General features: G+C 34.8%; 1 long non-coding RNA gene across 1 annotated transcript; it reads right to left on the bottom strand.

Moving 5' to 3' along the window:
• Positions 1-98,263: 98,263 nt before the first annotated feature.
• Positions 98,264-136,801, bottom strand: LOC110257039 (uncharacterized). Its single transcript, XR_002339201.2, has 3 exons — positions 136,678-136,801; positions 101,354-101,395; positions 98,264-98,378 (listed from the first exon to the last, which is right to left on the bottom strand). It is a non-coding gene; the product is annotated as an uncharacterized LOC110257039 (long non-coding RNA).
• Between the last annotated feature and the right edge of the window lie 7,378 nt (positions 136,802-144,179).

Below are 144,179 nucleotides of genomic sequence, written 5' to 3'. Positions count from 1 at the left end.
GATTTGTTTCCACTGTGCCATGACAGGAACTCACCATTTTTTAAACTTTTAATTTCAGACTGTCATATGTGAAATACACTTTCTTGATTGTTCTGATTCCACTTGTTATGAAAAGGAAATAAACAACTGAACAGCAGAATATACATGCTTCAGGCCTTCCACCCTGTGTATAAGATAAGATCTTTGAGTTCTCTGTAATATGGCTTTGTAATGATAGAAAACTCAGGCAGACCAATTCTCTTTGCCTGAAAACCTCAAACTCAGTCACCCCAGCCTCCCAGTTTTGTGCCTTTTTCTTAACAGTACAAATCTTACTTGTGAGTTAAAAATGGTGAAGAGGGGAGTTCCCGTCGTGGCGCAGTGGTTAACGAATCCAACTAGGAACCATGAGGTTGCGGGTTCGGTCCCTGCCCTTGCTCAGTGGGTTAATGATCCGGCGTTCAGACGCGGCTCGGATCCTGCGTTGCTATGGCTCTGTCGTAGGCCAGTGGCTACAGCTCCGATTCGACCCCTAGCCTGGGAACCTCCAAATGCCGCAGGAGCGGCCCAAGAAATAGCAAAAAGACAAAAAAAAAAAAAAAAATGGTGAAGAGGACTAGAAAATATAAGTGTAAACTCCCAAGTGTAAGGTTGAGCCAGAAGGGGATTTCTGCAAGTAACTGAGGGAGGAGCTGCCTATAAGGAGGCAAAATCAGTCAAGAAGCTGAAGCCATGAATGGGAAGGAAAAAATGCAGATCCAATTTGAAAGATGAAGCATGAATTTAAAAGGAGAAAATAGTAACTAAAACTTTTAGTAAAAAAAACATGAGGGAATCTTCTTGGACAAAAATATTTTTTGTTTGGACAACAATATTTTTTTACAATTATATTATTGTAATTAATATAGTTGGACAAAATTTTTTTTACAATTATATTATTACATTTCAGGTGCACAACATAGTGATTCAATGTTTTATAGAGTATACTCCCTGTGTTGTATGTTACATCCTTGTAAAAAGATGAACAAACTGAAGAATAAACAACTTTTCTTAGCTCAGTAAGAAGAGTGAGGTTGCAAGGGAAAATGTGGTACCCCAAATTGGAGAGACAAGTGAATACACAGAATCATAATTACCAAACCAGAATTACCAGCAGAAAACTCTTCAGGAACAGTACTGAGGTAGGGAAACATGCACTATAATTGATGACTTTCTGGAAGCTCAGTGTGGACAGGTCTGAGAGATGAAAACTCCAGGAGGAGGAGTAATAGGGAGACCCCACACTTTTTGTGAGTTTTATCTCTTGAAGTCTCACAGTGAACTACTGGAAAAAAAACCCCTCATGTTTTTGACAGAAAGAGAGGGAAAGGAGACATCAGTGAATTCTGTTCTTCTTAACAAGGTCTGTCCTCAGAACAAACTCTTTAACCACAGCCTAATCTGAGTTTTTAACAGAACCCAACTAAACTAGAGGAATTGAAATATTCAACTCTAGTCCAATCTAGCCATCCTGTCGCACCTGATGTTACAAACTTCTGGCCATCTGCAAGATTGAGGAAGTACAAAAAGATATTCATCATGCTTTCATGTCTTTGTTCATTCAACAGGTATTTATTGTGCATCCAGTATGCGCCAAGTACTGTTTTGAGTGAGGATAGGTCAGCAAAGCGACACAAGTTCATGGTCTATATAAACCTTATATTTAATGTATAAGAGAGGCTGTAAATAAGCAAACAAGCAAATGCATTATATAATTTTAGGTATTAAAATTACATGAGAAAAAATTAGGTTAAAAACTAATGCATCAAATGAATTATAATAAAGTTTTTCTTTTGTAAGTGAACTGTGTTTGTGATGTTTGATATGCCTACTATTGAAATGAAGTTGCACACAGGCATAATTTCATGTGAGGAATAAAAATATAAAGTAATTAAGTAAAACAAAACCCTGAAATGCTTCAATTGAGTACTATCAAAGTAGATTGGGTTAACTCTGTCATTTTGCCTTAAAAGGCCAGGTGCTCAGATACTCAGAAAGACAACTATGTGTATATATATAGAGGGAGAGAGAGACAGAGAGACAGAGAGACAGAGAGAGACAGAGAAACAGAGACAGAGAAAAAGAGAGAGAGAGAATGCTTAAAGACAACCACATATATATAAAGAGATAATGCTTAAATATATTGGCATAATAATGACAAAAATCTAACTTCTTCTATACCTCAACACATGGACACACACACACAGAGGCAGAATTTTGATGAGTTACATATATGAAATTACCAATGAACATAGAACAGAGATGAGAGTCATTGACAGGATTTGGTTTTGGTCTAGAGATTTAGAAGGGTATTTGAATAATAAACATGATCTGATTTTTATTTTATTAATGAGAATTTTAAAATTAATATCTTTTCAAAGTATAAAGAAAAAACTGAATGGATTAAGGGAACATATGTACCAATAAAAAAAATTGAACACATATAGGACTACTAATTTATTTAAAGCACTGGATAAAACACAGTTGCATGTATTATTTCAGTTAATATTAGCAGAAAACGGGAAAACAATGGCACATATCAGTGACATAATATGTGAATCTTTGTAAAGTTAAACATTCCTTTCATTGTCGTTCTTCATGGAAAAAATAGAGACAAACTGGATATTTGTAAGTGATATTTATTTCTATAGACTTCACTTCTGGGACAGTGAGGTCATGGGACCGAATTCTTAGTCTCTTGTGATTGTTTTGAGTTCTCACAAACTCTTCATCTTTGCTAAATCTTTTATTTTACTGAATAAACACAAATATTGTTCTTGAAAAACCTAACAATGTTTAAACAGAAAATGTTAACATGCAGTATCACTTGGAAGGGTGGAGAATGAAAACATTCATTGAGAATCTTCACTATTTGCTTGGACATATCCTTGTAATCATATAAACCCCCAAGTCAGACTAGAGACCAGATCAGAGCTGAGTATAATGTGCAGAATTTTGGTTGCAGAAATTAAGAGTAAAATATTTGTCTCCATGGGGACAGATCCATTACTGTACTTTTCAAAATGTCAAGGTTACATTTGAAAAGTAGTTGCAATTTTCTCCCATTTTATAAAGATAATTCCCTGTTTACTTCACACATAAAAATCTCTGACTTAAAAAAAAAAAATTGTCTTCACAGTATCAAGAAAATAAGCCCAATCTAACATGGCTTAGAGTGCTATATATATATATATATAAAATATTAAATATATATATATATATTTATATCTCCAGATTCCAGAAAAACATGGTGTTATTGATGATTTAGTAATATGTTGTCCTTTGACCACATACTCAGTTTTATGGGCGATCTTAGTTTGTATCAGAACCATTGTCAAGCAAGAAATCTATTTTGGAAATATTAATCCATAGAAAAAGGAAAGCACATTCCCATATGGTTGCCATTAATATCACAAAAAAATGTTGTCTTTTTTTTATGTTAAAATTTTTTTTAATTATTGCTCTCAGGCTGTCTCTGGTAAGTTTAATTTTACTAGGCATATAATTTACATTTGTATGTATTCAATATGTTTTAAGTAAATCCTAATTATTTATATAATGGGAGCGGAGCTAAGCATTGCAATTTATCTTTAAAAATATTGAAGCACCACACTTTATTGTGGTACAAATGTTAAAAATATTAGTAGCTCTTGGGATGTAAATATTAGATTTTAGTATTTCATTAGATGGAATGATAAGTATAAAATAAAATTCTCATAAAGAATTTTAAAGAGTACAGGTCTTCATCTCCTTGGTTAAATTTATTCCTAGATATTTTATCCTTTTTGATTTGATTGTAAATTGGATTTTTTTCATGATTTCTCTTTCTGATAGTTCAATATTACTGTATAGAATTGCAACGGATTTCTGTATATTAATCTTATATCCTGCAAATGTACTGAATTTATTTATTCTAATTTTTTTGATGGAAACTTTAGGATTTTCTGTATTTACATGTCTACAAATAGTGCTTGTTCTACTTTTTCTAGTCCAATTTAGATGACTTTTACTTATTTTTCTTATCTGGTTGCTGTAACTAGAACTTCCAATACTATATTAAATAGAAGTGGCAAGAATGAGCATCTGAAAACTATAAGATACTGATGAAGGAAACTGAGGACAATACAAATAAATGGAAAGCTATCCCATGTTCATAGATTGGAAAAATTTATATTGTTAAATGTTCATATTACCCACAGAAATCAATAGATTGAATACAATCCCTATCAAAATACCCATGGCTTTTTTCATATAACAGAACAAATAATCCTAAAATTTGTATGGAATGACAAATGACCCCAAATAGCCAAAGCAATCTTGATTAAAAAGAACAAAGCTGAAGGCATTATGCCCTCTGACTTCAGACTATGCTAGAAAGCCACAGTAACTAAAACAGAATGGCACTGGTACAGAAACAGACGCATAGATCAATGGAATAGAGAACCCAGAAATAAATCCAAACACAGATAATCACTTGATCTATGACAAAGGAGGCAATGGGGAAAAGACAATCTCTTTAATAAGTGGTGCTGGGAAATTTGGACAGTTACATGTAAAAGATTGAACTTCAATTATTTTCTCACACTGAATATATGCAAATAAACTCAAAATGCAAGACCTAAGTGTAAGAGTTGAAACTATAAAACCTTTAGAGGAAATCATAGGCATTGTGCTCTTTGACATTGGTCTTGCAATATATTTTTTTGATCTGTCTCCACAGGCAAGGGGAAAAAAGGCAAAAAATAAACAAATGGGATCTAATTAAATTAAAAAGCTTTTGCACAGTGAAGGAAACCATCAAGAAAATTAAAAGGGGAGTTCCCGTCATGGCGCAGTGGTTAACGAATCCGACTAGGAACCATGAGGCTGCGGGTTCGGTCCCTGCCCTTGCTCAGTGGGTTAACGATCCGGCGTTGCCCTGAGCTGTGGTGTAGGTTGCAGACGCGGCTCGGATCCTGCGTTGCTGTGGCTCTGGCGTAGGCCGGTGGCTACAGCTCCGATTCAACCCCTAGCCTGGGAACCTCCATATGCCGTGGGAGCGGCCCAAGAAATAGCAACAACAACAACAACAAAACAACAACAACAACAACAAAAAAGAAAATTAAAAGGCAGCCTACTGAATGGGAGAAGATGTTTGCAAAAAAATGTTAGACAAGGGATTAATATCCAAAATATATGAAACTCTATACCAATATCCTATAATTCAATACCAAAAAAAAAAAAAAAACAAAACACACACACACACACCAAACAACCCAATTAAAAAATTGCCAGAGGACCTGAATAGGCATTTTTTTCCAAAGAAGGCAGAGATGGCCAACAGGCACATAAAAAGATGCTCAATATCACTAATCATTAAGGAAAAGCAAATCAAAACCACAATATGACATCATACCTGTCAGAATGGCTATCCATAGAAACAAAAGATATAACAAGTTTTGTTAAGGAGGTAGAGGAAAGGGAATCCTTGTGCAAGAAATCCAAGAACATTAGAATATTTCTTTTATAATATAAATATTTAAAAGCTATACATTTCCCTGTGAAGACTGTTTTAGCTACATCTCACATATTTTCATGTGGCAAGTTTTCATATTCATTCAGTTCAGAATATTTTCTAATATGCCCTATGATTTCTTCTTAACTTTTCTTTCTCAGTTACATAAAAGGTTTTGCTTAATTCTCAAATAGTTGGAGTTTTCAGATATCTATATACATTTCTATTTAATTCCATTGTGGTCAGGCAATATTCTCTGACTTTCAGGCTTACCTTCTTAATGACAGTAATGCTGATTTCGCCAACTCTTTAACTTATTTAAGTATATTCGTCTAAGTACATACTTCTTCAGCTCATTGAAAATATTGCTCTCTGGGCAATTTTAGAAGTCAGAAAATTATAAGGAATCACAAACAGGTCTAATTCACAGGATGTTGCTATTTGATTGTAAGCTTTGGTAGGCAGGGGCTGCTTATCATTGTATCCTATGCATTTATTTGTTTCTTTCAGGAAAAAAACAGTATTCTGGATATTGCAATGCTAACAAAATGTATATTATTCAAAATTAAATACATTAGTCTAAGACAGAAGGTGATCAGGATACATGTCATCTGGTTCCCTAAAAAGAGGGAAACTGCAAAAATGTTTATTCATCAAATGTTTGCATTCTCATTTTAGCTCTCAAGCAATCAAATTTATAAGGGAGGAACAAAGCACTTCCTTTATGTCTAGCTTTGTTTATTTTTCATTTTCATTTGTAAAATAAATCTGCCAAATTACCAGCACCTAAAGTGAGGTTGTACACATGATAAATTTTACTAAAGGATATATAAGTATATACATGTACATATGTATACATAATATATAGTCATGATAGGGTGGCTAAAATGCATCACAAATATAAAAATATGCAAAATATTATACATATATATATAAATAATATATGTACACATACAAATGAACTGGTTTCAATAAAAGCATCACCTGTGTATACGAATGTATATAGAGAAGAATAAATTCCTAGAAGGAAGGGAAGTTTGTTATGAATAAAATGGTTACAAAGTTCAATGAAAGAATGTTCATAGTAATAAAAATCAAATATAAACAGAACAATTTATATGGCCAGGCAAATAAGATTACTACCAAAGGCAGGAAGGCTATTAGTGCATAACTGTGTCATAAATAAAAATGAAGTTTCGGTACAGAAGTGCAGCTTAATTCAAATATCGAAAGCAAAGAGCATCATAAAATTCCATTAGCATATGGAAACAATTGTATCATTGCATCATTTTTAATCTAAATATGTTTTCCACTGATTATTTGTTGTGATTATTTGTTTTTATTTTTAGCAAAAGTGAGGTTTTAAACTCAAGCATGGGGAATTTTAGTATCAGCTTTTCCTATACAGTTAAGCATAAAGTCACATATATTAATAATCTATCAAGACCTATTACCATACCTTTTTAAGTGACTGCTTCTCACATATAAGAGTTTTGAGTAGGTACCACATTGTCTTGCTTTTCTTTTAAAATCTGTGAATATATAATACATTTGCATGGTTCAAAATTCACAGTGATATAAAAAGACATACACACAATAGCAAGTTCACAACTTTTCTTGAACCCATTGGAGGGAGCTGACACAAAAATCTAAAAAAAGACTGGAACTTGTAGGAAAACACACTGTGAGCAAGGGCTTACTGACACAGGGCACAGCTGGACAACAAGAAGGGTTAACTTGAGGTTGTAGCCAAATCAGTAGAGACTGAATGTGTACTGGCAGAGAGTGAAGGCCCTGGGAAGTGCAAATACTGGAGGAGTCTGCCAACTGAGGGCTCACAAAATTCTGGCAGATTTCAGGAAAAGTCTCCCTTGTGATGAAGAACTGAGAAAGGGAAACAGCAGATGCTGGGAGAGAGTCTTAAATCTCAATTTAGATATTTCTTCCCTACCTTTCTTACAAAACCAAAAACCTTCTCCTATGTGAGGGGGAAGATGAACACCCACCATCACTCTTAGAGTTCTAGTGATAACCCATTGCTGCTAGGAGAAGGAAGCAGGAAAAAAAGAAACTTTAGACCCTGGAAGAAGGACATAAAAATGTATTATATTTTGAATTACAAAGCAAGCCATGGGACTGCGAACTAACATAGAGCCTAAGACGAAAACTTGGTAGAGAACAACCATGCCTGCCCCAAACTCTGCCCAGAGCATGTATACCATGAAATGAAACATTAAGTAACAATTTGTAGAAGACAAATCTTCACGGAGGCCCAGTGTAGAGGTAAGACCAAAAGATTAGCAAGGAACAGCCATTGAAATAAAAAGCCCTCTGAATGTCCTCACACTAAATGCAAAATATCAACCAGAAGAATATGAGACCTATGACACACTGAGAATAAGCATAGCAACAGTAAACCTGAAAACCAGGTTTTAATAGGTTAACTGAATTTCTTCCCCCCAAAGTCCTAGCAGAAAGAAAACTATGCCTATTTCCAAGCATAGAAACTATTTACCTTAATCTCTTCTGTCCCACACAAGATATTTATCTTCCAGGAATAAATTAGGAAGCATATAAAATGGCAAGGAAAAAAAAGCACAAAAGAAACCAAGCAATCATTAGATCCGAACTCTTACTTCCAAGAGAATCTGAGAGGGAATTTAAAATATCTATGATTAAAATGTAAAAATCTCCAAGGAAAAAAATAGACAGCATGCAAGATAGCTGGTCAAATTCAGCAAACATATGGAAATTATAAAAAAGATTCAAATCGAAACACCAAACCCAAAACACAGTGACAGATCTGGAAAAATGTCTTCAACTGGCCTAATAGAAAACTGGGAATAGCCAAGGAAAGAATCTAGAAGATAGGTCTCTAGAAATCACCCAAGATGGAATGTAGACTGTGACTAAGGAACCTACAGATGAGTGAAATAAACAACTGAAGTGAGTGAGGAAGAAAAAGCCAACCTAAGTAACTCTGCGAAAGTGTTTTGACTGGATCATAAGACTTAAGACACAAGAAACTGTAAAGAAATACTATAGTTGGTAAACTTGTTTTCCATATGTATGGAAAATATTATCAAACTATTTTATGTAAATACTTGGCTTGAACAAATAAATAAATTGCAGATATCTCACTGTTGGAGAAAGACAGGAGTGCATGTCAGAAGGAAAAAGAAGCTCTCAATGACCAAAGGTGAAATCATTTGAGTGATAAAACAAATAATAGTAGTATTGTATTTTAACTCAAAAATAAAACAAATATGCAAATACAAAGCTGAGGACTTGGGGTTTCAGCCGAACAGGCAAAGTGGTTGGAAATCATTACTCTTACAATAAGAAAAGGACTAGACAAAAGGAAAAATCATGACTTTCTTAGACCTATCAGAGATCTAAGTTCATAGGACAGACTGCATTCACAAAGTCCAGAGAGATAAAATACTTGATATTTGCTTACTTGAAGCAGAAACTGCCAGTCAGGGATCATCTATCTAGTAAGAATTAGGAATTGCCAGAGGCTGCAGAGGGGACCCCCACCATTTATGGCTTTTCTTCCAGGAATACCAACAGGTTTTCACTGGAAGATCTGAGAAAGCTCTTATGTGGCCATGACAAAGAGAAGAAAAAAGACAGCCATTGTAAAACCCTCCCAGACTCCTCTCTCTAAATAAAAACCTAATCTCCAGGATAAAGGGCATTACCAGAAGGCAGTTCCAGGAATTTATCTCAGCTTGGAGATTGGAAATCCATCTTAGTCTGGCTTGATCCTATGTCACTTAAAGGGGAAAAAAAAGCCACAGTTATGATGGAAGAGGGCTTCAAGGAAATATTCTGAAAACACTGGGGACACCGGACAGGAAATTGAGGGCCAAGAGAAATAAAACTTTACCCCTGGAGAAGGAGTAGAAATACCTCATAGGCCAAACCCCTGAGACATAGGCACATTAAAAGACTGAGACTTAATCTGAAGGTTAAGACAGGCCCTTTTTTCTGTAACCTGTCACAACACCAACAAATTTCCAGAAATAATGAATTTAAAGCTTCAAAACTGCAAGACACAGACTCTATCTAAAGAACAGTAGACAGGGAAACTGAAAGCCAAGGGGGGCGGGGGAAGATGACCAGAGTAAGTCAAAGCCTCTGGTGCCTATGGATAAAATAAATATTAAATGTACCCCCTTAGCCAGATTAACATAAATCTCTTACTGATGGCCTATTTACCTCAGTAGCTATTACCCTATACAATATGTCTAATCTCAACAAAATTTACAAGGCATGCCAAAATCCAGAAATAAGTACCATCTAAAGAGATAACAAGCATCAGAACCAGATATAAAAAAGATGCTGGAATTATCTCACAGAAATTTTAAGTAACAATGGCTAATATGATAGAGATTTTCTAGGAAAAAGTAGACAACACAGGAAAACAGATGGAATGCTAGCTAAGATGAGGAAATTTAAGAAAATTAAAAGAAGGGAGTTCCTGTTGTGGTTTAGCTGGTTACAAAGACCCAACTAGTATCCATGAGGATATAGGCTAGATCCCTGGCCTCACTCAGTGGGTTAAGAATCTGGCATTGCCATGAAGTGGTGTGCGTCACAGACATTGCTGTGGCTGTGGTATAGGCTGGCAGCTGCAGCTCTAATTCAACCCCTAGCAGTGGTACTTCCATATGCCTCAGGTGTAGCCCTAAAAAGAAAAAAAGAAAGAAAAGAAAAGGAAGAAAAAGGAACTGATTAAAAAACAAAACAAAACAAAACAAAAAAACAGTATTTGAAATGAAAATGACTTTGATGGGCACATCAGTAGATTGACATGGCTGAGGAAAAAAAATCAGTGAGATTGAATGTAATTAAATGGAAACTTCTCAAATTGAAGTGCAGAAGAAAAAGAAAGCATAGAACAGAATATCTAAGAACTACAGAGCAATATCAAAAGCTACAACATGCATATAATTGGAGTATCAAAAAGAAAAGAACAGGAGTTCCCGTCGTGGCGCAGTGGTTAACAAATCCGACTAGGAACCATGAGGCTGCGGGTTCGATCCCTGCCCTTGCTCAGTGGGTTAACGATCGGCATTGCCATGAGCTGTGGTGTAGGTTGCAGACGTGGCTCGGATCCTGCGTTGCTGTGGCTCTGGCGTAGGCTGGTGGCCACAGCTCCGATTCGACCCCTAGCCTGGGAACCTCCATATGCCGCAGGAGCGGCCCAAGAAATAGCAAAAAGACAAAAAAAAAGAACAAAAGAAGGGAGCAAAGAGAATATTTGCAGAAATAATGGATAAGAACTTTTGCAATTAATTATGGATACCAAGCCACAGGACCAGGAATTTTAGAGAACAGCAACAGAATAAAAACTCAAAACAATACAAACAAATTATAATCAAAATGCTGAAAACTGAAGATAAAGAGAAAATATTGAGGGAACCCAGGAATTGGTGAACACCTTTCCTGCAGAGGAACAAAGAATTATAAGCAGACTTCTCATTAAAAAAAAAAAAAAAAAATCGAAGAGTCAAATGAAAAGTTTTATAACCTGCTATCTGCAAGCTTGAAAATCAGGACAGCCAGTGGTTGAAATTCAGTTCAAATCCAAAGGACTGAGAACCCCAGAGTGCTAATGTCTAAGGGCAGGAAAAGGAAGATGGGATTTCTCAGTTTAAGCAAAGAGGACAAACTTGGCCTTCCTCTCCCTTTTTGTTCTCTTCAGGCACTCCCTAGCTTAGATGATGCCCACTGCATTGATATCCTTTACTCAGCCTACCAATTCAAATGTTAATCTCTTCCAGAAACACCCTCACAGACACACTCACAAATGATGTCCTTAACAGCTCTCTAGACATTGCTTAGTTCAGTGAAGTTGACACATAAAACTCTCTCACAGCCAGAGTAGTGGTCTGGGCCCTTCATTTTTTTCAGGACTAGCAGACCTTCCCCTCCTTACCACTTTCAAAAAATACTACTCTTTTGCTGCATTTGTTCCCCAGCCTAACTCACTCCAAAGCCTCAGAAATCTCTCCTCATGTTTCCACCAGCAAAAGACTCCGTTGACACAGGCTTATAAAAATAAAGCTTTAAAAACCAATAAGGCAACATGTCATCAATGGCCACTACAAGCAATCCAGCTACCTCTACAAAGGCATAAAAGTTTTGGGGTGTTTGTTTGTTTGCTTTTTAGAAAAAAGTGAAAAGGGAAAAATTCAATGAGTGGAAAAAACCCAAATAAATATTTCAATAAACTTTCCTGCCATATCTTTTCCAAAGAATCAAATTCATTTCAAGTACTACGTAAGACTGCTGAATAGGCATAAAACTTAGCCATTTGGGTTCTTAAACTACCAAGATGGAGCATATATTGTGTATCAGGACACCTTTGAAAAGGTGTCCTTCTTATCATTGGAGGGAATACACATTTTGTGGTGGGGAGGGTGGAGAACAATGATTACAACTCAAAAGCCATCATATAGTAGCAAGAAAACTACCTTTAAAGGACAGATTCAGTTACCTATGGGGAATATGTTTTATTCGGTGCCAAAGTAGGGATCGCCTTAACTTGATTAAATATTAATCAGTAATGCTTTAGAACTCAAGGTAAAAAGCAGTCCTACTGAAGAAATATTTATGTATCCTTTTCTAGAGACTGAAGATAAATTTAGTCTTTCCTTTATCACAAGGCTTCACTAAATTTTCACTTAACATTTGAGACACTTTACAATTGAAATATTTTTCAAATACATTTTAAATCATTATAGCAACCTAATTTGTATTTGTAAATACTTCCTTGAAGTCACTGTAATTATTTAATAGCATGAAAAGTCACAATTTAAAGTTGGTTTCACAAATATTGGCAATTTTGCTATGTATTTTTTAAGTATTGAAAACAAAAAAAAATTACTGTTTCATAAATACTGTTAATAGAACTATGAGATTTTCTTATAGGGAAATCAGATATTCAGGGTTCTCTTTTATGCTTTCTCCTTCTCCCTATTTTGTTTGTTTTTCTCCAGGTTGTGTTTTTTAATGGTTGGAGAAGTGGGGAGAGCAGGCTTAGTGGAGAGGGAGTGAAGAAGTGTGTGCAAAGGGGGAGACTTCATTGTACCGAATGGTCATTAACTGTGATGCAAACGCCAATGTTTCCATGGAAACCTCTGTCCACTACAGAATATACTAGAGCAATTTTTGAACCATTTGTCCATTTGATTAATTATGTCTTTGTGCCTAAGGCAGCTTGGCTTGATTGTCTCATCATGTATTAGAGAAGCTACTGCTCTAACAAATGGGCTTATTGTTTTGGGCCTATTCATCTTGGTGCATCCCTGCGAGCTGATAGACATTTCAACAAAATGACTGTCCCTTAATGAGCTGCAGCCTGTCAGAATTGTTTAGGGCTTCATGTGAGGCACAGACCATGGTCATGACAGCCTCAGTTATTATGACAATGAGTAGGATGTCTATAAAGGAGTCCATATAAATACAATGACCCATGTTTTGATATAACATAGTTGCTTTTTAATTATCAAACTTATGTATATTATAGTCACAAAACACTCTGAATTTTGTTCCAACATAAGCTATAGATTATTCTGACAAACTAAGTGAACATGACCACCAAATTACAAAGCAGTAAGACATTTTTTTCTAATTTGATTGGATTGTTTTTGGCTTCCAGTTATCTGAAAAAAATATTATTAATGCAGTTACGGGAAACTGCTAATGCAAGTAAAACAAACGTTTTTTCTTATATTCTGATATTCATGCTGAGATTTTAGCACGCTAAAATGAATAAAAGCTAATTTTACTTGAGCAAGTATTCCTAAAAAACAGCAAAGCAAAATAATACTGAAAGAAAAAACAAACAAAGAAAACTTGAGGAGAGCCCATAATAGTTAAAGACACATAACTAATATTTTAGTAGATGAGACAAATATGACATTTTTAGCACCCCCACTATGTGTGAGATGGTAGAATAAGCTGTTCTGGATTAAGAATATTCACCTGTTGATTTGCCCTAAAGACTTGTGAGCATCGTTACCCCAAAGCCCAAATATCTTTCACAGATGTCAGCCCTTCATAGAGATGTGTCTTCCTGTCCCCAGTAAGTTGTAATAATTCTACTAAAAAAGAAAGAAATATTGGCAATTTTGATTTGAAGTTTGCTCGAAGCAATAACAAATTCTCCTTCAGAATAGATGAGTGCACTTTCTAAGAGGGGATGGTATTCCAGTCACAGCCAGAGTCAATATGCCTGAAACACCCCCTTTTCCAGAAGTTAATTATGACACTCAAGAAAAGCTTCCTATATGTTTTAAAATCATGTATTTCAGTCTTACTTCTCCAGCACTTATGTGAAGGGAACAGTGAGGGAGCATCACTGTGTATGGTCTATGCTTTCACTGTTTCTCCACAGATAGTCAGTGGTTAAGTTGTGTCCCTAAAATTCACAGATGGAAATCAGCATTCTGTACTACCAACAGCCACACTTAATCAGTTAATAACTGGGGATTAAACTTAATTCAGATTAATTTGTATTAGTATAGAGTTTGTAAATCAATTGCTTTCATATTAATTTACATGTTGTCTAGACATGACATCATGTTGATTCTTTGTGTGGTTCAACTACTAATTATAGACTTTGAGGGTAACAGATGCAAACTTTTTGTTTAAAGCTCTAAACATAAATCAAGACTGGAGTGGTGGTCCAGTTTGTTTTAGGTTAGAATTTCTTTTCTTAATACAAAACTACATTAAAGTCTGGAATGAAGATAATTTAACATGTTTAACATGGAAATGGCTTCTAATAAAAATAAAAAGGGATAGTTTTAATTGCTGGTGAGGTACATTCTAGAAAAAGAAGAGAATTGTTAAAAATTAAAATCCCCAAACTCAATCAATATGTAGGACTGAAATGTTATTAAAGTTATTAGTACTTACAGATTTCATTTTTCATTTCTCTCTGTTCTATTCAGAGTCTGAACTTTATATAATGGAGTAACCGTTCTGTGCAAAGTATTTATTTAATTCTGATGATTCATTTAATTCTAGTATCTTTTGAATTTCTCAGAGCTTAATGGTCCTAATTTTCTGATTACAGAGGGAGTTGTGGTAAAAAGTAAACAGACTGAAATAAGTAGGAAACATTTCCTTTGTTTCTCTGCAGCACCCAAAAGTGAAATTGGGAGTCTATGTTTAAGTTAGAAAAAAATCTCAAAATTCATTCACTAGTTAATAAATTTTCCTTAAAAACCAGAATATAAAAGAAGCCAAACTCTTAAATATGATTTCTTTACTTGGCTTTTATTTGTATTTAAAAATAGACAAATCTAATAGAATTAATCCTTATTTTCATTTTTAATTTTCCTGAATTGATTTCAGATGTGAACTTTACCATTTTCAGAATGTATGTTACAGTTACCTGGTTTCGTTAAATCAGTGTCTTATATATTATGCACTTTATAACCCCATTTTTATTTACTGGGATATCCAGTTTCTCCCTCCAAAAATAGTATTACCTATACACATGAGAAAGTCGTTGCAGAAGAGAAAGACTTGATATTATGTCAAAGTGATTCATGGAGTCTCTATTCTTGCATGGGTAGGAAGGACAAAATGCCAATGCAATGCTATCTTTGTTGCATGTATATAGCCCTTAAAGCATGACATTTCCACTCAGCTAAGTAATTCTGCTATTTTCTATAATATATATGGAAGTCTATCCTTACTATTAAAATGCTGAACATTTTAATCTTCGTGGATTTAAATGTTAGTAAGCATTAATAGCATAAGCATTATTGTACTTATATATCTATACACCACTGGAGACATGTACTATCAACTTTGCCCCTGAATAAATCTTGATTTGGGATAGTTTTCATGAAGTTTTATTTTCAAAATATCACTTTTTAAAATTTATAAATAATTTAAAACAAATTTAAACCTCAAGAAAAATAACAAATATAATACAAGGGACTTTCCATATACTATATATATATATATATATATATATATATATATATATATATAATCCAAAATATCACTTTAATAAAGATAATTTTTTAAAACTCCCAAAGGGCCTTCATTTAGCAAGTCATAATTTTCCTATTCCTTTGAACATTATCTAAAACAAACATGTATTTTTCGTATTTCCTTAGAGAGATGATGGAGCATATTAAATAATTTTGTTCTCCAGCTTAGACTTACACCCAATCAGTAAGAATACAAATTACAATGAGGACTTATAAATGTGATTTCTAAATATATTCAGATCATGCCAAGGATCTAAATTGTTGTCTAGATGCAATTGTGCAGTGAGAGAAAAATGGACATTCCAGACTTCAGTAGAAAAGTTTTATTTGCACAGTGTTCCTCTGGCATAGAACAATGTCTAGCTGAAAGGAAAAATACTAGTTTTCAGGCATATAATCTAGAGAACTCATGACTTCAGTCAAAAGAAAGGAAGCTAAATTGGATTGCCAGAGTTTAAAGCTGTGAAATGAAAGGTTTCTTTGGAATAAAAGGATGGGAACCAGCACAATTTAATCCCCATTTCAATATTAAAGTTGTATTTTATAACTTTTCATTGTTCTCAATAGCATTCAGAAAGGTATGTAGAGATAATCATCAGGTAAGCCTCATAGGTAATCATAAATAGTCTTGGATTCCAGAAGAGTCTCAAACCCAACTTTTCCATACCTCTCATTGGATAACCTTTCAATTTTTAAGAAATTGGATGCTGAATGTATCTGTAAAATTATCTTGGCTTCACCTGCCTTTCTTTTTCTTCCCCCGTTTCTGTGAGTCTCTCTCTAATCTGCCATCCTTTGTTTTCTTAGGCCCAGGAATTCATCTTGACTCTGGAACTGTTTTAAACAACAACAGTGGAGGGATCTAAATAATCTTTTCTTGTAAGTTCAAAGCATTATAACACTAAATATCCTATCCAGATAAAGTTGAATATGCTAGGAACAAAACAGGTGAAGACAATTAAAAACTCTGAAGTGCCATATCTTTTGTTAGCACTCTTATACCACGTTCTCATGAAACCTACTGGAATTAGACAAATAAGATGATAATAAAGGATTTGATATGGATTAATTTTTAGATTCCTTGTGATTTTATATAGAAAATTGTCATCTGCAAGTAGGGTCAGTTTTCTTTCTTTCTTTTCTGTTTTCATGCCTTTTATTTACATTTTCCTGACTGCCTATGTTCGTTAGAACTTCTAGCACTATGTTAAATGAGAGTAGTGACATTAGACATCCTTGGCTTGTTCCCAATCTGAGGAATAAAGTACTCACTTTTTCACTAGTAAGGATAATGATAGCTGTATTTATTTTAGATGAATTGAGGAATTTCTCCTCTATTCCTACTCTTTTCAGAGCTTTTATCATGAATGGGCATTAAATTTTGTCAACTTTTTTTTTTCTGGATGGAGTAATATGATGATGCAATTATTCTTCTTTATCCTGTTAATATGGCAGTTTATATTGGTTGTTTTTAAACTGTTGAAATAGACTGGTATCCCAAGATATTTGGTCATGATATATAATTCTTTCATATTTTGCTTAATTCTGTTTGCTAATATTTTAAAGACGTGTGTGTCTATATTTAGGAGAGCTGTTTGTATCTGATTTTTTTCTTTTTTTGTTTTTCTTGTTTGGGTGGGAGAGAAGGGATAGAGGTCAGGTATTTTCTTTGTCTGATTATGGTATAAGAGAACAAAACTTTGTAAAATAGAGAAGTGTTTCTTTCTCTCCTGTTTTCTATGAAGATATTGTAGAATTGGTATTAATTCTTCTTTAATGTCTGTAGCATTTTCCAGTGAAATCATCTAGGTCATGAAATTTCTTTTCCAAAAAGTTTTTAAATTTCTTTTTTTTTTTTAAACTTTTAGGGCTGCACCCACAGCATATGTAGGTTCCCAGACTAGGGGTCCAATCAGAGCAGTAGCTGCCAGCCTACACCACAGCCACAGCAACACCAGATCTGAGCCATGTCTGCAGCTCACACCACAACTCAGGGCAATACTGGATCTTCAATGCACTGAGCAAGGCTAGGGATTGAATCTGCCTCCTCATGGATGCTAGTCAGATTTGTTTCTGCTGAGCCAGGATGGAAACTCCCAAATTTAATTTCTTATAGTCATAGTGATGTTCATTTTATCTAATTCATGTCAGGTGGGTTGTAGTTGTTTGTGTTCTTTGAGGAATTAGTCTATTTTATGTAAGTAAGTAGAATTATGTACATTATATACATTATGTATATAGAATTCTTTGGAATATGTCCTTCTGTCTTCTTTAAGTCTATGTAATCTGTTATAATATTCCATATAATTTCTGATGTTTAATATGTATCATCTCTGTTTTTTTAGTGTCATTGTTGCTAGAGATTTGTTTATTGATCTTTACAAAGTACTAGCTGTTTCATTTTCTCTACTAAGTTCCTACTTTTAATTAATTTCTTATTTTTATCATTTCCTTTTTCTGTTTCCATCAAGTTTATTTTGTTCTTCTTTTTCTTTTTGAGGCGGATGCTTTGGTTGCTCTATTGAAACCTACATTCTTTTCTAATGAATGACTTTAATGCTATAAATTTTCCTCTCAGCACTGCTTCAGCTGTAACCCACAAAATTTTATATGTTTATCAAACATGGATATGAAATATTTTCTATTTTATTCAGATTAATGCATTTTAATATTTCTTCTAATGCTTATTTTCATTAATTACTTAAAAGTGTGTGATTTCATTTTCATATATTTGCAGATTTTCTTTTTTCTGTTATTGATTTCTAGTTGATTCCATTGTGGTTAGAGAGAATACTCTGTATGATTTCAAGTTTTAAAATGTGTTGAGTTTCATTTTATAACATATGATCTGTTTTGGTATATGTTCCATGGGCACTTGAAAAGAATGTGTTTTCTTTTTTCTTTTTTTTTTTTTTTTGCTTTTTAGGGCTGCACCTGTGGCATGTGGAAGTTCTCAGGCTAGGAGTCCAATCAGAGCTGCAGCTGCCAGCCTACACCATAGCCATAGCAATGCGGAATTCAAGTTAAGTCTGTGACCTACATCACAGCTCATACCAACGCCAGATCCTTAACTAACTGAGCAAGGCCAGGGGTCAAACCCCCATCCTCATGGTTGCTAGTCTGATTCATTTCCACTGAACAATGATGGGAATTCCAAGGATGTATTCTCTACTGCTATTCACACATGGAATGCTCTATTTACATCAGTCAAATCCTGTTGATTGATGGTGTTGTTAAGCTCTTCTAAATAATTGCTTAGTAATTTTATTTATTTCTTAGTAATTTTGTTTATTTTTTCCATTCAACATGTATTTATTGAGCATGATAAGCACTGTAGTACACAATTTATGTTGAAATCAATATTAACAGTGGGAATTACTAGTATTTTTGTTATAGTAGAACTTTTTTTTCATTTTTAAAAATTTTATTGAAGTATAGTTGATTTACAATGTTGTGTTAATTTCTGCTATATAACAAAGTGATTCAGTTATACATATACACATATCCATTCATTTTCATATTTTTTCTCATGTAGGTTATCATAGAATATTGAGTAGTTTTCCCTGTGCAGCAGATTCCCCACTGACTTTCCACCAACTGTCTCATTAATGGTGTTGTTAAGCTCTTTGAAATAATTGCTAATTTATTTTCTAGTTGTAGTTGAGAAAGGGGCCTGAGGTCTCCTATTATAATTGTAAATTTATTCATTTTTTTGTATTTCATTTCTCTTAGTTTTATGCATTTGCAGCTTAACCGCAATTTGGAACATGAACAGTTGAGATGGTCAAATTTTCTGGGTGGAATGGGTTGACCCTTTTATCATCATATAATATTCCTCTCTGTCTCTGGTAATTTTCTTTGCTCTGAAGTCCACATTATCTGACATTAATATGACCACTCTTTCTTCATTTCGATAAATGTTTTTATTGAATATCTTTGTTCCACCATTTTACTTTCAGCCAGTCTATACCTTTATACTTGAAGTGATACTCAAATGAAGAGAAAGTCCTTCATTAATACTGGGTGGGTTGGGAGTTTCAGATCCTCTTATGGGCTCTACTGGCATCATGGTGAGAGTGACCTTATTACAAGTGAGTGATGATAAACATTCCAGCTATCCTCTAGGCCTCTTTTGAAACTGTTTTAGTGGAGAAGGGGCATGGTGGCCTCTTTGTTACATCTAGTAGGGATGAAATTTTCTGTTTAGCATTCTTTGACATCATCCCAGTGGACACGTTGAGTTTCCTCATGGCAGCCTTGCAAGTATGGAAGTAGAGTTTCCTTACTCAGCCATTGCTGTTGTCATTGGAATAGGGCCACACATTTTTCTGTGGTGTTTGGCTGGAATAAAGCAGTTATTGTCTAAAAGTTCTGTCTGGCCAGGCTGCTTCTTTGAAAAAGAGAGCAAGCTTTTGTTATAATTTTTTTTTCTGTGTTCTTTGGTATTTCCTTGTTGCCAGTTTCTTTAGCTTCAAGTCTGGGATATATGAGGCAAAAAGAAAACCCAGGGTAATGACCACTATTGTTCCTTAGTTTCTGAGGTCCCTGGACAACTTATTACCTTCTTTCTGTATTTCGGAATTTTTTTATGTTTGTGTTATATAGACTTTGAGTTGAACTTAGCAATAAGAATAAAGAAAAGCATGCCTATTCCATTTTACCAAGAAGTAGAAATCCCCAGTACAGATTTTAAAGGTATAAGCCTAAGAAATATGTTTTGTTAAATTTTAAAATATTTTAACCAGAGATAAATTTAGAAATATAAGCTAGACCTTAATGTCTCTTTAATCCCAGTCAGCTATTTGTCAGGTTGTAAATAATAAGCATTGTCTTTGGTAGATATATAATAATGGGCATTAAAATATCTAAATTCTTTGTATAAATCAAATAATCCCAAATCTCAGAGGTTTACAAAAGCAAACTTCTGTCTCTCTTACAAAATATTCCTCTCATCAGCCATGGTTCCACTTAAACTGTGTCAGACTTAGGTTTTCTGATTTGGGCTCTTGACCTGCTCCTCATGTTTTTTGTTTTTTGTTTTTTGTTTTTCAATCTGGGTTCAAAGCTAAGGGAACAGCCTCTCTCATATGCTATTCTTTCATGTCAAGGGTAAGAGTAAGAAACTGATGGATATACATAATAACTATTAAAGCTTCTGCTCAGAATTGGTACACCATTCCTTTTGCTCATATTTTTTGGCACAGTAATTTACATAACCAAACCCTAAGTCAGCTGGGTGTAGAATTATACTCCTTTCATTGGAAGCAGAAAGTTTATTTGGTATATGTTCTTAAATAAAGAGTGTGTCAAAAATATTTTCTATTAGAGATGCAAACCTCATCTGGACAAAAAAATAGCTCTATAAAATGTGAAATTTTTCACATATTCTTTAAAAGATGAAAATAACTAGTAATTAACTTAAAATAGTACATCAAATTAGGGTACTTGAAACATACTATCAATTTAAAATTTTAAAATAAATATTATAAAAACTATCTTTAGGTTTGTGTTTTCAGCCTGCTAATGTTTTACTTTGCATTTCTAAATCTCCATTAGAACGTCTAAAGAGTCAGAGATACATCTAGATATATCTGTATGTCTCATTGTTTCATGAAATATTATATTAAGGCCAGACACAGAATAATTCATAAAATGATAGCAAGGGAAAAAATAAAAAGGATTTTTAGGCAGCTGAAGTGAGAAGATGAATTAGAAAGAAAATGTTCTCTACTGGAAACTATTTTAAGTAAAGAATCTGGGGCAAAATTTTACATAGCTTCTTCTTTATAAATGAGAGAATTGATTCTTATTCCCACAAATTCAATAGTGAACTCACATGGGTTCCACAAAAAGGATTTCACCATAAAGGAAGCCTTACAGTGTTGTGAGATATAAATTATTTTGTGTTGCTTACCTTTTGCTTAATTATATATCTTGCTATATGCTGATAATTGCATGTAGTTTATACAAGTTACCTAGCCTGATTTAAATCTAACTCAAATAAATAGAATTAAATATTACTTAATGCTTTCTGTAGACAGCAATTGAAAAGAAAAACATTTAACAAGTAATCACAAATTAGCACAGAGTAGACCCTCAAAAATAGTGAACAAATGTATATATTGTTGAATTAATCTCCAAAAGAATATGAGACAGTTGTCCAAAGAGATAAAATCTTAGTCAATATACAGTATCTACACTGGAGATATGGGAAGTGTTAATGGAACTCTAAGCAAGAGAGATTATATGCTTTTAGGGGAGGGAAATATATGGAAAAGAGGAAACAAAAATATTTTCAGGAAGGATTTGACACAGGCTTTAAAGTTTAGGTACAATTCTAGCAGTTAAATGTAGGAGATAAGTAGAAGCAGGGTTTAAAATAGTCAAGTAGGAAGATCTTGAACTCACATCCTCCCGCAGACACAACAAATGTAAAAACCGCATTAGAATAATTCCTTCCAAAATGGGCCTGAAAACTGAATGAACAGAACCTTAAAGGATAAAAGAACAGCACGGGCATGGGTAGGAGATGCAGAGATATGGGCTTGCCAAGGAAAAACCCACACCCCCGCTGTGGCAATCCACAGTCAAGAGGGATCACAAAGGTATAGATCTTTCCCTTGAGGAGCAATGGATTTGAACACTGTATCAGGAGTGGAGATCATATACAGGACAGATGAGGTCCCAAAACACCTGGCTTTGGAAAACCAATGAAGAATATACTCAGAAAAACTATATAACTGCAGGGACGAGAAATCCCACTCTTAAAGGCCTAGTCAGAAGACTCATACAAACCAAAAGCCAGCACAGAAACACCTGACTGAAAAATGCATGGGCCATAGGTGAAAGGTGCCTACTTACTCATCTGGAAAGACCGCCAGGGAGGCAGAAAATAATTGAGACATTCTTTGGGGACTGAGTCACTGGCAAGAGCTGGTTATACAATTTCAGGTACATTACTAATACTGTTACAGGAGAGGACCATTTTGGAATTTTTGTTTTTCTTTTTGTCTTTACAGGGCCACACCCATGACATATGGAAGTTCCCAGGCTAGGGGTTGAATCCATGCTGCAGCTGCCAGCCTACACCACAGCCACAGCAAAGCAGGATCCAAGCTGTACCTGCGACTTACACCACAACTCATGGCAATGTGATCCTTAACCCACCAAGTAAGGCCAGGGATCAAACCTGTGTCCTCAAGAACACTTGTTGGGTTCATTATCACTGAGCCATGATGGGAGCTCCCACTTTGAAATTCTTAATCTAATCTGTTAGCACCAGTGGGTATACCCTGCTGGGAGATCTCCCACCCCTGCACTTCAGCTGGACCTCACAACTGGCCCAATGACAGCCCTGCCAAACAGTGCCCCATGGCAGCCACCACAGGTCGTGAAGCTGGACAAAGGCCCAGCCCTGCCCACAAGTACCTCACTGCATTGTAGCCCCACCACAAAAGGAGAACACAAGCAGCTCACAGAGAGAACACCTCACTGCTTCTGAACCCCACACTTCATCTCCTAAAAAGTAGACTTCTTCAAGACTGGGAGAGATAGGTGAAATACTTAGAAATGAATACAGAAAATCCAGGCAAATGAGGAGAGAAAGGAATATGTACCAACTGAAAGATCAAGAAAAAACTTCAGAGAAAGAACTAAACTCAAACTAAAAGCAATTCACCTGATGTAGAGTTTGAAGTAACAGTCATAAAGATGCTCACCAAACTCAGAAGAAGAATGGAGAGTTTCAATAAAGAGATAGAAAATATAGGAAAGTACCAAACAGAAGTTATAACTGAACAGAAAAAATACTGGATGGGTTCAACAGAAGACTGGATGAGGTAGAAGAATTAATCAGTGAGCTGAAAGATTCAGAACAGAAAAAGGAATTTTAAAAAGTGAAGATACCTTAAGGAAACTTGTGACAACATCAGCAGAATAAGATTTGAATTATAGAGGTCGCAGAAAGAATATATATAGAGAAAGGGCCAGAAAAGTCATCTGAAGTAACAGTAGCTGAGAACTTCCCTAATCTGGGAAAAGAATCAGACATTCAGGTCTGAAAAGTCCAGATAGTTCAACATAAAATGAACCCAAAAAGCACACACTAAGACAAGTTATAATTAAAATGGTAAAAATATTCATTGATGGGTTCTCAAAGACAAAAGTTAATTCCTATTCTTTTTAAACTCTTCCAAAAAATATGAAGAGTAAGGAAAACTTCCAAGCATCCTTTACAAAGCCCCATCCTGATTAAAGACAAACAAGAAAATAAAAAATAGAAAAAAACATAACTCTTAAACTTTCATGCAGTTTACCTTAAAATCATTAGAACTTCTTGATTGCCTTCCAGTAGTAGGTCTGGGGCCAAATATGATGTGGCCTATTGTTAAGAGTCAAAAGCAATGATTATAAATGAGTTCCTTCATGGCTTAGTGGGTTAAGGATCCAGTCTTGTCACTGCTATGATTTTTTTACAGCTTGTGATGCAGGTTTGATCTCTGGCAGGGTAATTTCCACATACCATGGGTATGGCCAAAAAAAAAAAAAAAAAAAATGATTATATAGATATCTATGGAGTTTGTTTCATTTTGAGAACAAGGAGTAAATGAATTCCAAAAAACTTCGTTTATGATAGAATATAAATATAAATCAACTACTTTTATTTAAACTGAGGTACTCATCCCAATCAAACATTTAGTGTAATATGATTTTTCCCACCTCAAATCTAAACTATAGCTCTACATGTCTGCACAAAATCAGAGCCTCTTTAATTTACTTGAAGCTAAATCATCCATTTGAACTAGACATATGTTTTATTTTATAATTACTATGAAAATGTGGATATCAATCTAAAAAATAAATCAGAGTTTCTGCCTTTACTGGCTGAATATAATTTTAGGTTGGATTTTTTTCTGCTATATAAATTATTAAAAGCTTTTATCATTTCATTCATTTTTGGCTAGAAAAAATTAGACATGATTTATGGAGATTTAAAATAACACAAGAAGTAGAAAGCTAAAAACACATTTATGACTTAAAAATTCTGCCACCAAAAAGGGAATATATTTTGAGATTTTTTTCATAATTTCCATTATTGCCTACACAGTCTGAATTCATTCCATAATTAAATATTCTATGGCTTTATCTTTGTCAACTCGGTGCTTACGCTCTTAACTTATACTTAATTGGGTATGTTTTCCTAACTATTGCAATAGATAAATTATTAAGACTTTTTTAAATCTATTTTCTGTCAAAGTTTATTAAAGAAAATGCAGAAGTAATTCATACTAGACCCTAAAAATAATGCTTTTATAATTTGTCATTTCAGGCTAAATATTGAAAAGTAGTAAAGGATATTTTGTTAAGTGTGATAATAATGTATCTGGTTTCTGAGAACCTGGAAATGTAAAGATATTAATTCTATCAACAACAATTCTGAAGATTCATTTGACTCTCAGGTAAGAAACAACATAATGTGTGCTAACTCTGGTTTATCACTTTTGGTGGGCTTCCAAATGTCAGTATTACATTGAGTAGTAAAGTCTCATTTGAATGAAAATGGATAACAAGTTTATTGTGAAAATATATGGTTACAGTGTTTTATAATCTTTCAAATAATAAACAAGAACATTTGGTGAGAAGGCATGTACTAAAAATCCAAGGAAGATTATATTTTAAAAGTTAAGCCGTCTCTTTATGTTTTCTATTTTTATGCCTTTAATTTGTTTGCATAGCAAGGAAAGGCTGATGATAATTCTTTATCAGGTAGAGCAGAACCTGTCATAGGAAAGTAAGTATACCTAGCCTGAACTGCATTGAAATTGTGATGAGAATTTCCCTAGATGCCTAGGAAGTAACTTGATTTTTTTGGTTTGGTTTTGTTTTCTAGCCTTGGGGAATGATTCATGGGGAGAGAGGGGGAGTTGCAGAAACAGAACAGGTAAGCAATGACAAACCAGACAACTGAAGAAAGAATAGAAGGGATCAGGCATTATTTTGCCATCTTGGTCACTAAAACCATTAGCCTCTCGTCTGACCAAAACTTTGGCTCTTTTCTTCTCTATCCCAAACTTAAAAATGAGAAAACTAAGTCTTGGAGAGGCTAAGTTATTTTACTACAGTCATTTAGCTTCTGTGTAGTAAAGACGTATTTTTCACTATATCCTGCCAAGCATTTTTTTTCAATTAAAATGTAGTTGATTTAAATGTTGTGCCAATTTCTGCTGTACAGCAAAGTGACTCACAGATATATATATATATATATATATATATATATATATATATATCCTTTTTTATATATTATTTTCCATCATGGTCTATCCCAGGAGATTGGATATACAGTAGAACCTTAGTATCTATCCATTTGGAATGGAATAGTTTGCATCTATTAATCCCAAACTCCCACTCCATCCCACACCCTCCTCCCTCCCCCTCAGCAACCATAGTCTATTCTCCATATCTGTGAATCTGTTTCTGTTTTTTAGATAGGTTCTTTGTGTCATATTTTAGATTCCACATGTAAATGATATAGTTATTTGTCCTTGTCTTTCTAACTTTCTTCACTTAGTATGGTAATCTTTAGTTGGGGAGATTTATGTTGCTCCAAATGGAATTATTTTATTCTTTTTTATGACTGAGTAGTATTCCATTGTACATAGTACAGTGTCTTCTGAATCCATTCATCTATGGATGGACATTAAAATTGTTTCCATGTCTGAAATATTGAGAATAGTTCTAAAATGAACATGGGGTGCATGTATCTTTTTGAATTATAGTTTTGTTGCCAAGCAATTTTTAATCTGACATGATAGTTACATGACAAAAAGCATTTGTTTTTTAAGAAAAAGATACTTTCACCATGTAACATTTTAACTTCTAAAAATGAGTTACTTACTTTGCCCTGTTACTTTAGGACTTCAATTTTTAATGATATGTATTTATAGTATATATATATATATATATATATATATTTAGTTTCTTAATACAGCTTACAAAATAATATGATGTCTGCATCATCACCATTGAACTTCATAATAAACCTGAAAGGAAGACATGGCATTTATTAATACAATGAGAAAACATCATCTCAGAGAGTTCAAGGGACTTGCCCAAGATGATAGTGAAAATATCTGAAATAGGCAAGTTCAAATACTATTCTCAGACTCAAATATCAGTTGTTATTCTACTACATTGTTTTATAATTTCATTAATTAATCCAGGATATAGAAAATTTTTTCTGATTTTTACATTCAGAGATAAACCTAATCTCGCTTTTGGAATTATTATATACATATTTTGCTTTAAGTATTTCTAACTTTTATATGATTCCAGGATAATTTGAAATTACACGTTTGGAGTTATGTAGTTAGATGCCAGTAGTGTCTAGACTTATCCAGCATTGTGGTTTTTATAGATATTCCACAATTTAACTAACCTGACCTTTTAATAAATATTTTAAATTGTTTCTAAAACATTGTCTTAGGGTATAACTGTGCATATTGCCTAGGAAATATTATGAATTAAAATAAAAATATGGTGAAATATATCAGCAGACTCTAGATTTTCAATATTACAATACAATTATACCAGTTGTGAATTTCACTTAAGAATACATCTATGGAAGCTTGTGAAAAACAAATGGAAAAAGAATAACTATTTAAATGGGCCTATCAAACTATAACATGAATACATATAATGTATCATTTTTGCTGCATTATAATAGATAGTTTTGTCAGGTATAGTTTATTATATTAAATAACTTTGTCTATAAGAAAATGTTACCTGAAAACCTGGTTTGCCTCTTGGTGAATGTTGAGCCAAAAGTCACAACCAAGACAAAGAGCTGGAGAAGGAAGGATTTATTACTCACAGGAAGTAAGGAAAACACCAGGGATCTTTCCCAAAAGCAAAATTAGGAAATTTTTAAGGTAGGGTGCATGTATGATTGTGAAGAGGCTTGAGCAGAGGAGAATTCAGAATAAAATTGGGACAAAGATCAACAGAGTCCAAGGTTTGGTTGATAGAAGTCAGAAATGGTTGTCATCATCATCATTTCATCCTCCACCTAGACAGGTACCTTAGTTCCTGCAGAACGCAGGGATGTGTATCAGATTGTTATGTTTATCCCTTGAGGAGGAACTAGGACTGTTTTATTGCTGAAGTATTTTTTCTTGACTGCTTTTCCTTTGTTTCTACTTTCCTTCACTTCTCTTAAGATCATTAACTACTGAGACCTGTTGTAGGGCAAGTATTGTGGCCAACCTTGGATCAAAATGACTTGGGCCAAAAGATGATTTATCTTATGTCAAGAAAACCATGCCTGGCTCTCTTTCTTCAGGGGCCCCCTATGCTATTTGCTTACAATACCTCAAAAGGAAAAGGGTTAATTTAGGAAGAGAGCTTCTAGGGTTTTGGGTGCTGGATTTATAGGATGTCTTTGGGAGAGATTGGTCAGATTGTCTAATCTAGGGAGTTATTATGGAAGTTTTTATCTTTAGGGATTTACAAACTCATGTGGAATCATTGTTTATCAGTTTACTCATGGTCTTATCTAAATTCAAGGATCTAAATAAGTTGGTGCTAAAAGAATGAGTTTAAATAGTATGTGATATACATAATAATTTTTTCTGGCACCCTGTCTATTTTGTGATTCAACATACATGTTGTAACTTGTGGTTTCTGTTTCAGTTCTCATTTATTCCTCCTCAGCCACTCTGCCAACAAATTTTCCCTCTTTTCACTATTGACAAAATTTATAACTGAGTGTAAGTCATTTAAATTTCCTTGAGTCAATGCTTTCATTTGTATAATAAAAACTTGGACTTGATATTCAACATATTCCTTATACTTTTGAGTATGAAATACTAAAGTCTAGAGACATTTTGTTTTATTTTTTTAAACTTTTACTGGAGTATAGTTGACTTACAATATTTGTATTAGTTTAAGGTGTAGAGCAAAGTGAATCAGTTGTACCTGTATACATATATATTCCTTTTCAGATTCTTTTCGCATATAGGTTATTATAGAGTACTTAGAAGATTTCCCTGAGCTATATAGCAGGTCCTGGTTACAGACTGATTTGGTATATAGCAGTGTGTATATGCCAATCCTGTCCTCCCAATCCATCCCTCCTCACAGTGTTTCCCCTTTGGTAACTATAAATTTGATTTCAGAATCTTTGAGTCTGTCTCTGTTTTGTGAGTAAGTTCTCTGGAGTGCCAGTTTAATATCCTGTATCTTTACCAAATTCACTGATGAGCTCTAGTAGTATTCTGGTAGTATCTTTAGGATTTTCTGTGTATAGTATCATGCCATCTGCAAACAATGACAGTTTTACTTCTTTTCCAATTTGGATTACTTATATTTCTTTTTCTCTTTGATTGCCATGGCTAGGACTTCCAAAACTATGTTGAATAAAAGCGGTGAGAGTGGACATCCTTGTCTTACTCTTCATCTTAGAGAAAATACTTTCAGCTTTTCACCACTCTGAATGAGGTCAGCTTTGGGTTTGTCATATTTGGCCTTTATTATGTTGAGGTAGGTTACCTCTATACCCACTTTCTGGGGAGTTTTTATTATAAATTGGTGTTAAAATTTGTCAAAATCTTTTCCTGCATCTATTGAGATGATCAAATAGTTTTCTTCAATTTGTTAATGTGGCGTATCACATTGATTGATTTGCATATTTTAAAGAATCTTTGCATTCCACTTACCTATTTTATATTTAGCAATGTATATATATATATATATATATATATATATATATATATATATATATAAATCCCAACCCTCTAATTTATCTACCGCATGATTTCCCTTTGATAACCATAAATTTGGTTTGAAACTCCTTTAGTCTGTTTTGTGAATAAGTTATTTTGTATCATTTTTCATTAGAATCCCTATATTAGTGATCTCAAATGATATTTGTAGAGACTAAACATCTGCCTTTAAACTTAAAGGAGAGTCTGAATTTTGTGTCCACTCAGCCTTAACTACCATCATCTCAAATTCCACACTGGAAAATTGCATAATTGTGATTTAACCATAAAAAATAGAAAATATCAAATTCTTATTTTTACAAATATTCACTAAGAATTTTAAAAGAAATTGCAATATAAAATCATAGTAGCTTTAAGACATGGTGAATTTAATATTAAATGTACTCAGTAAACTAGAAAAATAATATAATGAAACTGTTAATTCAAATGAATATTCATCACCTTTATTAGATATCAAAAGAATCAAAGCAACCACAGATGAAATTAAAAAAAAAATAGACACATTGTATTACTAGTTGTCTTAGTCTGCTCAGGCTGTAAATACAATAGACTGGATAGATTAAACAAAGAAATGTATCTTCTCACATTTCTGGTGGCTGGGAATTCACGTTCTGGCGGTGTTCAGTTTCTGGTGAGAGTTCTCTTCCCGGTTTGCAGGTAGCCACCTTCTCTCCACGTCCTTACAAGGAAGAGAGAAAGAGCTCTGATATCTCTTCTTCCTCTTATAAGGCCACCATTCCTGTTATATAGGACCCCATTTTTATGATATTTAAATTTATCACCTCCTGACATGCCCTTTCTCCAAATACAGGCATGTTGGGATAAAGATTTCAATGCAGAATTTGGGAGGATACAATTCAGTTGAACACTAGTAAGCACCCCCCCCCAATAATTTACTTTCAGTAAAACATTATATGTAATAGAGTATAAAGAGTATAAATGCTTTGTTAATTTTAGCTCATGAAAAAATAAGTCTACATGAAGTAGAGAGAATTCCATTATCTTCATAATGCAATCCTGTCCCTTTCCCTTAGAAAGAGGTTCTCCATGAGAAGAGTGAGAAGTTCCAGGAGTTCCCATGTGGCTCAGTGGTGACAAACCTCACTATTATCCATGAGGATGTGGGTTTGATCTCTGGCCTTGCTGTCACAGACATGGCTTGGATCCCAAGTTGCTGTTGAACCCTAGCCTGGGAACTTCCATATGCTGCAGGTGTGGCTCTAAGAAGCCAAAAAAAAGGAGTGAGAAATCCCTTGAACTGTGCTGGTAAAATCTGCCTCTTCTCTATGTCATTCCCAACTCTGACCTCTTCACAGATTATCTTGGTAGAATTCCTGATGGGGTTGGCTTTGGGTAATTTGAGTGATATGTCCTTCAGTACTTTCTTAAACATGAACTTAAAAAGGATCAGCCTCTAGCAGTTTAAACTGAAATCAAGCAACTACCAGAAAAAAAAGTTTAATTTTAAAAACAATTTTACTCAAAATTTCTAGTTTTCTTTTAAGACTTATCACAGCCTAATTTCAATGAATGGATATCTGGATCCTTCACTGTCAACTATTTAGTCATTAGCTAGAAACAAGTTTCCTGGCTTTCATCCTATTTCATATAATATAAAAGCCCTGTTATCAGAAGATGCGAATGGCTAAGTTAATTTCCAAAATCATTATTTCATTTATTTTATTCATTATTGTTGAGCTTACTATTAATAAGCTTAAAAATCTAGTTTATTGCTTATACATGCAGTTGTATTTTAAAAAATAATTTATTTTATGATATGGTTTTATTGATTTTTAACTAGTTTTCTCATCTAAATAGAAATCTAAGTACTGATATATAATCTTTCTACTTGATCCAAAATGATTGAAACAAAACACAAAAAAACAACTTTTAATTTCCACTGCTACACCAAGGGATATATTTTACCTTATTTTTTTCTTACTTGTAAGTGGAATTATATACATTATTTTATCATGGACACGTTTCTCTCATCCATCTCTTTATTTTTCCTAATTGTAGCAGCCTATACCAATCACTTCCTTTTACTTAACCCATATTAGCAACTTAGTGCATGTCTATATATATTTCTCCACAGTTTAATAATCTTTATAGTTCATATAAATATTAATCTACATGCTCATACACACAAATTCAGAGTTGGGTTTTTGATACTGCTTTTACCTTCATTTTTCATTACCTTGAACAACTCTGCCATTTGTAGCTTTATATATATATAAATATATATATATATGTATAAGCTCTTACAAACTGATATATTTGCTTCTACAGAAAAGCATTCTAAGAAAGGAATAACTTAAAAGTTTTAGTAGTTATTATCAGATTCTCCTGTTACAGGTTAATATAAAGACCTCTGGAACAAAAGGCTAAACAATGTTAAATCACATTACAGTTCAACCAGCAATCTAAGACAGTACCTTTTACCTCATATCTGTGTTAGCTTTAGGTTTTAGAGCATTTTTAAATACTCTCAGGTTAAATTGTTGTTGTATTAATTTCTGTTTCTCTGGTAACTAGTGAATTTCCTTTTCCCCAAATGTGTTAGTCATTTGGATTTGCTCTTGATACGTTGTGTACTCCATCAATCAATTTTTTAATTCAACTGGTATTAATTTTTGTAAAAGTATAAGACAGAGATCCATTTAAAATTTTTATAGATATATACATTGCTCTTTCAGCCCATCTTTTTCTCATCAAATGCATCTACACCGTTGTGTTAATGTCATTATTTTGATAAGTTATTCAATAAGAAATAGCATCTAGAAACAGTGTTTAAAACTGGTTTTTCAAAAAGTATTTCTTCAATTAAAAATACGTGCCCTCTAATATACTAATGTGAATTAGTTAGTGTGAAAATAAGATTCATAAATTCTATCTCCTTGCCGTATGAGTACCATTCTTCTGAATTTGATATGTATAGTAAACAAACTTAGTATTTCTGTATCAGTATTTCAGCCCTTGTCAAATATCAAATCATTCATTTTTGCAAGCATTTTAATTATTTCTTGTCACATACATACATATAGAGTATATGTTATCTTTACATATATGTGTATATTATGTAAACATACATATTGTGATATATCTGTGTTTGCGTGGTTGATATACTCTGTCTCCCAAGGCTAGGCACAAATGAAATCTGTATTATTTTGACTCGTACTGTGTGCACACCTACTAATTCTAGGGGTACAACAGCAAGACAGAACATTCATGAAAGCTATGTCATACAGTAAGCATACACTTTGAATTTAAATAGTCTGGGTTTGGATCTGTGTTGTGCTTCTTATTGAGCTGTGTGATCTTAGGCTGTTTAACTGTACTGCATGTACATTTTTCTCATTTGTGAAAAAGAGATAACAGGTATGTCTCGGTTTACTTGTTTTGTCCAAGGTGAAAAAGACCAAGAAATATATAGGAAGTCTGTGATTTGTCTCCATTGCTACTTTAATGCATTTATCTTCTTTGCTTCTTGCATACCTAATATCCACTTCTTCCCCACTTGCCAACGGCAGCAGAACTATCTAATCATGTCCTTTGTCTTTGCCTATTTTTTAATTAGACTGTTTTGTTGTTGAGTTGTAGGAGTTCCTTAGGTATTCTGGATTTTAACTCCTTATCAGATAAATAATATGCAAATATTTTCTATCATTTTGTAGGTTGCCTTTTTGCTCTATTGATTATGCCCTTTTAGGCACAAATTTTTTACTTTGATGTAATCTAATGTGTCTTTTGATTTTTGTTGCTTGTGTTTTTGGTGTCATTTTACAGAAATCATTTCTAAGTTCAATGTCATGAGGATTTCTCCTTTGTTTTCTTATAAAAGTTTTATAGTTTAAGCCCTTACATTTAGATACTTGATTCATTTTGAGTATAATTTTTATATGATATAGGTATCCAACTTCACTCTTTTTCATGAAATATTCAGTTTTCCTAACACAATTTGTTGAAAGGACTTTTATTTCCCATTGAATGGTCTTGGCATTTTTATCAAAAATCATTTGACCAAATAAAGGAGGGTTTATTTCTGGGCTCTCTATTCTCTTCCATTGATATATATTGTCTACCTTTACTTCAACATATTGGTTTGATTACTATAATTTTGTAATAAGTTTTTAAATCAGGGAATGTTGGAATTTCAAATGTATTCTTTTTTTTCAAGATTTCCCAGTTACTTGAGGTCCCTTGAGATACCATGTGAATTTTAGGATATTTCTATTTCTGAAAAAAAATAACATGGTGTTTTGATATAGATTGTGTAAGTCTATTTTTTGGTATATAGTTATTCCATTCTCCAGTTTCTAAAAGAGTTCTTAGAATTTAGAGTATCTCTAACTTTATTAGTTTGGGTATTATTTCTCAGTGGGAGATAGAATGTTAAGAACATTACCATATAGCAAGAAGCAGAAATTCTGAGAAGGATAGAGTAAAGAAAGAAAGAAAAGGTATGTATAACCATGTCACAAAAGTTAAGAAAAAATGGATATGCATGTGTATTTGTCTGCTCAGGCTGCCATAACAAAATATCACAGAGTGGGTGACTTAAACAACAGAAATATACATTTCTCATACTTCTAGAGTGTAGAGGTTCTGAAGGCATCTTCAGAAATGATTTTAGGTGAGGTCTCTCTTCCTGATTTGCAAATAGTGACCATCTTTCTGTGTTCTCAATGCCTTTCCTCTGTGCTTAAAGGGAGATAGAGGAGTTCTCTGTCATGTCTTCTTTTCTTATAGAGATACCACTCCTATCGGATTATAGCCTCACCCTTATGACTTTATTCAATTACCCCCTTAAAGACTTTATCTTGAAGTACAGTCTCATTGGGTTTGGGGCTTCAACATATGAATTTGGGGAGCAGGGAAGATGACAGAATTTGGTCCATAATAATATGGATTGAAAAATAAAGGAGTTCCAGTTGTGGCTCAGTAGTAAAGAAACTGAATAGTATCCATGAGGACGTGGGTTAGATCCACGGCCTCAGTCAGTGGGTTAAGGATCCAGCATTGCCATGCACTGTGATATAGGTTGCAGACACGGTTCAGATCCTGGGTTGCTGTGGCTGTGGCATAGGCCAGCACTTACAGCTCCAATTTTACCCCTAGCCTGGGAACTTCCGAATGCTACATGTGTGGCCCTAAAATGACAAAAAAAGAAAGAAAGAAGATAGAGAATAAGAATGATATGTCACTAACAGATAGTGACAGTCTCTTGTTGAAATGACTGCCTGTGTCGTTTTAGACAGAACTGGCAAGTCAGATGCTTAATAGATTTCCAGAATCTAGTATTAAATTAATAGAGTATATACAGTGTCCAAAGTTGTGAAAAGCAAGCTTTTGTGAATTAAAAAATTAGCTTCACTCATTCAGTGGTATTTTTAAAATGGCCCACAATACATTCTTTACTTTTTGAAAATAAATAAGTAGGATGAGAACATTTATATATCCAGACATTCAGTTTACATTTGGAAGAGTGGGTTTTAAGGCATTGAGTGAGATTACAGTAAAAATTGTCTTGTCTTTTATTTAAAGCAAAATATTTATAAAGCTTCCTAAAAATATAAAATACTGAGTCTTTATTGATATTGCAGTGAAAGAAAAATGTGATCCAGTATATAATAAATCACCTGGATGCCAGAGCAATGATTTACATTTAAAATACAATTTCTCTAGTCTCTTAACTTCCACAAAACTAAAGCAAAAATTTAAAACAGTTAGAAGAACTATTTGGTGTTTCAGAGTGACACTAAATATGAATGAAAATTCAAAATTCTTATTTAAGTACACATTGGCATTTTTACTTTTATAAAGCATGAGAAGACTATAACCTAGAAAAATAACTGTCTTCTAAAATTATGTCAAATAGCCATGCTACTTCAATCAATAACATGGAAGTCAGAACCCTTCACAAGTTGTCTTTTTTTTTTAATTGAATTTTTAATTGTTATTTCCCCCGACACACTTTTTTCTCCACTGAACAACATGAGGACCCAGTTACACATGCATGTATACATAATTTGTCTCTAATTATCATGCTGCGTTGTAAGTATCTAGACATAATTCTCAGTGATACACAACAGGATCTCATTGTAAATCCATTCCATGAGCAATAGTTTGCCTCTGTTGACCCCAAGCTCCCACTCCCTCCCCCTCTGCCTGGGCAACCACAAGTCTGTTCTCCAAGTCTGTGATTTTTTTTTTTTTGTGGAAAGGTTCATTTGTGCTGTATATTACATACCAGATATGAGTGATATCACATGGTATTTGTCTTTCTTGTTTTGACTTATTTCTCTCAGTGTGAGAGACTCTAGTTCCATCCATGTTGCTGCAAATGGCATTATTTCGTTCTTTTTTATGGCTCAATAGTATCCCATTGTGTATATATACCATATCTTCCTGATCCAATCAACTGTCAGTGGACATTTGGGTTGTTTTCAGCTCTTGGTTATTATGAATAGGGCTGCAATGAACAGGTGCATGTGTCTTTTTTAAGGAGAGTTTTGTCAGGATATGTGCCCAAGAGTGGGATTGCTGGATCCTATGGTAGTTCTATAAGTAGTATAGATTTCTAAGGTATCTCCATACTGTTCTCCATAGTGGCTGTACCAGCTTACATTCCCACCAACATTGCAGGAAGGTTCCCTTTTCTCCACAACCCCTCCAGCATTTGTTATTTTTGGACTTATGAATGATGGCCATTCCGACTGGTGTGAGGTGACATCTCATGGTAGTTTTGATTTGCATTTCTCTAATAATCAGTGATGTTGAGCATTGTTTCATGTGCCTGTTGGCCATCTGTATATCTTCCTTGGAGAAATGTCTATTCAGGTCTTTTGCCCATTTTTCCATTGGGTTGTTGGCTTTTTTGCTGTGGAGTTGTATAAGTTGCTTGTATATTCCAGAGATTAAGCCCTTGTCAGTTGTGTCATTTGAAACTATTTTCTCCCATTCTGTAAGTTGTCTTTTTGTTTTCTTTTTTGGTTTCTTTTGCTGTGCAAAAGCTTGTCAGTTTCATTAGGTCCCATTGGTTTATTTTTGTTTTTATTTCTGTTGCTTCAGGAGACTGACCTGAGAAAATACTCATAAGGTTGATGTCAGAGAATGTTTTGCCTATGTTCTCTTCCAGAAGTTTGATGGTGTCTTGTCTTATATTTAAGTCTTACAGCCATTTTGAGTTTATTTTCGTGCATGGTGTGAAGGTGTATTCTATTTTCATTGCTTTGCATGCCGCTGTCCAAGTTTCCCAGCAGTTCTTGCTGAGAAGACTTTTTCCCATTTTATGTTCTTGCCTCCTTTGTCAAAGATTAATTGACCATAGGTGTCAGAGTTTATTTCTGGGTTCTCTATTCTGTTCCATTGGTCTGTCTGTCTGTTTTGGTAACAGTGCCACACTGTCTTGATGACTGTGGCTTTGTAATATTGCTTGAAGTCTGGAAGAGTTATGCCTCCTGCTTGGTTTTTGTTTTTCAGGATTGCTTTGGCGATTCTGGGTTTTTTTGTGGTTCCATATAAATTTTTGGATTGTTTGTTCTAATTCTGTGAAAAATGTCATGGGTAATTTGATAGGGATTGCATTGAATCTGTAGATTGCTTTGGGTAGTATGGCCATTTTGACAATATTAATTTTTCCAAACCAGGAGCATGGGATATCTTTCCATTTGTTTACATCTTCTTTAATTTCCTTGATTAATGTTTTATAGTTCTCAGCATATAAGTCCTTTACCTCCTTGGTCAGGTGTATTCCCAGGTTTTTGATTTTCTTTGTGGTACAGTTTTAAAGGGTATTGTATTTCCGTATTCCTTTTCTAATATTTCATTGTTCGTATATAGAAGTGTGACTGATTTCTGAATGTTAATCTTATATCCTACTACTTTGCTGAATTTGTTGATCAGTTCAAGTAGTTTTTATGTTGAGTCCTTAGGGTTTTCATATATACTATCATGTCATCTGCGTACAGTGACAGTTTTACCTCTTATCTTCCTATTTGGATACCTTTTATTTCTTTTGTTGGTCTGATTGCTGTGGCTAGGACTTCCAATATTATGTTGAATAACAGTGTATTGAGTGGTGGGCATCTTTGCCTTGTTTCTGATTTTAGTGGGAAGGCTTTCAGCTTTTCTCCATTGAGTATTATATTTGCTGTAGGTTTGTTGTAAATGTCTTTGATTATGTTAAGGAATATTCCCTCTATACCCACTTTGGTGAGAGTTTTGATCATGAATGGATGTTGGACTTTGTAAAATGCTTTTTCGGAATCTATTGAGATGATCATATGGTTTTTGACTTTTCTTTTGTTAATGTGGGGTATGATGTTGATTGATTTGCCTATGTTGAACCATTCTTGTGAACCTTGGATGAATCTCACCTGGTCATGGTGTATGATTTTTTTGATATGTTGTTGAATTTGGACGGCTAAAATTTTGTTGAGAATTTTTGTGTCTATATTCATCAAAGATATTGGCCTGTAATTTTATTTTTGGTGGTATCTGTGTCAGGTTTTGGAATGAGGGTGATGGTGGCATCATAGAATGACTTTTGGGTTTTTCCTTCTTCTTCAACCTTTTGAAAAAATTTAAGGAGGATGGGCAACAGTTCCTCTATGTATGTTTGTAGAATTTGCTGTAAAGCCATCTGGTCCTGGACTTTTATTTGTAGGGAGTAATTCATTTAGGTGGTGGGTTAAGTTGTCAATTTGAGATCTTTCTTCTGTTTTGAGGAATGCCTGTATTGCTGTGAATTTCCCTCCGAGCACTGCTTTTGCGGCGTCCCATAGATTTTGAGAGGTTGTGTCTTCATTATCAATTTTCTTGAGGTATTTTCTAATTTCTTTTTTGAGTTCCTCATTGACCCATTGGTTTTTTAGTAGCATGTTGTTTATTCTCCATGTAATAGGGTTTTTTTTTTTTTCATTTCTTTTCCTGTGGTTGATTTCTAGTTTCATGCTATTGTGGTCAGAGAAGATACTTGAACTAATTTCTATATTCTTAAATTTGTTGAGATTAGCTTTGTGCCCCAATATGTGGTCAATTCTTGAGAATGTTCCATGAGCACTTGAGAAGAATGTGTATTCTGATTTTTTTGGATGTAATGTCCTGAAGATGTCAATTAAGTCTAAATTTTCTATTGTTTCCTTTAGGATCTCTGTTGCTTTATGGGTTTTCTGTCTAGAGGATCTGTCCATTGATGTGAGTGGGGTGTTAAAAGTCTCCTACTATGATTGTATTCCCATCAATTTCTCCTTTTGTGTCTGTTAATATTTGTCATATGTATCTGGGTGCACCTATACTTGGGACATATATGTTGATGATACTAATATCCTCTTCTTGAATGGATCCTTTAACGATTAAATAGTGACCTTCTTTGTCTTTATTTATGGCCTTAGTTTTAAAGTCTATTTTGTCTGATATAAGTATTTCAACTCCTGCTTTCCTTCCTTTTCCATTGGCATGCAGTATCTTTTCCCATCCCCTCACTTTCAGTCTATATGTGTCCTTTGTCCTAAGATGAATTTCTTGTAGGCAGCAGATTGAAGGTTTTTGCTTTTTTATCTAATCAGCCACTCTGTGTCTTTTGATTGGAGCATTCAGTCCATTGACATTTAAGGTGATAATTGATAGATTATCATTTTAAACCTTGTTTTCCAGTTGATTCTATGATTCTCCATTCTTCCTTTCTTTTTTGGACTTCACAAGTTTTGAAGCAGGGTTTAAAACCACCATTTTCTTCACCAAGATTATGAATTTAAAATAGTATTCACCTAATCTTTCTTAAATAATACTAATTTCCTTGTATCACTATGTTATGCATTTATCTTATTATTTAATATTTTCTTATTTATTCTTTTTAAAAAAGTTACCAGCCTATGTTTAAATCATTCCCTTTTATGAGGAAATTATACTGATGTGAAGTCAAGTGGTTTACTATTTGGAGTAACAATATTTATGAAAACTCACTGAAAATAAGTTCCAGTTTCATTATTTTTGTAGGCAAGTTAGTTTCCATCTATTTCACTGCCACAGGTAGCAATTTTTAGGGAAGGGCAGATGACTTACAAGAAAGACATTGTATATACCAAGAGTGTTAGCATAAGAAGATGGTGGATTGGAGTTCCCATCATGGCTCAGTGGAAATGAATCTGACTAGCATCCATGAGGACATGGGTTCAATACCTGGCCCAGCTCAGTGGGGTATAGGTTGCAGACACAGCTTGGATCCCACCTTACTGTGGTGTGGGCTGGCAGCTGCAGCTCTGATTTGACCCCTAGCCTGGGAATTTCCATATGCTATGTGTACAGCCCTAAAAAGACAAAAAAAAAAAAAAAGTGGTGGATTATAAAATACTATGAATTAATACCTGAGAGATATTTCAAATCTATCACTCCCAATGCATGAGACTTCTGGGAAATAATTTAATTACCCTCATTTGTTCTTTGAACTATTAAAATGGAAATGGCAAAATAAAATAGAATTAAATAAAATGGAAATAATGGTAATGAAAACCTTCCCTATATATTCAAATAGATGTGGTAAGGACCAAATGGCTGTGAAAATGCTCAGCATAGAGAATTTCAAGTATAATTTATTAAAGAATATTATATAAAAACTATATGTGTTTAAAGATGTGGATTTAGAATTTTTATTTTTGGTTAAGGTACTTTTTATCACTAGAACATTTTCATGTATTGAGGAAGCCAGTAAGTTTCATCTGGCTTGCAGAAATGATGTCTTTTTCAGTTTTGCCAAATGTTCAGTATTTGAAATATCTCATATTCCTTCATATCAATCATCCAGTGTTTAGCAATTCATCCTCAGAATTAAATATAGTGTTTTACAATTTACCACAAGGCAAGAATGATATGGAAATACCAGATTGACCACTTCCTTTTGACTTAATCTTAAATAAACATACCAGTTGCAGATATCTAAGACTACACTTTATTAGATTTATTTCTTGTATGACTTTGTACTACTCACCTGACCTTATATTTGACAATTCTTTTAAAAAATGGGAAATATTATGATTCATATCTCAAAAGAAATAATTATTTTAAGGTCTCTTCAAAAATTAGATACTTAAAATCAGAAAAAGACATATGTCTAAAATTTGTACATATTTTGAAAGAAAATTTTCAGCAAATTTAATTCCTTACTTCTTGTATTAAAAAGAGTCTAGATCATCCACAAAAAGGTATTCTTGTGTTAAATATATATAAAATGAGTAATTTCTATACTGCCTGTGGTATGTCAGCCATAGAGAAATACAACATTATTAACACAAAGAAAATTAAAATAAACAAAAGGTGCATTTTAAATTTTAAATTGATTGCACAGTCTACACTCAGAACACATCAAACCTGCACACTATCTGACAAGTGAGTTTACAAAGTGAGATAGCTCTGTACCAGTGTCATGTAATTTTGATAAAGTAAGCGATTAAGTTCCTGTACTTAGTGGAAAGGAAGTCATTCTGAAAGGTATAGGTGGAATCATTGTAATTTACACATAAATTATTTTGTTTATAATAAAATGCAGTTGAGGCAAGGTAAGGCTAAGTCAGATACCAACATATGTTCTTGCATCTCTTGGGCAGTCATTTCTTTAGGGTGATTAGCAAACTGGAACGCTTTAATTTGAATTGGCCAAGTTTCTAAAACTGGATCATGAACATATGTGGTCAGATGACAGTCTCCTGAGATCAGGAAGGATGTATTCCAGTTAGTAGTGTCTTAAAGTTTCACATCCTATCTGCAGATGGCCTTTTTTCAGAATTATTATCAAAATGATAAGACTAAGGGGAACAAACTTACATAGTCAATGGTTTGACCTTGGCATTGTAAGAAAAATAAATTGTGGGGGAAAGCAATGGATAGAGAAACATGATATTTTGCTTCATTTTGCCATTTCTGTGTGAATAATTTGCCTTCTTGTTCTTATATGATTAATGATGATACAATCTTTTGGGGCCCTTCAACTCCTCATTTTAGGGAGCCTTGATCTCATCGCCTCTTTCCTCATTTTTAGTTTATAAAGCAAGTGAGCTAATAAATGTTACATGCTTAGCATAGTGCCTAACACTAATTATTTGAAAAATATTAAAAGTATTAATAGCAGGCATTCAATAAACATTGCCTAATCCCCGAAATTTTAGTTTCTCTTTATTATATATTAAATAGTATAACAATGTCCTCAAAATTTTCTAGCAATCAGTACATATGATAGTACTTTATATTTTGCCATGATTCTATTATTTTAAGAAACATCAGGAATGTCTGGAGGATACCAAAATTCTGTTAAATGAGAAATGAACTGTGAATTAAGAAGAATCTATAAGATTAGAGGAATAGATGTTACACTAAACAACAACAGAGACTGAAATAAACTATTTTTCAGCCTTTGAAGTGGCCTTTCTTAAAAACTAAGTATTGGCCATTTCATCCTAAGTAGGTATTTTCACACATGAGATCTCATAAAGAATATCTCATTTAACAAGTGTAAAATAGGTGTCTGATAAGTTGTTTTTAAACCAGCTTTGGATGAGTGGAGATAGGAAAGTCATGAAATGAAAATTGTGGAATTATTTGTCTTGTCCATAATTGAGAAGAAAATCTATCAGTTATAGACAAAACTCTTCCCTGTTACATAGTTTAAAATGACTGCTTTAACTCTAGCTCTAAAAAACACAATTCCTAAATAATCTTGTTGGTCATTAGTACCCTATTCATCTCTGCTTAAAGTGCTTATAGGGTTTCCTACCTCAAGAAGCAGTATGAAAAAGTGGGCATATTCAGATCTCTAACCTTCCACCAAAAGTAATCTAGAATTACAGAAAATATATCCAAGCCCCAAAGGAAAAAACACAGCAAAATCTATGAGTTTCACAAAGAAAAAAAAGAAAAAGCCCTGGAATAGAATATTTGAGAAAACGCTAAATAATAGGTTAGAACTGATACACAAGAGGACAGAGGCAAAGAAAATATAAAAGATGACTATATACTGTAGCATTTGATGATGCCTTTAGCATCATCAGAATGATCCTATCTGAATGAAGGTCTGGAGGCCTGAGATCAAGGAGAACTGATATGCTGTGTTTACTCCAGAACAGCCATAAAAACCTGGGGAACAAGATACAAACATCAGGCAGTTCACTAAATACACTGTTGCCTCAGTTTCCAGGGAATAATTATATCTCCATCTGAGGCTATGGTTAGTGTGAGTTAATAGGCGTAATTATTTATTAATAATTCTTTTATTATCATCATTTTCCTACTGTGTTTTTCTCAATTTCTAACCAGTTAATATTTTGGTCAAAGTGGAGTTATTTCTATTTCATTGACAAATATGAGGATATAAAAATACTGTCAAGTTTTATAAACTACCATGTAAATATTTAAAATGCATATTATTTACTTCAGTGATCAGTGATTACTACATATTATTAAATACATTTTATTAATCAATGCTTTTTTATTTTTTTATTACTTAGTGAATTTATTACATTTGTAGTTGTATGATGATCATCACAATCCAATTTTATAGGGTTTCTGACCCACAACCCCAGCACATCCACCCATCCCCCAAACTGTCTCCTTTGGAAACCATAAGTTTTTCAAAGTCTGTGAGTCAGTATCTGTTCTGCAAAGAAGTTCAGTCTGTCCTTTGTCCAGATTCCACATGTCAGTGAAAGCATTTGATGTTGGTCATTGTTTGGCTGACTTCACTTAGCATGAAAATTTCTAGGTCGATCCATATTGCTAAAAATGCCAGTATTTCGTTCCTTTTAATGGCTGAGTAATATTCCACTGTATATATGTACCACTTCTTCTTTATCCACTCCTTTGTCGATGGACCTCTAGGTTGTTTCCATGTCTTGGCTATTGAAAATAGTGCTGCAATGAACAGCAGAGTACATGTGTCTTTTCGAGTCATGGTTTTCTCTGAATAGATGCCCAGGAGTGGGATTGCTGGATCAAATGGTGGTTCCATTTTTAGTTTTCTGAGGAATCTCCATACTGCTTTCCACAGTGGTTGCACCAATTTACAAGCCCACCCCAAGAGTGTGACAGAGCCCCTCTTTCTCCACACCCTCTCCAGCACTTATTATTTGTAGACTTTTGGATGATGGCCATTCTGGCTGGGGTAAGGTGGTACTAGAGTGGTTTTGATTTGCATTTCTCTAAGAATGAGTAATGTTGAACATCTTTTCTTGTGTTTTTTGGCCATCTGTATGTCTTCTTTGGAGAACTGTCTGTTTAGATCTTCTGCCCATTTCTTGATTTTTTTTTTTTGGTAATGAGCTGCAGAAGGTGTTGATAAATTTTGGAGATTAATCCCTTGCCAGTTCATTCACTTGCAAAGATTTTCTCGCATTCTGTGGGTTGTCTTTTCATGTTGCTTAGGGTTTCCTTTGCTGTGCAGAAACTTTGAAGCTTGATTAGGTCCCATTTGTTTGTTTTTGTTTTTGTTGTCAATACTCTTAGAGATGGATTGGAGAAGATGTTGCAGTCATTTATCTCAGAGAGTGTTTGGCCTATGTTTTTCTCTAAGAGTTTGATAGTGACTGGTCTTATATCTAGGTCTTTAATCCATTTGGAGTTTATTTTTGTGTATGGTGTTAGGGAGGGTTCTACTTTCATTCTTTTCCATGTGGCTGTCCAGTTTTCCCAGCACCACTTATTGAACAAGCTGTCCTTTCTCCATTGTATATTCTTGTCTCCTTTGTTATAGATTAGTTGGCTGTAGGTGCGTGGGTTTAATTCTGGGCTTTCTATCCTGTTCCACTGGTCTACATTTCTGTCTTTGTGCCAGTACCATATGGCTTTTAAGACTGTTGCTTTGTAGAATAGTCTGAAGTCTGGGAGCCTGATTCCTCCAGCTCCATTTTTCTTTCTCAGGATGTCTTTGGCTATTCTGGGTCTTTTGTGCTTCCACACAAACTTTAAAATATTTTGTTTGAGTTCTGGGGAAAATGTCCTTGGTAACTTGATAGGGATTGCATTGAATCTGTAGATTGCCTTAGGTAGTATAGTCATTTTGATAATATTAACTCTTCCAATCCCCGAGCATGGTATATCTTTCCATCTGTTTGTGTCATCTTTGATTTCTTTCATCAGTGTCTTATAGTTTTCAGAGTACAGGTCTTTTGTCTCTTTAGGTAGGTTTACTAATAGGTATTTTATTCTTTTGGATGTGGTGGGATTGCTTCCCTAATTTCTCTTTCTGATCTTTCATTGTTAGTGTATAGAAATGCAGTCAATGTCTGTGCCTCAATTTTGTATCCTGTGACTTTGCCAAATTCATGGATGAGTTCTACCAGTTTTCTGGTAGAGTCTTTAGGTTTCTCTAGCTATAACATCATGTCATCTGCAAATAGTGATAGTTTTACTTCTTCCTTTCCAATTTGGATTCCTTTTATTTCTTTTACTTTTCTGATTGCTGTTGCTAGGACTTCCAAAATTATGTTGAAGAGTAGTGGCAAGAGCAGACATCCTTGTCTTGTTCCTGATCTCAGTGGGAATTCTTTCAGCTTTTCACCATTGAGAATGATGTTCACCGTGGGTTTGTCATATATGGCCTTTGTCATGTTGAGGTAGGTTCCTGTTATGCCCACTTTCTGAAGGGTTTTTAGCAGAAATGGGGTGTTGGATTGTGTCAAAGGCTTTTTCTGCATCTATTGAGAGGATCATGTGGTTTTTATTCTTCAGTTTGTTAATGTGATTTATCACACTGACTGATTTGCAGAAATTGAAGAACCCTTGCATCCCTGGGATAAATCCCACTTGGTCATGATGTACAATCCTTTCAATCCTTTGAATGTATTGTTGGATGCAGTTTGCTAGTATTTTGTTGAGGATTTTTGCATCGATGTTCATCAGTGAAATTGGCCTGTAGTTTTCTAATCAACCTTTTTTTTTTTTTTTGGTACAGCTTACAAGTGTTAAGGCTATCACAATATGTTTTAATTTGTACTTCCATGACCATGAATGATGTTTATATCTTTTCATGTGCTTATTGGTCATTCTCCTTGGATATTTTTTTCAAATCTTTTGTTTTTGAGCTACTTATCTTCTTTCTAGTAATTCATAGAAGTTCCCTGTATTTTTTCATGCAGCTCCTTAGTGGTATATAGATACAGCTTTTCATCATTTTATTCTTGCCAGTTGGTGGGCAAAAAGTTCTTTTTTTTGATGAATAGTGTACACTTTATCAATCTCTTATTTTATGCTTAATGTTTTTGTGTCTTATTCAATAAATTTTGATTCTCCTCCCCAAGGTTTCTATTTTATATTCTAAAAACTTTATTATGTTATCTTTCATATTTAATCTACATCAGTCCAGAATTGACTCATATGCCCTTTGGTTCCATGTGGATATTCAACTCATCTATTACTACTTCACGTCTGCCCTTTCCTTTTCTTTGATCATTACAGTGATCTTTTTACAATAAATTGAGGCTCACTATTCTCTCACTCTGATTTTGTTCTTCAAGATTTCCTAGCTATTTCTGGTCCTCTGCATTTCCATATACATTTAAGAATTGACCTATAAATTTATATACATACACACTGGAGTTTAAATTAGAATTGCACTGAGTCAATAAATCATTTTGAAGGAAACTGACTGATAAAATGTCATATATTAGATCTTACATTCCTCTTGATGTTTTATAAATTTTTTTGTTTGTAGAGACTCTGAAGATCTTTTGCTATATTAATTCCTAATGTTTTTGTTGCTATCATAAAAAGTAATGTTTTAAATCTTTCTTAGTAGTTCAAAGAATTCTATTTGATTTTTCTTAATTTTAATTTGTATCCTATGAGCTTGATTAATTCACATACTGATTCTAATACTTTGTACACTATTTTAAATTATCTTTCTATACAAATTTTATTTTTTCTAATTGTTTATTACCTTTTATTTATGTTCATGACTTGTACTAGCTAGGACCTCCAATTTTAGGTTTGTAGATTGATGTTCAGTTTTATAAAATTCCAGGAGTTCCCATCATGGCTAAGTGGAAACAAATCTGACTAGTATCCATGAGGATTCAGGTTCTATCCCTGGCCTTGATCAGTGGGTTAAGGACACAGCATGCTGTGGTGTAGGTTGCAGAAGTGGCTGGGATCCTGCATGGCTGTGGTGTAGACCAGCAGCTACAGCTCTGATTCTGCCCCTAAGCTGGGAACCTCCATATGCTGCGGGTGCAGCCCTGAAAAGCCAAAAAAAAATTTTTTACAAAATTCCATTTCAGTAGGTGAGCATATTATGTGTCTCTTGTAAGCAGTATGTCATTGTGTATATTTATGCACTCTAACAATTTAGTCTTTTAATTTACATTTTTGGAAATTACTGAAATGTTAAATTTTATCTGTAATTTTGCAATTTTTTTCAAGGTATTCTACCACATTTTATATCTTTTTTAAAAATAATTTTTATATTTTTAAATGCTTACAAAGGTTGCAATCAACCTAGAAATTTATGGTCACCTTAAGTAACACTCATATTTGAAAAATAAACATGTTTTGAAATATGTAAGAATAATTTATCTTTTATAAATTCTATTTATTTTTGAAAGAATAGTATTCTTTATTCTTAGGATGAAGGTCTTTAACATCTTCTAACTAAATAAAGGATTATCTTTCTAATGTCAAACTTGATTGCAACAGTATAGTTGGGAAATTTTATGGAAATTAGGCATTTGGCAGGACTAAATAATCAATGTATTTCCCTCACCCACCTGCCTCTGGAGGTTTTCATTATATCAAAAAGTTCCAGTTGCTACAAAGAATGATCTCTTCATCATTTTTAAAAAAATTTATTTTGTAGTAGAATTGATTTACAATGTTGTGTTAGTTTCAGGCATACAACAAAATGATTAAGTTATACATATGCCCATTCTTTTTCAGATTCTTTTCCCATATATGTTATTACAGAATATTGAGTAGAGTTCCCTGTGCTATATATACAGCTCTTGTTCATTATCTATTTTATATATAGTAGTGTGTATGTATTAATCCAAAACACTTAATTTATCCCTTCCTTCCACCTTTCCCCTTTGGTAACCATAAGTTTGTTTTTGAAGTCTTGTGTTTCTATTTTGTATATAGGTTGACTTGTGTAATTATTTTTACTTCACATATAAGTGGTATCAAATTTGTCTTTGACAATTTCACTTAGTATGATAATTTCTAGGTCCACCCATGTTGCTGCAATTGGCACTATTTCATTCTATTTTATGACTGAGCAGTATTCTATTGTATATATGTACCACACCTTCTTTATCCATCCCTCTGTTAATGGACATTTAGGTTGCTTCCATAGCTTGGCTATTGTAAATAGTGCTTCAGTGAACATTGTGGTGAATGTAACTTTTTGAGTTATGGTTTTCTATGGATGTATGCCCAAGAGTGGGATTGCCGGAACATATGGTATTTCTATTTTTAGATTTTTAATAAATATCTGTTCTTCTCTCCAAAGTGATTCTAATATTTTACATTTCCACCAGCAGTGTAGGAGGGTCCCCTTTTCTCCATACTGTCTCCAGCATTTATTGTTTGTAAACCTTTTGATGGTGGTCATTCTCACCAGTATGAGATGACACCTCGTTGAGCATCTTTGCCTGTGATTTGTAGCCATCTGTCTGTCTTTGGAGAAATGTCAGGTTAGACTTTCTGCCCATTTTTTGATTGGGTTGTTTGTTTTTTTGCTATGAAACTGCATGAGGAATTCCCTTCTGATGCAGTAGGTCAAGGATCCAGTGTTTTCACTGTAGCGACTCGGATTGCTATTGGGGTATACATGTGATTCCAGTCCTGGGAATTTCCACATGCCCTGGGAGTGGCAAAAACACTGCATGAGATGTTTGTATATTTTGGAGATTAATCCCTAGACTCTCACTTCATTTGCAAATATTTTATACAATTCTGGGCTTGTCTTTTCATTCCGTTCATGGTTTCCTTATATGTGCAAAAGCTTTAAAGTTTGATTAAGTCCCATTTGTTTATTTTTGTTTTTATTTTCATTATTCTAGGAGGTAGATCCAAAAAGACATTGCCACAGTTTATGTCAGTGTTATTCCTATACTTTCCTATAAATGTTTTATAGTATCCAGTCTTAGATTTAAGTTTTTAATCCATTTTGAGTTTATTTTTGTGCACAGTGTAAGAGAATATTCTAATTTCATTCTTTTACATAAGCTGTTCAGTTTTCCCAGCACCACTTATTGAAGAGATTTTCCATCATTGCATAATCTCCCCTCCTTTGTCAAAGATGAGTTGACCATAGGTGTGTGGGTTTATTTCTGGGCTTTCCATTCTGTTCCATTGATCTATATTTCTATTTTAATGCCAGTACCATACAATTTTGATGACATTAGCTTTGTAGTATGGTCTGATGTCAGGGAGCCTGATTCCTCCAGATCTGATTTCTTTCTCAGTATTGGTTTGGCTATGTGGGGTATTTTGTATTTCCATACAAATTTTAAAATGTTTTGTTTTAGTTCTGTGAAAAAATGCTATTGGTAATTTAATAGGGATTGCCTTGGGTGGTATGTGCATTTTGACCATATTGATTCTTCCAGCACAGGAGCATACTGTATCTTTCCAACTGTTTTTGTCCTCTTCAATTTATTTCATCAGCATCTTATAGTTTTCAGAATGCAAAGCTTTTTGCTCCTTATCTAGGTTTAATCTTGGGTATTTTATTCTTTTTGATGTGATGGAAAATGGGGACTGTTTCCTTAATTTCTCTTTCTGATCTTTTGTTGTTAGTGTATAGGAATACAAGAGATTTCTGCATATTAATATTGTATTTTGCAACTTTGCCAAATTTATTTATGAGCTATAGTAGTTTTCTGAAAGTATCTTTAGATTTTTCTATGTATAATATATCATGTTCTTTTGCAAATAGTGACAGTTTTACTTCTTCTTTTTCAATTTGGATTTCTTATAATCTTTTTCTTCACTGATTGCCATGGCTAGGATTTCCAAAACTAGGGGAAAAAAAAGTGGTAAATGGACATCCTTGTCTTGTTCCTGATCTAGGAGAAAATGCTTTCAGTTTTTCACCATTGAGAATAATGTTAGCTGTGGGTTTGTCATATATAGCCTTCAATATATTGAGGTAGGTTCCCTCTATGCCCATTTTCTGCAGAGTTTTTATGATAAATTAGTGAAGGATAGGTATTAATTATTCTCTAAATATTTGATAGAATTTGCCCGTGAAGCCATCTATTTGTGGATTTTTGTTTGCTGGAGTTTTCTATTAGTTTCAGTTTCAGTACTTTTAATTGGTCTATTCATACTTCCTGTTTCTACCTGGTTCAGTCCTGGAAGATTGTACACTTCTAAGAATTGGTCCATTTCTTCTAGGTTGACCATTGTACTGGCATATAGTTGCTTTTAGTAGTCTATTACGATCCTTTGCATCTCTGTGGCATCAGTTGTCACTTTTTTCTAATGTTATTGATCCAAGCCCTCTCCTTTTTTTTCTTAATGAGTCTGACTAAAGGTATATCAGTTTAATTTTTTCCAAAGATCAGCTTTGATATTCATTGATCTTTTGTATTGTTTTCTTCATCTGTATTGCATTTACTTCTGCTCTGATCTTTACAATGTCTTTTCTTCTATTAATTTTGGATTTTGTCTTTAGTTTCTTTAGGTTATCTGTTTAGCGTATTTTTTTTTTTGAAGTATTTCTTGTTTTCTGAGGTAAGATTATATTGCTATAAACTTCCCTCATAGAATTGCTTTTGCTAGGTCTCAAGTTTGGGGTTTTTTTCCAGAACTTTTTTTTTTTGAGATACAGTTGATGTACAGTATTGCATAAGTTGCAAGTGTTCAGCACAGTGACTCACAATTTTTAAAGTCTATACTCCATTTATTGTTATTCTAAAGTATTGGCTATATTCCATAGGTTTTGGATTGTTGTGTGTTCATGGTCATTTGTCTCTGGGTATTTTTCAGTTTCCTTTTTTATTTCCTCAGTTATCCATTGGTTGTTTAGTAACATTATTTAATCTCCACATGATTGAGGATTTTTTACAGTTTTTTTTTTTTTTTTCCTTTAGCCTATTTCTACTCTGATAGCATTGTGGTTAGAAAAAAATGCTTAATATGATTTCAATTTTCTTCAATTCACTGAGGCTCTGTAGCCCAACTTGTTTAATGTCCTAGATAATGTTTCATGTACACTCAAGAACAATGTGTATTCTGATGATTTTGGATGCAATGTTCTATAAATATCAATTGATCTGTCTGGTCTATTGTATCATTTAAGACCTGTGCTTCCTTATTGATTTTCTTGACTAGATGATCTATCCATTGATATAAGTGGAGGGTTAAAATCTTCCACATTATTGTGTTACTGTCATTTCACTGCTTTTTTCTGGGTCCCAGTGCACATGAAATCTTGTATGTGCCCTCCAAGAGTGGGGTCTTTGTTTCCTAAAGTCCTATGGGGCTACAGCATTCAAGCCCCAACTGCCTTCAAAAGCAAGTAATCTGGGGGCTCCTCCTCCTGATGCCAGACCCTCATACTAGGGAGCCTGAATGGAGCTCAGAACTTTCACTCTTGTGGGATAACCTCTATAATATAATTATTTTGCAGTTTGTGAGTCACCCACCCAGGAAGTATGTATGGTATTTGATTATATCACCAAAGTTCCCCTCCTACCATCTTATTGTAGCTTCTTCTTTGTCTTCAGATGTAGAATATCTTTTTGGTTGGTTCCAGTCATTTTTCTTGATGTTTTTTTTTTTTTTTTTTTTTTTTTTTTTTTTTGTCTTTTTGCTATTTCTTGGGCCGCTCCCGTGGCATATGGAGTTTCCCAGGCTAGGGGTCTAACCAGAGCTGTAGCTGCCAGCCTACGCCAGAGCCACAGCAATGCGGGATCCGAGCCGTGTCTGCAACCTACACCACAGCTCACGGCAACGCCGGATCGTTAACCCACTGAGCAAGGGCAGGGATCGAACCCGCAACCTCATGGTTCCTAGTCGGATTCGTTAACCACTGCGCCACGACGGGAACTCCTCTTGATGGTTTTTTTAGGTGTTAGTTGTGATTTTGGTGTTTTTGTGAGAAAAGGTGAGCTTAAGTCCTTCTACTCTGCCATCATGTCTCTTCCTTGTATAGATCCTATTTAAAAGCACTAAAGGATTCTTTAACAAAAAGAGGCATGAATTCAAGAGGAGTAGGATGAAAGTGACATTGGTCAACACCATAATACATATGTAATACTGAAAAACTGAAAAGTCTAAAAAATGTTAACTATTTTTAAAAGATGGAATACAACTGCAGATGAAAATTACCTTAGAGACTCATGGGATAAAGATATGGGATTGTTCAGTATGCAGCAAAAGCATGCTAACAACTGTGGGGAGCTGAGGAGATGTAGGGACTCGAAAAAAGGACCTTGCCTGACAGCAGAAAAACCTGAAGGCAGGTTCCTAACCAAGGAAGGGAGCTCACCTGAATGGTACAAGCTGAAGGTGGGTTTCTGGTCAGGATAAAAGCCTGCCTGAAGGTACAAGCCGAGGGCAGGCCTCAGGTTACACAGCTTTCATTTTGATGTTGATGGGGAAGAATTGGAGCTTTCCTGGGAAAAAAATTTCCATGTTTGCCCTGGAGAACATGGATTGTTTCTCGGGTGACCTTGTCTTTCCTGTTTTGTTATTCAGTTTTCCTCAGTCTTTCCTGATTATTTACTTATTATTCTTATTTTTCATTCTTATTTTCCTGTGGTGATTTGTGATTTAACAAAGTTACAACAATAATATAATAAGAATTTCATCCTGAAGGACTTTCCCCTATTTAAATCCAACTTCGTTAAAACATCATAGTGTTTATCTACTAACCAGTTATATAGTAAACTTTAGAGTTAGGATTTTAATGAGGTTCATAGAAGTTAGACATATATTATCCATGAAACCTAGCTATGAGTTTTGTCCTTGATTTTAAAAGCTTTTAAGTGATAGCTAGTTAAGTTGGTTTATATTTTCTTACACTGTCTCCCTGCCATAATACTTTAAAGATAAGCACCAGTCTAAAAACAAGATTTGTGAATGCCAAATTCTTGTGTCTGTGACCTCTTCAAATTGTAAAGACTGGCTGGCCATAGGATGATTTGTACTGAGTCTCCTCCTTTCCACATGATGTATTGTACCTAATTGCCTTTAAATTGTACTAAGTTTAGTTAAGATAAAGATCTTAAACATGATGTATTGTACCTAATTGCCCTTAAATTGTACCCACTAAATTTAGTTAAGATAAAGATCTTAGAACATGATGTATAGCTGCTATCCCATGTAATAGTTAACCAATGTACATTTAACACTGTGATGTAATCTGTAGTGAAAAACTGTCTATATAATCAACCACTTATACCAATAAAATTTGAGCAGTCCAGTGCCCTGAAAGAAGGGACAAAGAGGCTGTCTCCGTGTACATCCACCGATGCTGTCCATCTCCTTCAGGAAAAAATGTACATTCCCTGGCCACCGGAGCTAGCCTCCAGAAAACAACTTGGCATGGGGAGAAAGAATGAGATATAAACAAATAAATTATGCTTTACTAATGAAAATATTTTACAATACATACATAAATATGTCCAATATCATCTTTATAAGAAAAACACATGTGTTCCTAATCAGAAGAGATAACGTCAAAATAAAATATAAAAAAATTAATAGAAAGCAAGAATAAAAATGAATTAAAAATGGATAATTTAAAAAAATCCAGGAGTTCCAGTTGTAGCTCAGCAGGTTAAGAATCCAACTACTGTACAATAAGGCTGCAAGTCCAATCCCTGGCCTCACTTATTCGGTTAAGAATCCAGTGTTACTGCAGGCTGTGATGTAGGTCACAGATGTATCTCGGATCTGGCTTTGCTGTGGCTATGGTGTAGGTCAGCAGCTGCAGCTCTAGTTCAACCCCTAGCCCCAGAACTTCCATATGCACAGGGGTGGCCCTAAAATGCAAAAATAATAATAATAATACAAAATAATACATTAAAAAGTTAATTGTTCATTAAAAATTAATAAAAATATTAAATTCATCAGTTATAGAAAGCAATATAACATAGAGTTAAAGAAGAACTAAACAAGGTGTCCCTATTACTGGTTACAAAAGACAGGCCTAAAGGAAAATGGCACAGAACATTATAAATGAGAAAATTAAAAAACCCATGCTAGAAATCAATTGAAGTAATGCTAATATCAGAAAAAAAAGTAATAAATAATTTTTAGGAGTAAAGGCTAAAATCACATTAGGGTAAAGTGTATAATCATTTTAAAGTGTGAACCCATGAATCTAGTCAAATTAGATTCCAAAAATGAATAAAATTATAAAAGCATACAAGAAAATATTAACATCTTTGTTACATATCTCAATTTCAATCAGATTAAAATAAAAAACTGAAAGTGCTCATCTTTAATAGTGCCTTATTATTAAAGGTCATAATAAGTCTGATTTCTTAAATTACTCATAACTAGAAGATGTTTAAAATTATAAAATCAATAAATTCATTTTATAAATGAAGACAGTCTAATAATATATGTCTCTATTTCTAGAAAATCTTCATGTCAAGAAAAGCATTTTTAATTTATGACAGAAAATGTTTCTTTCAAAGGCAAAAAATGTTTTAGAATCAACAGAGCGTCACATTCATACTCATTATTTTTCAAGTAGAAATTTTAATTGATTTTTTTTAAATATATAAAGTTTAGAACTGCATACCAGGAATAATTTATGTATAAAAATTGGAAAAAATAACACAAATTTACTTAGCTAATCCTGGATACTTGATTAAATAGGTCTAGGAATAACCTACAGCAAAGATTTACAACCACCTAATGGTAAATAGAAAATTTGCATGCTTAAGAACCTTGTCAGACTAAGCAATTGCACCCCAGTATTTTTTAAGTGACAGTAATTTCTTATTATATTATTATGATATTGAAATCATATCCAGTAGGAGTCTGTATAGTGTTTCTTAACTTATGAATGGCAGAATATCTGATTGATGTCATAAATAACTTATGGGGGAATTTCTGCTCCTATCCTTGTTATGAGTTGAACTGCATCTCCAAAAATTTATTATGTTGCAGTACTAACCCTCAGTAACCCCGACTGGAAATTATTTGAAAATAGGGTCATTGTAGATGCAACCAGTTAATACGAGGTCATACTTGAGTAGTATGCATTCCTAATCTAATATAACTGATGCTTTGTAAAAAGGGAAAATTTTAATGCAGAGATGTACAGTGAGAGAGAATGCCATGTGATGATTGGAGTTAGGCTTTCAAAACAAGGAACTACCAGAGACCAGAAGAGAGGCCTGGAAAATCCTTCTCTAGTGCCTTCAAAGGCACTATGGCCTAGCCAATACTTTAAGTTTAGATTTCTGGAATCCAGACTTCTGAGACAATAAATTTCTCTTATTTAAACTGCTCAGGTAGTGGTATTTTGTTGTAACAACCCTAGAAATCTATTACAAAACTTGATAGAGTTCAAGGGACCAAACATATAATCCTGCCATAAATAAGTAGCAAATTGGGGGAAAAAAGTGTGAAACTAAAACATTGAAAGGTGATATTTTATAATAAAATTAATTCTAAAACTTCCCTAAACAAATTTAAAGACATCTTAGAAAGAGTCAAAATAATCTGAGCATCTTGCTGCCTGTGCCATGCAAGATCAATAATAGAAATAAAAAATAGCAACCTAGAATTACTCAATTAACCCAAAATTAGGCTGTTCAAAAGGAAAGAAGGAACAAATGGAAAAATACAAAACAACTACGAAGACACTGGGTTTAAACACAAACATTTCAGTAATTACATTAAAATAAATTATTTAATCTTCCATTTAAAAGATCTAAATACGTTTGTGAGAAATAAACTATAAATATACAGATACAGATGACAGTATAGATTATATTACATGAAAGTATGGGCAAGGCCATACCAAGCAAACCCTAATCATAAAAAGCTGGATTTAATATATAGCGACAACATTATAAAGATAACATTTATAATTACCAGAGAAAAAGGACAATTCATGATGATAAAAGAATCAATTTATAAAGAAAACGTGGCAATCCTAAAGGTGTCTGCATCTGATTAGCGTGCTTCAGGATAAGTGAAGCAAAAACATACAGAAAAATGAATTAGACAAATTCACAATTACACTTGGAGAATTCAACAGTCATCTCTCAATAATTAATGGAACAAACAGAAAAACTGGAAGTGAATATGCCTAAAAAAATCCATTCAACCTACTTGACCTAATTGCTGTTTATTGAACACAATGCTCCAAAACAGCATAATACACAAGTGCATAGAAAACATTCACTGAGATAAACCGTATGCAGGCCCATAAAACAAGTCTCAATAAATGTTTAAAAAATGGCTCAGATGAGACATTTTCTTTGACAGAAACAGTATTAAACTAGGAGCCAGTAATTGAAATATATCTGGAAAAAATGTTAAGTACGAAATGTAAATAGCCTAATTTTAAATAACAGCTTATTTGTTGTTTAAATAATGGGTCAACAATTATAAGGAAAAATTTTTAATATTTTGAATTAGATAAAAATTAAAGTATGACAGCACAATTTATGGTTCAGGAGGGATGAGGTCAGGGAAATGTTGGAGCAGAGTGCTCTGAGAAGCATTTCCTCACTAAAGCAACCATTAGGCTGGCAAAGTTGACAAGATCAACTTTTTTAGGACTCTGAAATCCAATAGGAAATTACACAAACTAACTGAAGGATTCAAAATCAACATGTAAAAGTTGTGTTTCTGTACTCTAACACTGAGACATCAGAAAAACAAATAGGAAACAAACATCAGAAAAAAAATACTAGGTAGGTGAAAGACATGTATACTGAAAACTGTAAAACACTTAAAAGAATTTAAAGAAGACACAAACAATTGGAAAGCTTATTCCTTGCTCATGGATTAGAAGACAATATTATTACAATATTCATACTAACCCAAAGTTATCTACAGATTTAATGTGATCCCCATCAACAACCAAATTGCATTTTTTAACAGAAATTGGAAAAAAAAATCTGCAGTTTTAATGGAGCCACAAAAAGCCATGATTGGCCAAATCAATCCTGAAAAAGAAAAATGCTGGAGGCATATTTTTCTGATTTCAAAACATACTACGAAATTGCAGTAATTGAAACATAGTGCTGGCACAAAGGCAAACAATTTCTGCAGCATTTAATTATGATTTTATTTCTCTTTTCTGATTTTGTTTCTTCTTATATTTAAGTGTAATGCCCTGGCCAAGGTATTTCCCCCTGGAGAGCCAGGCATTCATCAGCTTTGTGACATTTAATGGACAGATTCTGTTTTAAAGGGAGGTCCAGTCCAAGACATAAGTTTTCCAAATATATACTTTGAGGCATATTGGACTAGAACTTAGAATATTGAAGGTCAGATTCTAGAATACTGCCTCAAGAAAAGATCCTGCATCCAGAGTTTTAGTAATTGTCAGAACAGTAGGGTAACCTCTAACGTAAAAAAACAAGAATGTTTAGCCCTCAGCACATCCTATCTAAAACAACACTCAACACTTATTTTACTCAATACTGCACTCACAGGGACATTTTTCATTAGCCTTTCAGGAATACCATTATTGGAAAAGTGTTACTTCAAGTGAACTATAGCTACTAGATTTCATACATATCTTGTACATTAACTCATTCGCAGAATAGCTTATCATCTTTTATCTCATGAATTTGATCTATGAGCATTTTCAGTTTCTTCCAGGCTTTGATATATTTATCACCTTTGTGACACTGATAAGACTGAGGGAACTTATAAGCAACTATGCCGTGTTTTTATCCTCCGTCTCCTTGTTTCTCATTTCTGTCTAACTGCCCTTTACTCAATTCTCTTTAGAAAGTTAACAGTATATGACCTAAGAAAATATTTAGCTGAGGTTTGGAACTTATTTATTTTTCCAACTATGGGTTAACTTGTTCTACTTACAAAAGCAAAAATTTTTTATGAATGGTTCTAAAACGTGTATTTCCAAGGAAACTGGAAACTGCATGAGCCATTCTTGCTGTTTATATAGATGAAATCATAGTTTTGTCTTTAGAATGTGTATTATTTCCCCAGCTGCCCAGGAAAAAAAATATATGATTTAAAGACATTTAATTAGCACTTATTTCTTTGGTCAACTCACTAGGGTATAGGGACCCAATTTTTTAGGTAAAAATAATCTATTGAAGAAATATATTTCTTTGACTAAGATATTTAGTGCAATGCTTCCACAGAACATAGATTTTTTTTTTTTAATGGATGAGTTATAGACCCTTGGAAAAGGAATTTATAGTGGAAATGCTGACACAACTTTAGCTCCTGTATGGTAGTGTGAACTCGTGCTATAATAATTAAGCAATTAGGCATGACAGAGAGTGTGAGTTTCCTGAGATAATCACACCCCTGGGGCAGAGCAAGTCATGATCCAAAGATAAGTGTTTTTAATCTCCCAAGAGTGTGATTATCAGATGATAACCACACCCTCTGGAGAAGACTTATGACTCATAAAAAAATCTTTACCATAAGGGAAAAAATGATTATACTGCTGTATGCAGATAAAACTAGCCATTGAGACTGCAATGTGTTTGCTACAAATTAATTAAAAATTGCAAAATGTACACCACTTTAATGGTGTTGAGTATTGATCCCACGGACTGGTTTGTTTTCTCATGCTTATTAAAGCAGACAGATAAGAAGGGCCTCTGCATCGCAATTTCAGAAAGAAATGAGTGATTGATTAAATGAATTATAAGGCACCTATTGCCAAGCCTTTCTATTGATTAGATTTTATCAAGTGTATCCTAAGGCAGAGTCTCACTACCCAAAATACTCATTTTGAAGTAACTTGGTCACTTTTAATAACCAACATCTTTATATAAGTATTTTGTATCTTAGCATCCATTCATTGATTTCATTCCAATACCTAATAAGCACACAAGAAGCAACTATGATAAAGATACAGAGAAGCTAAAGACCTATGTTCTGATTATGGAATATAGGCACATAAGTTATTAGTAAAGAAAGTGTCATCATGGTTGTAACTAAAATGTGCTAAGAGGGCAAAGAATAAAGTGAGTAATCTCAGCTGAGCAAGAATAAGAAGGCTTCATGGAGAAAAAATATTTGATATGGATAAAAATTATAGTTGTTACACTTTTTGAGCATTGACTGTATATCATAAGACATTACGCTGAGCACTTAACTTTCATAATCCCATTTTAATCTTTACAACAGCTGTGTTGAGGTTTGATGATATTTTCTGTGTGTGTGTCATAGATGTAGAAACTAAAACAGAGTGGTTATGTGCAAAGCTCAAAGTCAGATAGCTAGTTGACATTGTCTAGAAAAATGGGGTTGCCTCTAGAAGATGTACCATCAACCAATAAGCTCTACTGTAAAAGGTAGCTGCATCCTTGTTTATTTCAGAGTACTATATAAGGTGAAGTATTCCAGGAAGAGGAAGCATAAAATGGGGAGACTAATAAGGGCACAGCATATTCCTTAAACATTCTCTGTAGCTAGAGTCTATGATGCTTGCGTGGGGAGAGTGATAAGAGGAGAGTCTGGAAAATTCAAGTTCACATTAAATTTAATCCAAGTCACAGAAGAGCTTCAGTGCTTTGCTGAGCAGTTTGCAAGATTGTCCTGAATGAATCTGCCTCATTGATTAAGGTCAGTCAGACTGGTCAGCAGGCAGTAAGGATTCCTTCTCTTACTTTTATCTACCAAGGTCAGAAACATTTCCTTAGAATCCATATAATTATGGCAGACATTATAAAAGAGATAAAAGTCAGACAGGTCTAGTATTCTCTTTAAAAATAATTTCTGATTGTAGTTTTACAAAGCCCTTGTTGGACATCTTCAAATTTTTGAAAAATTTGACTTGAGAAATAAATATAAGTTGCATTGTACATTCAAGATGTGGAAACTGTTACTCTTGAAGATAATTATCATGAAAACTGCATGAGATCCAGGCTCATAACCATATGGAGAAATATGGAAATAAGCATCAAAGAAAATATATATACAAATAAGCAAGAACTGGTGTTTGCAAAGCACCATAGTCTCTGAGAGATATAAAGCTGCATAATACAAGGGATCTACCTTTGAGGAGTTTGTGATCTGTTTGGGAGACAAAATATGAACAGATTTCTAGCAAAAGAGAAGAATAAATGATATAGTTATATGGATAAATGACATTGTTCTACATCATTAACAACTCCTTGGGGTTTAGATGGAAACTTCTGGTGACTGGTTTTTGAAGTATTATATATTTAATAATAAACACAGTAGAACTCTTTTATTGCTGCCTAAATCATTTTTTTTGATGTCTTCATTTTCTATAACTTGAATAGCCCTGTATTTAGATCAGATAGGCGTGATTTTAATTCTTCTTCACACTTATCACCTGTGTCATCTTCTACCCATTTTTTGACTCTGGAATTTTACTAGTCATTTTGTAAAATATCATCAATAGTTTCCAAATCACAATATGAGAACATATGAAATATTACATAGAGTTGAGTTCAGTGGCCAGCATATGAGGAAACCTTCATTAGATCATAGCTATAATGATCACAATGACAGCTACTGTGCCAGATATGAGAAATTAAAAGATAAGTTAAAAATAATCACTCTTCTGAGTTTAGTAATGGTTTCCCTCTCTCCCTAGTTCCTGGTGCTTCACTATGCTTTGCTGTTATCTGTATATCTCTATTTCCTCTTGGGACTCCTTAATATAGTTTAATATTAAGTCCACCTTAAAAACTTTAATCTGGAGTTCCCATAGTGGTCCAGTGGAAACAAATCTGACTAGGAACCATGAGGTTGTGGGTTCAATCCCTAGCCTCGCTCAGTGGGTTGAGGTTTTGGTGTTGCCTTGAGCTTTGGTGTAGGTCACAGACGCTGCTCGGATCTGGCATTGCTGTGGCTCTGGCATAGGCCATTGGTTAAAGTTCTTATTAGACTCCTGGCCTGGGAACCTCCGTATGCCTCAGGTGCAGCCCTAAAAAGGAACAAAGACAAAAAAGCACTTTAATCCATTTCATAAATATATAAAATAGTATTCTTAACTGTTTACATTTATTAAAATTGCCACTTTAGGATGATATGCAATGCTTCTCCTGGGAAGTTTATTTCCTTAGCATAAATATGCTGACTGCAGCAGATTTTCTGTTCCCCTGGCTGTCAGATTTCATAGATGGTCCCAAGTAAGCTGAATGGATGAGGTTCTCTCATGGGAGCTTCAAAGACTACCTTCATGTCAGTGGAAGCAACTCCTAGGACATGTTTTGGTTTTCCTTCATGGAGCCTTTCTTCTCTATCTGTAGAAATGGACACAGATACCTTTCATTCTGACCTTAACCCTACCACTGCCCTATGACAAATTCCTGAAAACCTCAGCTTTGCTCACTCAAATGAATTCTGCCCATGATTATTCTCTATTCTTTGTATATCTTCTGATGTTTCTTCAGTGCTTTGTCAATTAAACTTCCCTGAAAAGAAGATATGATAAGGCCAGATAATAGGATTAAAATCTGAGGTTACCTTAAAAGTAACATTTCAGAAGCTCCAAAAACTTTATTTATTTGGGCTTTTGGAGATCTCACAAAGTCCCTGGGTATCACTTCAACAGGTGAATTTATGAATGACAGTAAAATGTGCAAACCATTAGCAGGTTTCTTTGCCAGTCTGTAATGTTGTTTATTCCTGTATAAAATGAAAAGACCATGTAACTCATGGGGCTGTTAAGATAAACAGGAAAACAAACAGGTAAAGGACATATCAACATAGTGGCACAGAATAGTTCAGCAATTTAGAGCTGTTAATATTATGATTACAGTTTCAATGATACAGTCTTCGTTCATTCATCTTTCACAGGGAATCTGCTTGGATGTATTTTAATAAAACTGTTGCTGTCTTAGTAATTGGGTTGGTGAGGTGAAGGATAACTCCATCAATTGCTAGCTTTAAATGAGTCCTTGGAATATATCACTAACTATTTAAGCGCTATTTTTATTATCTCATCTACTGATAAAACATGTTTGACGTTGGTTGTGTTATTCCCATTTTATATATAAGGTAACACACATGAAGAGGTTGAGTTACCTGTGCTCATGTGGCTATAAGAATAGGGGTGGGGTTTGACTCCAGAGCCTGAGTTCTTAACCAGTCACGTTTCTCCTTATCGAGAGCTCTGGAGGTCTTCTGAGAAGTAGGAGTTCATATAATGCTTAAGAAAATAGAGACTGAAATAAAAATTACTAAATTTAAAATTATGGCTACTTAAAGTCTTTCCTAGAATAAAAGAGATGAAAACAGGATTGTGTAATATATGTTCTTGGGTAGACATCATTCTGAGGTAGCTCTTAACTGCATCTTTAGCACAAAGCACATAATAAGAAAACTGTTCCTTTTTAGTATGATTATTAGGAAATTAATAGGAAATAGTATAGATTCAAAGGAATTTAAAATTCCTTCAAACTGCTTAATTAAAGATTAGATTTTTCTCATATATTTTATGTTAAGGAAGTGTGTGATTGGAAGCTGGAAAAAGAAATTTGATTCTGTGGAAGATTATGACTTCTGATCTTGCATGTCCTTTAGATGTATTACTTTTTTATTTGCCCAGATACAGATAACATGTAAGCATAAGACTGTAAAACTTCTCAGGCTTAGAAATAAACTAATACTAAAAAAAAATAGAATTAAGGAAGTCTGAAAAACTTATGGCTTTAATGTCTTATAGTTATTTTCTCTCAATAGCTATAAACACAGATATATTATTTAATTTTTATTTCAAAGTCAGTGGATAAAAATAGAGAGTGCTAAACACTTAATACATATTAAGTGAATAAAAGTTATCTTATAAAAGGAATACTTTTAGGATATTTAAATATAGAAATGAATTGAATATGAATGAGTGGTTTACAGAGGCTGGGGGAAAGAAGCCTGGAAAGTGACTGCTAATGGGAGCAGGCTTTCTTTTTGGACTGGGGAATATTTTCTGGAATTAGATAATAATGATGGTTGTACAACCTTATGAATACACTTTTTTAAAAAAAGGAACACTGAATTTAACACGTTAAAAGGGTAAACTATGCAAAGGTATGTGAATTGTATCTGAACTTTTATTTAAGTAATGCCCACCAAATCAATTATTTTCAAGCCCTTGGTTGTGAAAGACAGGACAGGACATGATACAGCAACATAATTTTGGAGCTGGAATAAATAAAGGAAATTTAATGTCTAAAAAATTCATGAAGCCCAATAAATTAATATAATACAATTAATTGTGGCTATTCATGATTCAAAGACAATCTAGACAAAGTGACCACATTTTCCAAAACAACAACAACCAAAAGGGCAGTCTAACCAAGTACGAGGATTTCCCTGGTTCTTTATGAATAATATGATACTGGAAATACAATTTGGATATCCAGCTTTGGATATTAGAATGTCCAGATTTCAAGTACTTAGGGACACAGGAGGACAGACTGTAACTAATCGGTATGGATTAATAGCTCTCTTTTAGAATTCTACATCAGCTGAATGCAAATATAAATACAGCAAAAATATACAAAGAAAAGGTAAAAAATAGGAAAGAGCAAACATTATTGAAAGAGAAGCTGAAAAATTAGGCCTCAGGAAAGGGGGGATGTATCCTGGGAAGTAATGGAAGGTTTCCTACAAGGAAATACCACGAACCTAGCTCAGATCCAGTCACTTCTCCTATTTCTATCATTCTGCTTAAGAATTATATTCTAGGAGTTCCCATTGCAGCTCAGCAGGTTAAGAACCTGACATAGCCTCCATGAGGATGTGGGTTTGATCCCTGGCCTCACTAAGTGGATTAAGGATCTGGCATTGCTGCAAGGTGTAGTGTAGGTCCCAGACGTGGTTTGGATTTGGTGTTGCTGTGGCCATGGTGTAGGCTTGCAGCTGCAGCTCTGATTGTCTGATTGGACCCCTAGCCTGGGAACTTCCATATGCCCCAGGGGTGGCCTTTAAAAAAATTAATAATAATTTTACTCTAGGAAAAAAGCACATTTCATTGCAGAGAAGGCAGAAAATAAGCTGGATTAATAGTCCTACCTTGATTGTATATAATGGAAGAGTCATCATCTCAAGAACTCTTACCAAATGAGCAAAATTTCCTGGGAATAGGAAACAGGTCATCCAAAACCACCAATGGCAACCAGAGCCACCTATCTTCAAATAGCTCTACAAAACTTGCTAGTACAAGATAGAAGTTTGGAGCTAACCTGTTTGTATTCAAATTCTGATTCCTTCTTATATGTGCCATACCATCTTGGATAAATTATTTAACTTCTTTGTATTTCAACTTCTTCATTTGTGAAATCAGGGTAATAATGTTACTCATCTCCTAGAGTTGAAATTTAGCACAATATCAGGAACCTATAAGGAAATTGTTAGTTGTTATTATCAGTGATATATAAATAACATACACACACACACATACAAATATAAATTTATCCATTACAAAATACCTATTTACAAGTTTAGAAGATTGTGGAAGAGAGATTTCTTTTCAATAGATAATAAATTAAAGCATTGTATTTATTTAAAAAGAATAGTAATTTTTCCCTAAATCAGATTGGGCTACCCAATCTATATAAGTTAGCTAACATTTCTTGTGATTCTATGGAAAAGCAATTTTTTTTTTTTTTTTTTTTTTGCTTTTTAGGGCCACCCCTGCAGCATACAGAAGTTCCTGAGCTAAGGGTCAAATCAGAGCTGCAACTGCCAGCCTATACCACAGCCAGTGCAATGCAGGATCCAAACCACATCTGCAATTTACACCACAGCTTGCAGCAACGCCAGCTCCTTAACCACTGAGGGAGGCCAGGATTTGAACCTGCATCCTCATGGATACTAGTCATGTTTATTTCCACTGAGCCACAATGGGAATTCTAGATAAGCAATATTTAAAGTTTTTTTTTTGTTTGTTTTTTGTTTTTTTTACTTTGGAGAAAGGCTATAACTAAATTCAAAGTAGCTCCCCTTTTATTTATTTTGTGAGCCGATGTCGATTTAGTCCAGAAGGCAAATTTCATAGCATCAGCATTTACACAATCATTTATATCCTAAAGAATGCCACACATAAACATATCATACATAAGATTTAGTTGAGCCTTTCAATATTAGCTTAGTAACAATAGGAATCCATAATTTCACTAGAGTCATAATTCATTCTTGCTCTTTTAACATTAAACTCGACAGAATGGATTGTCCAACAGGAGTCAATTTTCAAATAAACACAAATAGACAACCTGAAAGTAAGAAATACACAGTGGACAATCTTTATTTTTCAGTAAATTTATTTATTGACCCATTCTTTTTAAGTTCAGTGGAATCTTTACTTTTGTTATTGAGAAAATAGTCTCCTTTGGTGGTTTCCAAAGACTTAGCCACAGCTGAAGGCTTTAAGTGTTCACGCAGAAACAAAATCACCTAGCTTGAGATTTAAAATGGCCATGTGCCCATTTTCTGACTCCTCCCCAGTGTATCCACAAAGATAGCACTTCCAGCTACTGTCTCTCTCCAGTTCAGAAAGGCAGCATTTGGAGAAGATGTGTGGGTGGCTTTTGTTGAGCTACTTATATCAGTCAGGGTTCAATCATGGAAAAAGAATCACTATTTGTATTCTAGAATAAAAACTAAATGCAGCAGAATAAATCCATGGAGAGGATTGGGTTTTCCTAAACAGTTATATAAAAATAAACCTTCAATAATTGAAAAATTCTCCTTCAGATTCTTTTCCCATATAGGTTATTACAGAATATTGACTAGAGTTCCCTGTGCTATGTAGTAAATACTTATTGGTGATCTATTTTATATATAGTAGTGTGTATATGTTAATCCCAAACTCCTAATTTACCCCTCCCCAAAATGCCCACTTTAGTAATGATAAGTTTGTTTTTGAAGTGTGAGTCTGTTTCTGTTTTGGAATAAAATTCATTTGCATCATTTTTTTAAATTTCACATTTAAGTGGCATCATGTAACGTTTGAATTTGTCTGAATTACTTCACTTTGTGTGATAATCCCTAGGTTCACCTATGTTGCTGCAAAAAGCATTATTTCATTTTTTAGGCCTAGTAATATTCTACCATATATATGTGTGTGTGTGTTATCCACTCTTGTGTGGATGGACATTTAGGTTGCTTCCATATATTGGCTATTGTAAACTGTGCTGCAATGAACATTGGGGTACATATATTTTTTTATATATTTTGGAATTATGATTGTATCCAGATATATGCCCAGGAGTGGGATTGCTGGATCCATATGGCATTTCTTTTTTTTTTTTTTTTTTTTTTTTTTTGTCTTTTGTCTTTTTTGTTGTTGTTTTATTGTTGTTGTTGTTGTTGTTGCCACCTCTTGGGCCACTCCCGCGGCATATGGAGGTTCCCAGGCTAGGGATCCAATCGGAGCTGTAGTCACCGGCCTACGCCAGAGCCACAGCAACGCGGGATCCGAGCCGCGTCTGCAATCGGAGCTGTAGCCACCGGCCTACGCCAGAGCCACAGCAACGCGGGATCCGAGCCGCGTCTGCAACCTACACCACAGCTCACGGCAACACCGGATCGTTAACCCACTGAGCAAGGGCAGGGACCGAACCCGCGACCTCATGGTTCCTAGTCGGATTCGTTAACCACTGCGCCACGACGGGAACTCCCCATATGGCATTTCTATTTTTAGTTTTTTTTTTTTTCTTTTTGTAATTTCTTTTTGTATTACTCACTGAATTTATTATATTTATAGTTGTACAATGATCATCACAATCCAATTTTATAGGATTTCCGTCTATTTTCAGTTTTTCAAGGAACCTCTATACTGTTCTTCATAGTGGTTTACGAATTTACATTCCTACAAACAGTGCAGGTAGGTTCCCTTTTCTCCACACCTTCTATAGTTTTGATTGTTTGCAGATTTTTTGATGATGGCCATTCTGATGATTGTACTTTGGTTAGCATTTCTCTATTAGTGATATTGAGCATCTTTTCATGTGCATATTTGCCATCTGTATGTCTTCTTTTGAGAAATGTCTATTCAGATTTGCTGCCCATTTCTTTGAGGGTTTTTTTGTTTTTTGTTTTTTTTGATACTGAGCTAATGAGCTTTTGTAAATTTTGGAGGTTAATCCCTTGTCAGTTGCTTCATTTGCAAATATTTTCTCCTATTCTGTGGGTTGTGTTTTAGTTTTGTTTGTGGTTTCCTTTGCTGTATAAAAGCTTTTTAGTTAAATTGGGTACCATTTGTTCATTTTTGTTTTTATTGTCATTACTCTAGGAAGTGGATCTGAGAAGATATTGCTGCAGTTTATGTCAGAGAGTGTTCTGCCTGTTTTCCTGTAAGAATTTTATAGTATCAGTCTTACATTTAGGTCTTTAATCCATTTTGAGTTTATTTTTATGTATGGTGTTAGTGAATGTTCTAGTTTCCATTCTTTTACATGTAGCTGTCCAGTTTTCCCAGCACTATTTGAAGAGATTCTCTTTCCTCCATTGTATATTCTTGCCTGCTTTGTCTTAGATTAACTGACCATAGATCTGTGGGATTACTTCTGGGTTTTATATCTTCTTCCACTGATGTATATGTATATGTATATGTATATGTATATATACATATATATTTTAGTGCCAGAACCATGTAACTTTGTAATATAGTCTAAAGTCAGGGAGCCTAATTCCTCCAGCTCCATATTTCTGAAGATTGCTTTGGCTATTTGGGGTCTTTTGTGTTTCCATGCAAACTTAAAAATGGTTTGTTCCAGTTCTGTGAGAAATATCATTAGTAATTTGATAGAGATTGCATTGAATCTGTAGATTGCCTTCGGTAGTAGTTATTTTGACATTATTGATTCTTCCATTCCAAGAGCATGTTCTATCTTTCCATCTGTTTGTGTCATCTTTGATTTCTTTCATCATCATCTTATTGTTTTCAGAGTACAGGTCTCTTGCCTCCTTTGAGAAGTTTATTCCTTGGTATTTTATAATTTTTAAATGCAGTGGTAAATGGGATTTTTCCTTAATTTCTTTGTGATCTTTCATTGTTAGTTTATAGAAATGCAAGAAATTTTTATGTATTAGTGTTGTTCCCTGACACTTTACCAAATCCATGATGAACTCTAGTAGGTCTCTAATAACATCTTTAGGATTTTCTATGTATAGTATCATGTCATCTGACAACAGTGGCAGTTTTTACTTCTTTTCCAATTTGGATTCCTTTTATTTCTTTTTCTTCTCTTATTGCTGTGGCTAGGACTTCCAAAACTACGTTGAATAAAAGTGGTAAGAGTGGAAATCCTTGTCTTGTTTCTGTTCTTAGAGAAAATGCTTTCAGCTTTTCACTGTTGAGAATGTTAGCTGTGTGTTGTCACATATGGCTTTTTTTATGTTGAAATAGATTCCCTCTATGCCCATTTTCTAGAGGTTTTTATTATAATTGGATATTAAATTTTGTCAAAAGCTTTTCCTGCATCTATTGAGATCATATGTTTTTTATTCAGTTTGTTAATGTGTGGTTTGTTACAGTGATTGATTGAAGAAATCGAAAATTTCTTACATCCCTGGGAGGAATCCCACTTGATCAGGGTGTATGATCCTTTTGATAAATTGTTGGATTCTGTTTGCTAGTATTTTATTGAGGATTTTTGCATCTATATCAGTAATATTGGCCTGTAATTCTCTTTTTTTTTTTTTTTTTGATGGTATCTCCCTCAAGTTTCAGTATCAGGGTGATAGTGATCTCATAGAATGAGCTTTGAAGTGTTCCTTGCTCTGCAATTTTTTGGAAAAGGTTCAAAATGATAGATGTTAACTCTTCTCTAAATATCTGATACAATTCCTCTGGGGGTTTCTCTCTCTCTCTCTCTCTTTTTTTTTTTTTTTTTTTTTTTTTTTTTGTCTTTTTAGGGCCACACCCATGGCACATGGAGGTCCCCAGGCTAGGAGTGAAATCAGAGCTGTAGCCTCCAGCCTACAGAAACACCAGATCTGAGCTGCATCTGTGACCTAAACCACAGCTCACAGCAACACCGGATCCTTAATCCATTGAGCAAGGCCTCATGGATCAAACCTGCATCCTCATGGATACAAGTCAGATTCACTTCCACTGAGCCATGATGAGAAATCCTTTGAGTTTTTTATCTTATTCCTTTGTCTCAAACATAATTATCTGCCATCTCATTTTGTCTAACATTCTGAGTTTGTGGTCTTTTTTTTCCACAGACTGCAGGTTCCTACTTTCTCTTGCTTCTGGTGTCTGCCTCCTGGTGGGTGAGGTTGGTCTGGGGGCTTGTGCAGGCTTCCTGGTGGGAGGGACTGGTACCTGTTCTCTGGAGTGTCGAGCTTGGCCTTGACTCTCTGGTTAGCAGGGCCATGTTTACAGGTCACTGTGTACTCATTAGGACTTTAGGTAGTCTGTCTGCTTTTAGGTGAAGCAGTGTTCCTACCCTGCTCCTTGCTTGGTGAGATGCCTTCCAGCACTGGAGCCTCCAAGCTGTTTGGTGGGAATAGGTCTTGGTGCCAAATATGGCAATTTCCAAGAGATCTCACACCAATGAATACTCCCCAGGCCTCCACCACCACTGCCCTTGACTCCAAAGTGAGCCACAGTTGACCCTTGCTTCCTCAGGTGACCCTCTGAAATCCCCAGATAGATTTGGACCCACCTCCTATGGAGTTGTTCGCACTCTCCAAGAATGGGGTCTATGCTTCCCTTGGTCCTTTGGCGCTCTTGCACTCAAGCCCCACTTGCTCCAAAGCCAAATTCTCTGGGGGTTCCTTTTCCTGATACCAGACCCCCAGGCTACAGAGCCTAACATGGGGCTCAGAACTCTCACTCCAGTGGGAGAACATTTGTGAAAAAATTATTCTCCAGTTTGTGGGTTGCCGCCTGGTGGGTAGAGGATTTGATAATATTGTAAAAGAACCCCTCCTACCATCTCATAGTGTCGTCTTCTTTGTCTTGCGGGTGGAATGTCTTTTGTGGTATGGTCTAGTCGTTTTTGTTGATAGTTGTTATCCAGTAGTTAGTTTTGATTTTGGTGTTTTTATGAGAGGAGGTAAGTTCAAGTCCTTCTGCTTTGCCATATTATCTCCTCTGGTGCAATTCTTCAATGTTTTCTGTATAAATAATTTTACTTTTTGTTGTAATTTTTTGTTCATTTAGTCTTCATATGATCTTCCAATACAGGTGGACTCTATAGAATGCTTTTTTCCCTTTTAAATAATCCACTAAATGACTCAGTGATAAACACTTCAATCCTATGCCACCTCTTGCTTATTGAGAAGTGATTTTATTCTTTAGATAAATGGGCATTACACTTCCTCACTCTTTATTATCATCTTATATATATATAATTAACATTAATATATTAAATTCAGGTTTCCAGGGTCAAAAGCCAGGGCACTCTTTAGCTTTAAAAAATATCTGGGTCCCTTGGTTATTTTCTTTGAGTGGTAAAATTTAAAGTTCTTCCTACTCGAAATTTCTCATCAACAGATACATCAAAAATGACATTGTTTACAGTGTGCTAAACATCATTTCATAAGAAGTGGCTCCACTTATCAATCTCAGATTGTGGCTACCTAAGTTTTACTTTTAGATATTTATAGCATGCTCTGTATAAGCTTAATCATTCACTTAAATTCCTAATCTTATGGCTGGCTCAGAACTACATTTTCCTTTGAAAAAGTTTCAAAGATGAGAAAGAATTGTAAATGCAATGAGAAGTGAGGCCTTTAAAGGCACACTTTTAGCATGACTTTACCACTGTGCCTGTTGCCAGGTCATGCTGAACATTAATGATTTGTTGTCTCCCCAATCCTTGTGTATGTATAAGTTATAGATGGTGGATTGAAAGGAAGGTGTCAGTTCAAAGACAGAAACTCAGACTCTACAATTAGTGATTCGTTTTTTTTAAATTAAAGTCTCGTCACTTACTTTTGATGGAGCATGATAATGTGAGAACAAAGAATGCATACATGTATGTGTAACTGGGTCACCATGCTGTACAGTAGGAAAAAAAATGAAAGGTTAAAAAAAAATTAAAAATAAAGAATAGTTGATTTACAGTGTTGTGCCAGTTTCTGCTATACTGTGACACATATATTTACATTCTTTTTCTCATATTATCTTCCATCATGTTCTATCCCAAGAAACTAGATATAGTTCCCTATGCTGTATAGTAGGACCTTGTTGTCTATCCATTCTAAATATAATAGTTTGCATCTACTAACCCCAAACTCCCAGTCAATCCTAATCCCTCCTCCCAATATGTGATTCTTTAAGTTGCTTATATTTGGCTTTTTATCCTTCATTTTATTTTAGGAAGATGAAATCTATACTCTTAACTATTCACTACTTGTTTAGAGCATAATGTGGAAGAAGTTGTGGGAAGTAGCAGAGATGCCTTCCCTGGTCCTATGATCTGGACCTTAACATTTATTTTATAAAATTAAGCATCCAGAGAAGTTTAGTTTCTTTCCTATTCATACATGGTTTACTTGCATCATGCAAAAAAAAAAAAAAAAAAAAAAGGCAAGAAAGAAAACTTACATTGCCAGCTCTTTCTGCATTAAGGAACTGGGTATTTGCATCTTTGCAGATGATTTAATGGTCACTAAGCAGCAGGAAAGAGTGCTCACCTCAGCAGAAGATGGGACTGCAAAAGCTAGGTAACATTGCCGGAGCACAGCTGGGTGGTCAGGACATTGGCCAGTAATTACCAGCCAGTGTAAGAGAATCAATTCTAAATGAGAGGATGAAAAGACCAAGGCCTTAGGGATTGGATTTCAGACATAATTAACATAAATTGAGAGACAGGTTTGGTTTAGCCCAAAATATAGGAAGAGACATATTTCTAAGCTTTTGCTGTGTGAACCTTAAAATATCTGCCAAAACACTTGGATTTCATTTCCTTTCAATTCTTTCACAGCTGTAGTGTGCTATTTTTACTGTGGTTAATAATAACGACAGTAATATTTTCCATAGTACCTTTCTCTTGAAGTCTTTAGGACATCAAGTAAGAGCTTCCAAATTCTCTGAATAGCATTTACCTAATAAGCATGACAAAATGTCAAATTAGTGAAAAAGAATAAGGTGTTAGTTTATGATAGGAAACGAGGGAGAAAAAGATGCTTTGAACAAAGCAAAATAAAAGTAGCAAAAGGAGAAATTATCAGCTAATAGCAAAGAAACATGACAGATAATCAATGTCCCTTTGGCCAAGCTTTTCTGGGAAAACATGGACATATTAAATGTTAGTATATTGGAAGCCATCAGATAAGACTTTTTAGAACTAAAAGATGTAACTGCTTTTATTTCCTCATATTCCAAGCTCTGAACTAGGCCAAGAATTAAAGATACCACAATCATAAGGTAAACTGGGAAGGAAATGAGTTCTAGAACTTTTCACACGAAGATGAGGCAGAGGTCTAAGAAAAGGTAAAACATATAAGAAGACAGTGTTTCTTTGAAGAAACTCATTCCAGCTTGTATTAAGTAGTGTTTGCCTCAGCCACATGAGGTTGGTGATTCAGATGCTTTTGTCTTCATCTTTTTTTTCAGAGTAATGAGATTTTTATGTGCTGGATAATAATAGAAAATGTTTATTGGATGCCTACTCTATGGCATTTTTCTAAGTACACTTTACATTGGGTTATTAACTTAATATCAAAGCCTCATGGGATAAGTGGCATTATTATCCAGCCCATCTTTCAGATGAGAAAACTCAGGAACTGGATCACCCAACATCACATGGCTAGCAAATTGTACAGCTAGAACTTGAGTCTAAGCAGTCCGACTCCAGTGTACATTTTTGAACTAGTACACTAGATTGACCAAAGTTTGTTTCATTTTGTTTTGGTTTTCGTTTTGTTTTGTCTTTTTAGGGTCTCACCCATGGCATATGAAATTTCCCAGGCTCAGGGTCAGATCAGAGCTTCAGCTGCTGGCCTACACCACAGCCACAGCATGCAGGATCTGAGCTGCATCTGTGACCCACACCACAGCTTATGGCAACATCAGATTCCTAACCCACTAAGTGAGGCCAGGTATCAAACCCACATCCTTATAGATACTCATCAGATTTGTTACTGCTGAGCCACAATGGGAACTTTGTCAAATTCATTACTGCTGAGCCACAGTGGGAACTTTGATATTGACCAAAGTTTTGATGAAGTTTCTAGGTACCATGGAACTCATAGTTTGCTGCTGCTTTATACTGATGTGGCATTTGAGGAAATAAAATAGTCAGTAATAGTCTCTATCACAAAGAAATTAAAAAATACTCAATTTACTATCAAGACCAAATCACATCCCATTTTCATTCCTTTCCATACAACCCTCACCAGTGTTTGCTTCTTCTTTTCTGTCTACTTTAAATCCTGCTTCCATCACATTATGTATAGATTCATATATGAACTCAATATTATTCAATTACATTGGCCCATATTAAGTCCTGAACATATGACACTTCTTAAAAAACAGAACAATGAATCCAAAACTAGGTAGAAATCACATGTAACACATTTAAAATAATTTAAGTCTTATAGAAATATCTACTATATTGAGAAGATTTTATGCTCTGATATCAAATGAGAGCATAACTCAAATAAGGTTTGCCAGAGTATCAGGCCTTTCGACCTAGCTTACATCAATTTATTTTCACATTCCAAATTGTTTTATTGTTGAGCTAAAATAATTATCATCTAAGAGACGAGCAAAGTCTAATAAAAGTTTGGAACTCTCACAATCAATACTGGCTGGTATAAAGTCCCACTGGGGAACAATGAAAAATGTACTTGCTAGCTTTCTAACAATAGGTCAGGTTATTGCCATGGCATTTCTGACTAATGCAGGTGCTTCTGAATTGTGCATTGAAATATATGCTGTTCTTTCTGTAGGGAAGTTGTTTTTGTTTCTCTATTTTCTCAACATTATTTGGGAAGAAAAATAGGAATTAATAGCTTGCAGCCTATATTTTGATTTCCTTTTTTGTGGGTAAGCTTCTTCATTAACAATACTGAAAATGAATATGCTGCCTTCTTATTGAACCAAAGTTTTCTGTTTGGTCCAACTATATAGAAATATAATACAAGAAATCAAGGACAGGAAAAGTTGGGGTAATTAATTTTTTTTCCAAATTTATATAAAATACTAGAAGTTATTATTAAGTATTAGCAAAAAGAATGTTAGAATGTGCCTGTTTACATCATGAAAATATTAAATACAAATCTTTGTTGCAATGAACATGCGGGTGCATGTGTCTCTTTTAAGTAGAGCTTTGTCCGGATAGATGCCCAAGAGTGGGATTGCAGGGTCATATGGAAGTTCTATGTATAGATTTCTAAGGTATCTCCAAACTGTTCTCCATAGTGGCTGTACCAGTTGACATTCCCACCAACAGTGCAGGAGGGTTCCCTTTTCTCCACAGCCCCTCCAGCACTTGTTATTTGTGGATTTATTAATGATGGCCCTTCTGACTGGTGTGAGGTGGTATCTCATGGTCGTTTTGATTTGCATTTCTCTTATAATCAATGATGTTGAGCATTTTTTCATGTGTTTGTTGGCCATCTGTATATCTTCCTTGGAGAAATGTCTATTCAGGTCTTTTGCCCATTTTTCCATTGATTGATTGGTTTTTTTGCTGTTGAGTTGTATAAGTTGTATAAATTCTAGAGATTAAGCCCTTGTCAGTTGCATCATTTGAAACTATTTTCTCCCATTCTGTAAGTTGTCTTTTTGTTTTCTTTTTGGTTTCCTTTGCTGTGCAAAAGCTTTTCAGTTTGACGAGGTCCCATGGGTTTATTTTTGCTCTAATTTCTATTGCTTTGGGAGACTGACCTGAGAAAATATTCATGATGTTGATGTCAGAGAGTGTTTTAACACTATTCACAATGGCCACGACATGGAAACAATCCAAATGTCCATCGACAGAGGATTGGATTCGGAAGATGTGGTATATATACACGATGGAATACTACTCAGCCATAAAAAAGGATGACATCATGCCATTTGCAGCAACATGGATGGAACTAGAGAATCTCATACTGAGTGAAATGAGCCAGAAAGACAAAGACAAATACCATATGATATCACTTATAACTGGAATCTAATATCCAGCACAAATGAACATCTCCTCAGAAAAGAAAATCATGGACTTGGAGAAGAGACTTGTGGCTGCCTGATGGGAGGGGGAGGGAGTGGGAGGGATCGGGAGCTTGGGCTTATCAGACACAACCTAGAATAGATTTACAAGGAGATCCCACTGAATAGCATTGAGAACTATGTCTAGATACTCGTGTTGCAACAGAAGAAATGGTGGGGGAAAAACTGTAATTGTAATGTATACATGTAAGGATAACCTGACCCCCTTGCTGTACAGTGGGAAAATAAAATTAAAAAAAAAATAAATAAATAAATACAAATCTTTGGGAGTTAACGCTCATCTCTTTCAGAAATATTTATAGGCCAAAAGGAAAAGGATTAGTGAGGCAATAAATGGCTTCAGAAAAGTTTTTACTTTTCCTCTGGAAGTGTAGAGCCACTAAAGACTTTTAAACAGGGGAGTTTTGGTCATAAGTTAGTGTAGAAAATTCCACTTCTGTGGAAGATAGATTAGAGAAAGTCGAAGTTAACAACATGGTAACAAGTTAGGAAGCAGTTGTATTTGTCCAGTCATTCATAGTGATCTTGTCCCACTTGGAACAGTTATCGACATCTAGATTTTTTTTTTTTTTTGGTCTTTTTAGGGCCACACCCATGGCATATGGAAGTTCCCAGACTAGGGGTCAAATCAGAGCTACAGCTGCCAGCCTATACCACAGCTGCAGCAACACAGGATCTGAGCCACATCTATGGCCTACACCACAGCTCATGCCAATGCCAGATCCTTAACCCACTGAGCAAGGCCATGAATCAAACCCCCATCTTCTTGGATATTAGTCGGGTTCATTATGGCTGAGCCATACTGGGAAGTACCTAGAGAACTTTTGACTTTCGCAGCTGGGTATGGGGGTGTTTTTAGTATCTATTGAATGGAGGCCAGGGACGCTTCTAAGTATATGCAATGCCTAGAACAGCCTGCCACAATAAGGAATTATTTTGCCCAAAATGTCAATAGTATCAAGGTTGAGAAATGCTGTTATTCCATGCAAGAATAAGAGGCTGATCCAAAGATGTGAAATATAGAAACAGAAATATTTTTAGGATATATAATCAATCAAAAACTTAATGCCTAATTAAACGTGGTCAGTGAGAGAAAGTGAGTGGTCTTATTATAATAGATATTATACATAGGTAGTGGGAGGCTGTGTGGGTAAATTGTACTTATATGTAAAAGAAAAAGAAAGGTAGTATCAAAAAGGGAGTTTCCATAGAAAGTAATAGGTTGGGAACAGAACATTGGAATTGAGGTCTCATGAGCATTACATTTACAAGTCTGAAAATCAGAATAGAAATCTATTTTGAAGGTACAGATTAGGAAGATATCAACAGATGGCAGTTGGAGCTACGGGAATAGATAAGATGCCAGTGAAAAAGGATGTGGGAGTGGAAAGATAAAAATTATTGAAGAAGGATGGAATGAGAAGTCAAGATTATAGACTGAGAAGACATAGTTGGAGATCTGGAAGGAAAATGTATTCAGGAAGTTCCCATCATGGCTCAGTGCTTAATGAATCCGACTAGAAACCATGAGGTTGAGGGTTCGATCCCTGGCCTTGCTCAGTGGGTTAAGGATCTGGCATTGCCTTGAGCTGTGGTATAGGTTGCTGACGCAGCTCGGATCCCGCATTGCTGTGGCTCTGGCATAGGCTTGGCAGCTACAGCTCCAATTAGACCACTAGCCTGGGAACCTCCATATGCTGTGGGTACGGCCCTAGAAAAGGCAAAAAAAAACAAAAAAAAAACAAAAAGAAAAAGAAAAAAAGAAAATGTATTCAGTTAATACAACGCTATGTTGACTATGAATAGCTCCAACCTTGAGCATCAATGGCCTTCCTAAGTTCTTATATTCCTAGTAATTACTAACCAGAGAGCAGTTCCCTTTATGTGAAAAGGGGCACCTGAGGGATGTAGAATGCTAGTAGATGGATATTTAAAAATAAATATTCCAGAAAAGTGAATGTGAAAATCCTTTCATAAATGAAAACACTTGCTACTAAAACTTCAGCCACAACTTCTAGCTGGGAATGATAACTTTCAATACTGACTTGATCAAATTTCATGATCAAGTGTTAGGTTTCAGTAGCTTTTCTGTTAAACCCAGTTCATGTTTTTAAAAATGCTAACTTTCTTTAAGTGGAATCTTAATAAATTGTTGCAGAAAATATGTAGAGTCTAGTAGAGTATTCAATACTATTCTGTAACCCTGACCCAAAATTAATTTTCCAGCTGCTTTAGTAAAATACTCAGGAAGTAATTAAGGATATGACAACATTTCTTGAACATATCCTGAGTTAACATGTCTTGAAATAATAAATACCATGGTAAAATATTGATCTCAACTGTTTAAAAAGTAAGTAAAAGTTGTATTTATCGTCTGCCACAGATATTCTCCATTTCCAAGAAGATGGGGGTTTGATTCATGGCCTTGCTCAGTGGGTTAAGGATCTGGTATTGGCATGAGCTGTGGTGTAGGCCATAGATGTGGCTCAGATCCTGTGTTGCTGCAGCTGTGGTATAGGCTGGCAGCTGTAGCTCTGATTTGACCCCTAGTCTGGAAATTACCAAATTTATTCTCTAATAAATCATACAGTGATACTTATTAACCACAAGTAGTTTAGCATTGATATTTCTCAGATAAAAAAGAATTAGCCTCAAATTTGTTATTTTAACAACAACAACAACAACAAAAAGACAAAAAAAAAAAATTGTTATTTTGGGCATCACACCCTAGCACATATTCTGTATGCCCACTCTTGCTTCCAAATGCTAAAATATGAGTTTAAACAACTGAGTTATATCCTTAGTCATAAAAGCAGAAAATAACCAATGTCAGAGTAAATTTCAAAATAGATCAAAAATGAGTATGACCCATGAGCTTTGTTCCAAACTTTTGCCTAATTGTTTGTATGAGACCCATGCCTTGATCTTTATTGAAATGAGTGGGGTTGGAAAGGCTCCATGAAGATAATAATAGAGAATGGTACCAAAAGTCATAAGAGCATTACTTTAATATTTCTTAACTTTACCTTCAAAGCTTCTTTTCCAAATATTCTAGTACTATCACTTCAGGGATATTTTAAAGCTCTAAAGTCTAGTGCTACTGGTTCTTCCCACCCACTGGCAAAACCAGAAAGAGCCTCCTTTAACATGGTTCTGTCTCAGTTTCCCCCAGGAGCTAGTTCAACTCATTTACTCTATTGCTAAACTTGGAGGATTAATGGAATAAAGCTTGTAAATCGATATTTAAAACCTGACAGAAACTTTATTAAAGAAAGGTCATTTTCCAAGATCCCTCTGTGGTGCAAGGGGATTGGTGATTTATTGGGAGTACTGGGATGCAGGTTTGATCCTGGGCATAGCACAGTGGGTTAGGGATCCAGTATTGCCACAGCTGTGGCTTAGGTCACAACTGCAACTGGACTCAGCCCTGATCCCTTGACCTAGAACTCCATATGCTGAAAGGCACCCCCCACCTCCAAAAAAAAGAGCCATTTTCATGAGTAACTATAGAGTTGAGGAAAACCTTACTTGTATATTTGGTGTTCTCAAGTCTACATAATAAAAATCACAAAATGTAGAGGAATTTGATGTAACTTTCAAGAGGAGCAGTTTTAAGATATGTTCTATGAGTTCTAACACAGTAAGGAAGACACATTATGATTGCTACTGAATGATCCTCAAAATTCTACAAAATCAATGATTCTTTTTGCCACCCATGATTAGTTTTTCATTTTCAAGGAAAAAATATCCTCATGTAAAGGCGCTTCTGTAAATCAGGGGTTTAGGGAAACTGGATGTACCCCATAACAGAGTAGGTGTTATGTCAATTAGAAAATACATTCATATAGTAGCACTGATAATTTTTATATAATAGGAGTCTTAAAATCAAATAGAAAACTGGTTAATTTTAAAGTTAGATAATAAATGCTCCTGTACAAAGGTAAAAAGACAGTTTCCTAAATGAAAGCAAATAAAAGCAATATCAAGATAAAATTTAAGATGTTGAAGGGTAGAGGGTGAGACAAATGGGTGAAGGGGGTCTAAAGATACAAACTTCCAGTTTCACATTTAAAAAGTCATGTAAAATATGGCATAATGACTATATGTAACAGTATTCTACTGAATATTTGAAAGTTGCTAAAAGCATAAATCTTAAAAGTTCTTATCACAAGAAAAAAACTAGATGGTGACATGTTAATGAGATTTACTCTAGTGATCATTTCAAAATATATAGAAATATTGAATCATTGTTGTATACCTGAAGGTAATATAATGTTGTATGTCAGTTATACCTCAACTAAAAATAAAGTGCCATTCCTGAAAATTCACTATTATTCCCAAAATCTAGACTTTTCTTCCTTGGCTGAGTGGGTCAATCACTAACAACAGGGTCACATTGCTTTTAGAAACTGAAAACTGTAAATTTGGATGCACAGTATTATGTTGGAATTATTTTTATAATATCAGTGTCTCACACACTGAATCTAGGTACGAATTTATTTCCAAATATATATCCCCACTTTGACTTTTACGTGTAGAAAAGGTAAGGATGAAAAGACCCTTCCCCCCCATAAAAAAACCTGCAGGTATCAATACTTTGAAAAACTAATTAGTGAGGCTGAAATAAGCATACTGAAATAAAACATATGGAAAAAAAAAAAAAAGAAGAACCAATGTGGGTGCTGTAGTGCTACTGCAGTCCACCCGCAAATTCACTGATTTCTGCCAAGCTGTCTACTTATCTTCTAGATGGCTGTTGAATATTAAAATCTTATTCTGAAACAATTATGGCATAACTTTCAAAAAATCAATACTTTAATAAAGATTCAATCTTCATGGTGTGACTTGAAAGTAGCAGATAATAAGGATGTTGAGCAAAAGGATGTAATTTCCTATCACAAATATAAACCAGCTTTTTTCCTTTCTTCTTGCTTTCTTCCTGCCTCTCTTTTTTCCTCCCTCCCTTCCACTCTTTTTTCTTTTCCTTCCTGCCTTCATTTCTCGTCTTCTACAGAAATTTATGAACCATGAGACATAAATACTGCAATAAATATCACAAAACACAATGGCAATGAACCTGAATTCTAGAACTACACTGTCTGAATTCAATTCCTGGCTCCACTAATTAAATATGTGTGATCTTGGGCAAGTTACATCACTCTTCTGGCTTTGTTTCCTTAGCCTATAAAATATCAGTGTGTATCCTAATGCATTGTTTTAATAACTAAATTAATTAATATACACAAAACACTTACATCGGTGATTTCCACCTGAGGAGTTCCTGTCTTGGCTCAGTGGTTAACAAATCCGACTAGGAACCATGAGGTTTTGGGTTCGATCCCTGGCCTTGCTCAGTGGGTTAAGGATCTGGCGTTGCCATGAGCTGTGGTATAGGTCGCAGATGTGGTTCAGATCTGGCATTGTTGTAGCTCTGGTGTAGGCCGGTGGCTACAGCTCTGATTAGACCCCTAGCCTGGGAACCTCCATATGCTGCAAGTGCAGGCCCCAGAAAAGACAAAAAGACAAAATAATAATAGTAATAATTTTCACTTGAGTATTTGCTCTTATCGCTCTCAGTTTGAAAAATAAGACTTGGCCTAAGACTAGAATAGCCAGGCATGAAAAACATAAAGTAGGATATAAGGTGGAAACTAAAAAGGAGGAATAGCACCTGAAAGAATATAATATGACATTAATAATGTTAGTAAGAGTCAAGGAAGTTCCTAAAAATATTTAAATATTTTTAAAGTGAATAAGGCATATTATTTTTATTTATTTAGCTTTTTTTTTTTTCTTTTTAGGACTGCACTTGCGGTATATGGAAGTTCCCAGGCTAGGGGTCGAATTGGAGCTACAGCTGCCGGCCTAACACCACAGCCACAGTAATGCAGGATCGAAGCTGTGACTGAAACCTATACCATAGGTCATGGCAACACTGGATCCTTAACCCACTGAGCAAGACCAGGGATCAAACCCACATCCCCATCCTCATGGATACTAGTTGGACTCATTTTTGCTGTGCCATAACAGGAACTCCTAAAGCATATTATTTTAAAATCTGCTTCTATCTGCTTTTCCTTCCTGAAGATCTGTACCAATGTTTTTGAATAATAGAGAACCCTTCTGACAATTGCATTTTCTAGGAGAACTTATGTCCTCAAGTATGGCATTGTCTATTGCTTCTTCTCTTTAAGCCTCTTATCTGGAAATACAACAAGCCTGATGTTATCATTGGCTTTCATTGGGCAATTATGAGGTCAGCAGTTTACGGTATCATGAAGAAATGCATAAACAATCAAAATCTCTCTCTCTCTCCCCATCTACAGAGTGGTACATATGGGTAATATTTAGGAGGATTTAGCAATGAAGTTATCTCCCACAAAAGAAATTTTTCAGTGTATGAGTTCTCTTCACAAAGGAGAATAAAGTCAACTGCAAAGAAAAATAATTCTCTTCAGTAAAGGGAAATGACATTTAAGTTAATTGTAAGCATCCAGCAAGGAAGTGAGATTCTACAAACAAAACAATGACACTGATGCTCACTCTGACCAGTTCATATGTTTGGGAAATCAGCTTTATAAACTGTGCAAGGTTGATTAAAAACAGTCATCTTAAAACTGAAACCAATAAATTATATTTCAGAAATTCCAAGAGGGAATAATCTGAAATGCAGATAATGAGGAAATATTTCTAGTAGTAAATTTTTCAAACAAATCTCTAATGAAGGGAGAATACTAGATGAATTATGGGTGGTTGATCATAACATTGTTTCTAAAATGTCTTATTCCAAATAATTTGTATGTAATATTATTTCTATATTATTAATTAATTTATATAGACATAATTTTAAAAGAAAATAAATGATAGAAAATTATTATAGCAGATGCTCCTGGGAAAAATGTGGAGAATTTTCAGAATCAAAGACAAAAGTTCATCAAAAATCATCTGGTTAAGATGACAGAGTATTCAAAAACAGTGAGTTCAAAGTGTTTTAATTTTGTTCATCTCATTGATGATTTGTGAATCATAGAATTATTTTATAATAATTTCAGCACTTGCAAGGCCTTTTAGAATTTTTTTCTTTTACCTTCAGTCTTTTTCTGTATTATTTGATTCTAAGTTCATAATTATAATTACTAGATTTCCTACTTTCAGTGAAATATTTAAAAGTACATTTTCCAAAAATTATTTCTAAATGCTATTATTCACTATCTCAGTAAGTTTTGTGTACAACAGAAGAATTTTAACTGAAATTTTTCATTTTATCTGCTTTTACTATTTTTTTGGCCACACCCACAGTATGCAGAAATTCCCAGGCCAAGGATCGAATCTGTGCTACAGCAGTGACCTAAGCTGCTACAGTGACAACCCTGGATCCTTAACCCACTGCAGATCCTGCTTTGATGCTTTTTTAGAAATTCCTTTCTTGCTTCAATGTCCACAATTTAATGTATGCTTTACATACTATAGGGCACAAATTATATCCTTTATTATTTTTAACTAGTTTGTAAGGTGACTAGAAACAATTGCATTTGACCAAGATATATTTTGAAAAGATGTTATAAACCAAAAGACATTTTAAAAAGGCTTTTAAATTATTTCTGCATTATCCATATTTTTATAATAAAACACATGATCAAAACTTAATTTAAAATAAAGGGAGGTTAATGAATAGAAAACCCAATGCAACAGGTAATAGCTAATCAGACTCGCTATATAAAAAGGGCTTGCTGACTCAGAGCAGAGTCCAGAGGAACAAGATGATGGAATAGAAGGACTGGAGTTCAACTTCTCTCCTTAAAACAACAAAATTCACAGCTAGAGGCTGAATAGTCTTTAACCAAATGGACCAGAAACCTTCAAAAAGATGTCCTACTCCAGAAGACAAAGAGGAGGCCACATCAAGAGGTAGGAGGGACGATTATGTGATCAAACAACCCCATACCTCCCGAGTGAGAAGGCCCACAGACTGGAAAGAACCTGGTTCACAGAGATTGACCTACAGGGGTGAGAGTTTGAGTCCCACATCAAACTCCCACATGTGGGGCTCTGGCACTGGGAGAAGAGCCTCTGGAGCATCTGGCATTGAAGGCCAGTGGGACTTGTGTGCAAGAGCTCCTTGGGACTGGGGGAAATGGAAATCCCATTCTTAAAATGTGCACAGAGATTTTTCAAGTGCACTGGGTCCAAGGGCAAAGCAAAGTCTCCATAGGAATCTGTGTCAAACCTGACTGCAGTCCTTGGAGGACCTCCTGGGAAAACAGGGATGAATGTGGCTTGTTGTGAGGGAAGGACATTGGAAGCAAAGTTCTCAGGAATATTCATCAGTGTGCCTTTCTCTGGAGGTGGCCATTTTGGGAAAATCTGGCCCCACCTGTCAGCACTGAGAAGCCCAGGACAAACAACAATCCAGGTGGGACCACAGCCCCACCCATCAGTAAACAAGCACCTAAAAACCCCCTAAGTATACAGCCACCTCTAATCCCATCTAGAGATTAAGCCCCTCCCACCAGAGGGATAGGAATCAACTCCAGCTACCAGTAGGCAGGCATCAGCCCCTCCCATCAGGAAGCCTACAGCAAGCCCTCACACCAACTTCAGCCACAAGGGGGGCAGATGCCAGAAGTAAGAGAGGCTACAACTTTATTATCTGTAAAAAGTCACCACACCAAAAACCTATAAAAATGAAAGGACAGAGAACTATATCTCAGATGAAGAGAAAGAAAAAAAACCCAGAAAATTAGCTTAGTGATGAGATTCTAAGCCTCCTGGAAAAAGACTTTAGACTGTTGATGCTAAAGATGATGCAAGACATTGGAAATAAACTGGAGGTAAAGATGGATAATTTACAAAAAACATTGAGCAAAGAGATACAAGATATAAAACTTAAACAAGAAGAGATGCAAAATACAATAACTGAAATACAAAATTCACTAGAAGCAGCTAACAGCAGAATACAGGAGGCAGAAGAACGAATAAGCAAGGTGGAGGACAGATTAGTGGAAATTACAGATGCGGAACAGAAAAGAGAAAAAGATTGAAAACAAATGAAGAGAATCTCAGAGAAGTCTGGGACAACGTTAAACACACCAACATCCATATTATAGGGGTGCCAGAAGGAGAAGAGAGAGAGAAGGGGACAGAAAACATATTCCAAGAGATAATAGCCAAAAACTTCCCTAACATGGAAAAGGAACCACTCACTCAAATCTAGGAATCACATCAAGTACCGTATAAAATAAACCCAGGGAGGAATACACCGAGACACATATTAATCAAATTGACCAAAATTAAAGACAAAGAGAAAATACGGAAAGCAGCTAGGGAAAAGAAACAAATAACATACAAGGGAACCCCAATAAGGTTATCAGCAGATTTTTCAGCAGAAACTCTGCAGGCCAGAAGGGAGTGGCATAATATACTTAATGTGATGAAAGGAGAAACCTCCAATCAAGATTACTTTAACCAGGGAGTTCCCATCCTGGCATGGTGGTTAATGAATCTGACTAGGGACCATGAGGTTGTGGGTTCAATCTCTGGCCTTGCTCAGTGGATTAAGGATCCAGCATTGCCATAAGCTGTGGTGTAGGTTGCAGACACGGCTTGGATCCCGCATTGCTGTGGCTCTGGTGTAGGCCGGCGGCTACAGCTCCAATTAGACCCCTAGCCTGGGAACCTCCATATGACATGGGAGCAGCCCTAGAAAAGGCAAAAATCCAAAAAAAAAAAAAAAAAAAAAAAAAAAAAATTACTTTACCCAGCAAGGCTCTCATTCAGATTTGAAGGAGAAATCAAAAGCTTCACAGATAAGCAAAAGCTAAGAGAATTCAGCAACATTAAACCACCTTTAAAACAAATAGTAAAGGAACTTCTCTAGAAAGAAAAGAAAAGGCCACAACCAGAAACAAAAACACCACAAATGAGAAGGCTCACCAGTAAAGGTATATATATACAGTAAAGAGAGGAAATCATCTACGTACAATTATGCTACCAAAATCAGAAATCTTGAGAAGAGGAGGGTACAAAGGCAGGACAGTGGAGATGTACTTGAAATTAAGAGACCAACAAATTAAAACATCTCATATATATGTAGACTCCTGTATCAAAACTTCAAAATAACTGCAAACCAAAAATCTACAATTGATACACAAATAAATAAGAAAAATCAACTCAAATACAACACTAAAGATAGTCATCAAACCACAAGAGGTGAGAATAAGAGAAGAAGGCAAGAAAAAAGAGCAACAAAAACAAATCCAAAGCAATTAGTAAAATGTCAATAAGAACATACATATCAATAATCACCTTAAATGTTAATGGACTAAACACCCCAACCAAAAAACATAGACTGGCTGAATGGATACAAAAACAAGATCCATATATATGCTGTCTTCAAGAGACCCACTTCACTTCTAGGGACACATACAAATTCAAAGTGAGAGGATGGAAGAAAATATTCCATGCAAACGGGGATCAAAGAAAGTTGGAGTAGCAATACTCATAACAGACAAAATAGACTTTAAAATGAAGAATATTTTAAGGGACAAAGAAGGTCACTACCTAATGATCAAAGGATCAATCCAAGAAGATGATATAACAATTTTAAATATCTACACACCCAGCATAGGTTCACCACAACTGCTAACAACCTTAAAAGGACGAAATGATAATAGCACAGTCATAGTGGGAGACTTTAACACCCCACTTACAGCAATGGACAGATCAACCAGACAGAAAATCAGTAAGGAAACACAGACCCTGAATTAAGCATTAGACCACATGGACTCAATAGATATTTATAGGAAAGTCCATCTAAAAGCAACAGAATACACATTCTTCTCAAGTGCACATGGAATATTCTCTAAGAATGATCACATTCTGGGCTACAAATCAAACCTCGGTATCTTTAATAAAATTGAAATCATATCAAGCATCTTTTCCGACTACAACACTAAGCAAATGGAAATCAACAACAGGAAAAAATCTGCAAAAAACACAAACATGTGGAGACTAAACCACATGCTACTAAACAACCAACGGATCGCTGAAGAAATCAAAGAGGAAATTAAAAAATACCTAGCAGCAAATGACAATGAAGATACGACACTCCAAAATCTATGAGACGCAGCAAAAGCAGTTTTAAGAGGGAAGTTTATAGCAATACAAGGCCACCTCAGGAAACAAGAAAAAGCTCAAATAAACAAGATAACTTTACATCTAAAGAAGCTCAAGAGAGAAGAACAGACAAGACCTGAAGTTAGTAGAAGGAAAGAAATCATAAAGATCAGAGCAGAAATCAATGAAATAGAAATGAAGAAAACCATAGAAAAGATCAATGCAATGAAAAGCTGGTTCATTGAAAAGATCAACAAAATTGACAAACCCTTAGACAGACTGATCAAAAAAAAAAAAAAAGGGACGACTCAAATAGTAAAATTAGAAATTAAAAAAAGAGAAGTAACAATGGACATCATAGAAATACAAAGGATCATAAGATACTACTACATGCAACTACATGCCAATAAAATGGAAAACCTAGAAGAAGTGGACAAATTCTTAGAAAAGTACAATCTTCCAAGACTAAACCAAGATGAAATAGAAAAGATGAATGGACTCATCACAAGAACTGAAATTGAAACTGTGATGAAAAAACTTCCAACAAACAAAAGTCCAGGCCCAGATGGCTTCACAGACAAATTCTATCAAACATTTACAGAAGAGATAACACCTATCCTTCTGAAACTAGTCCAAAAAATTGCAGAGGAAGGGATACTCCAAAACTCATTCTATGAGGCCACCATCCCCCTGATACCAAAACCAGACAAAGAAACCACAAAAAAAGAAAACTACAGGCCAATGTCACTGATGAACATCGATGCAAAAATCCTCAACAAAATACTAGCAAACCGCATCCAACAATACATTCAAGGGATTGTACATCATGACCAAGTGGTATTTATCCCAGGGATGCAAGGGTTCTTCAATTTCTGCAAATCAGATAAACCACATTAACAAACTGAAGAATAAAAACCACATGATCCTCTCAATAGATGCAGAAAAAGCCTTTGACACAATCCAACACCCCATTTCTGCTAAAAACCCTTCAGAAAGTGGGCATAGAGGGAAGCTACCTCAACATGATAAAGGCCATATATGACAAACCCACGGTGAACATCATTCTCAATGGTGAAAAGCTGAAAGAATTCCCACTGAGATCAGGAACAAGACAAGGATGTCTGCTCTTGCCACTACTCTTCAACATAATTTTGGAAGTCCTAGCAACAGCAATCAGAAAAGTAAAAGAAATAAAAGGAATCCAAATTGGAAAGGAAGAAGTAAAACTATCACTATTTGCAGATGACATGATGTTATAGCTAGAGAAACCTAAAGACTCTACCAGAAAACTGGTAGAGCTCATCCATGAATTTGGCAAAGTCACAGGATACAAAATTGAGGCACAGAAATTGACTGCATTTCTATACACTAACAATGAAAGATCAGAAAGAGAAATTAGGGAAGCAATCCCATCACATCCAAAAGAATAAAATACCTATTAGTAAACCTACCTAAAGAGACAAAAGACCTGTACTCTGAAAACTATAAGACACTGATGAAAGAAATCAAAGATGACACAAACAGATGGAAAGATATACCATGCTTGGGGATTGGAAGAGTTAATATTATCAAAATGACTATACTACCTAAGGCAATCTACAGATTCAATGCAATCCCTATCAAGTTACCAAGGACATTTTCCCCAGAACTCAAACAAAATATTTTAAAGTTTGTGTGGAAGCACAAAAGACCCAGAATAGCCAAAGACATCCTGAGAAAGAAAAATGGAGCTGGAGGAATCAGGCTCCCAGACTTCAGACTATTCTACAAAGCAACAGTCTTAAAAGCCATATGGTACTGGCACAAAGACAGAAATGTAGACCAGTGGAACAGGATAGAAAGCCCAGAATTAAACCCACGCACCTACAGCCAACTAATCTATAACAAAGGAGACAAGAATATACAATGGAGAAAGGACAGCTTGTTCAATAAGTGGTGCTGGGAAAACTGGACAGCCACATGGAAAAGAATGAAAGTAGAACCCTCCCTAACACCATACACAAAAATAAACTCCAAATGGATTAAAGACCTAGATATAAGACCAGTCACTATCAAACTCTTAGAGAAAAACATAGGCCAAACACTCTCTGAGATAAATGACTGCAACATCTTCTCCAATCCATCTCTAAGAGTATTGACAACAAAAACAAAAACAAACAAATGGGACCTAATCAAGCTTCAAAGTTTCTGCACAGCAAAGGAAACCCTAAGCAACATGAAAAGACAACCCACAGAATGCGAGAAAATCTTTGCAAGTGAATGAACTGGCAAGGGATTAATCTCCAAAATTTATCAACACCTTCTGCAGCTCATTACCAAAAAAAAAAAATCAAGAAATGGGCAGAAGATCTAAACAGACAGTTCTCCAAAGAAGACATACAGATGGCCAAAAAACACAAGAAAAGATGTTCAACATTACTCATTCTTAGAGAAATGCAAATCAAAACCACTCTAGTACCACCTTACCCCAGCCAGAATGGCCATCATCCAAAAGTCTACAAATAATAAGTGCTGGAGAGGGTGTGGAGAAAGAGGGGCTCCGTCACACTCTTGGGGTGGGCTTGCAAATTGGTGCAACCACTGTGGAAAGCAGTATGGAGATTCCTCAGAAAACTAAAAATGGAACCACCATTTGATCCAGCAATCCCACTCCTGGGCATCTATTCAGAGAAAACCATGACTCGAAAAGACACATGTACTCTGCTGTTCATTGCAGCACTATTTTCAATAGCCAAGACATGGAAACAACCTAGAGGTCCATCGACAAAGGATTGGATAAAGAAGAAGTGGTACATATATACAGTGGAATATTACTCAGCCATTAAAAGGAACGAAATACTGGCATTTTTAGCAATATGGATCGACCTAGAAATTTTCATGCTAAGTGAAGTCAGCCAAACAATGACCAACATCAAATGCTTTCACTGACATGTGGAATCTGGACAAAGGACAGACTGAACTTCTTTGCAGAACAGATACTGACTCACAGACTTTGAAAAACTTATGGTTTCCAAAGGAGAGAGTTTGGGAGGTGGGGGGATGCACTGGGTTTGTGGGATGGAAAGCCTGTAATATTGGATTGTGATGATAATTGTACAACTATAAATGTAATAAATTCATTGAGTGTTAAAGAGAAAAAAATAGTGCTTGCTACTGAAGCTCCTTTTTAAAAATTTCTTAATCTCAGATTAAGACGGCATAGAAGATTTATTATAACAAACTTTTTTTCCTTCTGTACCTCTTCCCCCCCCCTCGCTTTTTTTTAGAATCAAGGAATTTCCACTTTCAGCCAAAAGGGAGTTACAGGGACTGGATATACCCTCCTATCTGGAAGAAACCACAGACAAAATATGAAACTACAGTGTTTAAACAATGCAGATCAGGCAGCCAACTATGGTAGTCTCTACATAAATAAAAGTGGTGAGCCCTACAATTGCCCACATTTAAGTGAGAGAGTTTCCAGACTGCAGCAAAGGGAGGAAAAACCAAGGAGGAATCCAGCACTCTCTGTGGGTTGAGAAAATGGAGCTGGGAGTTCAGAAAGACAGGGGTTGCTAGGATTTGGAGGGCAGATACTTAAAGTTACACAGAGTGTCCCAAAGATCTGCAGTGTATTCTGGGACAGACTGAAATGTTAGATAGATATGTGAAAAATATTTTCTTAAAAACTCAAAATATCAAGAGGTTAAAACTACAAAGTCCAAAATGAAAAATATGGTGGATGAGAATAGCAGATAGCACCTTACAGGGAAAAAAAAAAGAAAGTGAATTTACATAGTACTGGAAACTATCCAAAATGAGAAGCAGGAGAAAAACTATCGAAAAATAAGAATGTATCAGTGAGCTGTGCAATGATTTCAAATAGCCTAATGTACATGGAACTGGAGTTTCCACAAAGGAATAGGTCAAGGAAGAGACTGAAAAAGGTATATGAACTACTGCCATTATTTAATGGCCAAAAACCCGAAAAAAAATTGAGACGTATTTTTCAGCCAAAGAATTTCCATTTTGTTCTTTTTTATATCTTCCTTTCTCTCTACATTATATTTATAGTATTTAATCCTTGAATACATTTATAATAGGTGGTTTAAAATTGTTGCTGCTGGAGATCCTGCTGAATAGCTTTGAGAACTATGACTAGATACTCATGTTGCAACAGAAGAAAGGGTGGGGGAAAAAACTGTAATTGCAATGTATACATGTAAGGATAACCTGACCCCCTTGCTGTACAGTGGGAAAATAAAAAATAAATAAATAAATAAAATTGTTGCTGCTACTTTTATAATCTCTTTTATTTATAAATGTGATTGTTTGATTTTTCTCCTGATAATGGGACATGTTCTTCTTGCATCTTTGCATTCTTATTAATATTTCATTGCATATAGACATTGTCATATTTTATTTCATGTCTGGTGTTTGTTGCTTTCTTTCCAAGAATACTGACATTTATTTTTCAGGCAGTTAAGTCCTTTGGATCAGCCTAATATTTTTGAGACCTACTCTTTGCTTTGTGGTGGGTTTTCTGTTGTATCTTTACTCTAGGACTGCTTTCATCCTCCTACTAAAGTCCTACTCTTTGCTTTGCGGTGGGTTTTCTGTTGTATCTTTACTCTAGCACTACTTTCATCCTCCTACTAAAGTATTACTCTTCAGGAATCTGTTTTGAATGCCCTGGTTATTCAGCAAGATCTCTCCAACTTGCTTTGTTGTAACTTGTGTATCTCCCAGTCCTACATAGTAGTCTGGCAATTGTTCATGTTATACATGTTTGGTAATTCTTTACCAGCCTGAGGGGCTTTCACTCTATGCTGTGCAGGTTAATATTCAACAATAGATTCAACATGACTCCTATGCAGATTTCCAAAGCTACTCCCTGTGTATCTTTTCTTTTCATACACTGTCCCACAAATTCCAGCCACGTTAGTGTCCTTAAGGTCTGACTTCTGTCATCTCCTTTCAGCAAGACTGATACTCTGCTCGAGATCTCCTTCTTGGGTCATGATCCAGAATATGCCTCTGGGCAGAAACTGGGGAAATCACAATGCACATCTTGTGTTCATTTCCTCTTCTCAAGGATTGCAGCCCTGGGCTGCCTGTTTCCAGTATCTGAAAACAGCTCTTTCCTATAGTTTATGTAGTTTTCTAGTTGTTTGTGATGAGGAGAGCATGTTCTAGGACCAGCTACTCTCATGGTGAGAAACAGAATTCAAAATTGCTTTATATGAACTTATTTTCAATAGAAGTAAATTAAAGGGATATTTTCAATGTTTTAAATCCAAATGCAAAGCAAAGAGTAGCAGCTACAAAAATATCAGTTAAGAGTTTTATGAATGACCTTATGAAAATTATTATATACACTATGTTCAACTTTATCTGTATCACTACAAATTTCAAGAGAATGACATTCTCTGCTGACAGGGAGAAATGATAGCATGATTGTATTGTCATTCCAAATACCTTTTCATGATGTCTTGATTGTTCTCACTCTCCCTCTCTTTTTGTGCTTTCAGAAATATACACAATATAATCATCTATTTATTACCTTACACATAAATGGGGAGGTTATGAAGGAAGAAGATCAAATAAGATAAGGAAAACTTCAACAATCTCTAGCACCTAAATTTGAAAAAATAAATGAGTAAAGTACTAGGACAATGGATAGCAGCTCTAGTCATTGTAATTCATGTGCCCACTGGATACTGTACTCACAGAAAATACTGAGTCTCCGAGTTCCTGTCATGGCTCAGCATTAACAAACCTGACTAGTACCCATTAGGACATGAGTTCGATACCTGGCCTTGCTCAGTGGGCTAAAGATCCAGTGTTGCTGTGGCTGTGGTGTAAGCCAGCATCTACAGCTCTTATTTGACCCCTAGCCTGGGAATTTCCATATGCCACATGTGCAGCCCTAAAAAAAGAGACAAAAAAAGCAAATGCTGAGTCTCTTCCTCCTAGATGTGTGCCTCATTACTCACCTAACAACATGTAAAACAGGTACCATGGTAATAACTATAGTTTCATATTTGTAGTTTTTCATTTAAAAAAAGTAATAAAAAGACAGCTGCCTTAGCACTGGAATCTGAATTTAAGGCAGAGAAGAACCAGAAGAAATTGTTTTCTTGATATAGAGAATATCTATTTAGACAGCTTATGTTTACTTTGCTGGGTTTACAGTTTAACCCAGCAAATATTAGGGTTAAAAATAGCATGAGTTCTGTAAGTTTAACAGTCACAAAAGTAAAATTTTAGGGTTTTTTTTTCTTTTGCATTTTCATTAAAGATTGTGTTTGGGAGCCACATCTACACATTAGAATTACCTATGGATTTTTAAAAAAATATATTCATTTTTTGAAGTTTTTTGAAGATTGTGATTTCATTGAGCTGCAGTGAGGCTCAGGTGTAGGGTTTTTTGTTTGTTTGTTTGTTTGTTTTTTAAATTTCCAGGTGATACTAAAACATGAAATAGGGAGGGAAGGGATCATGATGGCAGAGGAGTAGTACCTGGAGCTTACCTTCTTCCACAAAAACATTAAAAATAAATCTGCATAAGATCCTGTTGTGGCTCAGTGGGTTAAGAACTCAACATAGAGTCCATGAGGATGCAGGTTCAATCTTTGTCTCAGTGGATTAAGGATCTCATGTTGCCACAAGCTGAGACATAGGTTGCAGATGTGGCTTGGATCCCACATTGCTGTGGCTGTGGCACAGGCCAGAAGCTGCAGCTCCAATTTGACCCCTAGCCTGGAAACTTCTATATGCTATAGGTGGTGCTCTAAAAAGAAAATAAATCCACAAATTGAACAATTTACACAGAACAACTTCTAAATGCTGACAGAGGACCTCAGACTCCAAAAGAGAAGTAAAACCTCTACATAACCAGGCAGGACAAAAGGAAAAAGGAAAAGAGAGAGAGCATGTAATGGAGACAAGGCCTATGCCACAGAGAAGGAGCTATGAAGGAATAAAAGTTCCTGCACCAAGAGAGAGGTGGATACAAATGAAGGATATTGGAAATGCATTTACAATTAAGACACCAGCAACTTAAAATAATCTTGTACACATATAGGCTGCTCTATCAAAACCTCATGGGAACCACAAACCAAAAATCTACAATAGATAAACACTAGGAAAAAGCAACCTAGCTTTGCCAAATTCACTTATGAGTTCTAAAATTTTCCTGGTGCTGTTTTTAGGGTTTTCTAGGTATACTATCATGTCATCTGCAAACTGTGATAGGTTTACTTCTTATTTTCCAATTTGGATTCCTTTTACTTCTTTTTCTTCTCTAGTTGCCATGGCTAGGACTTCCAAAATTATGTTGAATGACATTGGTGTAAGTGGACATCCTTGTCTTAATCCTGATCTTAGTGGAAAAGTTTTCAGTTTTTCGCCATTGAGAATGATAATAGCTATGGGTTTGTCATACATGGCTTTTATTCTTCTCAAGTAGGTTCACTCTATGCCCACTTTCTGAAGTTATTTTTTAGCAGAAACAGATTTTGAATTTTGTCAAAAGCTTTTTCTGCATCTGTTGAGATGACCATATGGTTTTGCAATTTGTTGATGTGGTGGATAACACTGGTTGATTTGTGAGTATTGAAAAATTATTGTATCCCCAGGATAAACCCCCCTTGATCATGATATATGATCATTTTAATATATATTTGTATTTGCCGATATTTTGTTAAGGATTTTTGCATTTATGTTCATCAGTGCTATTGACCTGTACTTTTCTTTTTTTGTGTGGTACCCTTGTCTAGTTTGGGTAGCAGAATGATGGAGGCCTCATAGAATGAGCTTGGGAGTGTTCCTTCCTCTGCTATTTTTTTTTTTTTTGGAAGAGTTTCAGTAGAATTCTTTTCTAAATGTTTAATAGAAATAACCTGGGTAGCCATGAGGTCCTGGACTTTTGTTTTTTGGAAGTTTTTAAATCACATTTTTTATTTCAGTACTTGTGATTGGTCTATTCATATTTTCATTTTCCTCCTGGATCAGAGGAGAATATGTACATTTTATTAGCATATAGTTGCTTATGGTGGTCTCTTATGATTTTTTGGTATTCCTATGGAGTCTGTTGCAAATTCCTTCACTCTTGGTGGGAACGTAAATTGGTACAACCACTATGGAAAACACTATGGAGGTACCTCAGAAAGCTAATTATAGAACTACTATATGATCTAGAAATCCCACTCTTGGGCATATATCCAGATAAAACATTCATTAAAAAAGATACATATACCCCTATGTTCATTGTTATTCACAATAGCTAAGACATGGAAACAACCTAAATGTCCACTGACAGATGAATGGAATAAGATGTGGTACATATACACAATGGAACACTCCTTACTCATAAAATAAAACAACATAATGCCATTTGCAGCAACGTGAATGGAACTAGAGATTCTCATACTAAGTGAAATAAGTCAAAAAGAGAAAGTCCATATGATATCACTTACATGTGGAATCCAAAATATGTCACAGATGACCCCATCTACAAAACAGAAACATTTTCAATCACAGACATGGAGAGCAGACTGTTCATCAGTGCTATTGGCCTGTACTTTTCTTTTTTTGTGTGGTACCCTTGTCTAGTTTTGGTAACAGAATGAGGTGGGGGAGGGGGAGTTTGGAATTGGCGGACAAACTGTAACATCTGGAATGGATGGGCAATGGGGCCCTACTATACATTGCAGGGAACTGTGCATTATTGGGTCTTTTGGATGTACAACAGAAATTGAAAAAACATTGTAGATCAACCATACTTTAATTTACAAAAATAAAAATCAGAAAAAGAAGAAAAAGCAATTCAAACCCAACACTAAAAATAGTCATCAAATCACAAGAGAAGAGGGAGGAAAGAAAAAAGATCTACAAAAATAAATCTAACAGAATTAACAAAATGTCAATAAGAACATACATATCAAAAATTACCTTAAATGTGAATGGATTAAATGCTCCAATCAAAAGACATAGACTGGCTGAATGAATATGAAAATGGGACAGATACATATGCTGTCTACAAGAGACCCACTTCAGATCAGGGACACATACAGACTGCAAATGAGGGGATAGCTAAAGGTATTATATCAAATGGAAATCAAAAGCAATCTGGAGCAACCATATTCATATCAGACAAATTAGACTTTAAAATAAAGACAGTGACAAGAGACCAAGAAGGACACTACATAATGATAAAGGGATCAATCCAAGAAGAAGACATAACAATTGAAAATATATATGTACCCAACATAGAAGCACCTCAGTATATACGGCCAATACTAACAGCCATAAAAAGAGAACTTGACATTAGCACAATAACAGTTGGGGACTTTAACACCACACTTAAAGCAACGTACACATCATCCAGACAGAAAATCAGTAAGGAAACAGGCCTTAAAGGATGCATGGGACCTGATGGACTTAATTGGTATTTATAGAATATTCCATCCAAAAGCAGCATAATACACATTCTCCTCAAGCTCACATGGAACATTCTCCAGGATAGATCACATCCTGGGCCATAAACCAAGCCTTGGTAAATTTAAGAAAAACGAAATTTTTTTTTTTTTTTTTTTTTTTTTGTCTTTTTGCTATTTCTTTGGGCCGCTCCCGCGGCATATGGAGGTTCCCAGGCTAGGGGTTGAATCAGAGCTGTAGCCCCCAGCCTACGCCAGAGCCACAGCAACGCAGGATCTGAGCCGCGTCTGTGACCTACACGACAGCTCACAGCAACGCCGGATCGTTAACCCACTGAGCAAGGGCAGGGACCAAACCCGCAACCTCATGGTTCCTCCTCAGATTCTTTAACCACTGTGCCACGACGGGAACTCCGAAAAATGAAATCTTATCAAGCATCTTTTCTGACTACAATGTTATGATATTACAAGAAAACTACAAGACAAAAACTAAAAACACAAACACCTGGCAGCTAAATAATATGTTACTAAACAACCCAGTGGATCATGGAGAAGAGAGAATATTTAAAAATACCCAGAGACAAATGACAATTAAAACACGATGATAAGAAACCTAAGGGACACAGGAAAAACAGGTGAATTCTATCAAACATTTATAAAAGAGTTAATACCTATCCTTCCAAAATTGCAGAGGAAAGAATACTCCCAAGCTCATTATATAGGCCACCAACACCCTGATACCAAAACCAGACGCAAAAAAAAGAAAATTACAGGCCAATATCACTGATGAAAATAGACACAAAAATTCTCAACAAAGTACCAGCAAACAAATTTACATTAAATGGATCGTACACCATGATCAGGTGATATTTATCTCAAGGATTCCTCAGTATCTGCAAATCAATCAGTGTGGTATACCCCATTAACAAACTGAAGAAAAAAAGCCATATGATCATCCCAATAGATGCTGAAAAAGCTTTTGACAAAATTTAACACCAATATATGATAAAAACTCTGCATAATTGTGAACCTATCTCAACATAATAAAGGCCATGTATAACCAACCCACAGCTAATATCATTGTCAACAGTGAAAAGTTCAAAGCATTTCATCTCACTTCAGGAACAAGACATGGTTGTCCGCCCTCACCACTTTTATTCTCATTTTGGCAGTCCTATGCATGGCAATCAGAGAAGAAAAAGAAATAAAGAGGAGTCCAAATTGGAAAAGAAGTAAAACTGTTGCTGTTGCTGAGGACATGATGCTATACATAGAAAATCCTAGAGTAATGAAAATTAAAACAAAAATAAATGAAAGAGACCCAATTAAAATTAAAATATTTTATATGGCAAAAGAAACCATAAACCAAACAAAAAGACAACCCAAAGAGTCTAAAATTTGAAAAAGTCCACAAACAATAAATTCTGGAGAGTGTCTAGAGATTAGGGAATCCTCCTACACTATTGGGGCAATGTATATTGGCACAAGCACTATGGAGCACAGTATGGAATTTCCTTAATAATCCAAAAATAGAACTTCCATGTAATCCAGCAATCACACTCCTGTGCATATATCTGGATACAACCATGATTCAAAAGTATACATGCACCCTGACATTCATTGCAGCACTATTTACATAGTGAAGGCATGACAGCAACCTAAAAATCCATGGACAGAGGAATGGCTAAAGAAGATGTGGTACATATATAAAATGGAATATTACTCGCTGTAAAAAAATAACAAAATAATGTCATTTGCAGCAACATGGGTGGACCTAGAGATTCTCATTCTACATGAAATCGGAGAAAGAAGTATCACATGATATTTACATGTGGTATCTAATTTAAAAATAATCCAAAGAATTTATTTACAAAATAGAAACAAATTCAGTTTTTGAAAACAATCTTATGGTTCCTAAAGGGGAAACATTGTGGGAAGGGATAAATTGGGAGATAGGGCTTAACACATATACACTATTATAAAAAAATATATAAATAACAAGGACCCACTGTTTAGCATAGAGAACTATATTCAATATGCTGTAATAACCTATATGGAAAAAGAATCTGATAAAGAATATATATACAACTGAGTCACTTTATCATATACCTGAAGCTAACACAACATTGTAAATCAGTATACCCACATTAAAGTTTATAAAGTTTTGGCACAATGGGATCAGTGGCATCTTGGGAATGCTGGGATGCAGCTTCAATCTCCAGCCTGGCACAGTGGGTTAAGGATCCAGCATTGCTTCAGCTGTGGCTTAGGTCCTAACTCCAGCTTGGATTTGATCCCAGGCCCATAGCCACCTAAGCATCTAATAGCAGAAAGATTCAGCCCATCCACACTGTTCCAAATTCTAACACGACTGCAAAAGAATAGACCCTGAATATAATCCAGCATATACTCACTGTTCCATAATCTAACCAATCACATACATATAAACTCTCAAAAGGATCTAGCACATTCTCACTGAAACAAATTCTAACACAATAACATCAGAAAAAAAGATTTTAAATCACATAGGTATTTAAAGTGTTCTCCATAAACAAACAACACTCGTATCCACTAGGAGCTTTTCTGAAATGTAGAATCCCTGTGCAAGACCTACTGAATCTATATTTTAACACCTAGATGATTCATAATGCACATTTAAGTTTTAGAACAGTCTTTGTTGACAAAGATATTTCTTGCTTTTAAATAATTCTTAATGTAAATTATAGAGCATTTAGACCTGTGATAATCCCAAATTAAGCCTAGCATTACAATGAGGTGCTCTTTTTTAAAAATGCAGATTCCTAGGCTTCAGTCCAACCCTGTTCAAACAGTTCCTCTAAGCATGAAGCTTGGGCATCTGTGTGTTTATTATATGTTCCAAGCGATTTTGAAAATTAGAGAAGTTTAGGAAGTAAAGTAAAATAAGGGCCATGGTTTTAACATTTTGCTTCTATCCAAAGACCTAACTAGGCAAAGAGTAAGTGCTGTTATGAAACTAATAATGGTAGATACATATTTTTTTCTTACACAGAACTCCAGAGCTTTGTAACAACAACAATTTGAGATAGGTTTCAGAGTTTTCTGTTAAAATAAATTTTAGGTTTCAGACATTTTTGCTGTGGCTACAATAAGGAAAAATATACATACCTGGCCATTTACAGGTTCTGTCAGTTGAGAATTTTAAGCCATTTCTATGCAATACGGGGGTCAGTCTAATAGAGGCTGCAGAGTAAAACAGCAGTCTGACATGAAACTGAAAGAAAACTGACAGGTGTAGTGAGTGTGAGAATGGCATAATGCTGAATAGGCTGTTTTATAACAGAAAAAAGAGAACATTTCAAAACTAGTTAACTTAGTTACAAGAGTTTAACTAGGTCAAAAATTTAAGAGTCTGTGAATACTTTCAACATAGTAAAGACTGTCAAAAATTAATCATATGGTTAAATCTTAGGTGTTTGAATCATGAGACAATTCCTGGCTAAGTAGATGGAGGTAAATGAAAATACACCAAAATATACAGTCTTTTAATTTATTATTTTATTATTTTGTCTTTTCTTTTTGTGCCATTTCTTGGGCCGCTCCCACAGCATATAGAGGTCCCCAGGCTAGGGGCTGAATCAGAGCTGTAGCCACCAGCCTACACCACAGCCACAGCAAGGCGGTATCCGAGCCACATCTGTGACCTACACCACAGCTCACAGCAATGCCGGATCCTTAACCCACTGAGCAAGGCCAGGGATTGAACCCACAACCTCATGGTTCCTAGTCAGATTCGTTAACCACTGAGCCACGACGGGAACTTCTACAGACTTTTTAAACAGATATTAATTTTTGTAAAAGTTTTTAGCATTTCTTATTAAACTCTATAGATTTACAAATGGTTAGAAGTCATGAAAACTCTACTATGTCACCATATTCAGTGACATACCATATTAAGAGACACAAAGCATGAGATTGGAGTTAAGAAACCTGATATTGAGCTCCAGCAAAGTTACTTCATGTGCACTATTTGTCAGACCTCATAACATTTCTGAGGCCCAGTCCTCTCATCTCTAAAATGGAAATAATAGTAACTCTCTTGTTAGGACAGCCATATCCCTGACATCTTCTCTCACTCATGGACACCAATTTGATTATGGTAAAATGTTTAGGTAGAAACTCATAATCAATGTAAATCTCTCACAGTTTAATGGAGGTACACATCATAGGCAAATGCTAATGCTCTGGTTCTTAAAGTCAAAAAATTACATAATACAATCTGACTTGAGTAAGGTCAGAAACACATTAATCCATACTATCTGGCACTTGCAAAAGATGTACAGTTTGGGGTATATTATAGCAATGCACAAAAACAGTTAAGCTAGTACTTAGTTGCTTTTTTATGCTGCTAAGCCTTTTAGATATTTTACCACAGTAGCATATTTTGATAGTAATTCCATCAATTATTAGTTCACTTTTTTTAGACTATACTATGTACCAGACAATATACAAGATATGAACGATTCAGTGGTCAGATGGAGATTTAGGTGGGGCTAATAAGCAACAAATGCATAAATAATATAACCCAATATGATATTGCTTAATAATAACATGATATATCACATAGCACTACAGACTGTGTTACATGTTTTAAAGAAAATAAATAAGGTGATTAGCTAATGTGTACCTATGGTATCAACATAGGCAGACCTATCCAGGGAGATATTTCTGAGCTAACAGCATTTGAATTTTCCTGATCTGAAGAATGAAAATATGTCAGGTAAGTGCTAAGAAAGCATTCTTAGATGGAAATACAGGTCCTATGAAGTTAGAAATATCTAGGCAGGGGGAGAACAGTATGAATTGATGATGGAGAATTAAGACAGAGACCCTATGCAGGGCCTTGTAAGCTATGTAGAGTAGTTTGGGTTTTTATCTAAAAGTAATGGGAAGCCATTGAAGAGTTTTAAGTGAGAGGATGGCACTATTTACAAAAAATACAAGTAGACAGTCCAAATATTCACAAATAGATGTCTGGTTAAATTATGGTATATCCACAAAATGAAATACTATGTAGCTCTAAAAGACATTAGCAACATCTCTCTTATGGCTTTATATCCAGCATCTACCATGAAGTAAAAAGGTAAGATGCAGATGAGTATGGATGAGTATGTGCAGTATGCTATCATTCATGATTACACAGGCATGCACACAAATATGCCTAGACTAAAAAAGGAAGATGAACCAAAACTAGTTTAGAAAAATAGGTTATACAGAAAGGAAGGGGGAGACTAAGGTTAAATGGACTAGACTAGAAGTGAGACTTCACTCTATTTTGTAGCGTTAAGTTTGGAATTGTGCGAATACCTTTATAGTAATACAACATAATAAACATAAGCAGAAGGAGTCCTTAAGAATTGAAAGCAAAATAAAACACATGAAATGGACTGTATTCCAATGGACTAAACTACCCAAACAGGTGTAATATCAAGTTGTGTTAAAGTTAATCTTAGCCAAAAGGCTGAAAAGCAGTTATGTCAAGTGATTTTAAAACAGTAATTCATACATTTCCAGTGGGATACAGCCTAAGGAGAAAAACACCAAAAGATCTTAAACAATTTTTAGTGGTTATGCTGTTTTTCTGTAATTATTTACGTCTGTTTCTATATTTGACAAATCATTTCAACAAATACACATACGTATTAGAATGAGCAAAACGTACTTATGCCACTGTTATTAGGATTCAAGATATATAAGAGAAAATATATGCAAATATAGGACTAATAATGTCAAAATAATATTTCAGTTGGAAATTTGAACATGAGCTCATGGTGTATTTTATCTTCAGTTTTTTCTGAAGATCTGTCCAATGAGAAGGTCTGAAAACACTGATCAACACAGTAGCCATGGACATCACTAGCACTTAAATTAAGGTCTTTATCATTTCTTCTAAAGGAACTAGAGTTTTTGAAGAATTTGGTGCTTCCAGGTATGGGGCAAGAAATTTACAAGAAAAGCACAGAAGAATTCGTCATACCAGAAAGAATGGAAGCATTTGGGTAATGTCATCAAAACCCAGGATTCAATCTGAAGTGATCAATGAGCCAAAAAAATAAAGCGCGCGCACACACACACACACACACACACACACACAAAATGCAATAATTTGAACAGCAATATTAATAATTAAAAACAGTATAAATATGTTAAAATCTGATTTCATAATAAAACCCAATAAAAACAAAAAATTTATCAGTTACCTTGAAGGATGCTTGAAAATGAATCCATTCTTCTAAAAAAATCTACAAATAAAAGATATCCCATTTACCCTGTATTTTCTGTACAAATTCACCTACATATTAACAGCTTAGATAACAAAAGTTGTTTTGTTTTTTTTTCTTTTTAGGGCCACACCCACAGCATATGGACGTTCCCAGGCTAGGGATGGAATCAGAGCTACAGGTGCCAGCCTATACCACAGCCATGGCAATGCCAGACCCGAGCTGGATCTGCAACCTACATCATAGCTCAAGGCAATGCCAGATCTTTAACCCCCTGAGCAAGGCCAGGGATCAAACCCACAACCCCATGGTTCCTAGTCGGATCTGTTTCTGCTGTGCCACAACAGGAGTTCCATGAAAGTTATTCTTTACAGATGTATCCCAGCAAATAAGTGGGAAAAAAATGTAAAATTAGTATGTAACCATTTTGCAACCCTAAGTAAATAATGGATTTAGTTTACAACCATCAGCAATAGCTAAAGCTACTTACTGAATTACTGGTGGAGACTACTATTATGAATGCATCAGGCTGACAAAATCTTCACCTACTGATTACTGTTAACATCTCAAAAAGAGACAGCCAAGGTATTTGTGACTTTTGATGTGTTGCACAAGAAAACACAAATATTACCTATGAACTATTCTTTTTAAAAACTTTATTAGAGAATAGTTGATTTACAGAGTTGTGTTCATTTCAGATGTACAACAAAATAAATTACTTATACATAAACATATATCCATTCCTTTTCAGATTCTTTTCCCATGTAGGTTATTACACAGTATTGAGTTGGTTACCCTGTGCTATACAGCAGGTCCTTGTTACCTATCTATTTTAGTTATGGCAGTGTATGTCAATCCCAGCCTAATTTATCCTCTCCTCACGTTTCCCCTTTGCTTATCACGCATTTTGTTTCTAAATCTGAGTCTGTTTCCATTTAATAAGTTTTTTTTGTTATCATGTTTTACTAGATCCCACATAGTAGTGATCTCACATGATATTTGTCTTTTTCTATCTGACTTACTTCACTTAGTATGGTAATTACTAGTAACAGCTATGAACTGTTTTTGCCACAATATGAATCTGAATCCCTTCTAGTCCCTAACATAATTATCACATTTCATAAATATGTAAGTCAGAGGAAAATGTTAAAAGACACCATTACAAAGAATGTACAATTACAAAAATTTGGATTGAGGGACACTGCAGATCAAAGGACAGGTCTCTGACAGATACAATGGAAGAAAGTAGAAGAAAGGGGAAATATAAGCAATTAAAAAGAGCTATGAAATAACCAAATATATGTAAATATTTGTAATAATTAAATATTTTAAGACAGCCATGAAATCTGAATACTGAATGGATATTTGATGTTATAGAATTATTTTAAAAAACTGAGTCTGTATCTTTCCATTATATATACTAAAGTATTCACAGAAAAAATGATATGAGGCCAAGAATTTACCTCAAAATAGTTCAAGGCATGCTTGAAAGGGGGAGTTTAGTGAAAAATATAGTTAAAACAATTGACAATTGATGATGATGGGTATTAAATCTAGACAATGGATATGTGAGGATTCGTTGTACTGTTTACTTTTGAATATGTTTGAAATTTTTCCTAATGCCATTTACAAGAAAAAAATATGTAAAGATCCCACTTACATTTAGGAATTTTGAAATGGGGCTTAAGTGAAAGCGGGAAGACCAGTTAGGAGGTAACTAGTGAGTCAGGGGAGAGATGATGGTGATTTATACTACAAGGTGGTAGTGAAGATTGAGAACCGAAAAGATTTAATATATTTAGAAGTCAAGTCCAGAGGACTTCTAATTAATTGGATTAGGGGTTGAAAGAAAAAGAGCCATCAAGAATACCTCCCAAGATTTCTGCTGGAGATCTGGGTCGATGATGATGCCTTTTGCTGAGAATGAGAACACTGGGAGCAAGACAGCCACAAGGAGGGTTGAGGTAAGAGGTAATCGAGAGTTCAGTTGGGGCATTTTAAGTCTGAGACGTCTATTACACATACAGGTGAAGAGAGAGCACAGGGAAGAGGTCAACCCTTGAGATACACATTACAGAACCAGTAACGTATAGATAGTGTTGAAAGGCAGAGGACTAGGTAAGAACACCTGTGGAGAGACTAGAAAGAAAAGCAAAGCCAGGTAGAGCCCTGAAGGAAAAGCAGCATTACATAGCAGGTAGAGCAGAAGGAACAAAAGAATCAGGAACTGGTAGGGTACAGAATGAAAGACATGCAGCCCAGATTTCTTATTTAACATGAGTTGTTTTTTACAACTTATTTAGAGAAGATAGTCTAATAACTGGACTTACCAATAAGCACATAAACCTTGAACCTTCAAAACCAACCTGCAAAAGCAGCACACCACACAAATGTCTACTTAATGATACAAATGTAAAACTCCTGGTTATAAAAGAAAACAAACCAAAATCAAAACAAAGTCTTTGAATATGACTAGGTAATGGTCATGCTTTGGTAACTTGATTAAAAGGCTGAACAAGATAGTAGTAGTTCCCATTGGGGTGTATATTTATTTATATCCAGCTTTAAAGTCTTAGCGAACAAATCTGAAAACATTGAGCAATGAGTTTCCCTTATATTTTCTGAATTCAGCAAGAACTGATTAACCCATTTAGAAAGAGCCGAACCTATCTTTATATGTAACTAATTATGTTCTAATGCATACATTCAGCAATGCCATGAGGCTGTCCATCTGCAAACTGCCAGAAATAAGCCATCCAAATTCAGAGAACTGCTTATTTTAAGGCTTAAAAATGACACTGATTTAAAGATTGCTTTTGCTGATTTGATAAACTGTAAATTGAAATAATTACATTAATGTAGCACATTGTGATGCCAACAATTTTTCTAAAAAGAAAAAGTAATTGCCTTTAACTTACATGTGTTAACAGAACGAAGCATGATTTTGAAAGTCAATTTCTGACCATCTTCAAAGTGCTACACTAGAATAAAGTGAGTGGAAAAGAAAGTGTTAACTCTTGACTTCCCCTGAGTGAAAGATACCTTCCAGGACAAGGTATAAGAGATTCCAAAGGTAAGAGATTCCAAGGGTTAGCAAAGAAATGCCATTTTCAGGTAGTCTGCAGCAGTTGTCTCTTTATCAAGAATGGGTAAAAATAGCAAAGGAATCAGTGCACAGTTGAAAAGTTAGTAGGATAGTCAATCCATACGAATGACCCACATGCAAGGAGAGACTGCTCCACAGACAGAGAAGAATTATCAATGAGCAGCCCAGGAAAGAGGGAGAAGCACAAGACCATGAAGCCAAGACAGAAAGAGAAATAATTTTGAGAGTTTCAAAGCCCTTTCCAGTGGAGCCCTTTGACTGGAGGCTTAACTTAGTCCCCCAAGGGGCTGACAAGGATTAGATGCTATCAGCAAGTCCACTGCCCTCTCTGGGCCATCAAAATTGGACCAATCCATTCTCCTAATGGACCTCCTCTTTCTCCCTCTGTTTTCTGCCTTCAGGCAGGCCCTTTTCTGTTTTCTTAGTGTTTCCAAAATGGAAAAATATATAGATTGTTCCATTCTTTCTCAAATTCTACCACAATTTTAATGTTGACTTCATTAGCACACCCTCTATTTGTCACCACCACAAACGGCAGAAATTAAAAAAAAAAATTCATACAGTAGTAAATCCTTGCTTAACAGATTTTGAGTTTAAAATAGGCTTTTTTTTTTCATTCTAGAGAAAAGTTTTTGGCCACAGGTAGCTCTAACCTGAATCTGTTGAGTTCTGCATTTTTAAACAGTTTTGATATATTTTCTTTGTTTCTTTTTATAGAACATGCTGAGTGGGAATGAATCAGGGCCAGTCCTAAAATATAGATTGGGCAGCTCTTGGAATTTCAAAGGCAATATAGTCAAAGCAAAGTTTCTAATAGGATGAACATACACTAAGAGAAAATTTTTCTTTATTATTCTAAAAGTTTTATTCACATAAAGACTGTTTTTAAGTAGACATAAAATCAAGATAGAGACTGGTTTAAACAAATATTGCCATTTAAAACAACAGAAATGTTCCACCTTAAAAAATAACTAACCCTAAAGTTCCTCAAAAAGAACGTAAGAATTAATAAAGCTATTCTTTGAAAGAAAAAAAAAAAACCTCGAATTATAATTGTTCAAATGACCATCTATGATAAATAGCTTTATTTTGAATTTTCTGATTCTTGTCAAGTTATTCTTGACATTTAATTATACCTGAATCACTAAAGCTTAGAGTATTTTTTAATGGTGAAATACATAACCCAAGTCCCTGAGTGATATCTGACAAGAAAATATGCCTCATATTCATATATCAGAGCCATGGCATTTCAAAAAAAAAAAAAAAAGAAAGAAAGGAAAGGGAAATTTTGCTGTTTTTAAGCACATGAATGTTGGGGTAGGGAGGGGGGTTGATGGCGGAGAAAGGACTGGCGCTTTTCTAGGACTACTGGCCTTCAATAGAAGACTAAGGGTTACTTGGACTCACAAACTGCTGCTAAAACAATTCTTTTTAACAAGCCATCATGAACCTCACATGGAAGGTAAAAACCCATCAGAGTGCAGCTTCACAAACAGTCTGGTGTCGTCAAATTGCAGCTAACCTCAGCAAGGTTTTTAGTCCTCTAATGCTTTCACTTCCACACTAGGAACTGTAAAAATAGGAGCTCTTGGATGCATTAGAGAGACCTTTCTTCTCTCACTGAACAACACTTTATATTGCTTCATTCAGTGATCCAAGCATTGCCACTTTACTCCCTTTGCAGCGTTTTCTATGTAACACTGTTTTTTTCAGATGCATCTATCTAAACCATCCAAATCTGTACATATTAACATTTCTGAGCAGCAACTCTGGGAGGATTTTCACCCTGACCTTTCCTTTTCCTGACACAATCTCCATCACAGTTTTCATTTCCAGTTTTATTTTTGATATCAAAGATGTTGCTATAACGGCCAACAGCCTTGCCTTTGGGTTTCTTTTCTCAACTCTGGAAATCATTCCTCCTCTAACAATTGGTGGAGTGAAAAACCTGTGAGAATACAGGCTTCGGTGTACTGAAAATTTTCTCTGCTTATTGTATTGCACAAGTACTGAAAGATCAAAATATAGGTTTATAAGACAAAGCCAATAGGGTAAACCCCCGCATTTTCTATAAAATTCTAGCTTTCCTTTTCCCCCTTTCTCTTACACATACCCAAAATTATACACATAGAAAATTTAATACTTCATTAATAATCATTTCTCTCTAAAATTCCCTTTATTCAAGTTCTTTTTAGTATACCGAAAAAGAACTTGGGGAAAATGTCTGGAAATAACCTAAATATCCATCCACAGGGGAATGAGTAAATAAACTGTTACACTCATACATAAATACTATACAATATGAAAACATAATGTGCTACATTTAATTTTAATGAAAGGAACCAGAATAAACTAAAGGAGCAAAATTGAATGTATAGGATGCCACATATAGAAATAATATAGGTAGTTATATACATATGCAGTCTGGCATATGAATTAGGGGTATTTAATCAGATACATAAGAAAATATTCAGTTGCCTTTGGCAGGTAGGTATAGGGAACATCAGTTATAACTGAATTGAGATTTTTTTGCTTCAATTCTTTGCCCTCTTTAGTTTTGCTTGCCTTGTTCATATATTAATTGTATTAGAAATATACATTATAAGGAAGGCCTAAAAAAAAAGGCTTATCTGGATCTTTTGAATATTCCAAATGACATCCAGCTGAATTACATAATTACTAATAAAATGGAGGCACACACAGGGTATAGTGTAGCATTGAGGAAATAAGCTCCATAACTTTATATTTTATTGAACATGTTATTTTATGACCATGTATAAATTGCTCATCTACTGATACCTGATTTGCTTCATCTGTAAAATGTGAAAAAGTAGTTACATCTACCACAACTTTCACTTATACTCAGTATCGTGATGGAAATAAAATGATAGATAAATCTCCTTGTGTATCTTGCAGGGCTCAAGTGTATAGATGTGAAATTTTGTGATGGAGATCATGTTCACTTTCAGATCTCAAACTGATTGACTCTTAGTTTATCCCAGGAGTCTCACATTTGTTCTTACTGTACATTTTTCCTGGGAAAGCTATATTCCACTAATAGCTGAGTAGTAAAAAAAAACATGATAGTAATAGTGTATGCTTAATCTAAAACTTCAAATTTTGGTAATAGGTACATAAATAGACATTATTAATTTAAAAATTATAGTTAACAGATACATGGCATCATAATGAATTCATAATTTATTCTTCATAAATTTTTCTGCTTACCTACTTATAATAACGATAACAAAAGTTGTTGGTTTGCTAAGTACAGCACATGGTTCAGATATTTAAAGATGTTATTTTTTTACTTATCCTCAGATATTTTTACATATTTATTATTAGTATTATTATCTGAGTAAACAAAATGAGACTGAATGATGCTAATTTTCTTGTCCTTGGTCATTTAAGTAGTAATTGAAGTCTAATTATGACTCAAATCTATCTAAATCCAAAGGCTAATCTTCTCCTTTTCTAAACCATCAGGCACTATTAGCTTAAACTAAATTTCAACCCGAATACATCTCTCCACCTTCCATTATCTGTTAGGCAACACTACCAACTATAATGCCTACTCTAAGGACACTAATCTTTTTTAGTGTAACTATAAATAGAAAATCCTACATTTGTAGAAATCAGTTTGGCAGTTCTTTTAAGGAATTTTTCATATTCTATGAGCCAAACTTATGAATTTACCACAAAGTTTTCAAAGATAAGGACATGACTTTATACCCAGAGATGTTCATCAGAAAGCAGCATATGTAAAATGCATAGAGAAAAAAAGTCAAAGAAATTAATGTTTCCAACACAAATGTCTAAACGCATAGTACATTTGGTATTGAAATACATATGGAATGATAGATAGCTTTTAAAGTTATCCTTTTGTAAAACATTTGGTGATATTGGAAAAAATTTCTTGATGACACAATATAAAGTAGGAAATACATGTGTGTATAAGATAGAAAAAAAGACAACTCTGAGGAAAATGATAAAATTAGGATCAGTGTTTTCTGTTTTCTTCTTAATACTCTAATATTTATTTAACATTTACAAAAATAAGGATCTATTATTTTTATAATATAAAGGCTTTAAAAAAATAATAAAACCTAATCATACCAAATCTTCAAGTTGCTTCATGCTCTTTAAACTTGAGACTCTAAGCATGCAACAATGCCACTACCCCAATAGAAAGAATGAAAACAAAACTAAGTTTAATGTGTAAAATCTTTGTCTTTTATTGCTTAGCTTTTGGTACCTTTGATTCTTAAAGACTAGATATTTCTGCTATTACATTTATTTTTATAACTACTTCTAAGATACATAATATTTGGTGAATGTTAGGACACTATCTCTAAATGCCTAAGGTGGCTTTCAATTTTTTTAAATATGAACTGCATTAGTTCATTTTATTAAGCTTGAATCTATTTCCAGACTTTTTCTATGCTCATGTTTGTGTCTTTGAGCATATATATACATACATATGCAAACCTAAAACATACAACACTTTGATTTGGCATTCCTGTGTGAAGAGGTGTGGTAGATTTTAAAGTTCAGACATGACCCAAATATCATCCAAAGATAATGCACCCATTTATAGTCTCATCTGTAAAGCATTTCCTACATCCTGTTAGTGATTGATATCAACCTCTTTTTTTTTTTTTTTTTTTTGGTCTTTTTGCCATTTCTTGGGCCGCTCCTGTGGCATATGGGAGGTTCCCAGGCTAGGGGTTGAATCGGAGCTATAGCCACCGGCCTACACCAGGGCCATAGCAACGCAGGATCTGAGCTGCGTCTGTGACCTACACCACAGCTCAGGGCAACGCGGGATCTTTAACCCACTGAGCAAGGGCAGGGACCAAACCCGCAACCTCATGGTTCCTAGTCGGATTCGTTAACCACTGCACCACGACGGGAACTCCTGATAGCAACCTTTTTAATGTTAGTCATATGACTGATGAAAACTTTTATGTATATTGTAATTTGTATTTACTTAATAGTGGACATGATTTATCATAGTTTGATCGGTCTAAAAAGTGTTGTATACTTTGAATGTGAATACCTTCTTTATTATTTTACTCCCCTCTTTCCTGTTAAATTGTTAGTCAAACAAATCATAAATTCGTGGAGTCACTGAAGACAGTTGTGGATATGCGATATGGAGTAAATAACTTACTCCAACCACCTCCCCAAATGATAAGAAATAACTTCTCAATTGTGGAATTTCCTAGCAAAGCCACATTCTTGGCATCCCTTGACCCCAAAGACCACCCAAACCTCAAAGTAACTTTGAGCCCCTGTGCTTCTGCCTTCCTGCCTGCTCTGAGAACTTTGGGGTGAACTGAAGTGGAAAAAAAGAAGCTCAAGGCAGACAGGGAAGGGAGGCTGGTTCAAGAGCCAGGATTCGCATTGGTGTAGGAAGAACTTATAAATAAAATTGAAAATTAAAATGAATCCTACAGTGTCAGTTTGGAACCACAAGCAGTAGTAAATAATAGATGTGCCCATGTGCATGTATACACACATATATTAATACACACATATCTGTATATATTTGAGTGTATTCACATTTGCATATGTGTAATCTTTGTTTCAATCCTTTGAAAATGTAAAAAAAAAAAAAAAACCCTAAGAAGCTACAATTGACACCACAGAAATAGGATTATAACAGATTACTACAAGCAACTATATGTCAATAAAATGGACAACCTAGAAGAAATGGTCAAATCCTTAGAATGGCACAATCTTCCAAAACTGAACAAACAAAAAAATATAAACAGACCAATCACAAGTACTGAATTTGAAACTGTAGTTTAAAAATTCAAACAAACCAAAGTCCACTACCAGATGGTTTCACAGGCAAATTCTATCAAACATTTAGAGAGGAGTTAACACCTATCCATCTGAAACTATTCCAAAAAATTGTAAAGGAGGCACACTCCCTAACTCATACTATGAGACCACCAACACCTCAATACCAAAACCAGACGAAGTTACAACAAAAAAAAGAAAACTATAGGCCAATATTATTGGTGAGTACAGATGCAAAAATCCTCAACAAAATACTAGCACTCTGAATCCAGCAATACATTAAAAGGAATATACACCATCATCCACTGGGATTCATCCCAGGGATGTAAGGAATTCAGTATCTTTAAATAAATCAGTGTGATACAACACAACAAGAAATTAAAGAATAAAAACTACATGATCATCTCAATATATGCAGAAAAAAAGATTTTTACAAAATCCAATGCCCATTTCTGATTAAAAAAAAAAGAAAAAAGAAACTACGGGAAGTGGGCCTAGAAGCAAACTACTTCAACATAATAATGGCCATATATTACAAACCCACCAGTAATAGCATTCTCAAGGATGAAAATCTGAAAGCATTTCGTCTAAGATCAGGAACAAGTCAAGGATGTCCACTCTTGCCACTTTAATTCAACATAGTTTTGGAAGTCCTAGCCATGGCGATCAGAGAAGAAAAAGAAATAAAAGGAATCCAGACTGGAAAAGAAGAAGTAAAAGTGTCATTGTTTGCAGATGACATGATACTATACATAGAAAATGCTAAACATGCTATCAGAAAACTACTACAAAAAAAGAAAAAGAAAGAAAAAACTACTAGAGCTCATCAATCAATTCAGTAAGTGGCAGGATACAAAATTAATACACAAAAATAGCTTGCATTTCTATACACTAGCAATGAAAGATCAGAAAGAGAAATTAAGGAAACAATCCCATTTACCATCACACAAAAAAGAGTAAAGTATCTAGGCATAACCCTAGACAAAGGAAGCTAGAAGACAAAAGACTGGTACTCTGAAAACCATAAGATTCTGTTGAAAGAATTCCAAGAGGACACAGGTGGAAAGATTTACCATGTTATTGGGTTGGAAGAATCAATACTGGCAAAATGAATTATTGCATAAGGCAATCTACAAATTCAATGCAATCCCTATCAAATTACCAATAGCTTTTTTAATTCTCTATTTTATAGATTTCCTCTTTGATCTTTATGATTTCCTTCCTTCTGCTGACTTTAGTTTTGCTTGTTCTTCTTTTTCTTTTTTTTTTTTTTTTTTTTTTTTTTTTTTTTTTTTGTCTTTTTTGTCTCTCTTTGTTGTTGTTGTTGTTGTTGTTGTTGTTGTTGCTATTTCTTGGGCCGCTCCCGCGGCATATGGAGGTTCCCAGGCTAGGGGTTGAATCGGAGCTGTAGCCACCGGCCTACGCCAGAGCCACAGCAACTCGGGATCCGAGCCGCGTCTGCAACCTACACCACAGCTCGCGGCAACGCCGGATCGTTAACCCACTGAGCAAGGGCAGGGACCGAACCCGCAACCTCATGGTTCCTAGTCGGATTCGTTAACCACTGCGCCACGACGGGAACTCCCTCTTTTTCTAATTCATTTAGGTAATGGATTAAGTTGTCCATTTGAGATTTTTTCTTCTTTTTTGAGGAAGGCCTGTATTGTTATGAATTTTCCTCTGAGCACTGCTTTTGTGACATCCCATAGATTTTGCGTGGATGTGTCTTAATTATCATTTGTCTCCGGGTATTTTTTAATTTCCTTCTTAATTTCCTCATTGACCCATTGGTTTTTCAGTAGCATGTTGTTTAGTCTCCATGTAATAGGTTTTTTCTCATTTCTATTCCTGTGGTTGATTTCTAGTTTCATGCCATTGTGATCAGAGAAGATACTTGAAATAATTTCTATATTCTTAAATTTGTTGAGGTTAGCTTTGTGCACCAGTATGTGACCAATTCTTGAGAATGTTCCATGTGTGCTTGAGAAGAATGTATATTCTGATTTTTTTGGATGTAATGTACTGAAAATGTCAATTAAGTCTAACTTTTCTATTGTGTCCTTTAGGATCTCTGATACCTTATTGATTTTCTGTCTAGAGGATCTGTCCATTGATGAGACTGGGGTGTTAAAGTCTCCTACTATGATTGTATTCCATCAATTTCTCCTTGTATGTCTGTTAGTATTTTCTGTACTTATCTGGGTGCTCCTATATTAGGGGCATATATATTGACAATTGTAATATGCTCTTCTTCAATGGATCCTTTACTGATTAAATAGTGGCCTTCTTTGTCTTTCTTTATGGCCTTCATTTTAAAGTCTATTTTGTCTGATATGAGTATTGCAACTCCTGATTTCCAAACAATTGAAGAAATTAATAAAACCAAGAGCTGGTTCTTTGAAAAGGTAAACAAAATTGACAAACCTCTGGCTAGACTCACCAAGAAGGGGACAGAAAAAAACCCAAATAAACAAAAAAAGAAATGAAAAAGGAGAAGTCAAAATGGATACTACGGAAATACAAAAAAAACCATCAAAGAATACTATGAACAATTGTATGCCAACAAATTTGACAACCTGGAAGAAATGGACAACTTTCTAGAGTCTTACAGCCTGCAAAAACTGAATCAAGATGAAATAGACCAAATGAACAGACCGATCACTAGAAATTGAATACGTCATAAAAACACTACCTACAAATAAAAGTCCAGGACCAGATGGCTTCACAGGCAAATTCTACCAAACATACATAGAGGAACTGTTGCCTATCCTCCTTAAATTTTTTTCAAAAGGTTGAAGAAGAAGGAACACTCCAAAGACATTGTATGATGCCACCATCACCCACATTGTATGATGCCACCAAAACCTGAAACAGATACCACCAAAAAAGAAAATTACAGGCCAATATCTTTGATGAATATAGACACAAAAATTCTCAACAAAATTTTAACCATCTGAATCCAACAACATATCAAAAAGATCATACACCACAACCAGATGGGATTCATCCCAGGTGCACAAGGATGGTTCAAGATATGCAAATCAAACAACATCATACACCACATTAATAAAAGAAAAGTAAAAAACCATATGATCATCTCAATAGATGAAGAGAAAGCATTTGACAAAGTCCAACATCCAGTCATGATCAAAACTCTTACCAAAGGGTGTATAAAGGGAACATACCTTCATATAATCAAAGCCATTTATGACAAATCCATAGCAAATATAATACTCAATGGAGAAAAGCTGAAAGCCTTCCCACTAAAATCTGGAACAAGAAAAGGATGCCTACTTTCACCACTGTTATTCAACGTAGTATTGGAAGTCCTAGCCACAGCAATCAGACAAACAAAAGAAATAAAAGGCATCCAAACAGGAAGAGAAGAGGTAAAACTGTCACTGTATGAAGATGACATGATACTATATATAGAAAACCCTAAGGACTCAACATAAAAACTACTTGAACTGATCAACAAATTCAGCAAAGTAGCAGGATATAAGATTAACATTCAGAAATCAGTGGCATTTCTGAATACTAACAATGACATATTAGAAAAGGAATACAGAAATACAATACTTTTTAAAATTGCATCCCAAAAATCAAATACCTGCGAATACACCTGACCAAGCAGGTGAAAGACTTATATGCTGAGAACTATAAAACATTAATCAAGGAAATTAAAGAAGATATAAAGAAATGGAAAGATATTCCATGCTCCTGGGTTGGAAAAATTAATATGGTCAAAATGGCCATACTACCCAAAGCAATCTACAGATTCAATGCAATCCCTTTCAAATTACCCAATGACATTTTTCAGAGAACTAGAACAAACAATCCAAAAATCTACATGGAACCAATAAAGACTCAGAATTGCCAAAACAATTCTGAGGAACAAAAACCAAGCAGGAGGCATAATTCTCCCAGAGTTCGGGCAAAATTACAAAGCTACAGTCATTAAGACAGCATGGTCCTGGTGCCAAAACAGACAGACAGACCAATGGAACAGAATAGAGAACCCAGAAATAAACCCAGATACCTATAGCAAATTAATCTTCAAAAAAGGAGGCAAGAACATAAAATGGGGAAAAGACAGTCTTCTCAGCAAGAATTGCTGGGAAACCTGGACAGCTGCATGAAAATCAATGAAACTAGAACACACCATGCATGAAAATAAACTCAAAATGGCTTAAAAACTTAAACATAAGACAAAACACCATCAATCTCCTGGAAGAAAACATAGGCAAAACATTCTCTGACATCAACCTTACAAATGTTTTCTCAGGTCAGTCTCCTAGAGCAACAGAAATAAGAGCAAAAATAGACCAACGGGACCTAATCAAACTGACAAGCTTTTGCACAGCAAAGGAGACCACAAAGCAAGCTTACAGAATGGGAGAAAATAGTTTCAAATGATGCACCTGACAAGGGCTTAATCTCTAAAATTTACAAGCAGCTTATACAACTCAACAGCAAAAAAGCCAAAAACCCAGTTAAAAAATGGGCAGAAGACCTGAACAGACATATCTCCAAGGAACATATACACGTGGCCAACAAGCACATGAAACAATGCTCAACATCCCTGATTATTAGAGAAATGCAAATCAAAACTACTATGAGATACCACTTCACACCAGTCAGAATGGCCATCATTAATAAATCCACAAATAACAAAGGCTGGAGGGGGTGTGGAGAAAAGTGAAACTTCCGGCACAGTTGGTGGGAATGTGAGCTTGTATAGCCACTATAGAGAACAATATGGATATACCTTAGAAATCTATACATAGAACTACCCTATGATCCGGCAATCCCACTCTTGGGCATATATCTGGACAAATCGTTCCTTAAAAAGACACATGCACCCACCAGCATGTTCATTGCAGCACAATTCACAATAGCCAAGACATGGAAACAACCCAAATGTTCATCGACATTTGATTGGATTAGGAAGATGTGGTATATATACACAATGGAATACTACTCAGCCATAAAAAGAATGAAATAATGCCATTTGCAGCAACATGGATGAAACTAGAGACTCTCATACTGAGTGCAGTAAGTCAGAAAGAGAAAGACAAATACCGTATGATATTACTTATATCTGGAATCTAATATAAGGCACAAATGATCCTTCCACAGAAAATAAAATCATGGACTTGCTGAATAGACTTGTGATTGCCAAGGGGGAGGGGGAGGAGTAGGGTGGTTGGGGATCATGGGGTTAATAGATAAAAACTATTGCCTTTGGAATGGATTAGCAATGAGATCCTGCTATGCAGCACGGGGACCTATGTCTAGTCACTTATGATGGAGCATGATAATATGCTAAAATAGAATGTGTACATGTATGTGTAACTGGGTCACCATGCTGTACAGTAGAAAAAAAAATTGTATTGGGGATATAATTATTAAAAAATAATAATAATAAATTACCAATAGCATTTTTCACAGAAATAGAACATGATTTTTTAAAATTTGTGTGGAAACACAAAAGACCCTACATAGCCAGAGCCATCCCGACAAAGAAGAATGGAGCTGGAGGAATAGGGTTCCCCAACTTCAGACTATACTACAAAGCTACAGTCATCAAAACGACATGGTGCTGGCACAAAAACAAATATATATCAATGGAGCAGGATAGAAATCCCAAAATAAACCCATTCACCTATGGTCAATTAATCCATGACAAAGGAGACAAGAATACACAATGGAGAAAATACAGGCTTTTCGAAAAGTAGTGCTGGGAAAACTGGACAGCTACATGCAAAAGAATGAAACTAGAACACTTATACCATGCACAAAAATAAATTCAGAATGTAATAAGGATATAAATATAAAACTATATACCATAAAACTCTTTGAGGAAAACACAGATAGAACACAGCTGGACCTGAATTGCAGCACTATCTTTTCAAATCCACCTTCTAGAATAATGAAAATAAAAACAAAAACAAACAAATTTGACCTAATCAAACTTAGAAGCTTTTGCACAGTAAACAAAACCATAAACAAAATGAAAAGACAACCCTCAGATTTGGATTAAGTATTTGCAAATGAAGCAACTAACAGGAGATTAATCTTAAAAATATACACATGGTTCATTCAGCTCAATATCTATAAAAAAGAAACAACCCAATCAAAAAATGGGCAGAAGATCTAAAGAGACATTTCTCCAAAGAAGACATACAGGTGGCCAAAAAGCACATGAAAAGATACTCAATACCGCTAATTATTAGAAAAATAAAAATCAAAACTCCTATGAGGTACCAACTCATAATGGCCATCATCAGAAGGTCTTTGGAGACATTTAAATGTTGGAGAGGGTGGGGAGAAAAGGGAAACTTCCTACCCTGTCTGTGGGAATGTAAATTGTTACAACCAGCTTGTAAATTGTTACAAGACAGTTTAGAGGTTCCTCAAAAAACTAAAAATAGAATTACCATATGATCCAGCAATCCCACTCCTGGGCATTGATCCAGAGAAAACCATAGTTTGAAAAGATACATGCATCCCAATATTCCTTACAGAATTATAACAGCCAAACATGGAAGTAGCCTAAGTGTCCATGGACAGAGGAATACATAAAGAAGATGCAGTATATATATTCAATGGAATATTACTCAGCCATAAAAAGAATGAAATAAAGCCATTTGCAACAACATGGATGGACCTAGAGATTATCATACTAAGTAAACTAAGTCAGAAAAAGACAAATATCATATATCACTTACAGGTAGAATATAATAAAAATGATGCAAAAGAATTTATTTATAAAACAGAAACATGCTCTGTCTGCCTGAGAACAGAGTTAGTGAGAACCAGTCACACTGCCCCTGCTTGATTGCAGGAGGGCTAGAAAATACTGTTGCCTTAACATGCTCATTAAGAGGATAGGGTTGATCCATGTCTCATCAGTCCTTCCATCAATACCATTTGCTTAGGCTTTACTCAGAATTCTTTTTGACCTTAGTTTAAGGATAGGATACCTAGTTAAAGACGTGGTATCTAAGCCTCCTGACATCCATAGTACTTTTCTTCCTATCACCAATTATTGAAAGGGGGAATGATTATAGATGGAATTACTATAATGTGAAAGTTTAACCAGGTTTCATGTGCAATTTCTCACTAATTTCAGTGATTGAAGGAAGAGGGTGAATGAATAAATTATTTCCATAGGTCTTAATTCATGTCTCAGAAGGAACAAGCAGTGTTTCCTGACAGGTGTGTAAGGAAGGGATTCTAGTTAGAGTACCACAAATCAGGCTGTTTAAGCAGCTTTGAACTTTTGTTCTCTTTTGTACCTTAGACCCTCAGGAAACCAAGCAGATTGTGTTTAACTGTTGCAAGTAAGTCCTTACCTACTTCTAAATTCAGCAAATGCCAAAGTTAAGTGAAAAGCAGAATAGTTTGAGACAACCATTTCAATATATGTGAAGCAATAAATTTCTATAATAAAAAACCCAGCAGAACCTTCCATAAATAAATTCATAATTATTCTAAAGGAATTAGTGGATAATTAAATGCCTACTTATTACTGTTTATTCACATCCTAGAAACTTCACTGATAAAGTGATTTAATATGAGAGTATTGGAACATTTACCAGAGGGGAAAATACTTGGAGAAACTGACAATCATTATATATTTGTTCTAAAAAAAGTCATTTTTTTCTCCTAGGAAAACAAATTTTTGCTGTTTTTTGCCAAGCTGTCACAAGATACTTTGTATTTACCTTACAATCCTCAATGCCATCTAAATGATACCTAAGGAAAAGGATTTTAATTCCATAATTTCCTCACCAGCCAATTTGTGATAGAAAGGCAGAGTTTTAATAACACAGGACTATAGAAACAAAAATGTTATACTGCCTTCCATAGAGAAATTGGGAGGAAATTTCTGAGAAAAACATAGTGCAGTATCTTAGGTCTGGATCTTTGCTATTCTGCTTGCTTTGAGACTGTGAGCCTAAACCAATATTACTTTTTAGGGAAGTTCTGGATGAATGAATTCATATTTCTCCATGTAGCTTTCCCTGTGTCATTTTAAAATCCTTTTTTTGTTTTTAATTTGTTTATAGCCTCAGAAAGTCCTAAGATTTTCATGTCAAAGTTATCCACAAAAAAAAAAAAATGCTGTTTGAGGGCAGGGACTGACTCTTGTACAAATTTGTAGCACTAACATTTTCTAGTGCAGTGGCTATCACACCACAGTTTTGTTATGAAAACCTAAAAAAATGAGGACAGTTATTTTTCTCAATAAGAGACACTTTAAATTGAATCAGTATAATGGTTATTGTACTACAACAAATATCCTTTCTATCCCAAATCTCTTATCTTCCCTCCCACCACTCCCCTCACTGGGACTATAACACCTGCTCACCTACCCATTCAGTTGAATTGAAAACTCTACTTCTGAGTGAAGAATTTAAAGTTGTAAAATGAAAATTTCCAAGAGTTTTCTCTTCCTCTGAAATCATGTTATTCCTCATCATGTATGTTTTTATGAACTTTTATACATTGGATTTTTATTCCCCTGTCTTCTTCCAATCGATCACAAACTCAAGAGAACAAGGATTAATCAGTCAACTTTCCCCAGAGTACCTAGCAGAAATATTTGCACATAATAAATATCTAGTAAGTATGTATTGAGTATACTCATTCAGAAAAAAAGTTAAAGGACATTCTCCTTAATTTATTTCCCAAACTAGAGATTCAAATATTTGAATAATTACTTTAGGAATCTAAAAAAAGAGAAGGAAGGAAGGAAGGAAGGAGGGAAGGAAGGAAGGAAGGAAGGAAGATAGGAAAGAAAGAAAGAAAGAAAGAAAGAAAGAAAGAAAGAAAGAAAGAAAGAAAGGAAGGAAGGAAGGAAGGAAGGAAGGAAGGAAGGAAGGAAGGAAGGAAGAAAGAAAGAAAGAAAGAAAGAAAGAAAGAAAGAAAGAAAGAAAGAAAGAAAGGAAGAAAGAAAGAAAGAAAGAAAGGCTTTTTATTTTTCTTGGACATAACCACGGTGAACAAAAATGAAACTACTATTCTTGAAGTTCCCATTGCGGCTCTGAGGGTTAAGAACCCTATTAGTCTCCATGAGGTTGTGGGTTTGATCCCTGATCTCACTCAGTGGTTTAAGAATCCAGCTTTGCCAAAAGCTGCAGTGTAGGTTGCAGATGTAGCTTAGATCCCACGTTGCTGTGGTTGTGGTGTAGGCAGGCAGCTGCAGCTCCAATTCGACCCCTAGCCCAAGAACTTCCACATGCTGCAGATATGACCAAAAAGGGAAAACAGAAAAAGAAAAGTACTATTCTAAAGATTAGATGATACATTACTTTCCAGCTCTAATATCCGAGACCTTAAAAGAAGTTGTTTTATGGAAATGGTGCATATCCTATTCTGTTTTGGTCATTTTCTCCTTCACATTTCCCACAAACATTTACAAAATTTAAAATGATGAATAAATGAATGTCAAGTTTAAAGAAAAAAAAAAATCACTTCTAGGCCTTCTTCACCTTGAGGAGCTTGATCAAGTTGCTGAAGTCAGCTCTGTTTCCCTGTGTACATGCTCCTTGGCTGGTTATGGCTGATAAAGACTTTGCCCTCAGAAGCACACTGCTCAAAACCCAATGTAAATGAAATAAGACAGGGAAAGACATGTCATGGTATCACTTATATGTTGAGTCCCCCCACCAAAAAAATCAAACCAAAGAAACAGATAATAAAAAAGGGATTGGGGTGGGTGAGGATAGGATGGTAAAAGGGTACAAACGTTCAGATTTTATAAGGTTGGAAGGTTGGAGGATCTAATGTAACATGGTGACTGTAGTTCATAACACTGTATTATGTAATTTAAATTTGTCCAATAACCCCCCACAAAACCAAAATAACCAAATACATAGGTATATACTATACATGTGTGTGTATATGTCAATAAAGTTGGAAAATAAAAGTTTATGTAGACAGACTATAAGTTTATGTAGACAGACTTAAGTTTCTAAGTCACTGAAACAAGATGATGTCTTCATATCTCTTTTCAATTCAGTGGCCCATGTCCAAACATTATCCTCACAGGATTTCCCATTTCACTGCCTGGGAGGTATCACAAGTTGAAAGATACCAAAAAAGTGATTGAACAAAAGAAAACACCTCTAAAATAGAAACACAACGGAATTAGTAATTGTGTTCTGGATAATTATTTCTATCATTCTATATATTCATTTTACTGACAATTTAGGATTTCTTTTGTTGTTTTTTATGATTTGCATTTCTCTACACAGAGATAAGGAAAGCAAGTGAAATACCTTTGCTAATTCTAATCATGAAGTCACATCATTTTTTCATGATTTTAAGTTCAACACTTTATGACTTTGGAAACTTAAAATAGAGCAACGATAGCCACTCTATCTTTTGAACCTTGACGAACTACCAAACTGATAAAAGTGATGTCTGAAGGGTTGATTTTGCCTAAGACCTAATAAATCTAACCGTTATGTTTATATCTCAAGATAAAGTCATCAGAGAATTCTGCTCAGATTTCACTTTGTTTTTTGAATTAACTTATATCTACATAATATCTGTCATGTTAATATATACTATTTGCATTTTAAGTTGGTATTTTCCAAAGAATTCTTAATTTTTGAATTGTCTAAAGATTTGCAAAATATAGGTGTTACTTTAGCAAACAGTTCTATCCATAAATAGGTGAAAATATACTAACAGGAAGGCACAGGAAATAGTTTCTAAATGGTCAGGATTTGACTGCATATTTGCAAGTGGGTAATTATTCTAGCGGATTTTTAAGATCAACATTCTTTATATGAGTGTATATAATAAAGACCTCTATCATATTCTCAGACACACAGAGTCCTTCCACCTTTTTAAACCCCTGTAGCATACGAAGCTTTCTGCTCAAGGCTTCTATTTAAAGTCTTTTCTTTATTATGATCCTAAAGGAATTTCAAGGATTGCTTCTAGATCTCTTTCTTTTTACTTCAGTTTTGAAAAAATTCTACTGGGATTTCTATTTTTGTGTTACTTCACCAGATGTCCAAACCATTTAAGACATGGCCTCTAAATCCTTGACAGCTATTTGAGGGTGTCAGTATGTTCTCAATTCATTTTGGGTTTTGTCTGAGCTTGTCTTTCATTTTGCTGTGGAAAGAATAAAACAAACATCTAAGGAGTGTCAACTGGGTATAAGTCATAGTGCTAAGCACCAGGGAACAATAATAAGACCTGTTCCCACTCTCGAAGAACTCAGAGAAATAGAAGCAGATACAATGTGTTAGCATTTCTCATAGAGTCTAAGAAATTGACCTCTACAGTTTGGATTAACTTTCTTCTATCCTTTCTGAACGTCTGCTAGTCCATTCAGTACCAATGACTTAATTCTGTACTTGTACATTATATTTATCTTAGGGTGAATAAGACCTTGTGACTCCTTTTAACTCACTTACTTTCCTCTTACCAGGGCCTCTGGCAAATTTAGTGCCCTGTCTTGTAGCCAGTATTTATTATTACTATTATTATTATTGCTTTTTAGGGACATACCTGGGGCATATGGAAGTTCCCAGGGCAGGGGTCAAATCATAGTTATAGCTGCTGGCCTACACCACAGCCACAGAAACATAGGATTCAAGCCATATCTGCGAACACCACCACAGCTAATGGCAGTGCTGGATCTCTAACCCACTGAGCAAGGCCAGGGATGAAACCTGCATCCTCATGGATACTAGTTATATTAGTTTCCGCTGTGCTACAATGCGAACTCTTAGCCAGTGTTATTAACTAAACAAATCTATCAAGGCTCTCTAATCTAGTACTTTAATAAGCTGATGGGCTGTTCACTGCTCTTTTTTATTTTTTACCAAATTTACTGTTATTGGTAAATATATGTACTCTTCTTTCCCAACCCTTGTCTGATTGAGGTCATTTGATCAGACTGATAAACAAAAAACTAAAAAATTTCATTGCTCATTTTTTTTCTATCACAAGCATTCAGAACAAATTATTTAATGTTTACTTTAAGGTTTTAGGCTAATTATCAAAAACAAAGGAATGCCATCCTCTTGGACCAGATTTTGCCAATCACCCTACCCATTTTCAAGAAGAAAGTCTATACATATGGAATTCTGATGTGATGTCGGTATACAGTTGAAATATTTGAAGATACTAGAATAGCTACAGACAAAGGATATTCGTGAGAAAAAGTGTTGAATAATAAATATTACTACTAATAATAATTACAACTATCATTGAGTTTTTATTATATGTCAGTAACTAGACTCTGTCTAACCAAAGACTTTTGACAGAAGACAAAAGTCCGAAACATATGACTCCATGAAAGCAGACCAGGGTCAATGCTAGCTTTGTGGACATGCAACCTTCACAATCACTTAGGGATCCCCAGGTTTAATGCTCTTCAAGAGCCATGCTGAAACTATATTTTTTTCTTTGAACTGGAGCATGTCTATGAGCAAGGAGATACACTGTCATTACTTTCTGTCTCATTCACTTATAAATTTTGCAGTGCCACCTGAGAACAAAATTCAACTGAATCCACAATGTATTTGAGTGTTGTGGGACTTCAAGTACAATATAAGTTTGTTATCTCTAAGACTAAGGGAGGCACTGACAGTCCAAGAGAGCCCATACTTTTTGGTCAAAACAGAACTCACTTCAAATGTAGGAGAAAATAGCAGTAGCATTCTAAGAAACACAAACTACCAAGGAAACCCACTGTATCCTTTTACTCAGGGTACTTCCTTAATTTGCCCATCCCTTACAACAAAAAGGAAGAAAAGGGAAAGATAGAGCAACTATACTTCCTTTTTCTTTCAGTCCTTTCTTACTCATCAGGTAAGCCAAATGTAAATAGCATTGATGGAATATGTGCTTATCAAAAAATAAAATAAATAAAATGAGTTTGTTTTATTCTTCATTTCTACTCTTTTGGTATAAACATATATGAAGTAGAAATAAACAGTATAATTTCAAATTATGCATACATGTAAAATGTTCTTATATTTTCAGTCAAAACTGGCATTATAAATAATACAAAGTTGAATATTAAAATTTATGTTAATATTTTAACTTTTTTTCTTTACCTAGAGTGATGTTAAACAGCAAATAAAAACATTGTGACAAGTCTAGAGACAGCCCAAGGAAGAAAAGAAAATATATCTTAGTGCTTTTAGTGACATTTTTCTTTTTTTTTGATATAGAACCCACATTTTCATTTTGCACAGGATCCCAACAGTTACATAGCTGGCCCTGCCAGTATTGATATGGTGTTCTCCTTGTCAGAAACCCAGGTGCCTTCTATCCTGTTGCTCCCTTATTTGTGGCCTTTACTGAAATAGTCCAGGAAGCAGCATCTATTTCACAGCACACATGATGGCAAAGTAGATGAAGGCAAAGAACACATACAGTTTCTGTTTTGCTAACTTTAAAAAAGATGCCACATGATTCTTCTGCTTTTTTTGTTGTTGTTGTTTGTAAATCAGAAGGTAGTCATATATGCAAAACTAATTCTAGGGAAGCTAGGAAAAGGAAGTCTTCGGTACCCATGTGTTCAGCTAAAATTTGGGATTCTATTATTAAAGAAAAAGAGGAGAGTGAATGTCAGACACAACTAACTGAATCTATGACACAAGCCAAAAATGAAAAACTTTATGAAGAATTATGAGTGGCATGGCTGCATAGGGATGGGCATATTGTAAAAGTGTCCCTGTGAGGAAAGTAATGTATATCAAAAAGAGAGAGAGAGGAAGAAAGAGAGAAACAGATGGAGGGAGGGAGAAAGAGGAAAGAGAGAGAGAAACTGTATCATAAAGTATTTATGATAGGTAAATAACAGAAGTAAAATGATAATCATTATTTGAAGAGAACTATTAAAAAGGAGCCTAGACTGTGGATTCACAAAGACCAAAAAAAGGTTTCATCAAGGTTTATGTGACTTGGGCACATTATTTAAATCATTAATTCCAGGAGTATAAAAACTTGAGCTCACCTCCTTTCATAAAACTCAAAAATCACAACTAATTTCTGAATAACCATCGACAACAACAAAAATGCCAACATTTGAAAAAAAGATATTCTACATCCAAAGAAAAAGAAGCAGCCACAACAAGAAGGTAGGAGTGGTGCTTTCAAGATGTAATGAAACCCAATACTCACTGGGTGGGTGACACAAAAACTGGAAAATAATTATACTGCAGAGTTTCTCTCACAGGAGTGTTCTGATCCCTATGTAAGGCACCCCAGTTTGAGGGTCTAGCATCCGGAGGAGGAGCCCCAAGAGCAGTTGGCTTTGAAAGCTAGTGGGGCTTGAGTGCAAGAGGCTCCACAGGACAGGGTAAACAGAGACTCCACTCTTGTAGGGTGCACTGGGACCCATTGCAAAACAATGACTCCCTAAGACCCTGGGCCAAACCTATCAGTGGTCCTCAGAAGGTCTCCTGGAAAGCAGCAGTCAGCTATGGATCACTGTAGGGGCAAGGACACTAATGGTGGAGGCCCAGAGAATTTCATTGGTGGGAGTTCTCCAAGAGATGTCCATTTTACACAAAGACCTTTCCCCACCCAACAGCCTGAAGGAAGAATAGGACATGGAGCTCCACTCTGCCCACAAAAACTTTAAAAATACATCTACAAGTGGAATCATTCACACAGAATGAAGACTTTCAAAAGGGCAAGAAAATCTCCTCATAATCAGTAGAACAAAGGGAAAAAGAAAAAAAAAAAAAAGAAGAAGAAGAAAGTAATCAGGACAGGGCCTTTGCCCCAGAGAGGGAGCTGTGATGTGGGAAAGATTTTACACTCCAGGAAGCCCCCTCACCTGAAAGGAGATCATTTTGGATGGAGGGTAAGCATTGGAGCCTAGGAGGAGAGCACAGCACCTGGTTTGCAGAAGGCAGGGGTCTACTATGTGTCACTCTAGGGGAAATTACAGTGGTGGTGGTGGTGCCAGGAAATAATCATCTGCTCCTGGAACTCACCAATTTGGCACCAAAACCTGGTCACACCAAAGAGCTTGCATGGTTCAGTGCTGAAAGACCCCAGGCTAAACAAGGAACAGTGTAGGAACACAGGGCCACCTATCAATGGACAGACTGCCTAAAGTTGTCCTGAGCTCACATCCACCTCTGAACACACTGCTTTATATGGCCCTGCCCACCAGAGAGATTAAAAACCCAGCTTCCACCAGGGGGCAGGTACCAGTTCCTCCCACCAGGAAGCTTACCCAAGCCCCTGAACTAACCCTCACCCAATGAAGGGGAGTCACAAGAAGCAAGAAAAACCACAATCCCAAAGCCTGTGGAAAAGAGGCCACAAAGACAGAAAATTAGACAAAATGCAACAGCAGAGAAATGTGTTCCACATGAGGGAACAAGATGAAAATCTAGGAGAACAAAAAAAAAAATTGGAGACAGGCAATCTACTTGCAAAAGAATTCAGAGAAATAATAGTAAAGATAATCCAAGATCTAGGAAAAAGAATGAAAGCAAAGACAGAGAAGATATAAGAAATGTTTAACAAAGAACTAGAAGACTTAAACAACAAAAAGACTGAGATGAACAATACAATAACTGAAAGGGAAAGTATACTAGAAGGAATCAATAGCAGAATAAAAGAGGCAGAAGTACAAGTAAGTACGCTAGAAGACAGTGTGGTAGAAATCACTATTATGGAATAGAATAAAGAAAAAGGAAGGGAAAGAATTTAGGGCAATCAAAAAGACCTGTGAAAGAACATTAAATGCACCACATTCATATTATAGGGGGGGGTCCCAGAATGAGGAGAAAGGGCCTAAGAAAATATTTGAAGAGATTATAGCAGAAAACTTCCCTAACAAGGTAAGGAAACAACCATCAAAATCCAGCCAGAGAGTGTTATACAGGATAAATTCAAAGAAGAACAGGCTGGGAAACATATTGATCAAACTCTCAAAAATCAAAAACAAAGAATTTTAAAAGCAACAAGAGAAATCAACAAATAACATATAGTGTAATCCCCATAAGGGATTGCTATTTCAGCACAAACTCTGCAGGCCAGAATGGAATGGCATAATATATATAAATGATTACAGAGGAAAAATCTACAACCAAAAATACTCTATCTAGCAAGGCTCTCATTCAGATTCAATATAGAAATCAAAGGCTCTAAAGACAAAAAAAAAAAAAAAAAGCCAAGAGGATTCAGCACCACCAGATGAGCTCTGTAACAAATGCTAAAGCAACTTCTCTTGGTAGAAAAGAAAAGGTCACAACTAGAAACAAGGAAAGTATGAATGGGAATGCTCACCTGTCAAGGCATACATACAGTGAAAGCAGGAAATCATCCATATACAAATATGATATCAAAACCAGCAATTTTGAGAAGAGAAGAATACAAATGCTGGATATTGTAAATGCATTTGAAATTCAGGGTTCAGCAACTTAAAATAATCTTGTGTGTGCATGTGTTTTTGTGTATGGGTACACACATAGACAGCTATATCAAAAACTCATGGGAACCACAAAACAGAAAACTACAATGGATACAAAAATAAGAAAAAGCACTCCAAACACAACACTAAAGATAATCATCAAATCCAAAACTAGAGAAAAAAAAGGGAAGAAAAAGTACATATAAAAACAAATCCAAAAGCTTTAACAAAATGGCATTAAGAACACGCATAGTCATAATTACCTTAAATTTAAATGGATTAAATGCCTCAACCAAAAAACTTAGACTAGCTGAATGAATACAAAAACAAGACCCATATAAATACTGATTACAACAGACCCACTTCATATCTAAGGACACATGCAGACTGAAAGTGAGATGGGGAAAGTTATTCCATATAAATGGAAAAAAGAAAGCTGGAGTAGAAATTTTCCTATCAGAAAAATTTCACCTTAAAATAAAGACTGTTATAAGAGATGAAGAAGGAAACTACATTAAATGATCAAGAGTTTCCAAGATATACAACTATAACTATACTTGCTTCCAAAAAAAAAGGAGAACCTAAATATATTAATCAAATACTAATAGCCATAAGGGGAGAAATCAGCAGTAACACAATAAGACTGGGAGATTTTAACACCACTATTTCATCAAAGGACAGATCATCCAGACAGAAAATTAGTAAGAAAACACTGGTCTCAAATGACGCATTAGACTAGGTAGACTTGTGATATTTACAGAACATTCCATCTAAAAGCATCAGTGTATATTTTCTTCTCAAGTGCACATGAAAATTTTCCAGGATAGATCACATGCTTGGCTGCAAAGCAAGCCTTGGTAAATTTAAGAAAACTGAAATCATATCAAGCATCTTTTCGAAAGATAACTCTATGAGATTTGAAATCATGTATAGGAGAAAAAAAAATTGTAAAAAACACAAACATGGAAGATAAACAATATGTTACTAAACTAAAGGATCACTGAAGATATTAAATAGGAAATCAAAAAATACCTAGAGAAAAATAACAAAACATGACAATCCAAAACCTATGGGAGGGAGTTAAAGGAGTTCTAAGAGGAGAGTTTATAGAAATGTAATCTTACTTCAAGAAACAAGAAAACTTTCAAAGAAACAACCTAAACTTGTAACTAAAGCAACTAGGGAAAGAAAACAAACAAAACCCAAACTTAGGAGAAGGAAAGAAATGATAATGACCAGAGCAGAAATGAATAAAATAAAGAAAACAATAGAAAAAATCAATTAAATTCAAACATTGAAAAGATTAAAACAAAATGGATCAACACTTAGCCTGACTCATCAAGAAAAAAATGGGAGAGCTCAAACCAATAAAATTAAAAATGAAAAAAAAAAAGAAATTACAACTAACACAACAGAAGCCCAAAGGATCATAAGGGACTACTACAAGCAACTCTATGGTAATGAAATGGACAATCTAAAATATGGAAAAATTCTAGAATAGGTACCACCTTCCAAGACTGAACCAAGAAGAAATAGAATAACCTACAATATGCTTCCTACAAGAGACCCACCTTAGGGTAAAAGATACACATAGATTAAAAGTGAAAAGATGGAAAAAGGTATTTCGCACAAATAGAGGTGACAAAAAAGCAGAAGTCACAATACTCATCTCAGATGAAATAAACTTTAATACAAACACCATAAAAAAAGATAAAGGAAGACACTATTTAATGATAAAAGAAGAGGATATTACACATGTAAACATATATGCACCTAATATGGGAGGACCAAAATACATAAATTAGATACTAACAGAAATAAAAGGAGAAATTGATGGGAATACATAATAGTAGGAGACTTTAACACACACTCACATCAGTTGTAGATTTCTAGACAGAACAATAAGTAGAGCAATAGAGATCCTAAATTTCACAATAGACCAGTTAGACTTAATAGATATTTTCAGGACATTATATCTAAAAAAACAGACTATACCTTCTTTTCAAGTATATTTTCAAATATATTTGTGCACATGGACATTCTCTAGGATTGACCACATACCAAGGCACAAAACTAACCTCAACAAATTTAAGAGTACAGAAATTATTTCAAGCATCTTCTATGAATACAATGGCGTAAAACAAACAAACAAAACATCAACCATAGGAAAAGAAACTAGAAAAAACTCACTACATGGAAACTAAACAACATGCTACTTAAACAAACAAACAAAAACAAAAACAAAAGGGCCACTGATCCATTTCCTTAATAAAAAAGGAAATTAAAAAATATCTTGAGACAAACAATGATAACACAACAATTAAAAATCTATGGGATGCCATAAAAGCAGTTCTTAGAGCAAAGTTTATAGTGATACAGGCCTTTCTGAGAAAACAAGGAAAATCTCAAATCAATAACCTAGCTTACCACCTAGAAGAATTAGAAAAGAAGAATATACAAAACCTAAAGTCACCAGAAGGAAGGAAATAATAAAGATCAGAGAGGAAATCAATAAAATAGAGATTGAAAAACAGTAGGAAAAAAAAAATCAATAAAACCAAGAATTGGTTCTTTCAAAGAGTAAACAAAACCAAAATTGTCTGGCCAGACTCAACAAAATGAGAGAAAGAATCCAAAAAAAGTAATGAAAAAGGTGGAGTCTCTACTGATAATACAGGAATAATAATAATAAAAAAAAACCTAAGATAATTCTATGGACAATTATATGCCAATAAATTCGACAGCCTAGAAGAGATAAACAACATTCTAGAAACATACATCCCACCAAAACTGAATCCAGAAAAAAAAAAAAGATAATTTGAACACTGATGAAGAGAAATGAAATTGAATATGTAATTTTAAAACTCCCTACAAACTAAAGTCCAGGACCAGATGGCTTCACAGGAGAATTCTACTAAACACATAAAAAGAACTTATATGGATCCTTTTTAAACACTTCCAAAAGATGATCTGACATTTGCAAATCAATGTAATACACCACATTAACAAAAGTCAAAAACCACATGATGATCCCAATAGATGCAGAAAAATCATTTGACAAAATTTAACATCCATAATAAAAACTCTTACCAAAGTGGGTAGAGAGAGAACACATCTTAACATAACAAAAGCCATTTATGACAAGCCCATTGCTAATATTCAATGGAGAAAAGCTGAAAGCCTTCCTGCTAAAATTAGGAATAAAACAAGGATGCCCCATTCTCACAACTTTTATTCAGCATAGTATTGGAAGTCCTAGCCATAGCAATCAGACCAACAAGAGAAATAAAAAGTATCCAAATTGGAAGACAAGAGGTAAAACTGTCAATATATGCAGATGACATGACACTACACAAAACCCTAAGGACTCCACACAAAAACTGCTTAATCTGATAAATGAATTCAGCAAATTAGCAGGATACAAGATTAACATTCAGAAATCAGGGAGTTCCTATTGAGATTTGGCAGGTTATGAACCCAACTAGAATCCAAGAGGACGTGGGTTCAATCCCTGGCCTTGCTCAGTGGGTTAAGGATCCAGCATTGCTTTGAGCTGTGGTGTAGGTTGCAACAGCAGCCTGGGTCTGGTATTGTTTTGGCTGTTGTATAGACAGGCAGCTGCAGCTCCAATTCAATCCCTAGCCTTAATACTTCCATATGCCAACATACAGCCCTAAAAAAGAAACCAAAAAAACCCAACAACATGAAAAGGAAATCAGTTGTATTTATGTATGCTAACAATGAAATATTACAAAAGTAATATAAAAAAATTCCTTTTAAAAATCACACCAAAAAATTTCAATACCTAAGAATAAACCTGAACAAGAAGGTGAAAGACTTATATGCTGAAAACTATAAAACATTAATCAAGGAAATTAAAGATTTAAAGACGTGGAAAAATATCCCATGCTCCTGTATTGGAAGAGTTAACATTGTTAAAATGGCCATACTACACAAAGCAATCTACAGATTTAATATGTTACCTATCAAAATACCCATGACAATTTCTACAGAACTAAATCAAATAATCCAAAAATTTATATGAAACCATAAAAGACCCAGAATTCACAAAGCAATCCTGAGGCAGGGGGGACGCATGAGGCAGAAATCTCCCTAATTTCAGACAATATTACAAATCTATAGTATTCAAGACAGTGTGGTACTGGTACAAAAAAAATATATATATATATGGAACAATAGAACAGAATAGAGGGCCCAGAAATAAACCCAGACAACTACAATCAATGAATCTTCTACAAATGAGGCAAGAATATAAAATGGGAAAAAGACAGTCTCTTCAGTAAGTAGTGCTGGGAAAATTGGACAGTAAATCACTGAAACTACAACATACCCTTAGACCATGCACACGGATAAACTCAAAATGGCTTAAGGACTTAAACTTAAGACATGACACCATAAAATACCTAAAAGAGAACATAGGCAAAACATTCTCTGACATCAACCACACAGATGTTTTCTTTGTTCAGTCTCCCAAGGAAATAGAAATAAAAACAAAAATCAACAAATGGGACCTAGACAAACTTACAAGTTTTCTACAGCAAAGGAAACCATTTAAAAAAAAATGAGTAGACAACCTATGGAATGGGAGAAAAGAGTTGCCAAGAATGCAACTGACAACAGCTTAATCTTCAAACTATACAAACAACTCATGCACTTCAATGGCAAACAAACAACCCACTCAATGAAAAAAAATGACCAAAGACCTAAATATACATTTCTCAAAAGAAACATACATATGGCCTATAGGCACATGAAAAAATGTTTAATATCACTAATTATTAGAGAAATGCAAATCAAAAGTGCAATGAGGTAATCCCCACAGCAGTCAGAATGTCTATTACCAAGTCTACATGGCACAATTGCTGGAGAGGGTGTGGGGAAAAGAGAACCCCTTCTACACTGTTGGTGGGAATGTAAATTGCTACAAGCACTATGGAGAATAGTATGTAAGTTCCTTAAAAAACTAAAAATAGAACTACCATATGATCCAGCAGTCCCACTCCTGAGCACTGATCTGGAGAAAACCATAATTTGAAAACATACGTGCAACCCCATGTTCATTGCATCAGTTATTTACAAGAGCCAAGAGATGGAAGCAACATAAATGTCCATTCAGAATGGATAAAGACAAAGTGATACATACATACATGTGTGTGTGTGTGTGTGTGAGTGTGTAATGGAATATTATTCACCCATAAAAAATAACAAAATAATGCCAATTGCAGCAACGTAGATGGATTTAGAGATTATAAAGTCAGAGAAAGTCTAATATCATATATCACTTATATGTGGAATTTAATGTTTCAAATGATGCAAATGAACTTATTTACAAAATAGAAACAGACTCACAGACCAGAATATCAAACTTACAGTTTTTTTTTTTTTTGGTTTTTTTCTTTGGTTTTGCTTTTTTTTGTGTTTTTAGGGCTGCACCTGCAGTATATGGAAGTTCCCAGCTTAGGGGTTGAATTGGAGCTACAGCTGCTGGCCTACACCACAGCCACAGCAACTTGGTATCTGAGCCACATCTGCAACCTACACCACAGCTCATGGCAATGCTGGATCCTTAATCCACTGAGCAAGGCCAGGGATAGAAACGTGACCTCAGGGTTCCTAGTCAGATTCGTTTCTGCTGCGCCACAACGGGAACTCCTCAAACTTAATAGTTTGAAACATGGGAAACATGGTGGTGGGGGGGGTAAATTAGAAGTTAGGGGTTAACATTTACACACTACTATATATAAATATATATATTATACATAGATATATATAGATAGATAATCAAAAAGGACCCACAGCATAGCATAAGGAATTCTACTCAATATTCTGTAATAACCTAAATGGGAAAAGAATCTGAAAAAGAATGAATATATTTATATATTCAACTGAATCATTTTGCTGTACACCTGAAACTAACACAACATTGTAAATCAACTATAATCCTCTATAAAATAATTGTTTAAACTAAGTATGTTATGAAAACTGAATTAATTTCTACTTCAGAGCATTTCTTCTAGAGATTATCAATAATATATCTAAACTGAGTCTGATATATATTATATACTAATTCAAATTTTATTTTACTTAATTTTAATTTTAAAGACAAAGTCCCTATTATTAATTACACTGTGTTTTTATTTATGGAAGACACTTTATTTTGCAATATACTATTTTTATATGAAACAAATATGCACAACAATGCATCATAAATTAATTCTAATAAATAACCTGATAATTTAAAATTATAAATATCTATAAATGTAAAGCACACAATTTTTTTTTGTCTTTTTAGGGCTACACCTGCAGCATTTGGAGGTTCCAAGGCTAGGGGTTGAATCAGAGCTGCGGCTGCCGGCCTACACCACAGCTTACTGCAATGGTGGATCCTTAACCCACTGAGCAAGACCAGGGATCAAACCTGCAACCTCATGGTTCATAGTCAGATTCGTTTCTGCTGCACCACAATGGGAACTCCAGAGCACACAAATTTTAAAACAAACCATTCATTTTTATTTTAGCTATTCTTAAACTGTAACATGGATAGATTAATAGTCTTGAGATAATTTTTTCACATTTAAATAACATCTAGCAGCTTTGAGTATTCTATTTTATTAAATAACTTCCACCTCTGATGCTAGCCTATTCAGATATGTTGAATTCATTTTTTTAATCCTCCATGTCTAGTGTAGTGCCATGTATAATTGGTAGGTCAGACTGTACAAAATCATATAAGTATGTTTAATAAAAGACTAAACCTGAATTTCCTTTCAAATAATTAACTTGAATAAAGCATCTCAGCATTCTGAAGAACTAAATAATTAAAAGTCTGCATTATTATCCCCATTTTATAGATGGAATCATAGGTACAAAGATATTAAATAATTTGCTGGAGAGCATAGATTTAGTCATTAGCTAAACTAAATTATAAGTAATACTCAGAATTTGCATTAGGAGAAAAAGTTCAGCAGAAATTTCTGCTACATCTGTATTCTACATAGAAAACTAAATTGAAATTACCACTGCTTTCATTTTTAATATTCACTTGGTATCAAAATATGCTAGGTACTATAATATACATGAAATGAGATCAAACCCCCTAACCCCAGCCCAACTATATATCTAATTCTCCTAGCTTATTACTAGTACATCCAAATGGGTGTTTTATCATCTTAATTATTTTTAAGAAATGACACCGACAGCAAATAATCTTCTGAGTTTAATTGCTACAGATAATACAACTCATTTTCACTCAAGTAGTATTAACATTCTATTATAAAAATAAAGTCAATACTTGAAAATATATGATATGCCAAAAAAAAGAACTAAAGACATTATCTAAAAATTGGACAACCTATTAATTTGTGTTGTATTCACACAAAAGTTTCAGTAATAATTTTTAAAATGTATTCTTATTCTACATAGATGAGCACTGTGCTAGCTACATTGCATTCATGGTAAATAATCATTACAAAACACCTCTGAAATATATGCTATCTGGTATATACAGGTAGGAAGAGCAGACTCTGAAAGGTCTACATACCTGAGGGACACATAGTTTGGTGGATAATGGTAAAAATGGTCTTTAATTGAAGTAATTCCAGTTCTTTCTATTCCAACACAATTATTCCTAATAATTGTATCTAGTCCCAAAATAAAATAGGCTTAAAATGCAAAAATATTGGTACATTGTTCATATTTAGTTTAATTGTTAATATTATCAAAATAAGTGATACATTTTGATATAGTTTTAAAACATTTTCTGTTTTCAACTGAAATTTTTGATTTCTGCTTTTTCTGGAATTTTTTTTTTATTCTCTTTGTCTTCTATTGGTTTTCAAGTTAAATATTTATTTGCCTATTTTTAGTGGTTTTAAATGTACATGTTAAAATATAAGTTAATGAATGTCTCTACTATATGAATATATTAAGATTTATTTAATGGTCTTATATTTATTACTTTTAGATTATTTATTGGTTACCTTTAGTATTTACCCAATATTCCTCTCTGATCAATATGTTAAATATTCTAATCTCAAGCCTCCGAGAAAATTTGCTATTAATTATGGAAAAATTCCACACATATACAGTGCTCAACCTTAAGAAAGTAAATAGTAGGAGGTAATTGTCATTGTCATGGATTTTTTCTTTCCCAATTCTGCAGCAATTGTTCAGTGCTCTGTAGCAGACATTCTTAGATGTCTGAAAAAGGAGGTAGCTGTTCTCAGATCATGCCCAACAGCATGAAAAAACTTGTGGCCCAGAGGCCCAATCTGTTTTGTTTGACCAACCTAATTTTTAAAAACTCAGTATTTTAAACTTATGAAACTTTCACATATAATTTTGTTTCCCTGGAAATAATTGGTGGGGAAACATTTGATTTAACTAATGTTATATGGGTCTATACATACTATTGTATGGTTATTTGTGTTTTTCTTTTCAGATTTATCCAATGATGGGATCTTTTCTTATTGATGACTAAGAACTCTTGATATAGAAAATATTTGCTTTCTAGACTTTTATTTTGTGAATATCTTTTCCGGTTTTCCAGATCTTAACTATCTCTATTCCTCTCATTTCTATACCAGTATCATATTCTTTTAACTCTTAAATCTTTAAATTGTGTTAAATATCTACTAAGGACAAATATTTATATGGTTCTTTCTCAAGATTTTTTGTGTATTCTTCTCCATGAAATGTTATATCATTTTATTAAGTTTCCTATTAAAAATATAAGCAAACAACAACAGAACAACAATTGGTACCCTGATTGTGATTACAGTAAATCTATCAACCTAAGACACAGCAATGTCTTTAAACTCTTGATACTTAATGTTTCCTAAGTTACCTGATTTATTTACTCAAAAAGACCATAACTCCAAGGGAAACCAGTGATTTAAAAAGAGTGTGAAAGAAATCAGGTCTTATTATTTAAAGATAGTTAACATTTATTGCAAATGTAATACTAACCTAACAGTATGTTTGGGGTTTTTTTAATTCTTTTTTTGAATAAAAATATTATCATTGTTTCCTAGATCTACTGAGTTTCTATTTGTGAATCAAATGAATTCACCCTAGGGATTTTGGGTCTCCTGAGGGAGTACATCTGTCTCAGAACTCACTGAGGGCTGCTTCAGACTTATCATCATCAGGTTTACCTGACCCCTAATCCTGCTAATGTCTTTTGTGGCTGGAATTTAGGCTCTGGTTAGAGCAACGATAGTTATGAAACCTAGTAGAGTCAAGCGGATGCTAGCATTATGTATGTTATTCCAATGGAGAGGTCTGAGACATTAATAATATGAATGAATTTCCTGTAGCCAGGTAGGTATATGTATAGCTACACTTAAAAAAAAAAATGCTTTAGGAAAACCCCTTAAAGACATTATGAGTATATGCAACAAATATTAGGAATGCTTTTTTTTATATGCACTGTGCAAAGTCAGAAAATGGTTGCATTTTTATAATAAAATATAAGCTCATTAACAGTATAGCTACCAAGGTTATCCATTTTTTTTCTCAGTGTCAGGTATTTTGGCCACATTTTCCTGATTTAAACAACTACTGGAAAGAGAACCCCCAAAAGAAATTCTATTTCTTTGTGAAAAAAAAATTTATTCTTATTTCTTTAGCACTTTAAAATACTCTATCCAACATGGACACATCTTTCAATTCCACCCTTAAATATTTGCCTTTATGCCTTTAGATCACATAATACCATGAAGGATTTTTCTTCATACCAAAATGTGTTCTGTTAAAGAAAATATACATTGTAGGTCTCTAAACACATCAATAAACCTTTATAAAACCAAAGTGTACATTTGTATATGAAATTTCACTTCTCAAACATGTTGACATGAAGGGAGTTTTAAAAGCAATCATAAATGCCCGAGTTAGAAAGACAATAAACGTTCTTTACTTGAGGAAGTGATAACTCAAGGGATTAATACTCACCTCTAGGTCATCAGGTTGCATCCAATCCAGGTGGGTATTGATTGAAGTTGCTGCCATTTGACAGCTACATTGTGACCTATGTGCACTGAGTTCCTGGTTATAATCTTAATAAAGAAGAGTCAACATCCTAAAAGCTGCCACTACAATTAGAATTAATTGGTATCCTTCTTAGCAGCCGCTGGCAGGATATTGGGTTAAAATGGTATCCTTTCATTCTCTCAACCTAATCATCTAGAGAAAAAAATGAGGAAAGTGCAAAGTGCCATTTTCTACTCAGAAAAACAGAAGGCAAAAAAAAAAAAAAAAAAAAAAAAAGGAAACCACCACTCTGAGCTTGCATCCATCCATTAATTCATCAAATCTTGGGCCCCATGCCATAGTCATGAGAGAAAAAGGAAACAGAAAAATGAAGCAGTTGCAGGCTTTATTTTTTGAGAGCTGATAATCTAGCAGGGGAGATAAAACAAGCACAGAGACAACTATAGAACAAGGGAGAAAGATATATGTGCCATAAAAGAGAATAAGTAAAACGCTCTTCCCAGCATTAAGAGGAGGGAGTGATAACTTATGTCTGTGAGTTGTGAGGTGGGGGATTTAGCCAGATGGAGAAGTAAAGGAAAACACAAAAATGAATCAAGAAACCCATTTTCATTCGCCCTTCTCATAAACCAACAATCCATTTAAATCATGAATTGTTACTCGGTGCTATTACACTCAAGTTATCAAAAAACAGTCTATTGTTGCATTTGACTGCTATTTTCAAAGCCCACATTATTAATTATGGGCTTTTAAAATAAAAATGTAAATCTTACTGATTCACAATTTCATTTTACATCATCTTCCAAAAAGAAACCAATTCACATAGAAGCCAGATTCTAGGAAATATAAAATGATAATCTTAAGACCCTATATCTAAAACACAACAAAATGAACATATATGAAATGTAAAAAAAAATAATTTCACTCAACATCACTTAATTTTGGCAACAATATTTTTAAAAATACTACTTTTTTATAAAGTTATCAAAATAATGTTTTATTTATATTATGTGCCACTCACAACACTGTCAATAGCTGGGTGACTTTCCTCACCAGAGTGAATCAAGTAATATATTTTAGTTTGGAGTAAGAACTAAATATTAGTCTTCAAAAGACTGTAGAAAATTAGATAATGTCTTTGCATTTTGATTACAGAAAATCATTTATCTATTTAATGAACAATTAGCATAACATCTAGAGTTCACCAAATACCTTAAAGCAAATGTAAGCTCTCTTTCTTTTGGTAATTAGTCTCCTGGATAAGAAGTAGGAATCTATTTCCATTGTGCAACTGAATTAATATGTAATCAAAGGCAAGAGATCTAACCTTTTGGAGATTCAGATGTTCATCTGCAAAATCAAATAAAGAAGAATTATACCATAATGGCAATTTTTAAATTTTGCTAAAGAAGTCATTTCTTTCACAGAAAATAAAACTTGAATCCCACAGATAAACTTCAGAAAAACATGAACTGTCAGTAGTTTAGATAAAGGAAGGTATGTTCCAGGTCTTGCATTGGCCCTAAGTTACATTAGCATATTGAAAATCACTACTCAAAATGGTATTAAGAGACTTTAAGAGGAGGAGTTCCCATTGTGGTGTAGCGGAAAAGAATCTGACTAGGAACCGCGAGGTTATGGGTTCAATCCCTAGTCTCGCTGAATGGGTTAAGGATCCAGTGTTGCCCTGAGCTGTGGTGTAGGTTGCAGATGCGGCCTGATCTGGCGTTGCTGTGGCTGGGGTGTAGGCCAGCAGCTGTAGCCATGATTAGACGCCTAGCCTGGGAATCTCCATATGCCATGGGCGTGGCCCTAAAAAGCAAAGAAAAAAAAAAGAGAGATTTTAAAAGGAAAATTATATGAAGCCAATATTAACAGAGCCAGAAATTGTAGGAGAAAATGGAATGTACTATTTGAGAATAGCACAGCTTACTGTGCAGACTTTTTAATAATACAGGCAAAAAATACCTAGCATGGTATTTGACAAATTGGCAGATGCGCAGTAATTCTTCTCTCCCTTTTTCTAAACACATTTCAATCCTGTCATCTCTCTGCAATATCATAATTTATGGCAAGATTTTCTACTTGTAAATGATAACAGTTTCAATGAAAAGAGTAAATTATATAAGCAGTATTGTTCCCACAAAGGGCAAAATTTGGTTCTTGATTGGTAAAAACGTGACTCTCATATATCTCATCTACATATATACATGTATCTTATGTATCTCACACACACATACATATCTATTCACACACACATATATATACACCTATATATATAATGCATAACAAGATGCACAGTTTATATGTGGTATTATTATTCCATGGAAGGGTATTTAGAAAAAATATGTCTAAAAAGATTCCTTAGGTAAGATGACAACGAAAAAAAAAAGTTTGAAAAGCACCAGGGCTAGATCTATTATATATCACCTTCAGTGAAACAGTGAAGTAAGAGTTGATCCTAAATCAGAGGAATGTTAATTCATGTTTAACAATACATCTACACTATGTGTTAAACAATCTATTAGACATTGTAAGGAATAAAAAATATGTAGCATAGTCTATGAATTTAAGGCATTAAGAATTCATCATGAAATTTTTTTAAAAATCAAGTAATACAAAAAAGGTTCAGGAATTCAGAGAAGGAAGGTATTTTCTTGCTGGGGTGATCAGAAAGTTTTCAGAGGAGGTGATTTGTCAGCTGGTCTTTGGGGGGAAAAAAAGTATACTAAGTGATCAGATAGGAAGCTAGACCACTTCAGACAGAGGAAGCAGCTTGAGCAATGGCCGAAGAGTAAGAAAGAGCAGGACAAAATGTGGCAGTAAAAGATGACTGGAGATTATATAGAAAGGTGTCAAACTGAAGAGCTGGGATTTTATAAAATAGAGAATGGGAAATCAGTGCAGAATTTTAAGGAGGGGAGTGACTTGATAAAAATAACAGCTATCACCAGAAGGAACTGGAAGAGAATGAGGCAGAGCCTAGAAGACCAATAAGAGGATACTTCTACAAGGGCATCTAGGAGTAAAATAAATTTTCTGCTCAAATATGATAGTAATGGAAGTGTTGAAGGCTCAGTAGAACTTAATGGTCCATTAGATATAGAGGTAAGGGGGAGAAGAATGAAAGATAGAAATCAATGAGCTTTAATGTTTCAATTCTGAATGACTAAGATACTGGTAGCATCACTTTTATGACTCTTTATTCTTGCTCTATCCCTAAGAACCCAATAACCAGCTTCATTCCCAAAATGAAAAAAAAGGGGGGGAGGTTGCTAAATCAGTGTTTTAATCTGTTCCAGCTACTACTATAATAAAATACTATTGATTAGGAGGCTTACAAACAGCAAAAAAAAAAAAAAATTTCTCACATTTTTGGAGACTAAAAAGTCCAAGATGTAGGCACTGACAGATTCTGCAACCAATGTGGCCCTGTTTCCTGCTATATGGATGCCCATCTATTCATTATGTTCATACACAGGAAAAGGGGCAAGGAAACTTACTGGAGACTCCTTTATGTGGGTATTAATTGCATTCATGAGGGCTCCATCCTCATGATCTACTCACCTCCCAAATCCCCCCTCCAAAGACCATCACACTGGGGATTAGGTTTCAACATACACATTCTGGGGGAACAAAAATATTCAGTCTATAGGAGCTGGGCAGGACAAACTCTTAAAAATCACAATAACATCACCAACAATAACTATTTCTATCTATGCAAGTCCATGTCTTTTACCTAAGAAAAATTTTGATACACACTTTAGGAATTTAATCATTTACTTTTCTTTTACTCTTGAATGAATTGCCATAGGAAATTTTTTGTGGGGTAAACTCCTGAGATAGCATTCACATTTTTTTAAAAAGTCACTTGATTTATTTAAAAATTATCAGACAAACAATTAAGCAAAAACATGATTAAACTTTACAATACATAGCCATATTATAAATGTTCCTACATATGGTGGTGTACATCAAATAATGAGTCACCCTTGAGCAGCATTTACAAAATCCATGCCTTCTCTCAAATTATTTTGGGGGCTTTCATTTGAACAACTAGTGAACAATGACAACAGAGTCATCCACCTGATTATTTTATTTGAGTACCACTGAGCTATACAAAATAATGCCTTGTTTCAAGGTACAATAACTGGTTGAAGGAAGCAAGGTTCAATGGACAATAAATATAGATTAAAAATGAAAACATGGCAAGATAGAAAATCTATCTTAGGTCTCCAAATTCTTTGAACCAAGATTGAAGATAGTTTTTCTAAAGTATGGATTATGAAGTAAGGCTGAAAGAAGTAGATAAATGAGTTTATTACCTCTCAAAATATAAAATGAAGTAGCAACCTGAAACGAGAATGTGGCAGCAGATGGTTCCAAATATAGAAAGAAAAATATCTCTAACTACAGGGCATAAATCCCTCAAAGGTGACAAAGGAAAAGAAAGGAATGAGTCTCATTTGCTTTTTTCATTTCATATTATCATTCTATTAATTTTTTTCTACTAATCTAAAGAGTGATGACATTTAATAAAACAACACCCAGCATGTTAATTGTATGCTTCCAACGTTTTTTTCTTGATCTTTGTTACTGGTAAGGGAGCAAGCTTCACTAAAAAAAATATGGAGAAAAATTATTTCTCTACCAACCATCCTTGCCTAATGGTGGATAAATCTTCTGTCTTGATATGCAATTTATCGGAGGTACAGAAAAATGAAATATGTTTTACTCACAGGTGCAATCATGAATATTGACACTGATCTATGATGTGCACCTGGCATGATTCTCACAGGCCTCGCCTTCCGGAATGACAAATCATAACTTTGTCCAGTAATTTATAACAGGACAATTACTTCTAATCCTGTCAGTATCATTAGCTCAGCGTGTGATCTGCTGCACACATTTTTATGTTGACAGTCAGCTTTCTGAGCACAAGGGAGTCTGTGAAACATGCCTAGAAAATACAACTGATTTTAGGACCCTGTTGACCTTTAACCTATACCCTATCTTCTATCCCTTTTTCATTAAATATTTAATTTTTTCACAAGAAATTCTATGTCTGTATTCTTGACCAAGGCCAAAGCTAACTATCAACATCTTTTTACTCTCTTCACTATAATGAACAAAATAGAATTAATCTGTACTAAGTCCATGTCCCTTCCAGTCCATTTTGGTGGAAGAGCTCTAAGGACATTCTCCAACTTAAGGAATTAAGGTATTTTCTCTTCAGCAATTTTCTCCCCAACAATTTGGCACTTTCATTGCACACTGACCCCCTCACTTTTTTCTAACAAGACAGTAGCAACTCTGACCGTATCTCTTTTTTTGCCTTCATGTGTGAATGAAGATACTTAAGGATAATTTCAGCTACAACTCTGGGGTTTTTGGGGGGTTTTTTTGGTCTTTTGCCTTTTGTCTTTTTGGGGCCACACCTGTGGCACATGGAGGTTCCCAGGCTAGGGGTCCAATCGGAGCTGTAGCCTCCAGTCTATGCCAGAGCCACAACAATTCAGGATCCGAGGCATGTCTGCAACCTACACCACAGCTCACGGCAATGCTGGATCCTTAACCCACTGAGCAAGGCCAGGGATCGAACCCACAACCTCATGGTTCCTAATCGGAGTTATTAACCACTGAGCCAAGACAGGAACTCCACAACTCTTGTTTTTTAACAATTCTTGGTCTACTTATCAACCATACAAACTTGGAAAAAGTATTCCACCATTTCTATCAATTCCTTTATTAATGTACTAATAATGTTGGAGGGTGACTTTTTTTTTTTTTTTAACTCAACTCTAGGAGTTCCCATTGTTGTTCAGCAGAAACAAATCCAACTAGTATCCATGAGGATGCAGATTCATTCCCTGGCCTGGCTCAGTGGTCAGCGATCCAGCATTGCCATGAGCTGTGGTGCAGGTCACAGATGCAGCTGGGATCCCACATTGTGTGGCTGTGGTGTAAGCCAGCAGCTGTAGCTCTGATTCAACCCCTAGCCTGGGAACTTCTATATGCAGCCTTAAAAAAAAAAAATACTCAATTCTAAACCTAAGTTTAATAACAAGTTTAAGTACAATGGAGAAAACACTGGAAATCAGTAGGGAAGGGATTATTAAATAAGTGGAATTGATATAAATGGCATTTGATTAAAAAATGATGTCCTACAGCAGTAATAATTTTAAAGTAGATATAATAATAATAACGTAGATATATAATAATAATAATGTAGATATTTTGGAGAATAAACATTCGAAGCTTGGTGTTATGATTTTCACATATAGAAATGAACAGTGATCTGGCATTAATAATTATCCATGGATGATCATGAAGGAAAATTAAGACAATAGAGAGACTGGTATGGAAATAAGATCACTTATATATCTTTATGTTGTTGCTTACTAACTGTGAGAAAAGTAACTTCATTTTCATTGAAGTGAAACAGCATTTGAGCAAAACAAAGTATCTTCTTATGAAAGATTTTTAATTCTAGAATTTTCATTTGTATTCTGAATTCATATGAATGTGTTCCTTGGAGAGAAATATTGACATATATAGTCCACTAGCATCTCAAGAAAAAGAAAAGAAATTTACATAGTTCAATAAATAATAAATGGATCAATAAGTAAATAGTAATATTTTTCCTTTTTTGTCAGGAAGATTTCAGCTTAAAAACTATAAAAAGGAGTAACTTATTGCAAAAGTGAGATGTGTGTCATATTATAAAGAATCCATGGATCAATGTGCAGTACTTCTACTTATAAGATTAAAACCCTGATAAATGGTCAAATAGCTCCAAAGAATAATGTAACAACTTCATAGTAGCCTGAATTAGATCATATTTTTCAAACTCTGTTTTGAATGAAATATAACCAGGCCTAAAATCTGGGGAGCCCTGACCTGTTGATGGACAATATAGCTGGTAGCTGACATTTCTTTTTATATTTGTGTGTGTGTGTGTGTGTGTGTGTGTGTGTGTGTGTGTGTCTTTGGTCTTTTTAGGGCAGCACCCAGCATATGGAGGTTCCCAGGCTAGGGGTCAAATTGGAGCTATATCTGCCAGCCTAAGCCACAGCTCACAGCAACACTGGATCCTTAACCCACTGAGCAATGCCAGAGATTGAACCTGTGTCCTCATGGATCCTAGCTGGGTTTGTTAACCACTGAGCCATGATGGGAACTCCAGACATTTTATTTCCAACATGGAGCTAAAAATATTCTCCATTCCTTATCATAACTATCTTTTTAAAGGCCGAAACGAAATCCATTGCTACAAATGAATACTATCATTATATTTACATATCAAGAATTAGTCAAGATTGACTAAATCCCACAGTTCATATCAAGTTTGTTGAACACTGTTTATCCATTTTAAGTTTGTTTTAACTCAAGTAACTCTTTGCTAGAGAAAAAGGAAAAAAAAGTGATTGTAAAATAATCATGATATAGAATCTACTAGTAAA

This window comes from Sus scrofa, chromosome 1, assembly GCF_054392235.1.
Source record: "Sus scrofa isolate SSC_HxYL_T2T_F1_AM1 chromosome 1, Sscrofa_HxYL_maternal_Yorkshire_Landrace_v2.0, whole genome shotgun sequence".
In the NCBI taxonomy this organism is placed as follows: Eukaryota; Metazoa; Chordata; class Mammalia; order Artiodactyla; family Suidae; genus Sus; species Sus scrofa.
Note: the sequence above shows the minus strand (reverse complement) of the source record. Positions and strands in the feature narration are given on the sequence as shown.